We start from the raw sequence: 144,179 nt of genomic DNA, 5'->3' as shown, positions 1-144,179 counted from the left end.
TATTGCTACAAATATACCCGTGCTACTTATGTTTTGTGGTCCAGGGTCACATATGTCAACCATTCAACCATCCATGTTCACACGCAGTATTAAAGCAGTATACTCAGCTGTACGCAAGTGCTTATCGTTCGCATTAAAACTGAAGTATACTTTAGACTAAAGGGGTAATTCGCCCAAAATGAAAATTCTGTCATTATTTACTCACCCTTAGGTTATTCTAAACCTGTATGGCTTACTTTCATCAGTGGAACACACACAAAAAAATATATTTTGAAGACTAACCACTCTGACTTTCACTGCATGTTTAAAAAAAAACTGAGACATACTTTTATGTTCCACAGAAGAAATAAAGTGGCTCGGAAAGACATGAGGGTGAGTAAATGACAAAACTTTCATTTCTGGATGAACTATCCATTTAAGTTTTATTATACAGGAGTGTCTGTTAAATAAGTATACATGGAAGAGCATGTCTGTAAAAATAAAGACAAATATGAGCAATTTCATCGCAGCTTTCCTCTTAGATACAGACCAAACTATTGGAGTTTTAAGGATTCTAGACCACCAGTGATGATTCCCAAAATGGTTCTGTTATTACAATGTTCCATTCCACTAAACTGCACAGCACTGCTATTGGTTTTTCTGCTTTAATGTGTGCAGGTGGTGCTCCATAACCGTTTTTTATGATGGCAGGGATCTGCAGTCAAGTGGACACAAATCGATGTCTGCCTTTTCTCCTTTCACACTCTGTTATGTACACACACATGCACAGACACACAAACAGAAACTGGGGTGCCTTATAAACGAAACCTGCCAGACATCATCAAAACGCTACACTACAGATTCCTGACTTGATGCCATATCAGTCCCTCTTTTATGACGGCACCAGTTCCCCGTCTCCTGAGACATCCAAGAATGCTGATCGATACATTTTGCAATTTTTCCACCTCAGCTAATTGACAAATAGACAGAGGCAGTTGTAAACGTTACAAAGTATGCTGCTATTTGATTGGTTGATTTTTTCTGTTTGTCAGTGAAACCCTCTGGTCATGTGACGACAGTTTGCCGATCTGACTTGCAGCGTTTTCCAATTAGTGATTCTAGAGAGACAGTGAAGTCTTCACAAGGCACATGGTGAAGTCGGTAGCTTTGGCTTCAGGAGGACAGATCTGTAAGGCTAGTGGGGAGGCTTGTGCTTTAAACATGTGGAGGAATTCATTTGAATGCAATGAAAGTACTAAAGGGTTGGCGATAAAGCTAATCAGGGAGATGACTTGTGTTGGCAATGTACAGCCTGTGTTAGACTGATACATTTCTAATGCATTCAATGGTTTGCATATACACAAGACAATAATTAATTTTATAACAATCCAAATATATAAAAATCAAAATATATTGACTAATTATAAACCTGATTGTGTAAACGTAATTCTTGAATATGCAGTTATATAAATGTAGTTCTGAATGTATTTGTATAACTTTATGATCAAGCAAACTGACTGACAGATACTTGTTTTTCATATTTCATTTAAATTAGATATTAAGAAGGGGATAATCCATGGCTAGCTGTGCATTAAAAGATTTTAAAGCACAACTTGGAGGCAAAGAACTGCCCGACGTGGAGTGCATTCAAATCGTTTAATACACAGCTAGCCGTGTATTATCCCACTTATAACATGGCCATTTGCCAGCATTGATAACTTAAAGCAGTTATTGATGTTTGCAGCTCAATATTTGACCGGAAAAGTAAAAATGTGTTATTTTCGTCAGTTATGACTCGTTTGATCTGGCATTCTGCCTGCTTTGAATCAGACACAGAGATAAACTAGTGCGTACGGTTACAACTATTTGAATTAATTAATTATAGCATTTATTTGAATTTATTATTGTGTGTGAGAGAGAGAGAGAGAGAGAGAGAGAGAGAGAGAGAGAGAGATGCATGTCTCTCTTTATTAACAATGAAGAGTTTAATTACTTCAAAACCAGCGATATAACCCCCTCGTTGCTGAAAAATATAATGTATCGATTCAGTAGCGAAGCCATTTAATTAATAAAAGTCGCGGGACAGCTTTCTGTGCTCCTGAATGTTTCTTTGTGCGCATCACAATCTCCAAATGACATATGCGTGTGTGTGCTTCAATGAAAACAGAGCAAGTGACGCGCGTGTGTGTGTGTGTGTGTGTGTGTGTGTGTGTACTTCAATGAAAACAGCACATTAATGTAGAACGGTGATTAAACTTACTTGGAACTACCTGTGCATTAAACGGTTTTATTGCACACCTTCTATCAGAATAGAGTATTCAGACAGACCATGGTATAAGAAGCTTTAAGATTAATGACGCCAATCTATGAGTTCTGAAATGATTTACAGTCTATGGCCAGATTTACATTTAAAAAAATAAAAAATAAATAAATAAATAAATAAAAGTACTTGCATAATTTGCTCATTATAGCCATTATTGCGTCTTACATAAATCAAAAAAAAAAAAAAAAAATTGTTTTTAAAAAACTTGCAAACTGCTTAAATGAAATAAAAACCACATATTGCCATAAACCTCAATTTATTTATTTTTTTTTACACTTGTGCTAAGTGTGGTTGTGTTATATTTAAAATAAATGAAAACTTTCCACAAATTAACTTGAAATTAATTTAATTAACTGTTATTAGTAGAGGTTGCATACCAGAAGCCAGGTGATTGGAGGAAAGGAGTAAAGTAATGGTGCTTTTCCAATGCACGGTATGGTTCGGTACGGCTCGGTAACGCTTACTTTTTCGTGCTTTTCCACTGCATGGGATGGCTTGGTATGGAACGGCTTGCTTAAATAGTACCACCCTACCAATCAATGAAACACGAGACACCAAACCTGCTAGATTTAAATACTAATAGCCACCGCAGTATTTGTTCGCACAACTTTTTTTTTATTTTTTTAAACGACTTGCTTTAAACAACCATTGCACACAACTTGAAATAAGATATGGCTGTATCATGGTCAGTAGATGAGGTGCAGACTCGATGGTAGACGAGGAGCAGATTCACTGTAATAAGTGTAGTGAAACTGCCAGGATAAATATCATCTGCTAAATTTAGGATTTTACATATTCAAAATATGAATCATACCTTTTAATCATTTGAAGACTTTAGAGTTAATGTTATAGCTGCAGTGATCATATGTTACCAATGTAATGACCACAGAAAAAGAGACTGATATTTAGCAGCACTGCCATATCGTAGGAGGCTACTTTACTGAAAGTCATAAAAATGGGGAAAAAAAAAAAAAGGTACTTTCGCCAGTGACTGAACGGACACACTGCACACTGATTTTCAAAACTATCGTCAGGTCTTAACGGAGTGAGAAATGGTAACGAAGACGCATGCTCAACAACATATTTCTTAGAGCACATCAATGTTGTTCATAACCACACACACACACACACACACAGAACCTAGAGCCTCTTTTCCAGCGCAGCCAATCAATGAAACGTTGCCTAGGAAACAACCTCTACCCTTGGGAGGCTTTTCATAGATTTCTCTCTTTCTTGATGTTCCCTCTCATTCCCGGAATACAGCAGTCGGGTAGAGTGAAGGCAGAACCGAAAGCCGGTTTTTAACATTTGAAGCCCAATGTTCTTAAATGAGCTTGGTGAACGTTCCAGATGCCATGTTCCAGATGCCACTTAAAATGGAATGACATGCGAAATGCATGTAGTCATTGTGTCATGTGGTCGTGTAACACTCGCTGTTGGTCGCATCTGACAGAAGGAAACAATATTAAGGTGACCAAAGAGCAATGCAAATGAAACAACACATCTTGCTCCTTGCAGAAGTCTAGCTTGTAGACCAATTATGATATACCAATTGTGATTCTAGTTAATCTAGTTCTTGCCAGCAAAAAAACATGATTATAATAGTCACTGACCTCAATGAAAGCATTTGAAATGTCCTGTGAAAATAAACAATTATCAAAAGAATGCACACGTATTTTTTTTAAAGGGTCATGAAACACTAAAAAATGTTTTTGGTACTTAATGATGAAAGATAATGACAACCTGCTTCAAAATATGCATACGGTTCAAGCAGTACATATGCAAACAGTTTGCTATTTATTTGTAAATTAAATTACATGCATTATGTCTGATGTACGTTTGTGGATTGCATTATGAGCTTTCAAAACGGTGTATAATGTATTTGTGCATTTTGTTAAGTGCAACTGAACATTTGTGAGAGGTCCTGATACCATTAATGCAATAACTGCAAAATAAAACTGACTGGACTGCAGATTGTTGTGCTCTGCCCTCATCCTCTCTGCAGCTTTTCACACCTACTTCTGACAAATACTTGAGAGATTGATAAATTTGTTGGAAAAACACCTGATTGGGCCAACAGTAGTGTTACCTGACTAACAGACTCTGTGGGTAGTGTCAAAAGACAGAGCTTCAGTTAAATTCCTCTTAAGCCGAGTTCAGACTGCACGATTTTAGCCCCGATTTTGGCTCGCCGACAGGTTGAGAAATCGCAGACAAATGCCCGAAATCACAGGCAAATCGGTGCTCGTTCACGCGAGTGACAATCACGCAGTGTGAATGAGCAAAGACGTGTTCTGAGAGAATCGCCGACACCCGTGAGATATTTGGCATGCTAAATATCTGGACCTGTCGGCGATTCAAAATCCTGCAGTGTGAAAAGTGTTCTGACCGAAAACGACATCGGCGATGACCGACAGCCAATGAGAGACCAAGATCAGAGCAGCGGGGAGTTCGGGGAGGAGTTATAGACCACAACATCAACAAGCATGGCTTCATTTCAGATAAACATTACAATTATATCAAACAGAAACAAAGCACAAACATATGCTTGACCATCCGCAACAGCAGCACATTGAAAAGTTATTTATTTACCTCCAACTCTCGTTGCAGAAGACACAATCCACAGTCTCCCCAACCATTTCCTCCTCCATATTCTTCTTTTCTTTTTCTTGTTTTCACTGCAAATCAGCGCACAGGCAATTTGTATTGCAAGCTTCTTGCGGGCTACCGTTTTTAATAATAATAATAATAATAACTCCGGTCTTGCACGAATGATATCGCGTTGTTTCCTTGTCACATCTTGCGTGTGTTTGGTTGTGAAACGTAGTTTGCGTGCCAGACAGAGTTGTCGGCGATTCTTCCTATTGTAAAGTCATGCAGTGTGAAACCTTCTGTCGCCGATACATCGTGCAGTTTGAACACAGCAGCGACTGAATGCTGGCCAAGATAGTCATGCAGATCATTTAAAATGATTGATTGATGATCTGTTAGAGTGAAGGAACGAGTCTTGTCTGATGTTATGCTTGTCTGTTTTTGTTGATGTTTGATGTTGTTAGTCTGCACGTGTCTGTCTGATCAGGACATATCCTTTCATCCTCACACGTCACTGCCTTGTCATACAGTGAAATCCAATAAAGTAACTATTCACATTGACTGAGCATGGTTCTTGCGCACAGCCAACAGAAACCAACACAATTCCACCTAAAACTTTAAAAGGGACCTATAATGCCCTTTTTACAAGATGTAATTTAAGTCTTGGGTGTCCCCAGAATGTGTATGTGAAGTTTCAGCTCAAAATACTCCACAGATCATTTATTATAGCTTGTCAAATTTGCCCCTATTTGGGTGTGAGCAAAAACACGCCTTTTTGTGTGTTCCTTTAAATGCAAATGAGCTGCTGCTCCTGGCCTGTTTTCCAAAAGAGGGAGGAGCTTTATCAGCTCACGCTTTAGTTGCTCAATAACAACAAAGCTGCCTTAAAGCATTTTACACAGCCAAAATGACAGTTGTTGGTAATGGTGTTCAGCCTTAAATTGATCAAACCGGAGTTGGACACTAATCGAGAGACTCAGGAAGAAGTTGTAACTTTTAGAATGCAACTGGACGTTTCTGAATGGTTTGTGGATAAATTTATGTAGTTGCTGTGGAGTTGATTCAACTAGCACGCGTTAATTTGACTAGCATGTGCCATCATGTTAATATTTTTTGTGCAAATCCAGCATTGAATTGACCCTCATTTGTGAAGCAGTCCGGCGTAAAATGACAGCATGCCAACAACACTCTACTACAACAACTCTTCCTCATCGCTAAAGCAGCCCTATGTGCCCTCTCCCCCTTTGTTGCGTGTTCTCAAGCGCAGGGTTTATGTAAACTTTAGGGTTAGTGATGTCACTAACCCAGGAAGAAGCTCGTTGTAGTCCCTACTAGCCATTTGTTGTAGTCTTTAAACAGCAAGTTCTCCCTTCGCATTGAACTTTGAGCGTCGTAACTTTGCAGATGTTGTTTATGCTCTAACAGCAATATTACACAATAACTAGAGTTTAAAAAGTTAAAGCATAATCAGTCACCCCTTTAACACTACTCTTTTGATGGCGTGCCAGCATTGGTATTTAAAATAAAGAGAAATATCCCAAAGACTTGATCAATTATTTAATAAAAAACAAGCAGTCTACAAGTAGCTTAGAATAAAAAGGACTAATCTATTGGATATTTCTCTTGAATGTCCTTGTAGAAATGTATGAGCAGCTATGGTAAAGGAACTATAAATGTGTTTTTCTTCATGGTTGGGTGGGGCCTCCTGTATCTATATGCTTAAAATAATGAAGAAACAAAAACAAAAAAAAAAACAATCACAATGCAGGTATTACAGACTGACAATCAGGGCTGTCATTTAACACGTTAACTTAATGTGATTAAAAAAAAAAAAAAACAGAAAGAATAATGGCATAAAAATTTGAATTAATCATGAACCACTGACCAAAGGCAAGTCGCCTCACTAAAACACAAAGAGAGCAGGCAACACAAAAAAACTATAAAACTCAATACAACATATAAAAACCCAGCACCCATGGCTGCCTATGTACACAGACCAACAATTTAAAAATATTGCAATGCAGGATGACAAACTTAGGTTTATATCTCATGTTCAACAGAATAGAAATAACCATTACAAACACTAATGACTTCTAAAGCCACTTTTGTGATGTCTATTCAGTACTTTACTCATCTACCACACCCTTGTAATGTCTTTGTATTAATTTTATTCGAGGGCTTTTGACAGTAAATATTAATATAGACAAATAATTGTGGTTAATATGATTACCGTAATCAATATGATTGACTACACTTTTTAACCAAATGCCACCTACTGAAAATGTATACAAAAAGTTTGAACAGAGTCTGTACAATAAGCGGCATGGGGTGAATTAACGGCAGCAATTTTTGGAGAGCTAAAAGAATAAAAAGTAGGATTTTCAATACAGCGCTCAGCTGTAATAACTGTAAAACATACTCACACAAACCATCACCATCCGAAAACATGAAAACAGATCTGAAGACATATTCATTTACATCCAAATGCCTGATTGACACAAACACCCCCCACCTGTCAAACACTCTCCTTTGTTATCCATCTCCCATCATTTTAATAAGATACGTTGGGTTTGCCATACTTTTGTGAAGTTACATTGCACAACACTCCGACACATTAATTGACTGGAGCTCCGATTCGTCTCTTTACCCTACATTTCCATTCTCTTGCCATTTCTACATACTGACACCATACTATTCAACAGTGTCAATTATTGAATGCAAGATACTGAATATCCAATTGGCCAGAACAAATAGACACAGTGAAATGGCAACTATGCTTTTTAAAAAAAGTCAAATAACAATTTCTGTGGAAAGTGTGCACAGAGATGTTTTGAATTATACTTTAGAGCCCACTTTGGAGACTCTGGTGCTATATCAGCACAAAAATTTTAAACAAGTGATAAAACAGAAAATTTGTTTAGGAAAATGCCAAAACACTATCATCTTCCAGAAACAACTTGTTATGAAGGGATGTTCAACATCACAAACATAATCAATAATAAATACATATCTGCCACACTATTATTATAGTTCAGCTTCTGTGGATAGATTTCCTTTAGTTGATTTTAGTGATTATCAAACCTGCATAAATCTATAAAAATGTCAAAACTTGTTACATTGATTATTTTCTTCAACCATTATGAAATGAAAACACAGTTACAGTTTCCTTTCACCACCTCCTCCTCTTCCAGGAAAAATAAATAGTTGCTGACAAATAAATGTATTGTAAATCTTGCTGTTGAAATCAGCACTGTATTATCAAGTAGGTGGCAAGTACCTAATATTGTAGAAAATTGCCTTTAACATCCTCTCAAGGTTATGTGTGTTTGAAGTGCTTGCATGTTGCAGTAGCTTATGTGAGATCTGCAGCTTTCAGTGAACCTGCAGGTTTCAATGGAGCGTAGAGCAGTAGTATGACCAACACAAGCAAAGTTGCCTAGCATGTCTATAAGCAGCTGAAAATAGCAATAGGCTATGGCAGTTTAGTGCCAAGATTGTGCCAATTTAGTACAGAATTTGCAGTTGCATATTAGGATAGAAGAACTAAAAGGGTAACTGTATTGTTTAATAGTACTTTCACTTCATGTCTCATTTTCTATCATATCCTATCACAGTTATCTAATTGAACCCCAACCGTTCTAGTACCAGGATTTGATCACAAATCTCTCATTTCTGAATACAACGCAATTTATTTCAAACAGGGCTCCGATATGGGCAGTTATATATGTTAGCTAAAGGGTAAACGTACTTTCAGAGCCATTTTCAGCTTTTACTGGGAATGCTTATCAAAGTGACAGAATGGCGTAACCCTGCCATTGCTTTCTGAGCTCAGGTGCAGGTTTGGTGATTCTGCCAGCAGAGGCTAGTGAGGAGAGCTGAGGCACTGTAAAACACAAACACACACACACACACACTCTGACTGCTGGAAGCCAGACAATTAAGGGGATGGAGGACGGGCACATTTGCATACATATTAAAGTGAGACCGTTATAGAAGAGAAAAGAGGGAGCAGGCGAAAGATTGAGGCGGGGTGGTGGTGGTGGTGGGGGGGTATGGGGGGTTGTAGCGATAGAGAGAAGGAGAGAGAAAGAGAGAGAGGGAGTGACTAGAAGCATATGAGCGAGCCTTTCTCATAGATCTCTTTCATCAAAACACACAGGGCCCCGCCTTTGCTTGCGCATAAATCTGCATCTCTTTAACAGGAGGCTTTCTGGTCCTCTCAGTCTGGGCAGCAGAGTAAGTAAAGAAGGTCTGGCACAATAATGGTAAGAGTAGAGATGGCACTGCGGAGCTGCACTGAAGATCAGCAAAAGCACCTGATATCCACAGAATATATTCAACAACATGGTATAACCTCTCTTGTCAAAAATCAAGTTGCTGCACCATTTTAGCCTGGTTCTGATGCCAGTGACGTAATGCAGAAAGTGCCCACTGAATCCTTGACTTAAAGTCACAGGTTGTAGAAATTAGATGATTTGATTTCAAGACTCAGGCTAGTACACTTGGATAGAAGAGGACAGAAGTGTGACCAAGACGCTGAATTCTAAATGAAAACAATAAGTTGCTTTTAATTTCATCATTTTTTCTTATAATAATGTTTTTCAGTGGGCGGACGCGCTATTAAGTTTTACGGCATAATGGAAGATTTACAGTTGTTTTCTGGTGAAAATGAAATCAAAGATTAAGCATTTAGAAATTAATTATGAGTAGAAGATTGTCATATCTAAAACAAAACTAAGGTAAAAGGTCAAAATTTAAGTCCACTCGGGCTGTGAATGTTCATAGTCCAGAGCACATGATACGTCGCTGTAAAGTATTTTTCAGCATCAATCTTTCATGAATATGCCCCAAAATATAAACACAACTACATTTATTACAAACTATTAGAAAAAAAAAAAAAGCTTGTCACTTGTGCAGTACCCTCAAAAGGGAACCCTGTGCCTTATCTCCCCCTAAGGGATGCAAGTTATTACTCTAAATATCCACCCTTAAAAGAAAAAAAGAAATAGTGTCATGTACTCACCCTCATGTCATTCCAAACCCATAAGACTTTTGTTCATCTTCAAAAACTTGAGATGTAACAAAACCTGAGAGGTTCCTGTCCCTACATTGAAAGTGCACACAACCAAATCCAAAAATATCATAAATGCATCATAAAACTAATCCATATCAATCAAGTGGTTTAATCCAAGCCTTGTGAAGGGCTACAATCACTTTGTATGAACATCATATCATTTCATTTGACTTTTTATTATCAAAGCACATAGAGTGCATGAAATAAGGTAAACACAGAATGTTAAACGTTCATACGTTACGCAATGCATTAGAACAAACCTAATTGGTTCTCACACTTCACACACGTTTTAGCTTCCATGCTTACTATGTGATGCGCTTCATGCATGTGAGTCGATTGTTGTTTATATGTGTGAGTAAAAACTTAAATTAAATTTGTTCATCATATAAAGCGAACTCTTCACAAGACTTGGATTAAACCACTTTATTCTGATTTGAAATATGAGACTGCTATATTGTGACAAAATCAAGTGTAATGGATTATTGAAAATGACAAAATATAGGGTGAAGACTTTGTTTTATACATGGGTTGTTGACTGGATTTTAAATGTTGCACACAAAAATAACAATATTAATAAAACAATATTACAAAAATATTAATTAGGTACAATAGGTTTATTTAACATGTAGTAAGAATTAGTCCAGAAAAGTAATAATCAAATGTATTATTAAAAATTGCATAGTCTTCACTGTATGAATTAAATGTAAATTTATTCTTATTAAAGCTAAAAAAAAAAAAAAGGTATTCAGTCAAGATCAGTAAGTTATTTTTTCTTGTTTGGTTCACATTATGACAGAGGTAGGTATATTATGCTGCTGTCACTTTAAGAACAAACGCATGGATCTATTATACTGAAAAACACCCGGTTTACACACAAATGTTTACTTTCACTTGAGACATAACCAGCTGTGTTTACATGAGTACTCCACACAATGGCCATTTTGACATAATTGTGTGTGTATTTGACCAGTATAAGACATGAAAGAGAACTGAATTCACGATTGCATGCTAAATGATGCGGCTTTCTGTGCACTCGCTTATGCTGTCAGTCAGCAAGAGCACCACACCAAGTTCCTTTTTTATAGGATATATTGTGCTTATAACTCTTTTTAACATCAAGATCGTCCCACTCTTTATATTCTCATTCATGCATTTCATCACTCTTCAGTCAATAGAGCTATATATTTGCATACCACGATATACACAATACAGCAAAATTTCTAACGATAGACATTTTATAACGTGGTAATAATATATATTGTCATACCACCCAGCCCTAGTTAGCAAAAAGATCTATAAAATGGATTTAAAAAAACAGATGGATGTTATTAAAATATTCAACCTACAGTAACAGCTAGGGGTAGATAAGTTACAAAGTTGCCCCTTTTGAGGGAACAAGCTTTTTGTATATCTAAAGGTACATATTTTGCACTTTTTTCTGACAGTGCAGTTGTGTGAAACTTTTGGCACAATATATATGAAGCAACAGAGAAGGCATAATCACTTTGTAATTGTCTTGAACCATGTAACTAAGGTAGGGTCTGCAGTATGAAGTGCTGTTGCCGTCTTCTCTCCTCCACAGTAACGGTTGCCGTGGAGGCTGCAGTTGATGGCTATAACAGCAGCTGTCGCTGCAATGCACTCTGCAGCCCATGAGGAGCAAAAGAGAGAGAGAGAGAGAATGTCGGAGCAGCAGATATAGAGTGAGAAAAGTGGCAGAACTGGTGAGAGAGAGAGGGGAGAATGAGTGATATTTAAAGAGAGCTGGGAGAGATATACCAAGGGAGGGAGGATAGGAGATAGAGAACGAAAGAAGTATAAAAAAATAGGGTTAGAAATAGCAAGCAAAAGAGAACTGCAGGCAGAAAGGGACTGCAAAGGAGAGAGAGGGACAGAAAAATGCAGTGGGAGCTGGTTTAGATTGTAATGAGAGAGGCCCTGCTTCGCTATGTCAAGCTGAACTTGCTCCACCACCTCCAACCTCCACAATCACACATCACACACATTCCAGCCTAACCTCAGAGGCCGTGAGAGTGTGCACACGTGTGAGCATTTGTGTAGCTGTGCATGGTTGTATACTTTTTGTGTGCATGTGTGTGTTTTGAAATCCATAGCAGATAAAGCAGCAACACTGAGGTTTCTCCTGTCCGAGCACAGAGGGATACAGAGAAATTGTAGACAAAACAGGACGCGGATGAAGCACGGTTTAAAATGTTCTACCTCAGATTTCAGAGCTTGTCTGTGTCGTGCATCTGTTAGCGTGCCTGTATATCCAGCACTAAACTGAGCCGGGCATTGAGGAAGACTGACGCAAACGAGCAGTGACTAACTATGTAAACACTGCAAAAATAGAGTCACAGCAATAGCCTGGGACACAAGTACGAGGAAGCTTATAAACCGAAAATATACAGACGTGACCATATACCCAACAACACAGAGAAATTCAAAAGGAGAGCAATCTTTTCAAATGCAGGCTCGTTCTTTCATATCCAACTTTGTGTAAAATGAAAACATTAACTAAACTGGTAACAGATAGGTGAAACAGGATGCTTTTATACTTTTATATACTCCAAAATACACACACACGCACACAGAGTGTGAGAGGGAGGGGTGAGTCTCCGGCAGAGTTTCCTGCCACAGGATTTGAAACTAGAGCTCCTTCAGCTGTGGTCTCCTGTTTCCTCTCCCCATTTCCAAACACATTCATACATTGGGATGTAGTTCCGTAGCTGTATCTGTTAGGATCCACGCTTATTAAATATGAGACTTCTCATGTTCATTCAAATTTTGGGAAAGCAAGAATTGTTGAGAAATAGTATTAGTTTGTAACATATTCAGAGTCATTCCAAATTACCATGGGTTTTCTTTACTTGGCCTCTACTCATGCTTATCTGACCCAGACAGTGGCAGGGTCCAGAGCACAAGGACAAATATAAAGACATCAAGCAGATGGGCATCCCACAGCAGCAGAGGTCAGACGAAGTACACTACCGAGAATCTTCTTCCATTTGTAGCACTATTCAGTTACAAACCAGTGCTTTTCTATGGCACATTGATGGTACTAAAACATGTTATTGTATCATTACCATATTCATGCATTACTTTTCAAATGTTTGAATACTTCAGAGCATCCTTGCTGCATAAAATTTATCAAAAGTGATAGTAAAGGCTTCTACATTGTTACAAAAAAAATAATCCTGACAAAAACAAAAAACAAAAAAAAAAACAATGCTACAGCAGTTTCTACATGAATATTAAGCAGTGCAACTGTTAACGACATTGATAATATTTCTTGAGCAGCAAGTCAGCATATTAGAATGATTTCTGAAGAATCATATGACTGAACACTGGAGTAATGTTGGTGAAAATTCAGTTTTGCTATCATAGGAATAAATTACATTTAAATTATATTAAAGTAGAAAAAAAGTTATTTTAAATTATAATAATATTTTACATATTTTTCTGTATATTTGATCAAATAAATGCAGCCTTGGTGAGCATGAAATACTTTTTTCAAAAATATTAATTAAAATTTCCATGTCATGTTAATTTAAAAAGTGCATTCATGCCATTTACATAGTAAACACAGTTCCGGGTTCTACGTCAGAACGCCGGCTCATTATTGGCCAGCTCCAGAGTCAGCATTGTATTTTTGTTTTGTTTTTGCACACAAAAAGTATTCTTGTCACTTCATAACATTAAGGTTGATCCACTGTAGTCACATGGACTATTTTAATGATTTTGCTACCTTTCTGGACCTTGAAAAGGGTAATGAAGTTGCTGCCTATGTGTGGTTCAGATATCTCTTGGGATTTCATCAAAAGTCACTCACACATGACCTGCTGTACACGTCCTGCATGCGGACGGGGTGTGCGAGCCTTTAACCAGCTGTAGTTTAGGCTACAGGTAGGCGCGGCCACCAAAACCTGGTAACGAGCCCAGCGGCTAAATTATTATACAAATCTGCGTTGCATAGATAAACTCTGACGTTATCAATTCTGTTTCTGTATGTTACTGGAGAATTTCTCTCCCTCTGAGTCTGCGTGTGAGATGGAGCAACTCACACTCTGCAGTAGGGTGACCACCTGGCTATTGATCTGTTGCAGGACAGTAGATGTGATTTTGCGGGAAGACTAAATTTACAACTATTACGCTATGTAAATACTGATTTACATTTGTTGGCAAACTTGGCATATGCACCGATTAATGTTTCTGCCAGTGGGTGTCCACACTATAATGTTGCGCTTATTAAATTAAACAACATTAAATCCTAGAGAGAAGACAATTCTAGATTCACGGCCGCACATGCAGGAGGACAAATTTTGAGCACGCAGATGTAATATCTGAGCGATAGCGCGTGCGCGTCCAGTTTTGCGCAAGGAAATCCATCTGTGAGTGGAGAGATCGCTCGCAAATTTGATGCTCTCTCGTTACAATAATGCGCTCTCTACATTTTTCATTATAATAACGCCATAGAACCCGCATTAAATGAACTATTAACGTGAGAAGAAAGTCGTGTCTGAATTTCGCAATTTTGTATTGGTTAAAACAAATGGACAATATCTCGTTTTTTTGTAGGTGCTCAACCATTTCCGTGTGGCGCATGATCGCCACCGTTCGTTGGAAATATTTAACACCAGGATGGATGATTACATGCTTTAAATCATCGATTTGGGCAGCTTTGAGCAGCTCTTGAGGTTCTTATCCAGTATGTGAGATGAAATCCTTGCTGGTGTAGCTGTAGCTCTTTTCACTGTCCACTTAGTTATCATCAGCGGGAAAACCCTCTCTCTATGATTGCGTTGGTTGGGTATTTTCACAGCTAGAATATGACGGCTGCACAAATAGATTTTTAAATGCTCACAGTTTTTATTATATTTCTTACTGTGGTATTGTAATTTCAGGGATGAAAAAAAAATACAGACATAAATGAAATGCGGGACACTACTTAAGTCTTGTGGGACATCCCTTTCGGGATGGGTGGTCACCCTACTCTACAGCCGATTGGAGAGGCTTGTGTTGTTCAATAAATGTTTAATTTAAGCAATTTTCTGTATAATGTATTACTTAACTGTTAATTTTTATGAGATAAAGGGGGAAAAAAAATCGTCCAAACATATTGGCCCAAAAAAATCGGCATCATATATCGGTCATTGGTTGCCCTGATTTCTAAATATCGGCATCAGCCAGAGAAAAACCCATATCGGTCGACCTCTATTTCATATCCATAGATTTTGTTCAAAAATCTCAAGGTTTACTGTTTTTTTTTTTACAATTCTTTTTTTACAATTTTTTACAATTCTTTGATTCTTTGTGTAGGTTTGGTGAAGTGTAATAAAACAAACATCGTCACATGTGTACCTTACTTCTCACTCAGTGGCGGCTGGTGCAAAACATTTTTTTGGGGGGGTGGCGCAAAAAAAAAAAAAAAAAAAATTCAGGAATGAATAGGCTAATTGTTAAATAACCATTTAACAAGTGATATAATAATGTATCATTAGCTTATCTAAAACATGGTAAATTCAGTATTTAAAGCATGCCATAGCCAGCCCTATGGCATGCTTTAAATACTGAATTTACCATGTTTTAGATAAGCTAATGATATAAAAAAAAAAAAAAAAAAAAATCTGTATTTAATTAAAAAAAAAAATCTGTATTTAATTAAAAAAAAAAAAAGTTAGTTCACATCCTGCCCAATATTTTCCTAGAAACAATGTTCATACTGAAGGCTATAAAAACAAACATGAATGTAACTGTGTAGTATATGCTATATTATGTGCAAAAAAGGGTCCAAATCACAGGTCCCTAGGCTCATTATCTGGGCTATATTCTAAAATTTGAAATGAAAATGTTTTTTTTTTTAAAGCAGAAGTTAAATACACTAAACTAAAAATGAAAATAAATAAACGCTAAAGAACAGACCAGTTATTAGGCTATTTTGATTAGGCTACCCTACAACAGTCACTTTACACAGTTACAGCTATCATACAAATACACTTAGTTGTAGGTTCGAAATTCTACATATGGCATAATTATGTTCGCCAACAAAAACAAACAAATTTTCAACAACAAATATTTTTAGCAAAATGTATTTTACTCAGAATTATTGCGCTCTATTGAACTCAGTCTGTCTGGCGCGCTCTTTCACGGAAGTTTGTGTTTGCTGAAGGCTCGTCCACTCGTCGACTGCAAAATGGAAATATTTCCTCGACTTTCTAATATTTATTTTAGATGGAAAATATATCTGTGAAAAGTAAATTATGCACTGAGGAAATTATTGGATGTCACTTCAGCTTAAAAAAAATATTAATAGAGGTATGTTTGTTTCCACCAATCACTGAACAACTTAAGGTTACGTATGATGACGAAAGAACGTTAGTGCGAGCCCTTCCGAAACCCATAGAGATTGCGTTGCAGTGCCTGCAGTTCGAAAAAAAGGTTCTTTGAATGGAGGTCTATGGAAGCACTCGGGGCAATTCTCAGCCAGAGTGAAATCGCCCAAAAAGAGGCGGTACTCCACAGAGCGTGACTCGACGCTGATTGGACTATATCCAGAGGCAGAACAAACAGTCTAGCAGTGACAGCTAGTGTAACTCTGTGGTTGAATGTTATTGAAAAATCCATCCCTTTTTGTCACTTTGGTGGTGCGTCGCCCTATTGCCCTAATGAAGAAACCGCCCCTGTTCTCACTGCTGCTTCCTGATGGTTTAGAGGACAATTATTCAGAGTCTCCCCCTGTCGTTTAAAAGAATAGTACAAACACCTCACATCCTTTGGGGAGGTGAGCGCAGTCAGTGGAGGCTCGCGGTGCTGAGATAGGCAAAAGTATAAATAAGGGTTTAGACTAGATTCTTTTCGCTAGATTCTGAACTCTACTGGAACTTTTGACTACATTTTGAAATTTCTGTATGCCTTGAAATCCATGGAATGAGACTGTTGCCTCCAGCTTGCACATTAGTGTCAAGGCACATGATTGAAGCATTGAATGGATTCTAACACCTCATTTCTCTCCACGGGTTTCACTGAACCATCCAATGCTTGAACATTTTAAACCTCCTCAAGAATAAAATGGTGGTTTGGAGCAACAGCATCAACCCAGGAGGAGTAATATTTAGTTACAGGACCTCTTCACTTAAAACAACTGTGCACTTCTCAACACAACTCAATCTATTTAATTACATCTATTCATTTAAGTAGCTTGACAGAGTAACAACTGGCTCAACCAATGACTTTGAAATGAGGCTATCTGTTTTTCTGACCCATGTAGGAAAGGGGGCATGTTTAAGAAACCTGTTTGAAAACCAGCAATTCCATTAATGGCACTTGTCCAGAAATTATACATTTCACCTTTATATTTACTATGCAACTACCATTGCAATAGCTATCATTTATACACTTAGCTAAGTTGTTGGTAAAGGAAGAACAGATAAAAGATACAGGATAGTGTTGGGCAGAAAGGGTTCGCATAGTCTCAAGCTGTTTGGTTATGCCAACCATCACTTCAGTTAATCAGAATTTAAACCAATTTAAAGAATTAGTTTTCCCAAAAATGAAAATTCTGTCATCATTTACATATGATGTGAGGGTGATGAATGACTTTCTTCTGTGAAACATAAAAAAGAAACATGTTGATAACCACACCTTTGAGACATTGCTCAAAAAATCTTTTGTGTTCCACAGCAGAAAGTCAGTCATACAGGTTTGTAACGGCATGAGAGCGAGTAAATAATTACAAAATTAGCATTTTTTATGTGAGCTATACTTTTAAAAATGTAAACTTCTCAACTAACTCTTTCTAGTATTTCTGGGAACAATAAAATAAATACATATATGTGATACATTTTTAATGCAGGATGTAAGAGAGGGAGAATTCCATCAGACCTCAAATCAGTCACTCTCTTTCAGCCTAGTCAGATACAGAGGAGCTTTGTGAGACCTGCATCACTCAGACAGAAGGGAACCTTGTTTGTGTCTTATGTAAAAGGTCGAGGGTCATCACAGGCCAAAAGGACAGGGAGCCCTAAGAAAAAAAAATGCTATTTTCCATAATTCTGGTTGATTTGTATATATTCTCTGTAAAATATTCTGCTAATTGGAACCAGATTGAATATGGGGGGAAAAACAGCACAAACTAGCATTTGGTGCCCTTTAATGATGCAATCAAGTTTCATATGTATAAAGAATAAATGCTAATAAGTATTTTTCTACTGTGCTAAATAGGTTACGAATTTGTAGAAACACACATCAGTCTCTTTTCTTATACAAATTAGTTTCACTAATGCTAAAGCAGAAGTTTATCCTGCTTGGGTTATTCCTAAAGTCTTGCCTGAACACATTTTTATTATAATGGACGTGTAAATGGCTGATCATGGCTATCACATTCAGCTTCAAAGGTCTATGTTTTTGGTGCTTCAGAATGAACCGCTTGTCTATCCTGTTCATCCCATAATAGGTTCCACAGGCTGTGCCACAGAAATAGGAGGCCCCTTCTTTCCCCTTACTTTAACTGGAGCTGGAGAACCAAGGGACCCTCAACATCCTTCTTTGTTTCTCTCAGAAAAAAAAAGAAGGAAATAGAAAAAAAAATGGAAATGGAAGCAGCATGTGGAAAAAACAACAGAATTTTCTGATGACTAGTGAGAGGTATACAGGAAGAAGAGGATTAAAATAAAGGAAGGGTAATTTAGAAATTAAACAAAGAGTCAAGATCCTATATAGATGGTTAAAAAAATCGGCATTGAAACTTAAAATTAAAAGCTTACTCGTACTTATTCATGGAACAAAAATAATATCATTACTACAACAATACTTACCATGTTAACATAACAAGAATGCTTAAAAACTCTGGAATACTTAATCATTTCTGATCTATTGTTCAAAATGACAGTTTAAAATAAATTGGACAAATTTATTTTTTAACTAAGTTTCTTAAAGCAGAGGATATAAAAAGGCCTTTCCAACAGAAATCAATAATTTCAGTTCATTTTCATCATCAACTTAAGTCATCCACGTTCTGCTCTCTCTCTCTCTCTCTCTCTCTCTCTCTCTCTCTCTCTCTCTCTCTATCCATATGTGTCAAGTTAAACATATGCACTTAGTGTGTTCCTTGTTCCATACATCTGCTAAGCATATGAACAGGCCTGGGCCCACAACAACCATGGATGTTTGCCATACAGTCAATCTTCAACTCAGATCACGGACAAGTGCTCTCAAAAATGTCTCAAAAAATGACTAAACTAACCATAAAAATCTACTGTTCAGAACACTGCAATCAGTGTTGGGGGTAATGCATTACAAGTAACTTTAGTTATGTAATCAGATTACTAAATTTACAACAAAATATCTGAGTTACTTTTTCAAATAAGTAACGCAAGTTACTTTGTTTTCCCATTTATTGACTGACACCTCTCCTCATGTTAAGAGAAATCGGGAGTAAGCGCAGAGGTGTTGTGTGCGCTGTGTAAACATGATGGTTATTGTAGTTCTAGGCTAAATGTAAGCAGGCATTTACTCATCTCACTTGCACAAAAACAGATTCAGTATTCACTAAAACGAATAATGGTAAAATGCAAACTCAAAATTTTATGTAAAACTGCAATAATTAAATATGTTAAATTGCACAAATATACATGTATTTAATTTCACTTCATTAACCAAAGTCTTTGCTGCTGATCTTCAATGATCCAATTCAACCATAATATTAAGCAAAAAATACTTTAGATTAAGATCACGTTTGCTTCGTTTTTTTTTTTTTTTTTTTTTTTTTTTTTTTTATTGCTGAGGAGTGTTAAACTTTTTCTCCTGTGTCCTATTGTTCTGCAGCATAGCTAAAAGGTTTGTTTGAGCTGTACCCTTTACTCTACAGATGTGAATTTGCATTTCCTACAGCCTGAGCATCATTCATTTCACTTTTGGTGTGAAAGGGCCTTTTTCATTTGCCAAAATACAACTTTTTTGTTGTTATTAAAAAACAAACAAGAAAGCCTAGTCCAGATGAGAAAAAGTAATGCACAAGTAACATAACAGATTACTTTCCATTAAAAGTAACTGACAGTTACTTTTTTACTTTTTTAGGGAGGAACAATATTGTAATGCTAAAAGTAACTCTCCCCAACATTGGCTGCAATGTGGAATATACTAATACTGGCCAGGACTAAACACTTTGCTTAGTGGCTGGCAACAAATCTTTTTGATATATTGGAGACATTTAAAGGCATTTTAACTAGATATCTATGAGAATAATTCTACCGTGGCTGGTTGATTTACATGTCAGTCAGACGGTCTCTTCCTCTGGGTGGTTCTTGACCTGAATAAGCTACAATGAGGACCAGACTTTACAGTCCAAGATCTGGTTATGTAAAAGCATTGTTATGGAGATTATTATGCAATAGATTTTTTTTTATTGTTTATATAAAAACCTTAACTTTAATTGTATGAAGCGACAAGAACACATTGTTGAATAAAGTTGTTATTTTTGTTTGTTTTTTGCGCACAAAAAGTATTCTCGTCGCTTCATAAAATTAAGGTTGAACCACTGTAGTCACGTCGACTCTTTCAACGATGTCTTTAGTACCTTTCTGGACCTTAAAATTGGTTGTGAAATTGCTGTCTATTGAGGAGTCAGACAGCTATTGGATTTCAGTAATATATTAATTTGTATTCTGAAGATGAAATGTCTTGCGGGTGTGGAATGACATGAGGGTGAGTCATTAATGACAGAATTTAAATTTTTGGGTGAACTAACCCTTTAATGCACTTATCCGCATTCATGGAAAACAGCAGCTTGGACATTCTTATAGATGATTCATTTTGTGTTCCAGAGAAGACAGAAAGCCATACGGGTTAGAAAAGATACGAGGATGGGTAAACAATGACATAAATGTATTTTTTGAGTGAACTATTCCTTTAACATCTATGAACTTTAAATCAAACATTGCTTTAACAATTCAGTTTTTATCCCCTCATTTCGAGTGTTTTTTTTTTATTCTGTCCTCCTGCTGTCGGCAATAAATCTGCATGTTGAGCGTTTAAAGATTAATGTTTCTCTCTCTCTGCATCTCTCCCTCTCCCTCCCACCCTCTCTCTATCCGTTCCTGCATTCTTTCTTCGTTTCAACACCCCGGCAGTACCCTCACGTATGCATATGTAAATGGCTCTGCCTCTGAGCCGGTGGAAGTAATTGTATGCATTTTTAACTGGCCAATCGACTGACAGATAGGCATAGATTGTCTCGTCTACCTCTCTTCCTCTCTCTCTTTCTATCACATTCTCCCTCACGCAAACACACACACACACACACACACGCACACAGTGATTTTTTTTTTATTATTTTTAGCTCTGTGCCTCCCCCTCCAGATGCACAGAAATCATTATGTAGTGGTGGTCTGCTATAGGGCGATTAGAAACTAGAAATCTCTAGCTTGTTTTCCCCACTAGTGCGATATTCTTAATCCATCTATTTGAGTTCTTTCATGACTTATTAGTTTGCCTGGTTTGATAAACTTCTACATTTTAAAATAAAAAAGACATCAAGTGATCAGAAAGAAACAACCTTTTTTTAACAAATAGTTCACTTGACTTCAACTCTCATTGTGTCTTTCCAAAAATGTGTCTTTCTGTTTTCTGCAGAACACACAGAGAGAAATTCGGAAGACTGTGCCAGTTACTCTTTTCCATACAATTAAGAGACTGGGCAAAAGAACCATAAAAGTCCATTCAACTCATGCACTTTATATTACAAGTCTTCTGAAGCCATGTAGCCTTCTGAGAGAAATAGATAAAATTTTACATTGTTAATGACTAAAAATCTTCCTCTAATTATTGAACAAATCGTTCAGTCCAGATTTGTGATCCAGATCAACAGTTTAATTGAAAACAATCGCAAAAATAATAATTGTAAAAGTTTGGGACAATATGAAAGTGAGTAAATAATGACAAAATTGGATGAACTATAAAATTTTAAAAGTTTTCTACCACACATAAAATAACTCTGTGGCAGCCATAATGCTGTGTCTGCATCCAATTCTGCATTCTAACATTCAACTGACCTGTCGGTCAGTCACTGAATAAACACTTAAAATATATATATATTTTTTTTTCATTTATTAAAAATGTATTAATTTATTAAAAAATTATTTACTGTTGTATATTCTAAGTTACAAGGTGGTACAGCATCTAAAACTTGTATTATTGCCTCATAACATTAGGATTCAGATAAGGATTCCGCATTTGGTTGCAGCTCTGCCTTACAATGTTAACTTACATTTATAAAGTACTATCCATGTTAATATAATATGCATGCATTTATTTATGGCTTTTATGGGGTTATTAAGTAGACCAACTTGCTAGTAGTCGTCTTTCGGAGTGATTCAATACATTCACACTGTGTGGTTTAGAAGGTAGTGTCATTACTTTGAGTAATTTGGACCCTGAATGAAAATGAATAGCATAGCAATGATTTAACTTTGCTTATGGCACACCAAATCTGGATACAAATCAAATGGCTTGGTGCTTCTCAGTCCATTACAAGCACTCTTGAAATTCTGAGCCATTTATTTCTCTACTGCCATAGAATCAGTCTCTAACTATCAGTAGATGAACAGCAATAATGACTATAACAGATTAACAATGCCTCAATTTTCTATTCCTTCGATGCTGTTGTAATTTTTAGTTTTGTGACACAAATAGTGTCAACTTCCATGACAACAGAAGACATGTTATAATGCTCATGTATGTAATTATTGTTTTCCAGTTTCTTTGTCAAATGAACAGCTTTTTGTGGAAGATGACTGCATTCAGAAGAATTCTTCTGATTATAGGGATGGATATGATTTAAAAGTCATATTAGAAAACTTTGGTAACTTACTAAACCTGATTTTGATACTATGAGGTATCTAATATGTTACTGAATGATATATCAGCACCAACACTGGAGTTAACTTTTTACTTTGGGCCTTTTAAGATTGGTTGTGTCATTTAAATACATTGTTTACTCAAGAGAACACTCTTAATAACACTTCCTGCTCGTTTTCAGGACCAGTTTCTGTTTGGGAGGATATGCAGAAGTCAAAGATGACTCCACTCAGACTATCAGAATCACTTCATGTCCCAGTGCACTGTCATGGCTGACGTTGCTTTAGGACATTTTTCTGATAATCTCTCCTGTTCTGCCCTCTTTCTCTTTTTATAACTCATTCTCTATCTTCTGAACATGAACAAACTTGAAAAGTTATCAGAGAGCCTGGGTTGTATATATAAAATGACTGTTTCAGAAAGACTATCACATAGCACTGGTTCCTCTTTGTTATTTTCTACAATTCATATAAAACAACCATGTTCATATTTGAAACGCTGTACATACAGCTTACATATCTAGCAAAACATTTGTCCACGGAATTCAAATTGAGGTTAAAAACAATGCTTTATGGAGATTTAAAAAAGGTGAAAAAAATACAATTATTTTATTGCACAAAAATAATTTGTAAACAGCATATAGAATGCCATCTCTTTGACACTGCTTCACAGACACTGATAGAAAATTTAGGAATAAAATCGAAAATGGTGTTGGCTGTAGGCCAAATGTGATTATAATGCAATCTGTACATATCCCAGAGGAAGTGCACATTGTAAGTCTAATTTGCCGAAAATGATTTGGACAAGTTACACATGTTGTGTGGGCAATTGTGGTGCTCAGTGACTAAAGTTCATCACATTAACTTGCAAGTTTGGTTATCAGGGTATCAGACATTCTTAATAAAATACCACTTAGTACTTGATATATGACTGCTAATCCATTCAGATGCCTTAAACAGACGTTCCCAGATATGCCTACAGCTTTTGGTGTAAATTAATAATCTCACTCATGACTCCACAATACATGTATATATATATTATATATATAATTACAGGATTTGGAATTTGCTAAATTCACAGTCTATAGCATTCCACATAAAATGAAAATAAATTTATGAAATATAAAGAAGTACATATAAATCAAGTACAAATTTCTATATGACATTTCAAACATATCTATCTGCCTGTACGTAAGGACTATAAAGTCTACAAACTTAAAAAACATTTTTATCCTACTTCCATAAATTCAAATTGCAATGCTGCATCCTGTTTGGTACAACAATTCAAATGTCATTCAAATTCAGGAGCTGAATTGTAATTTAAGAAGCATTCTAAATTAATCTTGAATGATCCAGACCTCAGATAACATTAAAAAATATCTTGATAGACAAATTGGTTATTCATTACAGAGACCTGGGGTCTCATTTATAAAACTGTGTGTAGGATCCCTTCTAAAAACGTACGTACGCGCAAAAGCTACATTCTGCGTATGCACGAAAAAAAATCAGATTTATAAAACCATGCGTACGCCAGAACCTGCGCACAAATCCCTTTATAAATCCCAGTCAGCGGAAGATTGTGCGTACGTGCATCTCCACTCTGTCTCCTCCCCGAAATCACCATATATGGAGATTACGACTCCTAGTTTTACTATGCATAACCTCATCTGCATATCATTTCTATACATATTCCCATCCACGTGACACCACGGTTAACACCGTCTGAGGTACAAGATATTGGAAAATATTAGATATGGACTATAAATGCTATTTGTGCTACTCATTATATTGATAAAGATCATCCAATATCCTCTTTATGTTTTAGAATAAATATATCAAAATATCCATAAAAACAAAATTGTATAAAATACTTCAGATAAAGGTTTTAGGATAGTGTTGATTCATTCATTTCCACTGGCCAGATAGTATTTAAATAGTTTTAAACAATTCAAATCAAATTTATGCAATTTTGCTGATGAACATATCTTTTAGGAAGTTTATAGGCTATTTTTAGTGGAAACAGATAGGCCTACTTATTTATTGCAGTGTAAATACAATTGTCTGACTCGGCGCGTCACTGACAAAGTATTTTAAAAAGAAAACATGCAAATTTTACCGTTTTTCTCAAATTATGTCCTTCAAATGGTAATTGTTTGAAGATCCTACACACGACATCAACACCTCCTGCAGCTGTGGCTGTACAGTAAGATATGACCTATTCAAACTGGACAACGGACCGTTCGACCACCGAATCCAGCAGTGTCTTCCATAATATCTAAGTTAAGTGTGCATCACTGATCGTCATTCTCGAAAAAATATTTTGTCAAAACATCTGCAGTTTAGTTTAAAGAGGAATTATTGTGCTCCTAGTGCTCCTTGCTGTCATTAAAACAGCTTGTCACTGGAAAAGTGATCGAAAGTAGCACATCTATCTCAATTCATATAACTTTTGTCTCCAGAATGTGCTTACGCACAGCTCAAAGTTTGCTTAAAGGTGCGCACATTCTCCCGTCAAGTTTGTTTTTATAGATCACAACCTTTGCGTGGGAACTGGCATGCTTTATAAATGAGACCCCTGATGTCATGTTTTAGTGACAACCCTTTTTTCATGGATACTTTCCACAATAAGGTTTGAAACCATCAGGTTCTTGGGAGTCTTGAAAATGCATCTGTCCTCCCTTAACTGATTTAAGTAGGATTAGACTTTAATTTTCATTAATTAATATGAATATAAATGCAACGTCACTACCTAAACATATTTCTAAAGCTTCACAACAAATGTATTTTAGCCCATTGTAAGGTGTCAGAAATTTTGTGCACTATGCATGATAAATTTAATGAGACAGTTCTGACATTAATTACTCACCCTTTAATTACTCACACATCGTCCCAAACCCGTAAGACTTCCGTTAATCCTCAGAACACAAATAAAGATCTTTTTGATGAAATCTTTTCTGTCTCTCCATTGACAGCTACGCAACTGCTGCTTTTTTACTTCAAAAAGTTTATAAAACAAATCCATATGAATTTAATGTTTTAGTCCAAATTTTCTGAAGAGACTTGATCGCTTTATATGATAAACAGATTTAATGTTGGCTTTTATTCCCATATATTCATCAACGCACATCAGTTGTGGTAAACGGAAGCTCAAGCATGTTCGCTTGACATGTGAGAACCAATGAGGTTTGTTCTCGTGTTTTACACAGGTTCGACTGAGCTTCTGTTTATGTTCGCTGATTAATGTTAATGTGAATAAAAGCCTAAATTAAATCTGATCATGATATAAAGCAATCAAGTCTCTTCAAAAAATTTGGACTAAACCACTCGATTCATATGAATTAGTTTTATGATGAACTTTTGAAGCATCTAAGTGGCAGTTGCGTAGCTGTCAACGGAGGGACAGAAATCTCTCAGATTTCATCTAAAAGATCTTCATTTGTGTCCTAAAGATGAACGAAAGACTTACGGTTTGGAATGACGTGAGGGTGAGTAATTAATGACAATTTTCATTTTTGGGTGAACTATCCCTTTAACATATATTTTATTGCAGCAAAGGTGGGAAAATTACCTTAAATGTACATGTTTCCAAATATACACAAAAGTATTTCAATTCAGAAAGGATTCACACAAACACTGCCACTAGGTCTGTGTAAATCAAGCAGATATTCCTCTTTCTAATCATGTTGACACAACCATGCAGCACTGCTGTAGAGCATTTTCAGTGCCGCAGCAATGTACAGGCACCAGCGACACACAAGGTGTCATCACGACCACAAATCACTTCCTTGTGAGTGTTTCTTCCACCAGCACCCCCCCCCCCCCCCCCCCCAACTCTTTTTCTCTTCCTCTCTCTTTCTTTTTCCTCTCTCCAGCGCGCCATATAGGTTGGAGTTAGTATATATCTCAATTAGAGAGCTGGGGTTGGAGTTGGAGAGGGGGAGGGCTTGTGTCCAGGCTGACTCCTCCCCCCCGGTGCCCCACACCAGCCCACTTAAAGTGGAAGCAGCAGCGCAGTGCCGTCTGGAGCCCTGTCAGTCAAAAGCCCTGCGGCCCTTTATGCAAATCAGTCTGTCTGTGGTGGACCAGGAGGGGAGGGGGAAACATGTCTAGATTTGTTTGTCATCCGTTATGCCCTCCCCTTCAATTCTTCCACTTCATCTTCTCTCTCTCTCTCTCTCTCTCTCTCTCACATACACACACTCTCCTATATTCCGTCTTTTCTTCTTCTTCACCTTCCCTCATGGTATGCCTTGACACTTTTATTCCTCCTTTTTCTGTACTTCTCTCTCAGGCCCCATAACCTGTCCACTTCAACAGCCTTGAGATGAGAAATTGTGACATAGCTGTGAAACTGGGAACCAGTGAGGTGAAGCATGCAATGCTACTGGGCTCTAGAAACTGGGTCGCATAAAAAGGAGCCTAGACGTGTGTGTGTGTGTGTGTGTGAGTGTGTGTGTGTGCGCGAATGTCTGTGCACATGCAGAAACATTGTAATTGAGAGATTTAAAATAGGTTGCAGATTGAACTTGACTGTATAGAAGATATTAATACATACTTCATTTAAAGGGGTTGGAATTCATTCACAAAAACAGGAACGTAAATATGGTATGTCTTTCAGCAAATGTGCTCTTATATGGGTCGACTTCACAATTGATAATGCACCTAGTTTTGAAAAAGCAGACAGACTATTTAAAAATTCCTCTAGGAGGATCACCATAATTCTTCCTCCCCCTTACCAAAAATATCCCCACTTTCAAAACTATCAGAAAAGCGTCAGGTTTGAGAAAACAAGATGTCTCAGTGCATCCCTTTGGAATACCCCCTGTCGTGAAATTCCTTGAGATATCAAACTAAGACAGACAACTGAAACAAGAGCTGCGATGATCTTTAAAACTGGTGACCAAACATCACCCGTCACCAAAAAACAGCATCTTCATCTGAATAAATAGAAAAACCAGGCAAGATTTCAACTAAATAAACACACAAATAGTTCTGTCAAATCATCTGCTTGTCTAATGCAAATAAGCATCTTCAAAAGTAATGTTAAGACTACTGTCCTTCAAGCAATGACAGGATTATTATTGAATGTTGCCGCAGTAAAGTACAGTACAAAAATTAACTGAAGTAGATAGAAAGGGAACTTTATTAAACATGCTAGATGTTGTTATTCATTGATGACATTTTATATATTTTGCTATATTTTAAAAAGATGTTTAACAGCAAAATCTTTTCTCAATTTACTCAAGAGTCAATATGGAAAATAAAAATACACTTCAAAGTTATTTTGAGGTGTACCCGATTGCAGATTTATTCAGAGTTATATTTCATAGTTGCTGCTTTATCCTTTTTTGTTTACACATTGTAAAGTCCAATACACACGGGTTAATATGTTTGAGGAAGCTAGAGCGAAAAACTTGCTTCAATGACATGCCGAAACTAGATCTGAAAAAGGGTGTGTGTGTTTGATAGTAACAGTACTCACCTGTGGAGACCTGTCGTCTTTCTCTTTTCTTGTCTGAAGACATGCATGTGAGAACAGCACTTTTACAGCACATGGCTTGTTTCCATGCTTCTGAAAGACCACATAATCATAACTGTTAATCATAACTCCAGTCAAACTCTCCAAGAGTAACAAAGCAATATTTTATGAATACGTCCTAAAAATCCTCTCCTATTCTGCTGTGTCCACCACGTGCAGACACAGCAGAATACAATTGATAATATGTTTTAGGAGCCGTTCATACAGAACATGTACTTGTGTTTTAAAAGCATGATGAAAAAGAATGCAAGAACAGTCTTGAGAAAACGTTTAGAAGTTCTTTTAACGTAAAAGCTAGGTTAGGAAATTTCTTAGAGGATAGCAATAGCAAGCTAGCTCTGAAAGCATAATTTCCCACCCTCCCTTCAGAACGCTGTCCAAAACACATGAACGCGCATAGTAGAGTCTGCAAAGCGTCATGAGAGACGGTGTTAAATTACCCCATGCCTCAAAGAACATAACAGTACAATAATAATCAACGTAAACAACTTGCAAAGCTCTTACTTGTACCACCTGACTGCTGCCGATTCATTTTGGCGTTGATATTGACATAGAAACGCAAAAACCCGAGGGCGAGAACAGCTCTGTATAGAATGTCACAGTTTGCGATCTCATATGGCTACAACATGGCATGAACGCAGCATAAGCTCGTTGTTTTGGTTTAGGAGGAACTGTACAATGTGGCTGCTGTTTGTTTATGGCGCCTGGTGACTGTGTGTACTCTGCGAGCTGTGTCCCAATTGACCCTTCGTCGGGAGTTTGATTGACAAGCGATCTAACCAATCATAATGCCGAATCCATCATTTTGTCTGACAAAGTTTAACATGAACTTGAAAAATGGTGTGTACTGACGTCTTTCCGCATTTGAAACAACATTCCTTCTCATGTTCATTCATGTTTATTTGATGCTATAAATTAACTAGTAAGAAGAGACGATCGGTTCATTAACCGCTTGATCTGAGGCGCTACAGCAATCTCTCACGACACATTAAAGAGCCACAAAACATTTTTTATAGTTCGAATTTCTTAAAAAATTACAATTTGAAAGCTGGAAGTTTGTTTAATATCATAAGTAACCTGCACTGTCTTGTCTGTCGGTGTGTTGACAGTGTCCTCTTTGTTCCGCTATGTATTTTTCACTCTGCGTGGCGTGACAGCGCCATGGCTTGTCGGACAAAGCAACAGTAACAAAGGGGGGCGGGTCTTTACAAAGGGTCAATTCAGGGGCTGCGTCCTCCTGAGGTCACATTTGAAGGTTGCATACGTCATCAAGGATGTCTTATTTAAAAGCTGCAGTCCGGCATTTTTCCTCTTTGTTGCCATCTCTGTTTGAAACCTGCGATTGCAGTCATATGCGGAATTATTATCTGTACGTGCGTTGTGCATCGGCACAGCTCATCAACGCGGATGAATCTAATGTTTGCTGTCAGTCAGCACACGGTGTGGATACTGTACTTCGGAATCACAGATTGTAGTCTTGAAGTATGACCAAAGTAGGAATTTTCACCAGAAAATGTCATCTGAGCAAGTAAGTAACATGTATGCCACTTTTGTTCTGACCAAATGAGGGGGAAAGCATTAGCCTAACAGTCGCTTATCTAATATCGCATCAAACCATGCAAATTATTATTGTTGTTATACTTTGTTCTCAAATTGTTAATGTTAACAACATAAGCATTGCGTGACTGTGTATTTAGTGTATATTAGCGTTACCTGTAGATTTCAATTTCTGTATCCACTCCACGGTCCAAAGTCTTTTGCTTTTTGACTACGGGTAAATCTCCAGTTGTCACAGATGACGGTCATTTGGACCTTTCTGGATTATAATCTGCCATCAAAATGATAAGTTTAATTATTTCAGATGCTGTGAGAACGGACTATAAATGATCCGCTAAAAGCAGCATCCTCACATGACAAAGCCGACTAGCCTGGACTCCTTCTTTTTGTTTACAGGCGTGACGTAATGATGCACAGACGACCTGCTGCATGCTCAAATTTCCTGCGGAAATCCACCAGATCGCTCTTATTATAAAATATTATTACAAGCTTACCATTGTGAATCGGGCTAAGATAAGGAGATAGTTTTGAACACTGGCTGGTTTGTACTTGCTCAAAAATGGATTTTGGATCATTTTTAACCAAAAAAAGTTACGGACTGCATCTTTAAGAAAAGTAACCGTAATAAAATTGACTGTTATTCCCCGTGAGGTGTAAAATAGTGTCATTTCTTTATTACTTTGCAATCTAACAGTTACTTTTGCAGCCTCAAATGCGAAATGCTTCAAATGCCCCTGGTGATTGATTGACAGGTGTTCAACCAATCATCAAGCCGAATCCGCCGTTTTGTCCGACAAAGCAGCCAAGGGAGTTAGTAGATTAACATAGTAGGTGGACTTGAACTTGAAAAATGGTGTGTACTGACGTCTTTTCGTGGTTGAAACAACATTCATTCTGATATTAATTCATGTTTATGTTATAACTAGTAGGAAGAAGAGATGATCGGTTTACGAGCCCGCTTGAAATTAGGCACTACAGTGATCTGTCACGAGTCACGACCATAAGACTGTGAAAAAATTAAAGAGCCACTAAACGATATTTTTTAAATTTCTTTAAAAATTACAACATTTGAGACTTTGTTTCATATAAAAAGTAACCTGCTCTGTTGTGGCTGTCGACGCGTTGTCAGTGTCCTCATTGCTCCGCGATGTATTTTTCATTGCGTGAGAACATGATGTGTGGCTTGAGTCCGTGAGAGTGAGACACTGGCTGCATCCGGAAACATAGGCTGCGTCCGAAAACTGAAAAATGCTGCCTTCCGAGGACACATTTCAAGGTAAGAAGGCATCAAGGCACGTCCGAATCCAATGTTAGCTTCACTTCCTCTCTCATGAGATACTTTCCTCAGATGAAGGAAGCATAGCTGTATCCTTAGCTGCCTTTGATATCCCACAATCCTGTGCTGTGACAGTTGGGCTAGAAAAATAAAGATGGCGTCCGAAGGTTGCGTTTGCTGCTCAGTTTGTGTATAAATGTACGATTTTGATCAATTTTGATATCATTTCTATCGAGAAATTACTACTGTAGTAATTAAATATTTGTTTAGTTCTCACCAAAGCTCGCGCTATATTGCTGTAGATCATTAAACTGTTACGCTGTCTCAAAAGTCTGTCCGAAATCAGTTTCGTGAAGTACCTTCATGCACAAATGCTGCATTACAAGTCATTCTCTTATAAGACAGCGAGGCAGCAAGACAGATACCTAGGTTTTCGGATGCAGCCATAGGCCTCGCTGCCCTATCAGGTAATGACTTGGCAGCAGCTCACCAAACTGATTTGCGACAGACTTCTGAAGCAGCGTAAAGCCGCGGTCACACTAGACTTTAAACATGCGAAATTTCCTCGGATGCTGTTACGGTCGTGATGTGACGTCACGGACTACGTCGTCTTTTTTAACACATAACTTAAAGTAAAACAACGACTTTTCAACAATATCTATATGGGCTGATTTCAAAACAATACTGCTTCATGAAGCTTCTGATCTTTATGAATCTTTTGTTTCAAATTAGTGATTCGGATCTCCTATCAAACGGCTAAACTGCTGAAATCACGTGACTTTGGCGCTCCAATTCACTGATTCGATTTGTAAAGCTCTGAAGCAGTGTTCTGAAATCGGCCCATATTGTTGAAAAGTCGTTAATTTGTTTTTGTTTTTTTGCCACACAAAAAGTATAGAGTGCCCCAGGGATGACGCGTTTTTGTAGGCCAACCCGGAAGTTAGCGGCGCACAGGTTCCCTCGACTGAAAGCCTATTCATTTTTCCCATAGACTTTTGTAAAATCGCAGAAAATAAGCTCTGTGTTTAAAAAAGGGTTATGACACTTACACGTTTTGTCTATCAAGATAATCTTTACAAGTTAACACAACATTTATAGATTTTGAAGCCTAAATAAAGTCGTCAGATATAAAAGGCTGACAGTAGGCTAAACGGACTACAGCACACCATGGTCGCGGATCAACGTCGTCACCACCAAACTTCCTCAAACTTTATTTAGAAAACAACTATATTTAAAAACATGCTCACTGATTATGATCTGCGCTGTGTATGAATACTTATCCACTTTTTCATGAGAAATGCTGTCCAAATGTCCTGTTTGTCATGATGATGTCTAAAGTCCCCGCCAAAGGAGGTAGTCCCTTTTAGCAATTTGTTAGCAACCGCCAATTTTAAGACACAGTAAAAGTTTAAAAAAAAATCACAAGTGGCTTATAACTGTTGTGTTTTATGTCATAGATCAAAACGTGAAAGTATTTAGAGGCTTTGTTAACCACAGACCTTATTTCAGGCGATTTAGCAAAAACCCATTCAAAAAACCCATAGACTTTATGGCGTTGCAACCGGAAGTCCTAAAATGCTAACTCGCTTCCGGGTTTTGCCTACAAAAACGCGTCATCCATGGGGCACTCTATTCTTTTCGCTTTATAATATTAGAACTACTGTGGTCACGTGAACGGTTTTAAATGTGTTTTTAGTATGGACCTTGAGATTTTGAATGGCTTAGCTCTCAATAGGGGCCTCACGGAGCCATGGGATTTCATCACCAATATCTTAATTTGTGTTCGGAAGATGAACGAAGGTCTTACGGCTGTAGAACCACATGAGGGTGAGTAATAAATGACATTACTTTCATTTTTGGGTGAACTAACTCTTTAAGGACACAAAATTTTACCATGTCAAAGGATTATTTCACCAACCTATGTGAATCTGAGAGGAGGAGGGTTTTTTTTAGCTTGTTTGCTGTACACCTGTCACACAACAGCTTTTAGACATAGTTCTGTCTTTTGTTAGAAGCAAGAAATGACAAGGTGGCAGGTTCACACAATACAAAGTCAATGGAGAGGGTTTGATTGTCTCCCCCCTCCCGGTGTGTGCGTGGGCCTAAATGCGCTCTATCTCTATGGCTTGTCGGACGTGGCAACAGTAACTAAAGGGGGGCAGGTCTTTGCAAACAGTCATAGCCTTGTGGAACACGCTAATGACGCGTAATGTCAGCGTGAGCAAGGTGCGCAGAGGTATGGAAGTACATGTTGACAGGCAAGTAGGACATCCCATTGGATTAATTTTTTTTGGTCCTGAGACATTCCACAGAAGACATATGTACATTTTATAACAAAAAGTGTTTATAAAAAAATCGCATACCCTACTTTTATCATGGCGTCTTAAAATGCAACGCTCATGTGTGAAACGCTGAAAAAGCAGCAAGATGCGGCACAACTTTCAAAGGCGTCTATCTAGACTAGTACATTTACACAGAAATCAGTTAAGTTGTAAAACTTAACAGTTAAAGGTACACTACAAAACTAAAGCCACATGCATTTTGTGGAAGAACATTGTTTTGGTTGTGCTTCCACTCTGCATTACTGTACGAATGAATATGGTTCTTTATCATAACTGAAAAAAGAGAGAGGTTATCCTACTGCTCATAAAACATTCAATACTAAGGTGTAAGAGATATAAGCAATTTGTATCTCAAGCTGACTAGCTGAGGACGTTACTGTAGCTCCACTCATTAAAGGATTAGTTCACTTTTAAATAAACTTTTCCTGATAATTTACTCACCCCCATGTCATCCAAGATGTCAATGTCTTTCTTTCTTCAGTCAAAAAGAAATTAAAGTTTTTGATGAAAACATTCCAGGATTATTCTCCTTATAGTAGACTTGAATGGGCACCAGACAGTTGAAGGTCAAAATTAGTTTCACTGCAGCTTCAAATTGTTCAGAACAATCCCAGATGAGAAATAAGGGTCTTATCTAGTGAAACCATTGCTCATTTTCTGAAAAAAAAAATGAAAATTATGTAAGTTTTAACCAGAAATGCTCATCTTGTACTAGCTTTCTTCTTCTTCTCTATTTGAATTCCAGCAGTGTACACACTGCTAAGCGTAATACTGCCCTCCACAGGTCAATTTTTGAACTAATTTTTATATGCAATATGCTAGTTCAATAGTATATAACAACTAGTTCAAACTTTGGCCTGTGGAGGGCAGTAATACACTTAGCAGTTTCTACACTGCTGGAATTCTAATAGAGGAGAAGAAGAAGAAAGCTAGTTCAAGATGAGCATTTAATTTTTTTCAGAAAATGAGCGATGGTTTCACTAGATAAGACCCTTATTTCTCATCTGGGACCGTGTTGATTAGTGGACTAATCCTTTAATTCAAATTCCTCAGTTCTCTGAAAAGCCAAGCCAATGTTGATTCTTGTTTTATTACAAACTCCATTTCATTCTCTTTTTGCCAGCAGACTGAGGTATGTACGCAATTTCCTGCACAAACAATCCCACCCAATCTACAATATAAATGCTTATAATAGGCTTACCATAGTAAAAAACACGTTTTAGAAGAAGGACTGATGATATATCGACTCGTTATTTAAATGTTGTTAATTTTGAACAAAAAACATAGTGTAGTGTACATTTTAAGTAGTATAAAATAAGTCATACAGTGGGAGAGTCACTCTGGTGCTTGTTGGGTCTTTTAGTTTCAGTAACTTACAGAGACATGCAGTAAAAAGTTTGTGTGTCATCCCATGGTTTCAGATCCAGTCTTTCACTGGAGCTTTTCCCATCAGTTTTGTTGTTCAAATGCCACATTTCACACTCAGTAAAATGCATTCAAAACCACTTTCCTTTAATCAATATTTGACAGATGAACTCACGCCATTATGGAGGTCGCCATCTTTGATAGTCACGGTCACTGTGGTTACCGCTAATTTTAGCACTGACATCGGTTATTAATTTATTTAGAAATATCAGCATTTTATCAGCATTTTATCAGCATTTTATGAAATGGTGTAGAAATGGAATGAAAATGTAAACAAAGACAGCAAATTTTAATAGCATGGTTAGAATAATATTGTGGTAACCTGTTGCGTGCTTTTTTGTATTAGCTAAATTTATTTAACATAGATTAGTTAATATTTTAACCAATATCACCCAAGCAAGAGTGTTGTTTTACTGAATATTAGCACAGCTGTAATTTGGCCATGGACATAAGGAGCTTAAGCTATGGTGCTTATTATTTTATATTTATTATTATGAAAAACATGAATTGACAATAAGCACATGCATTTGGCTGGAGTATTAAAAACAAGTCGCCTACAGTGACTTTTTACAAATTTATCTGATTTTTCAAGCAGTCATAATGTTTTAAATCTCACATGGTTCTTTATTTGCTTTCCTTTTAAATATTATTAGTAAGAGCGTAGATTGGAGCATAAGACCAGCAGAACAGTCACACACTTTCTCACAAACAGCACAGCACTACCCCCACCTCCACCCACTGTAGCCATGGAAATGCTACCCAATCCAGAGCCTCGGAAATGTATGGAGGGCGGAAATGGCTCTGAGCCCTCCTTCCAACTCTCTCACACACACAAATACACGCACAGGCAGCATGTTTCAAATGAGTGAGGTAGATTTTTACATGCATACATATAAACCTTGTCACTGTTCTCACCTTTTCTGTCTCATTCACAGACACATTTACAAAAAACATTGTGTGGAAACTTTTTTTTTTTTTTTTCTCAATAATAATGACAGTTCAGTTCTTGGAAGCTGCACTCTAGTTGATGCACATGTGGTAAAGACTATTAATCTTGAATTATTTCCATCTAGGATCTAGGGCACTTCTTGCAGCCTCTGTAATATACAGAACTATATTTTCTTTCTCTCACCAGACTACACTCTGCAGTAACCATAGCTTTTAACAACCGCCAAGGATTCTAGTATGAACAGGTGGTCATAGGGGAAGTGTGTAATATCTTAAGTGTTAAGATAATATCTCTTATACCAATATAATATGTATAGACAGCTATAAGTTAGCCTTTTGTGTGTTGATTCCTCAAAGATGTTAGTTTGAGGACTTGGCTATCTTTTGAAGGAAACCGACATTTTATTATACAGTTCTGCTCATAAGTAAAGTATGTAAAATGTTAATAATTTGAACAAAATAAGATGGATCATAAAAATTGAATGTTATTTTTTTATTTAGTACTGTCCTGAATAAGCTATTTCACAAAATAGATGTTTGCATACACAAAACAAAATAATGAATTTATAAAAATGACACCACTCAAAAGTTTAATCTTAATACTATGTATTGTTACCTGGATGATCCACAACATTTATATTTCTTAATTTATTTGATTTTATTTTTGTGATAGGTGTTCATGAGTCCCTTGGTTGTCCTGAGCAGTTAAACTTCCCACTGTTCTTCAGGAAAAAAATCCAGGTTCTGCACATTCTTTGGTTTTCCAGCATCTTCTGCATATTTGAACCCTTTCCAACAATGACTGATTTTGAGATCCATCTTTTCACACTGAGAACTATTGAGGGAAGAAGGAAACACGATACATTAAGAGATGGGAGGTGAAAACTTTTGAATTGGATAATCGGGGTAAACTGTACTATTTTGTCTTCTAATTTATTTAATTTAAAGCTGCAGTACGCGATTTTTCCTCTTTGTTGCCATCTCTGTTTGAAACCTGCAATTGCAGTCATATGCGGAACAGTTATTTGTACGTGCGTTGTGCAACAGCACAGCTCGTCAGCACGGATTAATCTAATGCTTGCTGTCAATCACCGCACCGGTGTGGATACTGCACTTCAGAATCACAGATTCTACATCTTGAAAGTATGACCAATATAAAAATTTTCACTGGAAAATATCATCTGTACAAGTAAGTAACATGTCTGCCACTTTTGTTCCGACCAACTGAGAAAAAAAGCATTAGGCCTACAATAAATCACGCTGCCAATGATGATTAAATCTAACGATCGCTTAGCTCAGATCATGCCAAACTGTGCAAATTATTACTGTTATATTGTTCTCAAATTGTTCATGTTAACAACATGTATTTAGTGTATATTAGCGTTACCTGTAGATTTAAATTTCTGTATCTACTCCACAGTCCAAAGTCTTTTGCTTTTTGACTACGGTGAATCTCCAGTTGTCACTGATGATTGTCATTTGGACCTTTCTGGATTACAATCCGCCATCAAAATGATACGTTTAATTATTTCAACTGCTGTGAGAAAAGACTAAAAATGTGACGCTACCAGTTGTGTCCTCACGTGATAAAACCGACTAGCCTGGACTCCTTCCTTTCTGTTTACGGACGTGACGTAATGACACACAGACGAACTCCCATGGAAATCCACCATGTCGCTCTTATTATAAAACATTATTACAAGCTTAACGTTGTGAATCAAGCTAAGATAATGAGATAGTTTTGAACACTGGCTGGTTATGTACTTGCTCAAAAATTGATTTTGGACCTGTATTGCCTTTTTTAACCAAAAAAAGTTACGGACTGCAGCTTTAATTTAGTTTTTTATGTAGCTTCTGAAGGGCAGTAGTAAATGTAAAAAAAGATTATCTTTAAACAAAATAAGAAAATGCACACATCATCGCTGTTCAAAAAGTTTACACCCTCAGCTCTTAAAGGGATAGTTCACCCAAAATTGAATTGAGCGGTTTAGTTAAAAGTTTTGAACATGATTGAGCTTCCGTTTACCACAATTTATGTGCGTTGATGAATGTTTATATGTGACTAAAAGCTTAAATTAAATCTGTTCAGTGATATAAAGCTATTGTATCTCTTCAGAAAATTTGGACTAAATTCATATAGATTTGTTTTATGAGCTCTTTATGAACTTTTTGAAGCATCAAAGTGTCAGTTGCGTAGCTGTCAATGTAGGGACAAAAAGCTCTCAGATTTCACAAAAAGATCTTCATTTGTGTTCCAAAGATGAACAAAAATCTTATGTGTTTAAAACGACATGAGGGTGAGTAATTAATGACAGAATTTTTGGGAGAATGCATTGTTTACTTCATGATGAATTATTTGATGAATAAAAAGTTATGTGGTGACGACATACACTTAAAGATGTGAAAGAATTCACATACAGTGCTTCTAGATTTCCCCTTTAAGAATGTTAGTGTCCTGTGGTGTGTTTTTCCCCTTTAAGGGATTGACGTTTGGTTTTGTTTATTTAAAAGCATTAGCCAGTTCACAGCTTTTCATCCAGTTTTGATGTTGTCTCTGTTCATTTAATCACACAATCTTTGTTTGAATTTTAGATATGAAACAATGTGAACACAGAAAGAATATTATCTTCTTCTACTTGTATTTCAAATGGTTTTCAGCATCTGCAGAGCATAAATATATTAAAAAGTTTACCATTTTTACAGCAGAAACATTTCTGAAAAAGCTGCAACCTAAAGTAGCACAAAGGTTATAATGCTTATTTAGAACTACCATATGTTAGTCTTCATAAACGATCCGTCCAGTCAGTCTGAAATAACATTATTATTTTGGACACAATGCAGGTGTCCACACAGTTTTTTACAGCTAACAACATTAATGTAACAAAACGCTTATGGAGTATGTGGAGAATTATCTCCTCAGTGAAAACATTAGAAACCAGCAAATGATTCTACTAATCTCAAAAGCACTATCCTAATCACAGATCAACATTAAAATGTTAAATAAGATTCTCATGATTTTTCAGGCTATAGTGGCAGGCTAAGCATCTGAGTTTCTATTACAATGGTCGTGGTTTCAGCCCTAATGGCTGCATTGCTGTGGTCATAATCTTGGGTTACACTTTATTTTAAGGTGACATAGTTACATTGTACTTACTCAAATAAGTACTGAGTAATGTTATTTAACTACATATACTTACTAGTTATGGTTATGGTTTGGTTTAGGGTTAATGACTTGTAATTATGAATAATTAACTGATATTATTATAGTAAGTACTAACCCGATTCCAAAAAAGTTGGGACACTGTACAAATTGTGAATAAAAAAGGAATGCAATAATTTACAAATCTCATAAACGTATATTTTATTCACAATAGAATATAGATAACATTTCAAAATGTCTCACTTTCAACATTTGATATGTCATGCCAAATATTGGCTCATTTTGGATTTCATGAGAGCTACACATTCCAAAAAAGTTGAGACAGGTAGCAATAAGAGGCTGGAAAAGTTAAATGTACATATAAGGAACAGCTGGAGGACCAATTTGCAACTTATTAGGTCAATTGGCAACATGATTGGATATAAAAAGAGCCTCTCAGAGTGACAGTGTCTCTCAGAAGTCAAGATGGGCAGAGGATCACCAATTCCCCTAATGCTGCGGCGAAAAATAGTGGAGCAATATCAGAATGGAGTTTCTCAGAGAAAAATTGCAAAGAGTTTGAAGTTATCATCATCTACAGTGCATAATATCACCCAAAGATTCAGAGAATCTGGAACAATCTCTGTGCATAAGGGTCAAGGCCTGAAAACCATACTGGATGCCCGTGATCTTCGGGCCCTTAGACGGCACTGCATCACATACAGGAATGCTACTGTAATGGAAATCACAACATGGGCTCAGGAATACTTCCAGAAAACATTGTCGGTGAACACAATCCACCTTGCCATTCGCCGTTGCTGGCTAAAACTCTATAGGTCAAAAAAGAAGCCATATCTAAACATGATCCAGAAGCGCAGGCATTTTCTCTGGGCCAAGGCTCCTTTAAAATGGATTGTGGCAAAGTGGAAAACTGTTCTGTGGTCAGACTAATCAAAATTTGAAGTTCTTTTTGGAAAACTGGGACGCCATGTCATCCGGACTAAAGAGGACAAGGACAACCCAAGTTGTTATCAGCGCTCCGTTCAGAAGCCTGCATCTCTGATGGTATGGGGTTGCATGAGTTCGTGTGGCATGGGCAGCTTACACATCTGGAAAGGCACCATCAATGCTGAAAGGTATATCCAAGTTCTAGAACAGGGGTAGGCAAGTTCAGTCCTGGAGAGCCGCTGTCCTGCAGAGTTTAGCTCCAACCCTGAAAAAAAAACCTTCAGCTGCCTTTAGCCTTAGTAATCCTGAAGAGCTTGATTAGCTTGTTCAGGTGTGTTTGATTAAGGATGGAGCTAAACTCAGCAAGACAGCAGCTCTCTAGGTCCGAACTTTTCCTACCCCTGAACTAGAACAACATATGCCCCCATCCAGACGTCGTCTCTTTTAGGGAAGACCTTGCATTTTGACAATGCCAGACCACATACTGTATCAGTTACAACATCATGGCTGTGTAGAAGAAGGATCCGGGTACTGAAATGGCCAGCCTGCAGTCCAGATCTTTCACCCATAGAAAACATTTGGCGCATCATAAAGAGGAAGATGCGACAAAGAAGACCTAAGACAGTTGAGGAACTAGAAGCCTGTATTAGACAAGAATGGGACAACATTCCTATTCCTAAACTTGAGCAACTTGTCTCCTCAGTCACCAGACGTTTGCAGACTGTTATAAAAAGAAGAGGGGATGCCACACAGTGGTAAACATGGCCTTGTCCCAACTTTTTTGAGATGTGTTGATGCCATGAAATTTAAAATCAACGTATTTTTCCCTTAAAATGGTACATTTTCTCAGTTTAAACATTTGATATGTCATCTATGTTGTATTCTGAATAAAATATTGAAATTTGAAACTTCCACATCATTGCATTCTGTTTGTACAATTTGTACAGTGTCCCAACTTTTTTGGAATCAGGTTTGTACATGTAGTAATGTGTAACTACGTCACCTTAAAATAATACTAATACTGCTCCATCAACACTGTCCCTCAAATAAGTGTGCAACTATATTGTACATTAAGTCAGTTAGATAAACAGCATCTAAAGTACTGAAGTATAATACTTGTCAATTAAACACACATCTTGCAGGTTACCCAGCAGTTTCTGGTTCTGTTTTCATTGTTGAAGGCAGTGTTGCAAGTAGCCATAGGCCTACAGCAGCCAGAGAGAGAGACTGCCAGAGGGGCCCCCAGGACCTAAAGCTTCTTAGACCCCACATTGGTACCCAGCCTTCATGCCTTGTAAACAGAATTGCAATTTCTTTCCATCTCCTGCCTAACACATTCTGCTACACCAAATATAGCCGCCTATTTCCAGCTCCCCAGCTCTAACGCGTATCCTCCCCCTCAGCTGTCTTGCAAAGGGGGCATCTAATCTGCTTTCTTCTTCACCACTCGTTTGCATTGTAAACCGATCCAAGAAAATATGAAGGCAGAGGGTGGAAGGTGCAAGGATGAGAGAAATAAGAGTGATAGATGGTATAAAAAAGAGAGTGAAAAGATAGAGAGTGAGGCCGAAAGAGAACAGGGGAGAGAAGAAGATGACCTAATTACAATTGCCCACAGTGTGAACCATCTCCCTTTGAAGAATATGAAAATTGCAAAGAGACAAGGAAAGCCAGACCAGCCATGATGTGCGAAACACACAGCAGAAGAGGAGAGCAGATTGAGCGTGCTTTGCTTTTGAAATCCTTATCACATTTACATCTACGTTTCAGACAAGTGCACCAGAGAAAATATTCTTGGTTGTTCCAATGATGTTTCATTCAATAGGTATAGCGGTCTCCTGAAAGCTTAAAAAGTCAGGATAACTCTGATGTAAATGCTCTATATTGCTTTGTTTTGTTCTTTTGAAGAAATTACTGCCTTTTTGCATAGACAGATCAAATGTATACTTGTCAAAATTCATGTTTTGTTTGGATGAGAGGTTTGAAAGTGAACAGTGATTCATGTGATTGTCATACTACACAGCTCCCCTCAGGTCACCAAGCAGTTGTTGTTGTTTTGAGAACTGAGAATTTGTCCTTTCAATTTATAAAATGCACACATCACAGATATGTAAACCAATTTTAACAATTAGTACCAAGATTTTATATTATATTAAATGGTTACTGAAATATTCTGAGATTGAACTTGTGAGTGCTGATTACTGATAGTACAGATTAGAATCATGCACACACTCAACTGTTCTCAAACAAATAGTCCTTGGTGACCAGATGGAGGTCTTTGTAATGACTGTATGTGATCAAATGCTGTGATATTGCCTCCACCAGACCAAATATGTAGACAGTATCTCCAACACAGTATCTCTAGAAATGCTTTCTTACGATACAAGCCCATAAAGTACATGCATGCTTTGATATATTATTTAGACAGATTTTCTAAAGCAGGCGAGAATAGAGAATTTGAGGTGAGAGAATGTGAATGAAAAAATATTAATTTTATATATAAAAAATTCATCTGTTTTTCTAACTCTTTGACCTAATTAGCAGCAAATTCTCCACAACATGTTAACGTTAATTATCACTTTACAATGACTCATAAAACTAATTAGCTACACCTTTGAGTAAGAGATGTGAATTTAGTCCAAACGCTCACGTCTTCTCAGAATAAGAATGAGTCATTTGAAACAGTGTTTTGTTTTTTGCTATTGTTGGTGAATCAGGATTCAAATTGAATGCAACATTAACGAAGCCACATGGTAAGGAAAATAAAGCAGCACAGAAAGGAAAAGTACATGCATACATTCACATTTGAATTGGATTTAAGGGGTCCACAAAATTAGGGACACATGAACAAATGTTCAACAAATGTATACTTCTCAAAAGCAAGAGAGGGTAATATTGCATATATACCGATCTTGCATACACACTATTACAAATCTAAAGTTTGGGGTCTGTACTATTTTTTAATGTTTTTGAAAGAAGCCTCTTATGCTCACTAAGGCTGCATTGATCAAAAAAACAGTAAAAATATTAATATTGTGAAATATTGTTAGATTTTAAAACAACCGTTTTATATTTTAACATATTTTAAATTGTAATTTATTACTGTGATGGCAAAGCGGAGACAATTTCTCATTATTATCAATGTTAAAAACTTCATGCTGCGTAAAGGGTTAGTTCACCCAAAAATGAAAATTCTGTCTTTAATTACTCACCCCCATGTCGTTCCACATCCGTAAGACCTTTGTTTATCTTCGGAACACAAATTAAGATGTTTTGATGAAATCCGATGGCTCAGTGAGGCCTGCATTCCCAGCAAGTTAATGTACACTTTCAAACTCCAAGAAAGGTATTAAAAACATGGTTCTACCCTTAATATTATAAAGCGATGAGAATACTTTTTATGCGCCAAAAAAACTAAATAACGACTTTTCAACAATATCCAGTGATGGCCAATTTCAAAACACTGCTTTGAATCTTTTGTTTCAATACAGTGTTTCGGATCGCGTGTCAAACTGCCAAACTACTGAAATCACGTGACTTTGGCGCTCCGAACAACAGATTCGAAACAAAAGATTTGAAGCATGTGACGAGCAGGGCGGGCGAGAGCCGTGAGGGAACGGCGCGAGGCCGGTGACGCGAGTGATAATGAGCGTCACCTGCGAGGCGTGCCGGCCTCGAGTCTCTCACGGAGGAGCTCCGGAGGCATAAAAGGAGGAGCGACTACAATGAAAGACGAGAGAGGACCAGGCCTGGACTTTATTTTATGTTTTGTTATGTTTGTGTGGCCGGCAGACGTACGCGAGGGTCTGCCGGCATTACTTTCGTTTTGTTTGTTTATTTTATATTAAAGTTTGGTTGAATGTTCGCCGGTTCCCGCCTCCTTCTTCCCATATCTACTAACCTCGTTACAAAGCAGTGTTTTGAAATCGCCCATCACTAGATATTGTTGAAAAGTCGTTATTTTGTTTTTTTTTACACACAAAAAGTATTCTCGTCACTTTATAATATTAAGGTAGTACCACTGTACTCACATTAACTGTTTTAAATATGTTTTTAGTACCTTTTGAAGTGTAAATTAATTTGCTGGCATAGAGGCCTCAGTGAGCCGTCGGATTTCATCGTTTTTTACATACGGGTGTAGAACGACATGAGGGTGAATAATAAATGACATAATTTTAATTTTTGGGTGAACCTTTATTATTTTTGTGGGAATCATGATACTTTTTCCAGATTTGTTTATGAATATAAGTTCAAAAGAACAGCATTTATTTAAAAAAAAATCTTTTGCAACTGTCACTTTTGATCAGTTTAATCCTTGCTTAATATAAGAAATAATTTATAAAAAAAAAAAAATGTACTAACCCCAAACTTTTGAACAGTATGTATTTTAGATCAAAGTCAAATTACAATCCTTCCTCATAGTCAGTATGAGCTGTATTGCTACTCAACTGAACCAGGGAGACAAATGATTTGTGTGCTTTGCCAGACAGTGCTATTTAATTATTAGGTTGCGCAATGCCAGTCGCTTTGTTGCTTTTTGTTCTAAGAAATTAGAACAAAAAAATAATTTAAACTTTAAGTAAAAGACGCCACCATACCCTGTATTTTAAAATCATTTAAAATATGATTTAAAACAATTATGAATCAAGATGTTCAACCTGGCATACATCACACAACGATGGTGAAACATTATCACCACGACACATAACAGAAAGGGAACATTGACAACACTGCAAAGTGTAGTAAACAAATAGTAAAAATAGTGGTGATTTGCATGATTTAGTCATGCCATGGTGCATGCTGGTCCAGCAATGAGGTATATTTACATATATGAGGTACAAAGGTAATAATGAATTTAGAAAACATCCTCCAAACACTTGAAAACCTTGACACACATATTTTCTTCATCCTCACCTCTGGACCTTACCCACCCTTTGCACTGCATAACTCCATGTGCCATCTGTGACTTTCAGCACTATACACAGACACAGCAAGTAATATTCACCCACTACTGAATTCCCAATTGAAGCAGTTTAGTATGGCTTCAATAATGTATACATGAAATGTTGCTCTTGACCCAGCCATCTTCAGTCCTTATATACAGAGATCTCTTTGCTAGACTTCATAAGATTCCTGAGAGGTTAAGCTTTTAACACAACATTTAAAGTGGCTTTATGATATTTAAATGTAGGTCAGTGTACTAAATAGATGGTATAGAGGAAATCTCTAAGGGCGTTTCCCACCAATTGCTGGCCATTGGCTGTTCATTTTCTTTTTCTGCATAGACTGGCCCACATTTTAATGGAAAAAGCATCAGATTGATTGTCGTTCTCTGTGCCATTCAAGGCACTGAGATGCAGATAAAAACAACGTAGTATTATAATGTTGATTCATCCCAACTAGACAGGTCTGGGAGGAGGCAAATGAAATATTTAATGTGTTCTCTTCAACTTGACTGCATCTGTGCTGAGAGGCTGAAAATATCCAACTGGCTTATGTAAGAGCCTGTAGCAACTGTAAAAAGGGAGAAGAATGGAGAGATAGAGGGTGACAGAGAGAGAACGAGGGAGGGAGGGAGGGAGAGAGTGTCCCCGCTCTGCAACAGCAGTCTTATCAGGTTAACGCCTCCCGTTCTATTTCCTGCTCTCTCGCTACCGCTGGAGATTCACGGGTGATTCGTGCCCAGCTGGACGAGTTGTCTCTTCAGCCAAAGGCAGAGAAAAAGAACAAATAAGAGAAAGAAATCATTATATGGCAGAACTAGTAAACAAGATATGTTTTAGGTCTGAATAGCATATAGCCCAAGAGTTATTACTAAGTATTTTTTCAATGATAAAAGAGACAAATATGAAAAATGTGCATCATGATGATAATGAATAGATTTAAATTGAAACATACTGATGAAAATATGATGAGAAAAAAGTACCACAGGATATTAATAATTCAATGTTTGATTTTTGGACGAAGAAAAACTAAAGCCTCAAGAATTCACAACATGGTGTACTCAATGGTATTTTTCACAAGTTTTTCACAAGTTGACACGTTTAAAAGTTTGGGGTCAGCAAGATTTCTTTTAAATAAATTAAACAATTATTTTTATTCAGTAAGGATGCATTTAATTGGTCAAAAGAGACAGTAAAGACTCTTACATCAAAAAAAAAAAATCTTGAAATAATGCATCACGTTTTCCACAAAAATATTAAGCAGCACAACCGTTTTTGACATTGATAATAATACGAAATGTTACTTGAGCACCAAATCAGCATATTAGAATGATTTCTGAAGGATCCCGTGACACCGAAGACTGGAGGAATGGCTGCTGAAAATTAAGCATTGCCATCACAGAAATAAATACATTTAAAAAAAAAAAAAAAAAAAAAATACTATAATAGAAAACAGTTATTTACATGTGTAATATACTGTTTTTACTATTTTTGTTTAAATAAATGCAGTGACAATAAGAAACTTCTTCTAAAAACATTAAAAAATCTTACTGACCTCAAACTTTTGAAAAGTAGTGCAAATATTGACTAAATGTAAAGTACATTTTCATCAAAACACAAAAACTTTAAAAAAGGAACAGTGCCTATGGGCTGGTCTGGTACCGCCCTACCAAGTCCCATACTAATATAGAACAGGAGAAAGACCAGGGGCCGTGTTCACATTTTATCTTGCTACTACGAGTTCTCCTAAATGGTAGTAAAAGTTCTTAGTTAAGAGTTTTCTCTTAAAACCTATTCACAAATCTGCTGAGATAAACTTTTACTAAGGAATAGACAGAAGTCTTAAGCTAAGAGTAAGGGTGGGGTTGACCTCATTGCAATGGATGATGTCAACACGCTTACTAACTATGCCCACAGTGATTGGCTGATGGGAGAGGAGTCTCTGTCAGCGATTCAATCATAGAAAAATTGTAGAATGATATCATATTGCCTTATTCAAATAAAGGTTTTAAAATACAAATGTTGCCATATTCAAATAAAGGTTTTAAAATGTAGGCTGTCACTAAAAAAAAAATATATGTTCAGCATTGTCAGCCTCTTATATGTCTGTTTCTCGAGAGATTGCAGAAAATGATGACAAATGATGTTTTATAAACAAAGTTTGGGAGGAGCCCCTTCAAACGGTCTATCTAATCAGCTGGAGAGGAGGTATATACAGTACACAGAGGAGAGACGACTCACCTATAGTTACCGCAACAGTTTTCCGTTCTCTGCCACCCCGTTCCTCTCACTCTCGGCTGGGGATACTGGGTGAACTCTGGGATTGGGCTCAATTCCAGCTCAGAGCCCTCGATCTACTAATCTATCAATCAAATTATGTATTGCATTAATGAAGAAAAGGCTCTATCGCTTATTGCCTCAATGCTGTAGTGTCTTTGGGTGGATTGCTGAGGCGGATTGGCAGCAATGGCCATAAGGACTGTTTGTGATTTGGTCTTAGTGATTTAGGAGACCTCTTGACTATTCCTAACGTTTCACAGATTTGGGAGCTAGTTTTAGTGCTAAAATGCTCTTAGAGCAAAACTTTAGGAGGCCTAAAATTAGGACTGACACGCCCATTATTAAGAGTTTCTCCTAAATCGGCAAGTTAGGAGCTACTTTTAGCCTTAAGATGTTTTGTGAATACGGCCCCAGAAGTGTATTTAGATCAGAAGCTCATCTATGTCTCATTTCACAAGCTACTAAGAAGTTTTTAATCAAGACATCACCTGAAGTTCTCAACAGGTTCTGCTGCATGACTGTTCAATTTCTCTTATAATTATCCATTCAAAATGAGAAAAAGGTAGTCCAGGTCAGAATGGATGTTTCTTAGTGGAAATTATACTACAGATCAGTGTTCTCCAATGAATTGTGATTAGGCCTGAGATTAAAAACAGAGAATGAGCGTGGGCCGAATGAATTAAATGGAAATTAAAGTAGGAGACTATGTACACTAGGGTTAAGGGTTAGCTGAAATTTTATTAATTCGAATTTTGAACATATATATTCTGATTTAGATGAATAACTATTTGATAATGGGTCTTTCAGAAAATGCCAGCATTTGTCAGTGTAACTGGTGTTTTGTCTGGGCACAGTTGGAGGGGTGGAGTGCTGGGGTTTACATGTAGGAGGATAGTAAACATATTTTATCACTCACTGAAGCTCACAGGCTGTAAATCAGGATCTGTGCTGTATCGCTCCTCATCTCTGGCTTGTAAAATGGATTAATGAGACCCTGCCCCTTCTTATGAGTGCAACACAAACACACACTGACATGTACCTTGTGTGAAACAGACAAGCCATTTCCTCAGTAAATTGTACCTCTCAGTAAATCATTATTTTATAATTGCTTTGGCTTTGTCAACTGCGGTTAGTAGGTGGTCACCATGATTTCACCAAGTAAGACATGTTCCTGGATCAACATATTTTGTTCATCCTGGAAAACATTCCTGACTGAAAATTTTGTCCTGATCCTATACCTAACCCTTCCCATAACCTATCCCTAAAATAGGTGAACAACACTGATGTAGAAGCACCTAACCCTGGTTGTAAGCCTAAACTTGACATAAACTGTAAACTTCAAATCTGATTAGTTGATGGGAATGTTGTTCCAGGATCAACAAAGATGTTAATCCAGGAACATGTTTTACTTAGTGAAATCACGTTTACCGTTAGCAGGTAAACATTAAGATGCAAATAGGCACTCTGCTAAAGCTTTGCTAAATGTAAAAAATGTTAGAAAAACATTTCTCCATCCATCCAAGTAACCTCAACAGACAACTGTGCATTACAAAGTTCAAATGAGGACAATATTTTGTAGCCCATGGTTAAGATAAATAAATTATTTATAAAAAAAAAAAAAAAAGTATTTATATTGCACAAATAATAATTTAAAAAAAAAAAATAGACAGACAGACACGTTTTTCACTTTATGGTTGAATTCTCAGAAACCAACACAGAGACTCATGTGTGTTACTTCTGTACTCACACAGTGTTTATGTCAGTCATATCATAAAGGAGCAGAAGCCCAGTCATTCTGTGTACTGTGCCTGCACTGCATTCAATCAGACTAGATACACATTTCAACATATTTGCCTGCTGGAGTGTTCAAAAGACTATGACCCTACAAACATGCAGATTATTAACACTATAGTTTCAACATACATAGATGAGTTATATATTTGTAAAGCGAAAATAAATAAAAAAAGATGATATTTGTTTGCTATTTGTTCAGTTTAGAAGAAAATTTCAAGACTGTTTAAATGTCATTTTTACAGTAGGAGGCAAAACTAATCAAACCTCATACAAAGCAGTTTGTCAACATGCGTTTGTGTGTGCAGTCACTGTTTAAAACACACCATCATCAATCTGCCACTGGAGGCACCAAAGTCACTGCATCTAGAGTGTGTAAACACCTGACACGTCCCTGAACACATTCACACACACAGAAACATGTACATACAGATGACTGTCAGAAAAGCAAAAAACAGAACAAAAAAGAAGAACAAAAAAAGCAGTAGAGGATGTCAATATAAAAAAGAACACGGACAGCTGATTGATTTACTTCATTAACTAAGATCAGATAGGAATCTCTCAGTAATAAGTGGCACTCACGGGCCACTGTATTGCTAGTACTGGGTTGGACCCCCTTTTGCCTTCAGAACTACCTTAATTCTTTGTGGCATTCAACAAAGTGCTGGAATAATTCCTCAGAGATTTTGGTCCATTTTGAAATGATAGCATCATGCAGTTGCTGCAGATTTGTCGGATGCACATCCATGATGTGAATCTCCCGTTCCACCACATTCCAAAGGTGCTGTATTGGTTTGAGATTTTGTGACTGTGGAGGCAATTTGAGTATAGTGAACACATTTTGATGTTCAAGAAACCAGTTTGAGATGATTTGAGCTTTGTGACATGGCATGTTGTCCTGTTGAAAGTAGCCACCAGAAGATGAGTAAGAGTACAAGTCAGGATGGATTCAAGCTTTCATGTTGTTTACACCAAATTCTGACCCTATACCATCTGAATGTTGCAGCAGAAATTGAGACTCAAACCAGGCAATGATTTCCAGTTTTCTACAGCCAAATTGTGATGGCTAGATGACTGGGTCAGAGCATCTCCAAAACTGCAGCTCTTGTGGGGTGTTCCCGGTCTGCAGTGGTCAGTATCTATTAAAAGTGGTCCAAGGAAGAAGTAATGGTGAACCGGCGACAGGGTCATGGGCAGCCAAGGCTCATTGATGCACATAGGAAGCGAAGGCTGGCCCGTGTGGTCCGATCCAACAGACAAGCTACTGTAGCTCAAATTGCACAAGAAGTTAATGCTGGTTCCGATAGAAAGGTGTCAGAATACACAGTGTATCACAGTTTGTTACATATAAGGGCTGCATAGCTGCAGACCAGTCAGGGTGCCCATGCTGATTCCTGTCCACCGCCGAAAGCAGTGGAAGAAGGTGGCCTGGTCTGACGAATCACGTTTTCTTTTACATCACGTGGATGGCTGGGTGCATGTCTTACTTACCTGGGGAACACATGGCACCAGGATGTACTTTGGGAAGAAGGCAAGCCAGCAGAGGCAGTGTGATTTTTTTTTTTTTGGGCAATGTTCTGCTGGGAAACCTTGGGTCCTGCATCCATGTGGATATTACTTAGACATGTACCACCTACCTAAGCATTGTTACAGACCATGTACACCCTTTCATGGAAACGGTATTACCTGCTCTTTCAGCAGGATAATGCGCCCTGCCACAAAGCAAAAATTGGTTCAGGAATGGTTTGAGGAGCACAACAGTGAGTTTGATGTGTTGATTTGGCCTCCAAATTCCCCAGATCTCAATCCAATCGAGCATCTGTGGGATGTGCTGAACAAACATGTCTGATCCATGGAGGCTCCACCTCGCAACTTACAGGACTTGGTGCCAGATACCACAGCACACCTTCAGGGGTCTAGTTGAGTCCATGCCTTGACGGGTCAGGGTTGTTTTGGCAGCAAAAATGGGACCAACACAATATTAGGAAAGTGGTCATAATGTTATGCCTAATCGGTGTATATAACAATGGCTGTCCGCTATTGTATTTAGATGCTCTGATGCTGTCAGTTGGCAAAAAACATCCTCTAAGGCCACACCTACCGAATCTAACAAGAAAACTGAGACCTATACCATGTGTCATACAATGAGGTATCCTGGGGAAGTCTTTGTCTTCTAAGAGAATAGTGGGATAGAGTGACCAGTAGGGCCCCGGGCTACGTGAGGGTGTGGCAGAGCTCAGGAAACAATGCTGGTAGTTGTTGGTCAGGTACTGCAACCAAAAACAAAACACTGGATCTTTCTGAGTACAGGTCAAATGTGCTATAATGTAAATGCCTTTAAACCAACAAAGCAACAATTTACAATGTTACAAAAGATTTTCACAATATTTTAAAGAAATGCTGTTCTTCTGAACAATGTATTCATCAAAGCCTTTTTCAACATTGATAATAATAACAAATGTTTCTTGAGCTGCAAATCAGCATATTAGAATGATTTCTGAAGGATTCTGTGACACTGAAGACTGATCAGCTATCAAGACTAAATCTTTAAATGTATTAAAATAGAAAAGTTATTTTAAATTGTAATGATATTTCACAACAGTACTGTTTTTACTGTATTTTTGATCAAATAAATGCAGCCTTATGTGCATAAAATACTTTTTTTTTTTCAAAAACATTTAAAAAAAGTAACAATTTTTTGAAAGGTAGTGTAAAAATAAATGTAGCATCATATGTATGACACAAGTTTTGAATCTGGCTTGAAATATTTCCTGTCCTCTCCCCACTGTTCTCTGAAAAACATGACAATTGAGACTATGGCTGCATCCAAAATCGCACAACTTTCCTACTATATAGTAGGCAAAAAACAGTAGGTCACAAATGAAGTCAGAATTCACAGTACTCATAAAAGTGTAGTCCCTGGATGACCTCCTACTATGGCGAGATTCTGAAGTGTGCATACGATGAACACTTTACAACCCATGAGGCCACAGTAGAGGATTTATGAATGACAGTGAAGCAACGCAACTGACGCTGGTCACATGTTAATGACAATGAGGTGAATGTAGTATGCCCATTATATTACAAACATTCATAATATATAAAACATACATTTTTAGCGGTTGTGGAGTATTCAAAAGAAGTACCTACTCAAGAGAGTATCTATAGAGTAAAAATATATAAATTATGTGGTGGAAAAAAATTTCAAATTCTGTTAATTATTTTGCCAAATTCACTTTTGTGAAACTGTATATTATACTTTTGGAGATATCTTGGAAATTGAAAAAATGTAAAAGATATCAAAGCCACATGTTTAAAAACACTGTAAAGAAGGAGACAGATGAGGGATAACAAGCTAGAGCAGAGTCCTTGAGTCCGTTGCTGGATCCGTCAAGGGCTTGCTCATACCTGTATCATCTTCAGTCCCTGCTGCACACCTGGCCAGGCCTCCCTTTTAGGTGTCTCCCAGACATGACACAGCATGCTTATGTGTGTGTGTGTGTGTGTGTGTGTATATATTAGACAGAGAGAGTGGGAGGTCTTCAAGTAATGTGCTAATTTCTTTTAAAGGGACTTTCCCACTACATTATTCCAGTGTCTTATTAATAGACATAAAGCACCAGAAAAACTACAATGACTTTAAACACTTAAAAAAAGTTTGTAATACAATATTAAAAACTGAGCTTTTCAACAGCTGGCTTTGAAAGGTTTTCTGATACTGAGATACTAAAAACTAAGCGTTGCTTAGTAGTGTAGCTATTCTCTGAGAAAGTAATTAAAACAAGCAGAAGCCTTCTGACAATTTGAGAGTCAAGCTGGACCTCTAGTGTTTCTCACAAAAAACAAGAGTAAAGTTTTTCTCTCTCCCCCTTTCTCATTCTCTCTCTGTCTCCACTGAAGCCCCTCCTGGTGGGAGGGATAACCCCCCCGTGTCAAACTTCAAAGAAGAGACTGAGCTCCTCTTGCATTCATCTCAGTCTACCAGCTTAACCACCGAGTTCAAACAGCTCACCCACACCCTGTGAGCTGAGGACTGGAGGAGCTGCACACACAGCACAGAGACAGACACAAGCAGATACATGCATACAAAAGGCACAAACACACAAACTTACATGCACAAACTTGCACAGAGCTTCATAATAATGTTCTTCTGAGACTTTTCTGAATGCAGTCTTTCAAAACTTTCTCCTGAAATTGCTCTGGAAAACTTCATGGTAGCAATTTTCATTCTTCGGCATATCCAAGACGGACTCTGCTGTTTGACCTAATTTTCAAATGGACTATTGCAGTTTAAAATAACCTCCTTTCTATTTTACCATATTTTAAAATGTAATTTATTGCTGTGATGGCAAAGCAGATTTTTCAGCATCGTTACTCCAGTCTTCAGTGTCACATGATCCTTCAGAAATCATTCTAATATGCTGATTCGCTGCTCAAGAAACTTTTCTTATTATTATCAATGCTGCTTAATATTTTTGTGGAAACCGTGATTTGTGGAAAAAGTGCCAGTTATGGTAGTAAAATACTGGAACAATATAAAACAATATGGCTTCTGATTTATCAATTCAACATTTCAGTCATGCTCAAATCAACAATATAGTCACAGTTATGGTGCGTATGCAGCACTCATAGTGTATCATTGTTTTTTTATTATTATTATTATTATTATTATGCAAACAAAGAATGTGAAACTATATACATGTCATAAATAATAAATGACCAAGGTAAACAAACATACATAACAACAACAACAAACATGATCATTCCGCCCCTGTGTATATATGTGTGTGTGTGTGTGTGTGTGTGTCATTGTTTTTATTGCATAGCAACGTTATGTCAGGGACTATATCTTCTAGCAGAAGGATGTTACTTAAAGGAATAGTTTTGTTTACTCACCCTGATGACTTTCTTTCTTCTGCAAACTAAAACACAAGACGTCTTGAACAATGTTTCAACTGTTTTTGTCCAAAAAACAAACAAACAAAAACACACTGGACCCCCTAAGCTTTCAAAAATCCTTTGTTCCACAAAACTAAAAATATGATTAGGATGAGTAAATGAGGACAGAATTTAATATTTTGGGTGAACTATGCTTTTAAGAATTCACTTAATGAACTAATATTTAACAAATATTGTATTCTTAACAATTTTAATATGTAGGAAGAATGCTTTGTGTCATATATTTTATACAAGTAACATACAGAGTATATTATTTGTGGTGAAACATTTCATGCTTCAAATATTCAAACAGGCTTTTATTCAAAAAAAGAGACAGACAGCAGCTCTAATATAGCACAATTTTGATTGTCTGCCCTCATATGAGAATAAGAGCGCTTACTAGTGCTACATTAAGTGCTGACTTCAGTGGAGTACTTACTCTCTGCCCTAGATTCAGGCAACCCACACTAGAGCTCTATATACAGTCACCAGCTCTGAGCAAATTGCTTTAGATATTGACACTGAAAAAAAAGGTGAATGACATTTAATTTCGGCAGTCATTTATGATAAAAACTGTGCTTCACCTGAATGAGCATTAGTGACTTTGTATCAATGCACGCAAAATTTCCCATGAGGTCTGGGGTCTTCAGTTCAGTTTGTCAAATATGTTTACAACAGCAATTTTTTTTTCTCTCAAATGAGGCTTTATTTAGATGTGGATCAGTCAGAAGGCCTAAAGGGGTGGTTGTTAAAAGTATAAAGCAAAAAATGAAATGTGTTTCATGTATCGCATAGGCTTGCACTCTTCACAGAACCGAACGAGGCACACATTATTAACAAGAACTTTGCAAACTCAGGGAGATTTTCTCTAGGAGACTTGGAAAGTACCCGCACCCTCCCTTTTCTCCCCCTCTTCTTCGTGAGAGAGAGCATGTGTGTTCGATTAACATTTGCCGGAGTATTTGTTTATGGAGTGCTCTCTCTCTCGCTATGGCCCCACCCCTGGAATTCCGGGTGTTCCATATTTCCCGAACATGGTTCAGGAATTCTTTGACCTGATTCCACCAACTCCAAGACCACATCTCTCTTTTTTCTCCATTTTAAAGTGCAGAAATTTAACTCTATAAATGAGATGTTAAATTTACAACATGTAGCATTTCTGCTAACAAAGAGAAGAATCCAAATTTACAAAACTATCTGCAGAGGGAAAAAAAGTCTGAAACACAACTATGTGTCTGCTTTTGACCCCCCCTCCCCTCTCTTTCTTTCCGTCTTCCTCTCTCTACTTCTCTCAGCAGACAAACATGTCTCGTTAATCCTCTTGGCTTTCAAAACTATGAACAGGAAATGCTTCTTTTGCACTGGACACATCGCCGACTTTTAACATTTCGGTCATCTCTCAAATACTGGCCTAAAACCATTCATTTATTTCTATATAAATCGATTTTAAACCACTCTTCATGTTTAAAAAAGAACCTGCTGACATGTGGATAAAGCTACTGTTATAAAACAAAATGAAAAATGGGAAAAGGCTGTTTATATCTCTTAGATGTCATTGTTTCTTCCTGCTTTTTAAAGGAGTCACGGCTAGACAAATCAAATATTTCTTGAGCTTCTGACATATCATTGTGCTATAAAAATATTGTGTACGTTTCAGAACTCAAAACTTCCTCATTAGTCCAAAAACAGCTTTTATTGAAACCAAGCTCTGAAAACGACTTGTTTCGGATTTTGTCACATGATGTATGATGTAATAGTGTGATGAAAGACCACCTCTGCAGAATCAAATTAACGCCTACTTCTACATTAGTGAGATGAGATGGAGAGAAGAGATATACAATCACTAGACTAAAAATAACATTACCTTCCAAAGGATCCTAATGTTAGGAAAGTGGTTATTTATGTCTCGCAGTCTCAGCATCATTTGTTTGTTCGGTACACTTCACTGTGGATTCTTTTGGAAATCACGAATTTTGGCACAGGCTTTGCAAACAGATTTTTACTGTAAGATATGGACACGACAGTAATGCCACAACACGTAAGGCTCAATTCTAATGCCTAAACTGTAATCAGTGATTTCTGATATGTAATGATTCATGTACAGTCAGATGTTCTTTGTCTCAAAATTGTTTATTGCGGATTATGTGTCAGTAAATCAAGCCAGCAACTAAACGATCAACTTCACATTGTTTCTCTTAGTAGCATGAAAATAAATTATTTAAATTGTGATTAAATTATATACAGAAAGCGGTCAAAAAACGCTCGCTTTATAACCGCTGGAGCTGTTAATCACACTCTCGCCAAAACTCCCGTTACAATCAATGACACTCTCTACACTCATATTTACATCTTTTGAACTCTTAGTTATAATGAAAGTGTCATATTCATGAGAGAGCAGAAATTGAGCTGCATTGACAAGATCGCTGCATTCATGCGCTCAACAGACATGACTGTCATCTGCTATAATGCTCATCACTGCAACCTTTCATGTGATGGGAGTAGATCGAAATATAATGCTATAATCAACACTTTTCATGATTAGTTAATCTCGACAGCTGTAATAGTAAAACTGCAGTAAAACATTTCTAGGGAGTCACATTTAATACTTGTTTTACATGCAAAGATGTTAGCCAATCAACATTTCGGTCCTCTCTCAAATGCTGGCCTAAAACTGATGAGGGACATTAATTGGAGTCAAGGCTATTTTTTAAAAATTAATTACATTTAAAAAGAGTCAAAAAAATAAATCATTTCAATGTAAGGAAGGTCAAATAAACAGTTCAAGATGTCTAAAATTAGATCATTTCACATTCAACCAATTGTTGCCTATACAAACATTCTCTCATTCCCCCTCCCTCGCGTTCTGTAAGGTAACAGCCGTATAATACTGACCAGGAGAGTGACAGAGTGGACACCAGTAGAGGGAGTGTATGAAGAGTGGACTGCACATGTAACTAACCCATACGCCACTTCCTGAGAAGAGTTTCCGCGGTACAGAGACACTCCCTACAGCGGCACATAATGCATCCAGCAGCAACCAACACTGCAGGTTTCTGAAGGAGAGCAGGCCACTTGTTTTGCGTTCCAAACACACTGCTGTACGTCTGAGCTTGTTTGTGTAGCCTATATGTGTAAGAAGACACAAAAAACATATGAGAAACAAAGGAAAATCCACCCACACACTGCAAAAATGTTTACTAATATATAAAACACATGCAAATTTTTAATTATCATGCAAGATGAATATTGCTCATAACATTATCAGACTGTGAAATTATGTATTCTCATATCACACTGTATATGATACAAATACAAGTATTTAAAAAACAGCATAAATTGCTAAATGCAATTTCTAATACACATTATTCTATGTTAATTACCCATTTATTTCTATATAATCGATTTTAAAACACTTTTTATGTTTAATAAAGAACCTTCATAAATGAACTGCTTTATAAAAGAAAAATTCTGTTTATAACTGCTGTTCGTTTGAGCATGTCATTATTGGCAGAGCTGATTTGATGCTCGCATTTTCAGGGGAAGTTGTTAGTTCTAATATTTCACTCACACACATACATACACAGCGGTCTAAGCACTTCAAGGAGAAATGGGCCCTCTGCAGGAGAGCATTAGTAGGCGAACCTCGAAATCAACGCGAAGTGTCACCACCATGCATTGGATTCATGACGCACATAAGCTGAAGGATAAAAATAGGGCACAAGCTACACTCTTGAGAATGCCCATGTACCTGACACTTACACGGGCGCTCACATTTCTGTGGAAACGGACTGATACGAATTTCAGTTTGGAGAAAGAAAAACATTTGCTGTGAATTCGCTCATTCCTATGCTTCTAAAGTAGTGCGTGCTGCAGGCACAACCTCTGTCTTCCGCTGTCACCCTGCAGCGCGCACACGTGGGCGAGCCCGCGCAAGCTCTGTTGAGCTGGAGGGAGGAGTAGGCACGCAAGTAAAACATGCATCCTGACATGTGGAACATTTAACTTGTGTGTCGCTACCGCACTATAGAACGTAATTTATTAAGGACTATATATTTTATAAAATATTTAAGAGACATTTTCACGATATGTTTGCTCGTCGGTCGTTTAAGAAACATTTGCGTCCTGTTAACTGTTACATGTAAACATTAAACGTTAGTATGAAACATTTTAAATAGCCTACTTAAAGTATATATGCTTTTGTCTTGTTCGCTTGCTTATTTAAAAGTATAATTTTGGTTGAATTCCACGTGAATGCGCAAAGGTTTACCTATGGTGCGTGCGCGCGCACCTCGATGTCCATTTCCACCTAGAAGCCATCAAAAATGCACCCCCCTTCGACTGAAGAGGGTAGTGAGGAGAATAATTTCTGGCACTGTGAGCAGCGGCACAAAACTACAGCCGCGTTTAAAATAATCTCATTTTAAATGAAACCAGATGATAGCCTACCTAAAGTAAAAAATACTACAAAGTCTATGTGCATTTTTAAAATCCTTAGGGTCATTATTTGTACTTCGGTCTGAACCAAGGCTGTCATTCATGTTGAAATCAATGAAATTGATTAGCAGATCAAGGACAGAGCCGAAGAAAAACCCTATTCTAGCCTTTAAGATTGGTAAGGTTGTTGTTTTTCTCGGTGTACATGGTCTTCTGAGTTTCTAAATTCTGAAATAAAGGCTACAGATCTTGGACTTAATGAGATTTATCCAACTTTTGAGAATATATTATTAGAGGAAATGTACATTTTGCAGGTATTCCTGCTCCTGAAATGACAGCTCTGAAAATAATCATAGGCTATTGATGACTTCTGCTCATTTTTCTATTTTATTCAGTTAAGTTTTGATTAATTCGGTATGTGTTAGACAGATGTTTTAATCTGATACATAATCATGTATAATTCGATGCATATAATCTGATACATAATAATCAAGAGTAACTTCAAACAACTAAAGAAGAAAGTACACACACATCATGTTGTTAGAAGAAACCACTTTACAACACACTTCATATCTAGGTTATAGGCCTACTAGTAAAATACTACTAAACTGACTTAAAATTAAAATGTAATGAAATAAAAATATATTTTTAGGATAGCCAGGACAGCAATAACATGCGTTCTTTACAAAAAAAACAAAAAAATACGAGCAAAAACCTAAATACCCCGTGTATGTGTATGTATTTGTGCTGTGTTGGAGATAAAAAGAGCGAGAAAAAGAGTTTGTGTGTGTGTGTGTGTGTGTGTACCTGTGTGAGGGAGAGATACAGCTCCCTCTTTCTTTCATTCTCTGTATCTCTCCAGTTCCCCTTCCCCACCCCCTCACCCCCATCCCTTTGGTGAACACACCCTCAGTCCGTGGCATGCAGATGAGTCTCAACAGGTTACAGGAAGCTGAAATTCCAGAAGAGCTAGAAAGGCTCAGACAGGAGAGGCTGTTCAAGTGAGTTCATTTGTCACATATGACATCAACGCACAAACATTTCTTAAGAAAGTCGTTGATTCTACCAAAAAAAAAAGAGAGAAAGAGAGAGAGAGAGAGAGAACTTGCTACACCTCAAGCAGGGCTCTTTATTTTTAATTAAGTAGATCATTAAAGGTGTTCTGTGTATTTATTGCCACATATGAGAATAGTATTAGCCAGCCTCAGTAGAGGAGCATTTCAAACCAGCTTATTTCACAATTATTCAATGCTTTCAACTCTGTATTTAGGTTATGTATAGTCTATATAAATGGCGTTAGTTTATCTAGGTTAGTGAAAATAAAACCACATATGGGTTTATCCTGCCTTATATATCACATATGTTCATATTACCACATTTTCTTGCAGAACTAATGCAAATAGAAATTGTCCGACAGACTTTGGAGGAAAGCAGGCTACTTTCCGACCGTTCACTCAGCTTGCTTTACGGGAATAGAAACATGCGGGGAGATACAATCATTACCATGGAAACCAATCTTGCCTGAGGAGGATGGGGATGGGGAGGTCAGGACAAGTGGTTGCCTTGGAAACCGCACACATCGCTCACGCTCAGAGCCCTCCCTTAGCGGGCTGACGTATTGCAAAGGGGGTCGACGACTTTAATTGGCCGAAATTCAGCCTCTGGGCTTGACACCTCCCTCCCAACACAGTTCGTGCTCTTAAAGGGGAAATAAAATACAATTTGTGAACCCGGGCTAAAAATACTTCAGCAAAGGATAAGTCAAAATGTTACATGGATATAGGGTATGCTATGCAGTGTTATATGGTAAAATGTCGCTGACTTCTGCTAGACGTTACAAGAAAAAAAAATGGAAACTGAATTGCGCAACAGCCAAACGCAGAAGGGACAGCTTGTGTTTAGTAGCAGGCTATAATTCTGCAGCTAGCGCAATAAAAACTTAAAGACTAAGTGTTTGTCTTAAAAAAAAACTCTATCCCACAAGAATGTAAGCTGCAGAATACTTTCTTATTAAAAACAATCATCAATAGGCTAATAATCCAACTTGCAAATAGATTAACGTTTTGTTTATTTGTCAAAGACTTGAACCGTCACTAGCCTAAAAGCGCACGTGAAAACCTGGCCAAATGTAACAAAGCAACAACACACTTAACTCTTTTTCGTATGATAAAACATAATGTTCAAAAGTATCCACAGACAGAAACATCTTACCGTGCAAAGCACCATCGCGTCATACCGCGTCAAGTTTAATCTACCACACTTCGATTAAGAAAAATATGTCACAGATCAATGGACTTGCCTCGTGGGTTATTCATTTATGCCTTTTGAGATGTGTCTGAATATACTTTTACCTCAGCAGTTTTGTCTGTTACGCTATAGTAGCCTACTGTTGACAAAAGGATGTCTACTACAAACTAGAACGTATGGTGGCGTCCGACCCTGGGAAATTGCAACTTGCGATTTATGTTAAGTTGATTACTTTGCCTTTAAGTTCACAAGGCATCCATCTGCCAAGCGGGGAAAGCTCCGCCCTGATATTTCACCCACTGGTCCTCCTGCCACCGGAATGCCCGCGAGTGTCCTGAGCAACGCAAATCACACTTCAAATCCCACAATGCTCCTCCTTTGATAAAAGTACTTCAGTGACGCCTCAAGACCGGGGAATGTAGTTTTTACTCACTTTAATTTAGATTGACGGTAATTAAAAATATATATTTTTAAATTCTGATTTTTGTTATTTGACTAAGCAGAAAAGAACAACAACAACAAAAATGCCATAGGTGAGCAATGATTTGAAGAATTAGAGTAAGTGGCTTATGTCAATAGCCTATTAAAGTGTCTCATGGCAAAGTAATTGGCAATTTAAATAGCAAAAACCTTTTTAAAACATAAAATTGGCATTCAAATGCAAACCTTCATAGTAAAAGACAAAAAATTTGATTTTATTAAAATTGAAGCTATTATCCATGCATGACATTCTAGAAAGTTATTAAAAATCAGTATTATTTTCAAATACAATGTTGTTGCACGAGCGTGTTTTTGTAATCTTTTTTTTAACCCTACTGAAGGATGTTATTGAGCAATCATCTTCTTCTTACCTCAACTAACAAGAAAATAGTAAATCCCATTTTTTTCTATGAGGCGTTTAGAAGAGAATTAATTTTCTTTCTGATGATGGAAGTTTATAGCCACTGACCTCTATCACAACTGGACAGATAGCATTGACTGATGATTCAATGTCGCTGGAGTAGGCCAGTGTTTATGCTTTTTCTGTTTACCATGAGGACATAAGAGAACATGTGTTGTAAATAAATGTTTTTATGTCACTGTAAAAGAGAGTTACAAGACTCGCACAGCAGAGCTCTTCAGCGCTATATTCTTCTCATGTTCACCCATATTTTCTGGTGTTCTGACGATAGATGAAAGAATGTAAATCTTGATCTGAAGTCTTTCAAGCAACTGTTTATGTTTGGCCAAGATAGTTTGGTGCTTCCAAATGTTGTTTATCTTTGGTCATTTTTAATCATTTTAAGCATTTTTATATAAATCCAAAAATGTTCTCATGACCTTTCATATATGTTAGTATTTGTAATATATGTATTATACTATCTCTCAGTTTGCCCAATAGCCAGTTGCAGTATTTTATTTACTATTCAATTATTAATTTAATATTTAATGGTTATGAAATATTAAGTTAAAGATTTTAATCAAAATAATCTGTGAATACATCACAATCTTTAGTTCTTGTAATGGCTATTTCATGAGAAGGATAAGAATTTATTCTATTCGAGCAGGAATATAGAGCAACTTTGTATTTGAAAAATAAAAACTAAAGACAACATATAACATGTCTAACTTTTGCTTATCTCACATATGATATGATCTATGCACAAACATGTTTTACTAAAAACATATATATAAAAAAAACACAAATACATTTAAATTTCAAATTATAATGAAACCTAAATGGATTGATCTTGAAATCTCCATTCATTATCCAACGAGAGTTTTATAGGGCCATTTACACCACAATCACTGAAAGTGACACCCTTACCCCACCCGATTGAAACAAAATGTTTGCTTTGAAAAAAAAAATGTGAGAATGCCTAGAAACTTGTAGTTGAAAAAAATCTGTAAATGTTGGTGTGCTAATTCCCCATGATGAAGTGCTATTTTCAGATCAAATTTATTGAAACTGCCTCCAACATAATGTCAGCATATCATTCTACCTGGATGGATGGATGGAGGGATGGAGGGATGAATGGATGGATGAAAGGATGGATAGATAGATAAATAGATAGAATGGCACATACAAGGTTGTAAACATTTGCTTAGACTCGCCACTTCTGAAGATTCTGTTATGATAGGGAAAATATAAAATAATGACATTAAAAGAGAGGTGAAGCATCTTATTCCAGCTCTATGTTAAGAGGCCCATTAGACAAAATTAGCCTGCATTAAGACTAATAGTCTGCACACACTAAATATCTGTGTAGAGTTTTGATGTTTTAAACATCCTTTGGCATAATTGGAAAGAGTCAGGATAAAATGCTGTTCTTTCAAAGGTAGAAAGTCTGCTTATTTGTAAAGTATTAAAATCACATTGGGTTAATGTGAGGTACTACTCTGCTTGGACACCATAAGACACTGAGGAAAACTGGCTTCATATATACTGTAAAAAATGGTGGGTTAAATATGGACAAACCCAGTGTTTGGGTTGTTTTGACCAACCTGCTGGACAGTTTTATTTTATTTAGTTGACTTAAATACAACTACCCAACAGGTTGGGTCAAAACAACCCGATTGCTAGGTTTGTCTATTTTAACCCAACTTGGATTCTTTTTAACCCAGCATTTTTAGATTGTATCCACCAAAAATTACCTTGATATAAGATGATTAAAAGTAATTACAAAAATGAAATGTTAGTTGGAGAAACAGACTATCATTTCTTTAAAGATGCCACTTGGTTTGATATTTTGTTTTCTAATGCAGTGACATTCATACATTTCAAATGTGTCTTAAGTGTCCAAATAGTAATATGGAGTGGATGGATGCATTGCTGCACAAAGTGTTGCGTGAAAGGACAAAATTGATGCAGCACTGGCAGATTTATTAGGCAGTCAGAATAAAGTTTCTTCTGAATATGTCTGCAGTCTTGGTCTAAAGCAACTATCTGCATTAGTGCAATATATCTTATTCTTTAGGGCTGCATTACTGCATTAAATTAGTTAGAGCTCATTTTCTAAATCTTTTCAGTAAACTATTACATTCCTTTACCTTTTCTGAAAATAATGTCGCATTACAAAACCCACAACTAAACTGTGCTCTAAACCTGCAGATTAGCACTTCTTATCCTTATGAAGATTCCATCAGATAGACTTTTATATTTCTCTTATTATACGATTAGAAGTTATAAGCTTCATCTTAAATTGTAAAACAGCTTAATTGTCAGTGTCTTTATGTTTTTCATATTTCATTCGGTCTTTAATACATGATTGTAGTACTCTTATAATCATTTATGTTTGTAGTGAGTGTTGGTGACTCTACTTGTTTATTGATTTTTTGAAGATTTGGGTGTTTCTGATTTTAGGCATTGTTAAGATGCAGAGCTGTAAAATCTGAGGTTGTGTTTGAGTGTGCGTGTGCGTGTGCGTGTGTGTGTGTGTGCGTGTGCGTGTGTGTGTGTGTGCGTGAGAGAGAGAGAGAGAGAGAGAGAGAGAGAGAGACACTACTGTAATCTATCACACCAGTAGGAAGAATGTACAGCAATTTGGGAATGCAGCAAATGTTTGACATGCACAGAAGCAAATCTGATTTTTGGAAAATTTAACAACTTGTTTTTGTTTTGTTTTTTTCCACATTGTGCAGGTGCAGAGTGAATTACTAGAGAGGGGTCATTCAGATGTATTCTTCTAGAATATTATTGAGTTAAAGGTGAAAAGTTTGTGTTGAAATAATCTATAAAGATGGTGAAATGATATGACACAGTCCTTTGAGGAAGTTTTTAGAATATGTTCTGTCCTGAAGCCCAGTATGCAGTTTAACGTCATTGGCGAACCTTGGGGTGAATGAACATCTATCTTACAGACCAAAGGGCAAATTAATATCTGTTAATACATCTATGCTGAAATAAATACTCCAGAGCAAACTTTATTCATCATCTGTTTTGACTCTGACATCTCGGACATCCAAATTATATCAGTATTGTCCACAGTGTTCTTGCATTTCTGAACTGTATGTATAAATGAACCGTAACATATTCTAAAGTAAATAGTTTGCCTTGAATTATTTGTCTTTCTCAATTAATACTTTAAAAACAATAACTGTTTTCTAAAAACATAATATTGAATTCACACTGTTTGTAGCTATTACCTTATCTGCATTATTTGAGATTCTTGATATTCTACATCATTGGCATTTCAGACAACTGCAGCATTGTCTTGCCTATATTCTTGTTGTGCATATTAGGAAAAAAAAAAACATAATAGCCTATAATGTAGTTTAAGAGTAATGTATATGTAATGTATACTTAATAGCTTAAATTACATAGATTATTACTGCTGTGTTTGAGTCTGAATCCTCCATTACATTAATATTTTCCCATTTACCTATAATCCATATGAAATAAAAATAAATTATATAGATAGATTTAATTTTATTTATTATGATATTTACGATCAATAGTTTAACGTTTCATATGCTTGTATGAGTTGGAAATGGGTATAATGTTCTTAAAATATAGATTGCAACAACAAAACAAAACAAAAATCAGTAAAACAGTCAGTTATAATGACTATTAAAACGGCGAGGGGTGTTAACTAATACAGAGTGCTTTGGTACTTATTAAAAAATATTTTGTGTCACATCCTTCAAGTAGAGTCTCTCCGGCACACATGACAAGAGCACACACTCAGATGTACAATGCGCCTCATGAGAACATTCCAGTTTGGTAAAGTCAGTTTGGAATTTGAATAGCACAGAAGAACCGCCTCTCTGTGATTGGACGAGATCGAAACCTCTGGGTGGAATTCGCTTGTCACTCAACGATATTCTCGGCCCCTGATTGGCCGAAGGTAAAGTGGGCGTAAAGTTCTTCGCCATATATATACTATGGCAGCAAGCGCAGGCTAATGATTGCCTACGCTCACACGTTGAGGCAGAAACGACCACGTTCAATGTTTCTCCACAGAGCTGACTTAAGCCTTCGTCCCCGTGCGAAATATCGTGATTCTGACTAAAAGAAAGTTTGTTTCCTTCGTCGGAGCGGTGGGAAAACATCACGACCCCGACCATGATCAACACCATGGAGTGTGCGGTGGATGCACAAAGTCTCATTTCGATATCTTTACGGAAAATCCACAACTCCCGTACGCAGAGAGGGGGAATCAAGCTGCACAAAAACCTGCTGGTCTCCTACGTACTGAGGAACGCCAGGCAAGTCTACATGAACGAGAAGTACGCCGAGATCTACAGGATGCAGCAGTACGAGGAGGTGATGACCGTCTGCAACGAGATCCAGGAGCTGAACCCGCTCGATTTGATGGAGGACTGCGAGGAGCAGACGGGGGACTGCTGCGGCAGCGCGAACGAGTCGGCGAGCCTCTGCGGCGCGCTCTTACCCGTCAGTCACCAGGCTCCTTCGGTGCAGCACATCCAGCCCAGCAGCGCCTGCTCGGTGCCCCTGGCTCTCCAAAACGAAGAGGTCTGCAAAGCTCCGGATCCCTCGTTCTACCGCAGCTGCTGCGCGGAAGCCTACCCCGTGTCCAACTGTGACTTTTCGCCGGTAAACAACATGCACTGCAACAAAACTACAGTGCTCGATTTGGACACGCATGTCGTTACCACAGTGGAGAACGGGTATTTGCACCAGGACTGCTGCGCTTCGCTCCAACAGTGCTGCCAGGGCGCACAGAGCCCAGCCAAGAAACGCAAGCTTGACTTTGGTTACTACGTGTCCGAGATCGAGGAGGTACCGGATTTTACGCCGTGCAAAAGAGCGAAATTCGAGGACTCTTCATACGTGAGCACGGAGCATTTGGACACGTCGAACATTTCCAACCTCATCTCGATCTTCGGCTCGGGGTTTACGGGACTGGTGAGCAGACAAGCGGACTTGGAGCAAGCCTTAAACGGACAGTTCTGTAGCAAACAAGCCCTGGCGAGTTTAGGGGCTTGGACGAGAGCTATTGTAGCCTTTTGACTCTGTGGTTAATGCGAATACAGATACTTTATGAAATTGTACAAAGTCTAAGACAAATTGACTTTTATTTTTGCAGCAAAGTTATTTAAGCGTTTTTTATTTGGTTTGTTTTTAGTTTCGTTTCAGTGGGGGAGGCGGACAGTGGTTGTAGCCTACCACTTGTGATGTATCCTTTAAAACAAATGTCGATATTACAACAAACGTTTTAATACGAAGTTGAATTTCGTTGCCTTAAACCCAACGCAGACTGCTAGCTATGGCCACAAACATGGAAAGTCTCTGAATGTTTCGCTCGTGGATTGTTTCTCTTTTCTCTCCCCTTCCCAGGAACTTTCACAAAGATGTATTGTAAAATAACATTACTAGTCATGTAATGTTGGCTGCAAACGGAGAAGCCTACCCACTGCACGCTTATTTCTCACAGACACAATACACTTTAAGCAGTCGTGTCATATTTTGTAACATTTTAACGTCTTAACGACTACCAGTAGAACAGGCTACTACAACAAGACTACATCTGAGCTAGTGTTGTTGTTGTTAACGTAGAGCTACAGGAAGAGGACTGGCTTAAACAGACTACATTCTGTAATATCATACAAGGCAATCAAGTAGGCTAATGAAGGTGCAATATTTGAACCCCCTCCCTGTCTGAGTTTGTTGTTTTCTGTATTATGAATTGTGCTGTTGAAAGTGGCGAGGACTGGTGCGTTTTGTTGACTGCACTGACCTACAGCTCCAGTTCCTCTGAGTGTGTTTGTAGTTCGCCTATGCCAGTCACCTCATCAACACTGAAAGTTGGGGCCATTAATTAACACTACAACTCCCATAATGCACGCCGTGATTTAATCTGCCACCAGGTATTTTTGTTGACTGTCCAGTCTCCAGCATTAACCATTTCCCGCCCCCTTGCTCTCAGAAAAAGTTAAAGCCTTCACAGTAATTCATGATGCCAGCATTTGCTTGGTTTTGTGGGTTTGATTTTATTTTCTACAAACTTAGACCTTTTGTTCTAAAAAGGCAATCTCATAAATTAGCCATACGTCCTCACATTATATAAGCACTATGTGTACTGAATTAAAGACGTTTTCAGACGTATTCTCCATATTTTGTTGGTATTCTTGTATTTTTGTGCATATTAAATTGTATATCACCGGGTAAAACTGTTTTAGAAAGTATTTGTTTAAAATTTATAACCTTAATAAAAAATGAAACTTACTTTGCATTGCCTCTCTTTTTTTTTTTGATGAACCAAGAGTGTCAATTACAGCTACACTCAAATTTAGGCCTCAACTGGTGATAGTGAGCAATAGAGAAATCTTATAAACAAAGTGCAACATCCTTAGCACATCTCATCTGCCATTTCCACAGCAATTAAGGTCAAAGTCATTATACATTTGCCACATTTTCCATATCTCACTAATGTTATTTAGATTTCTAATCAAGAACTAAAGGGCAAACATTTCATTCAATGGCTCTCCAAACTGTGCATGTACAATTTTAGATACTAAAATGGATATTCCCAGCATTGTTTACATGTTTCGTATCACCTGAAATTTAATTTTAGATAGCCTATTTGCCATTACCTGTGGGATATTAAACTGTCACCTGTAGGCCAAGAATAAAACATCTAATGACAAGGGAAAGTATAGCCTACGCACCATAAACAGAATAAAACAAAGCATACAATATAGAAAACCCTACATTCAGAATGCAAGTTTCGCAGCAAAGATCATTGCCCCAAAAAGCAAACTTTTGCCTGACGCGCGCGTCACGTCTTATTGGCGGGCACTGTGTTCAAGGCGCGCGCACTTTTTTTAGCCAGAAACTCTCGCTAAACTTGCAGACTGTGTTATCTCTGCTGTATGCCACATGGTGGTGTTCTTCAAAATCAATGAATGAAGGTATTAGAGCGCCTATGTAGCGGCACCTCGGGCTGACCTCGAATCCGCTGCTCCCTGCAACCCCCTCCACCCCTCCCCTCCCTGTCCTCTCTCCGGTCTCTCTCTCTCTCTCATCTGTAGCCGAAACCTCTCGACTCCTCTCAATCTGAGATACTGCACCGCAGTACGCCCGACACATCACCGTCCAACATACATAGGCTATTATCAGGTCGTTGTCTTGGCTGTTTTCGACGAATATAGCCGTTTCGCGCATTTTTAAATGTCAGCAGGTAATGCGGTCGCGCGGTATGTTTGTATGTTACATTACGACAAGGCATTTAAAACCGTTAAAATACGTTCTAGCTTGGTTTGTAGTGCGAAGGACACGTCTTTGAAATAACTGAATGATTCAACAAGGTTAAATTGATGTCGGCTTAATGAGCGTAAAGTTACATTTAAGCCCTTTGTTTGTTTTGTTCTGAATAGGCTCATATTAGGGAAAATGTGTCTGTGCTAACGGTACCAAATCTATTTTATCAAAAGACCGTTTGTATATTTGTTTAATTTTTGACAGGCTGTGTACTACATAGTCTGTGGTGTGTGGCGAGCTCCTCCGCGTGGCAAATGCGGGAAACGCTACCATGGAGAACGCGCGCGCGCGCACGAAACAAATGCAGATTTTCTCCTGCTTTTACGACGTGAAGGAAGGATCCATGCGCCGTCAATTATACACGTACACAGAACATTCAACATAGACAGCACGTGTTTCATTAGCCAGTGGACGTGATATATATACTAAATACGCTTCTGTTTACACTCTCCAAAATGAGCAGCTTTGTGAAACGGTAACATCAAATGTTAATGAAGACAAAAGGCACGACTTTAATCTTATCTTATCTCAACTGCGCCTGTTGAACTCAGCAGTGGAGCCTGCGTCTGAATACAGCTGAATAGAAACGGGGGAGGCGGATGGGTGTTGGGGGTAAATTCGACATGCGTTCGTGTCAATTACTCAGCAAGCTGTGCGGAGTTTCACAGTGGGGCGGCTGGACTACAGTGACTGGGCAGATGCTGAATTTGCCAACCACTGAAAATGACTCAACTGAAAAGACAGAATGCGAAGCGGCCTGTCCTGGGTGTAACGTTAGGTCTTGTGGAGCACTTTGTAGATTAAAAAAAACCCACTAAAGATTTTTGCTTCAAAAACACCTTATTTTATATAATAAAATGAAAATCACCTTATCGAAAGCAATATAAATGCACCGGGCTGGTTGAAATAAAACCATGTCCATTTTCATCTTTTTTATTCAACATCAGTATTTATGTTAAATGTACATATTATATATATATATATTAACAATTTACCCCAAAATCATATAGCCTACCCCAAAATCATAATCCTCTACATATCCTTTCTTGGTAACACTGTATTTTAGGGTCTTTTAACTAGTTGCTTATTAGCATGCATATCACTAGAATATTGGCTATTTATTAGTACTTATTAAGCACATATTAATGCCTTATTCTACTCGACCTTATTCTATATTCTTAATCCTTCCCAATACCTAAACTTAACTTCCTAACTATTAATAAGCAGTAAATTGGGAATTTATTGAGGGAAAAATCATAGTTAATAGTTTATATGTGTTCCCTATACTAAAGTGTTACCCCTTTCTTTTATACATGAGGTAATTAAACCTTTTATTTGCATTATATATCAGTTTTAAATTAATTATAGCATGTCACATACAGGACACTGCTGAAACTACTTAGAATTTCAGTAAACTGTATATTTTAATGAGGAAAAGAAACCTAATTCAAAAATCGTTAACCCTCTACTATTAGAAGTCACAATGTTAATGATTCAATTAAAGCTTAATTGTGGTGGTTAGGAAGCGGATAAACATCAAGTGTTATGTCCCATTATTAACCCAGTAGTTCCACTGCATCTCAAAAATTTAAACACATTTTTATTAAATACTAGTAACTCAAAAAGCCCATTTTAAGACACTATTTTGACAATGGTTAGTCTTGTGAAATTAAGCCACTTAATTTGAGGTTGGTCACAACAAACCCCTTAAACTAAGCAAACCATTAATCACAAAGTTTCTTTGCAACCAGCTGCTAGCATCCAAACTAAAGGAATTGTTTTGTAACATAGAACACCTAGTAGGGCTGCATTTCCTAAAAGCACTGTAATCCTAAGTAGATCTTGAGACCATTGATGCCAATGGTTTGCATGATCTACTTAGGCCTACAGAGCTTTTAGGAAAAGGCAATCCAGGTCTGTTCGTTCCATATTAACCCATGATAAACAAAAACGCTGGTTTGCTTAAACCAGAAAAGTTGCCCAGGACTAAAAACGGTTTGTAATGTGCCTCTCATTTCAAAATGATTTCACTGTCAATCCAGGACACCGTTTATCAATGTAAAGTGTGCTCGCGACAATGTGCAGAACAATGAAAACTTACTCTGTGAAGGACAAATGATATTTGTGCCCATGTAAAAAGTGTTCATAGATGTTTCGCTGGGATCAAGTTACCGCATTTGAGTAACAAAACCTTTGCACTAATATTTCAGTAATTTTAACATTCATGTAACCTGTTCTTTAAATGATACCATCTCCTGAAGCAAACTGAAACCATTTATTTACACACAATAAAGTTTAGAAATCAAAAATGCTTGACTGATTTAGCATAATGCCGAACTGGTGGATCCAAATTCATTGCTTTCATTTAGCAACGGAAGACTATGGTATTAGCTACATGTGGCTGCTTACAAACTATAAGGGTTAAGCCTTTTTGACATTTTTATAAACCAATTACTCGTCCTATTTTCAGTTAAATGAATATGAAAGACATAAGCAGAGCCAAAATTGTAAAACTGAAGTGGTTGACAACTTATAAATGTCTTACATAAAAATGACACTCATCAAAACCATTCACAGCAAAAACACGCCTCGGCAAACTGAACAGCAAGTTACTCAAGAAGTGCTTTTTGCTCCATAAACTCACCAACACCCGCACACACACAAACACACATTATTGTTCATTGGCCTCAAATCTTTGCACACAGGAAATGGAATCCATTAAACCAAAACCAAGCCTTCAACCATTCATTGTGATAAGCTCTGATCTTTATATACACATAAATAAATATAAATGCCAATCCAGATGAAAATGTATATGTGCATATCTGAGTTGAGAGTGCTCACTACAGGTGTCTTAGTAGCAGTTCAACTTCCTGCTTGCAGGGAATAGATAAATAAAACCATAAAGACAAACTGCATCACTAGGAGGAATATCAGAAGTGTGATTTCATATGCACAACTAGTAGATTGTGAAGAGCAGTGGTGTTCAGATCTACCGTCCTGCAGAGTTTAGCTCAACTCAATTCTAATACTCCAGAACCAGATGATCAAAGTCTTCAGGTTCACTTAAACATTTTAGGATAGGATGTATTAGAATAGGTTTGGGACTAAACTCTCCAGGACAGTAGATCTACAGGAGTAAGACCAAGCACCTCTGGTGAAGAGAATGCATAACTGAGCTTTGTTAACATGACTGAAGCGCTCTTGTCCAAAGTCAGAGTTTCGATTGTACTCTCTGACAAGGTGCTAATTCTTTTTGTTGTCTCTCATGGGTTGACTGGCTGGATGGAGAGCAGGCTGCCAAACTTGAAATGCTGGATGACGGGGAATTTTTCTAGACACTGTGAGAGGGCGACAGAGAAAGAGTTTACTAGTATCAATTAACTCTGCAGCAAGAGAATAGATTTGCTAGCTTTCAAAATGTCTAATAATGCCATGGTGTCCAAACAGGATAAAACTATAAATATACAGAGGTATATTTCTACACACACACACTACTGTTCAAAAGGTTGGGGTCAGTAAGATTTTTTGATGTTTTTGAAAAAAAGTCTGTTATGTTCACCAAGGCTGCATTCATTTAAAAAAATAAAACAAAAACAAAAAAAACAGTAATATTGTGAAATATTATTGTAATTTAAAAGAACTTTTCTATCTTCTATCACACGATCCTTCAGAAATCATTCTAATATGCGGATTTGGTGCTCATAAAACGAAGTTGTGCTGCTTAATATTTTTGTGAAAACAGTGATACATTTTCTCAGGATTCTTTGATGAATAGAAAGTTCAAAAGAACAGCATAGGAATCTTTTGTAACATTACAAGTCTTTAGGCCTGGCCCATATAGTCGAATAAACATTAGTTGACCAGAAGAGGGTTGGTTGACTAAATTTTAATCAGTCGGTTAGTCGCAGAAAGAAAACTCCACAGGAATTGGCGAAGTCACGCAGCGACAGATCATTAACACGGCTGGTTCGTGCGGTAATATGTCGGGCAGAAAATCCAAAGTGCTGTGGGAACATTTGGAGAAGGTAAAGAATGACCACAAAAAGGTGACGTGCAACCTCAAACATGACTTATCATTTAAAACATGCTAGTAGTAGCCTATAACCACTTCGCATGGCTGCTCGCTCTATCATTAACGTTAACCTAGATAAATGTGTGCTAATAGCCGCATGTCCAAGTGTTCATGTGGAGTGAGGAAGCTAAATGTCGCACTTACTGCACGGCATGTTTAACTTAAATTCCACATCCACACCATCAGAGCACATCTTCTCAAACGCTGGTGTTACGGCTTCATTGTGAGCAAGACATGGAGCTCATTATATGAGAAGACTGAGATCGGAGTGACGGTGATTCGGGTATAGCCTAATTGTCCAAATTGTTGTAGTGTTTCAGTTTGATGCTATTTATTTATTATATATATATATATATATATATATATATATATATATAAATTATTTTAAGATAAGGTTTTTTGCATTCTGATCTCAGATAAGTTTATGTGATGTTTGCTGGTGTCACTGCAGCAAGCTTTATGTGCGCGCCTGAGCGCTTTATTTTTTAAATGCATTATTATGGTTTCGTATTTCTCCTCCAACTAATCGACTGATAGTTTAAATGAACGACTAACAGTCAATTAGGAAAATCTTTAGTTGGGGGCAGCCCTACAAGTCTTCACTGTCACTTTTAATCAGTTTACCGTATGCTTGCTGAATAAAAGACAATTGACTATGAAGTGTATAGGATCTTCAAACTACACATAAGGCCAAAGGAGACGAGAAGGAAAAGCCTGTATTTCATGTATTTCAATGTAGAAAAAGAGAAACTGAGACAAAAGCACACTGAAATGTCGCACAGATACAGAAATAAAACCTTTCATATATAAAACTTCCATATGAATCGCTTTCATACTCTCTTAGCATTTAACTTAAAAGACATCAGTAACAGTCATGAGTCCCCGGCTGATGGAGTCAAAGAGAGAACGAGAGTGTGATATATACGGGGGTGGGGAAAGACAGACAGGGTGAGAGAGAGAGAGAGAGAGGGAAGGAGGAGGGGAATTTGCAGACAGACTGGCCCCTCAGCTTCGCTCTGTGCTGAAGGGAGAGGAGGAGGAGGGAGCACCGGCGTCTTCTCAACAACACAGGATGTGGGCTTTGGAGGAGGGGGTGGGGCACGCGGTTCTTCCCCTCAAACGCATGCTTGCCCCATTAACTCTTTCAGCTCCGGTCTTAAAACTTAACATCTGAGAATCTATGGCTTGGCATTTATAATGACGCATATACAAATGTCTCATGCAGACTGTATGAGTGGGTAGCTTGCAAAATACTGCTTACTGAACAGACTGTTTTATATATTATATATAAAATATATATATTTTATATATATATATATATATATATATATATATATATATATCTCTATATATACCATTTACATACTCTATATAAGGAGTCAGTATGACACTAATTTTAATACATTACAACATCAAAAACTGCTGACATGTGTTAATGTTTACAATAGCATTATACTTACTTCCGCTTTATACATTCGTATGAGACCTTGATTTACTTTGGACCAAGAAGGAACAGCGCTGATGTTCCAAAGCTGATTTGAGTGCTCAGCAAAAGGGCCTGTTTTCATCTGAAGAGAGGAAATATACATAGTGATTAAGGAGATGATAGTAAACTTAAGATACAATGGGCAATTAACAACATTAAAGCTGGATTTAATGGAGCATAATGAAATGCACAGTCATCTACATTAGTTATAATAATAACTGCATTTTAAAGTACAGTTATTTAGTGTTATTTATTCATATTATTATTTACAATACTGTAAATGTGTTCATTATCTGTAAAAGTATATTCTGACTAAACCTGTGTCTTTATACTTATACTCTATATTTTTATTCCTAAATGTTATGTCTCTTTTTATATTTATGTGTGTATTGGAAGGTTCAATATCAAGGTAAATTGGCAATAAAGCTCTTTCTGATTCAGATCTCAGAGATGTTTAAACATGATTGATTTGAGGTGTATGGAAACCCTACAAGACTACTTAGAATAAGACAGCCACACGTTTAACTGTGGTAAGATCTTGTGTGTGGTGATCACAGACCAAAGAAAAGGGCAAAGATAGAGAGAGAGAGAGAGAGAGAGAGAGAGAAAAGAAGGGTTATATATCGCATATTTCATATGCAAAACAAAAATTTAAAAGGATGAAAAAAGCAAGATTTTTAAATGTTTTGGAAAGAAGTCTCTTATGCTTACCAAGGCTGCAATTATTTGATCAAAAATACAGTAAAAAAAACTAATATTGTGAAATATTATTACACTTGTATATAACTTTTCTACTTCAGTAAATTAATGTATGAAAATGTACTTTATTTCAAAGTTGAGCAGTTGTCACATTATCCTTCTGATGAATAGAAAGTACAATGGAACAGCATTTACTTAAAATCTTTTGTAACATAAATGTCTTTACTGACACTTTTGATCAATTTAAAGCATCCTTGCCAAATGAAAGTATTTTTTATTTATTTAAAAAAAAAAAAATTTACTGACCCTAAACTTTTGAATGGTAGTTTATGTATGTAACGTAAACAAACATAACAGTATTATGAGAATATTATCATAAGATTATGAACTCTTCAGTTGTAGTGGTAATTGACTTATCATCATCAAGTCACTGTACTATGAGGCCTATTCATAAGAGTTTATGAGAGAGAGGGGTAGTGGACTGCCCTTGGGAAAGAGCACTTTATGAATGGCAGTGCTGTGTGGCTTTACTCCACACACACACTGCTCTCGTCAAGCCGGACTTTCCAGAGACTTACTAGCCCCTCACAGAGGAATGGAGAGAAGAAGAGAGAGAGGAAAAGAAAGAGAAAGGAGGGGGTGGGCCCTAGGGGCCTTAGGAGTGATTCACAACAACGTGCAGGGAAGGAAGGAAATGACTCATGTGAGTGGAGGCCAAACACAACCTCCCTGAGAGAGAGAGAGAGAGAGAGAGAGACTTTTAAACTATAATATTGTAAGTATTTACATGAATGGAACGTACGAATGTTTCTGTTTGTGTGTGAACAAAAAAATTTGATCCTCTCAACAAAATGAAAATGACATTAAAAATGGTCTTGCCATCTTACGCTCAAAACATGACCAGACGCCAGACAACACACACCTCATTGATGAATTTAATGCACTCCAGAAACATGTAATCTTGGTGGTTCTCGTTTACGGCCTTCTCCTCCAAAAAGTGTCGGGGCTCCAGGGTTGGGTGGTCTACACAATAGACAAACAGACACACAGAACAAACACACAGTGCAATTACTTGGTGTGACCACTAGGTGTCTCCATGTTTGTCATTGCATGCAACAATTAAATCAGGATTTGACCAATTAAAAAACAAGTTACAATTTAAAATAGTTTTTGTTAATTGAAATAAAGCTGAAATAAAATAAAATACAAATATTAGACTTAAACTAAAATGAAAATGTTGCCTTTCGACAAACTAAAATTAAATAAGTTGTACTGCAATTACTAAAACAAAACTGAAAAACAAACCAGAATTAAAATGAAAGCTTTTATTTTTATATTTTCAGTTAACTCAAAAATATGAATAAATACTATAATAGTATATAAATAATACTAAATATTGTATAGGGGTCTAACAAATAGTTGAGATTGGTCTTGTTAAAGACTAAGCATGGCAGTATCTCCCTGCCAGGATGCAATTAATACTAAACATTACAGAATAAGAGCCAAACCTGGCAACGAAGAAGGCGCCGTTACCTATAAGCTGTGAGCTCCCCCATATAAAGGGAAGAAACTGGAAGTCGTCAAGGCCCCATACACCCTGACTCCCCGCCGGCTCCATCCTATATGTCTTCTGCAGTTTGCGCATTACTCGCAGATACCTAAACCAGATCACAATGTTTGATGCAAATGAGTTCTCCACAGCTCATCTTTACACCATCAACCACAGCTGTAAAATACACTGCCAAAATTGTTTCGGCATTTAGTGTGCAGTAAATTGCAAACTGGTTTAGTGAAGTTGCTGGTGGTTGCAGATCTCACCTGAGAACAATGAAAGTTATATTCAAAATAAGTGAAGCAATAAGAAAATTCACTAACTTTTCAAAAACCTTAAATACGATGGCCAGCTGGTCCTCAATGCGCAGAGCTCCCACCTTACAGAGACAGCAGAGGAATGCAGCAAATGCTGCCTCATGACCTGCACACAGAAACATGTTATTTCTTATGCTACATAATGCAATCAGAATTTTCTGCTGCTCATCTGACAGCACCATTGAAAAAGACATTGTATTTTGCCTAATTTGTGAGCTTACAGTCTGAACTGAATGTGATGAGATATAAAATGGCATTGTACCACATAATAATGGCAAGACAATTCTATTTCTATTGCAGCGTCCTTGCTGGCTACATTTAAATGAACAAATGAATGACTCTTATGAGCTGGATCTTTTAATTATTCTCACAAAAGTGTGAATCATGCCAGACTGTCAATGAAACAAGGACTGTTTTTAAGGTCTGAAATCATTTAAATCAGTCTCTGAATCATGTTAAGCTCTCAACATCATCTAATTGTTTTGTGTTTCAACAGCACCCTCTAGTGGCTATTGTGAAAAACTACATTAAATCTATACTTGGGACACTTTCATGGGTACATTATGGACCTTTTTTACATTTCCAAGGTTCTCAGAAGCAGAGGTCATCATAGTTTGGTAAACTTCTACAAAGGAAACTATAACAAATATAATTTTTGCGTTCTCATTTGCTCTAATAGCATAATTCACGATAGCATTTCTATTTAAAAAAAAAAAGAGAAAATATATCGAGACGAGAGATTGATTACGTAGGTCAGAAAATAGAAAGATGTCAAATTTCGTCACTCCATCAGCTATTGTATTAGAAAGACTCATGCGGCAGCATCAACTAGTATTCTGTCATTTAATGCTAATGTAATATAACACAAAGTGTAGTGTTATAAAAATACAATCAATTTTCAAGAATGAAAATATGCTGCATATCTCAACTGCCAGGAAAATGAGTAGGCACTGAGCTTGTCTGAGTTCACTATGAAATGTAAGGCAAATAATGTTTTCAGAGATGAAGGCAGACATTTTATCTTTTGTTTTGGTGTAAATTAATCATTTAACACTAAACTGTCAATAATGTAAACAACTGGGAGACCACAGATGGTTGTCATTCACTGTACTGTATTAATGGAAAGTCAGTTCATATACAGATGTTTAATACAAAGCATTTTTCCAAAATTAAGTTTTAATAGCATTTTCGTGCCATGACCGCTTAGGCGGGAACGTAATGTAGCCATGCGCACTTAAGATTGTCTCCTTCTAGCATTTAATGCTGAGGAAAAATCTAGTCTACTAGCCTCCAAAGGACTGGACTAGTAAGGAAACAGCCTCACTAGGAGGATACAGCCTTCCCTTTGAGAAGCAACAATGTTAATAACCGTGGAAACAGTCTAAAAATTATCCATAAAACAGGCGACTTTTTCAAAGTAAAAATTTGAAAGTATAGTTGACGCTTTCTCTGTTATTCTCTCTGATGTGACAGTTGAATATACTAATGATTAATACATAAAAGTGACATTTCTCTTCAAAAACAACTATGGAGAAACAACCACACACAAACATATAAGAAATGCAATTACAATAAACACATATTTTCAAACACAGACCTGTGCCATAGTCGATCCTGGTGGAGTTGCCCACAGACTCCTTCAGGTACACGGCTATCTCTGGAGCAGCATCATGGCGGTCTGATGGCAGAACGGTCGTGACCAGTGTCTCTGCCCCCTGCAAACACAAAACTCTCCTATATCATTTCACCTCAAACCAACTGCCCTAAAATACAAAACAGCACTGAACAAATTATACAATGCCATGAAAAAGCAACCAATTCTTTTACTTTTATTCAAATACTGCCCTGAAAAGTCCAATAGAAACACAACAGAACAATAAATAATCAAATGTGTGTTAATACATTCTGAAGGCACTGTGATTTCAAAGCAAGTTAAAACAGTTTAAAGGTAAACATTTTTGATTTCATATGAGTGTTTACCTGCTCCAGTTTGGCATACCATGTGCGGTAAGCTTTATTGCCGAAGCGAGAAGGCTGGTCTACTGGTGGCGTCTCATCAATCCAGCAATCCAATGTTCCCAACATAGCAAGCAACTTCTCCACTGTCTAATATGAAAGAAAAGTATGCAAGCATATTTCTATGAGCATATATACCAGTTACTTCATCCGTTACACAAAATACACATACAGCAGTTTAGAGAAGCAAAACAGTGACCCACCTCAGACACCTGGTATTCACATGTAAGTTTCTTTCCCTTCACGCCCTCATTCATGGTCAGAATGAATCCCATGTAGTCTTCGTATGCCTACTTACACAAAACAGAAACTTGCTCAAACAATGTAAATATGTTTAGATGTGCTTTTGTGTTTTCAAAAACACCCTGAGTATTAAAGGGATAGTTCACCCAAAAATGAAACTTCTGTCATCAATTACCCATCTCACCCTCATGTCGTTACAAACTTGTAATACTTTCGTTCATATTTGGAACACAAATGAAGATATTTTTAATGAGATCTGAGAGCTCTCTATTCCTCCATAGACCGCTACACAACTACCACTTTGATGCTTCAAAAAGTTCATAAAGTGATTGTAAAACTAATCCATATGAACTGAGCGGTTTAGTCCCAAATTTTCTGAAGAGGCTCAATCGCATTATACACCGAACAGATTTCATTTAGGCTTTTATTCACATATAAATATTTATCAACGCACAAATTTGTTGTGGTAAACGGAAGCTCAAGCATGTTCACTTGACATGAGAACCAACGAGGTTCATTCTCGTGTGTTACGCAGCATGTTTGAGGTTTGTTCTCGCGTGTCAAGCTTGTTTATGTTCACTGATCAATGTTTATGTGAATAAAAGCCTTAATTTAATCTGTTCATCATATAAAATGATAGTGTCGTTTCAGAAAATTTGGACTAAACCACGGTTTACACGTTTTTTTTTTGTTCGGTTTTACAATCTCTTTATAAACTTTTTGAAGCGTCAAAGTGGTAGTTGTGTAGCTGTCTACAGAGGAACAGAAAGCTCTCAGATCTCATTAAACATATCTTCATTTATGTTCTGAAGAATGAAAGTCTTACGGGTTTAGAACAACATGAGGGTGAGTAATTAATGACAGAATTTGCATTTTTGGGTGAACTATCTCTTTAAAGAAACGCTATATATTTGTAAACATCAAAGGTTAATATCTCGAACTTGAAGTCATTCATTTGTTTGTGTGATTTCAACAAGACTGTCACTATGAGTCAGTGACCTACTGACTATAGAATTAGCTCTTTCTAGGCCATTGATTTTCATTTCTGTATTTTAAACATTTCTAACAAAGAAAAATACTGGGTGAACCAGTACAGGAGTAGAATATGCAGAGGAACTATTAGAACTATCTCTTTAAAGGTGCCGAAGAACATGTTTTCAAAAGATGTAATATAAGTCTTATGTGTCCCCTGAATGTGTCTGTGAAGTTTCAGCTCAAAATACCTCATATTTTTTTTAATAATTTTTTTTAACTGCCTATCATTATAAATGCGCCGATTCAGGGTACGCGGCCCCTTTAAATCTCGTGCTCCACGCCCAAGAGCTCGCGCTTGCCTTAAACACCATAAACAAAGTTCACACAGCTAATATAACCCTCAAAATGGATCTTTACAAAGTGTTCATCATGCAGCATGTCTAATCACGTAAGTATGGTATTTATTTTGATGTTTACATTGATTCTGAATGAATTTGAGGCTGTGCTCCGTTGCTAAAGCTAACATTACACACTGTTGGACATTTATAAAGAATGAAGTTGTGTTTATGAATTATATAGACTGCAAGTGTTTAAAAATGAAAATAGCGACGGCTCTTGTCTCAGTGAATACAGTAATAAACGATGGTAACTTTAACCACATTTAACAGTACATTAGCAACATGCTAACGAAACATTTAGAAAGACAATTTACAACTATCACAAAAAATATCATGATATCAATGATCATGTCAGTTATTATCGCTCCATCTGCCATTTTCCACTATTGTTCTTGCTTGCTTACCTAGTCTGATGATTCAGCTGTGCACATCCAGACGTTAATACTGGCTGCCCTTGTGTAATGCCTTTCATAATGTTGGGAACATGGGCTGGCATATGCAAATATTGGGGTCGTACATATTAATGATCCCGACTGTTACGTAACAGTTGGTGTTATGTTGAGATTCGCCTGTTCTTCGGAGGTCTTTTAAACAAATGAGATTTATATAAGAAGGAGGAAACAATGGAGTTTGAAACTCACTGTATGTCATTTCCATGTACTGAACTCTTGTTATTTGACTATGCTGAGGTAAATTAAATTTTTGAATCCAGGGCACCTTTAAAATGTAATGGTGCTGCTGCAACTAATTGCACAAGATAAATTGTGTAAAGAACAGAGCTTCCTATTATTATCTTTAAACTCTAAGGATACGGGGGAATAAGACTGAAAGTGAGCTACATTTCCCTATATCTCTCGATGTAGCAGACAAACTACTTTCATAGTGGGTTGTACAACATACCTGTGATCTTTTCCATTTTCCCATATCAGGCACCATGCTAATCTCCTTCTTTGGCACTATGTAGCTGAAATTGACAGGACTGGGAAGCTTGTCATCCTCATGGGAGGAGCCTGTGCAAGAGACAAAACATGTCCAATTTTAGTGTCAAATTAATGCTATATTGATACTAATAAAAAACTAATAAGAACTAAAAATATCAGATAAAAATTTGGTTTCTAAACTATTTTAGAATATATCTATTTAAAATATATATTATATCTAAAAGATTTATATTTATTTTTCCATTGGGTTTCATCAACAATATCTTAATTTGTGTTCAGAAGATGAACGAAGGTCTTACGGCTGTAAAACAACATGAGGGTGAGTAATAAATGACATTATTTTCATTTTTGGGTGAACTAACCCTTTGACTATAATCGTTAATTACACACAGGCAGTTGAAAACTTGTATTCTTGTGGTTTGATAAGAGACCTTCATGACTTTGTGTGGCAATGAACACCACACTTCAATGTGTGTAAATGCTGGGGTAAAAATAAAGTAAAGATATTGAAATAAATGTCTAATAACAATGTACAAACACAAAGTTCTGTGGTTTGACCCTTTTGGCATACTGACTTTAAGTACTTAATTTACTATTAATTTCCACACATATATTTCTTTCTACTTCATTTTAAAGAATAGTGGGAAGACTGAGCAGCCACACTTCGGTAAAGTTGGTTTTATATTCGCACATTCGGACTTCTGATAAATTCAGACTTTCCAATAAATGTGCAATAAATTAATGTTTGTGAATTTTAAGCAGCGACATGATATTTACAACGAACGATTGTCAACTTACAACATTTATTCACAGTTGATCAAAATAGGCAAGTATTGTTTTAATGGCATATTTACTTGTGAATGTCCACTGAACGTCCAATGTAGTGTGATTAACAAGGCTATTGAATACTGATGTCCGAATGTGCGAATATAAAACCAACTTTACCCAAGTAGCATCCACTTGCAATAAACCCCCTTACAATAATTCCCTTACACAAAGAGGTTTCTTTCGTATCCTGAAGCAAAATATACAAGATAGTCTATGGGTGTACCTAAACCTTAAAGACCTCTGCTGGTTCTGCTCAGGAAACATAAGCTTATATCACTGTACAAAAGAGCATAATGCTCATAATTCTCTAACCAAGTGTGATAAATCCTATTTGCATACAATGTTTATTCCAACTATTTCCCAGAATGTACTGTCAGAGATAAACTACCTATTTTATTTATTTTATTTATTTTTTTGAGCAAAAAAACTTTACATTGCATTATACACAAACATATCTGAAAATAACAACATGCTGCACTCTCTTTTTTAAAGACAAGTCCTGATGCTCTATTTACAGATGGGTTAGCCAACTTTTAAACTAAGTGTGTTCAACCGCTAGGCCAATTATTTTCGCTAAATATATCTCAAAGAGCACTTTAAGTAATTTAATATTGCAAATAAATAATAATCTCGGTTTATATGATCACATAAAATGCGTAATGACATATATATCATATATTATATGTGCACGTCGCAGAGCTGTCAGTCTATCATTGATTCATAACATGAGGCGCGGCGAGACCGCAACTAAAGCGCACACGCACGTCTCTTTCTCCGCTTCAGATGCTGAACGACAACATGTATAATAATAAAATTGATATTATTGGTATCGTCGCTACTGAATTATCCGCGACTGAATGAAGATATGATTGATGTGAATTACCTGACGACTGCTCAGTCTCCGCCATGTTTACCGTTGAACATGAAAACACAACCCTTGAACTCTCACCCGCAGTTTCGCGAAAATAATACTCGTTATTGCATAATATGTACATTTAGCAAGTGGTTTTATTTCACGATTTAAAATGTAAGAATCAAATTACGTGTTGTTAACTATGTAATTATCATCAATGTATTTTTATTTAGATTTTTTTTGTTATCTGTGATGTTTAATTATGTATTATTTAGTACAAAATACAATAAACATTAAAAAATAATTGAATGTTGCATTGTCGCATACATTTATAGTAAAGTAAAATGCAATTAGGAAAACTATTAAGAATAAACAATTCTGTAACGTTACCTTGAAGTGTGCAAATTTATCTTATGACTGTGAAATTTAGTTCTAAAAGTTTTTAACAATAAATTAAAGACTTCGTCTCTTTATTTTCATAAATAAAACGTCTTTCATTCACTAGGAAGATGACGCAAAGGGGGCTGGGCTTGGAGTGTGTTTTCGTCACTCGCGCGCCGTCTAGCGGTGGAGTTCAGCAGCGCAGCAGTGATGGCGCTCTGGGGATTTCTGCAGCTCACGTTCAGTGGACTCTGACCGCTTCTGTCCCTCCTCTCGGGCCTTGGTTTGGGGGCGTTTTAGTGAACTTCAGTTATGTTAGGCATTCTTGTCAGAACGATGGTGAGTAAACAATTCATATGTCCCTGTTTTTAAACATAGTCTGATCTTTTAAGTGACATAAACAAGGGTAGCTGACTGTCTGAGCAGCGTGTAATGAGGTGTGTTTTACTGACATGCAGGTTGTTTATGGTTAGATAGCGGTAGTGCTAAGGCAGTAGGAAGTACACCGTTCATGGCAGTGATAAGAAAACAAGTGTTCACTGACAGTTTTTAAATACTAAATGGAGGTAACTAACAACACATTGTGTGGATGTATAAATGGTCTCTAATAAAGCTTTTAAGTTTGTAAACGACATGCGCAACAGTCTTATTGCATGTTGCATTACTGGCAGTCATGTGCAATGCTGACTCGTGTCTTTTATTTGATTATTACAGTTAACATGTCCAGTTATTTATAAATGTAGAACTAGATTAGCTTGTTAACGTGCATTTGTGTGAAATAATAGGACACTTTTAGGTACTAATATGATCTTCAGAGGCCAATGCCAAAGTATCATATTATTAAAATACATTCTATATATATATATATATATATATATATATATTATAAGGCGAAATAGATTTTTTTTTTTTTAATGTGATTTCGCTTTTAACATGTCAGTCATCAATAACCCAAAAAATCTAATTATTCTATGTATCTTGTTTTAAGATAAAATGCAGTTGCTGTTATATTATCTGGAATATTTTTAGGTCAAGGCCGGCATGGTGAAACCCTCCGGCCTGGTAAAACCAGTGTCAGTGACACGGATCACAGGTCGCTACTTGGCCCATCAGGAGGGTCTGCCTAAACTTCCAGTGCCACCCCTGAAACAAACATGCGACCGCTATCTGGCTGCCCTGGATCCCATCGTGGACCCAGAGGAGCTGAATCACACCCGGCATCTGCTGGAGGAGTTCCAGAAGCCGGGCGGTGCAGGAGAGAGACTTCAGAAGGGCCTGGAACAACGAGCAAAGAAGATGGAGAACTGGGTAAAAATTTGCTAGGGGCAGACTAGCTCTTTTCAAGGGCTTCTTCTTATCTCTCATTGTCTCTCTATCATTTCCAATTCTAGCTCTCTGACTGGTGGTTACAAACGGCCTACCTAGACTACCGGATGCCTGTTGTTATTCATTCGAGTCCTGGGGTTGTCCTTCCCCGTATGGTGTTCAATGATCGTCAAGGCCAAATGAGGTCAGACCAGTGTGGATTCAGATATCATAGGAAGTGTCAACTGCTTTTAACATGGTCCTTTAAAACTAAATGTGTGCTGTTATCTGCCTACACATAGTAAAAAAAATATAATAATAATAATTAAAGTCATACAATGATTTTTTTTAAAAATTTATTAATATATTTTACTTAAAATATAAAATACTTTTATATGTTTAACTTATATATTTATAGATATATTTAACATATATATATATATATATATATATGATCCTGATTAAAGTTATGCCATGACAAAAATCTTTATATTTTTATTTTATTTATTTATGTTTTATATTTCATCATAAATATATATTTACATACACTGAAAATTATTTAATATATTTTACTTGAAATATAAAATGATTCTATTTGAACATAAATATAAAATATATTTATATGTTTATGTTTTCCAATTAAATATCTTACCATTCCTAAAATAAGATGAGCAAACCTGTGATAAAGAATATATTATCTTTTTATATATATTTCATATATCATGAATTAGGTTTATTGTTCTTACTCCATCAGATTTTCTTGTTTTAAGTATAAACCTCATAATAGTTTTTTTTTTTATGCTTTAAAAAACTTTACCAATGGGGTACAAAACAGAAATAGTAATGAAGACTATTTTTGTGTATAACGGTTTAACCCAGAGTGACTACAGCAGGGTGAGGCAGTTATTTCCAGTTACTTCTATGGTCACCTTTGTACAGACTAACCCTCTCTTGCCAAGTTGAACTTTGCAAATTCAGAGAGTATAAACTGTTGCTCTCAGTAAAGTGCTGGCTTGAAGCCATTCTTCACACATATGACAGCTAAAACTGGTAACAGATCAGAAGCAAAGTGTGTTCTGTCCATATCATAAGTCATATAAGTCAAAGGCACATGGTACAGCATGTGCTACAGTATTAATAGTAGAATCATTTATTGGCCATATGGTGATGTGAAACTTGTTTAAAATGACTGTTAAAAATATATATGTTTTTTTTGTTCTTCACAGATATGCTGCTAAATTGATTGCTGGGGTTTTAGATTTTAAGAGCATGATTGACAAGTAAGTGAAACATTTTTCCTCTGCATATGCTTTAGATGACCATGACACTTACTATTGATTAAATTCAGTGTATAAAGTTCAGTAAAATAGTCCAGTCAGACATCATGTCTTTGCTCTTTGATTAGTGAAACATTGCCAGTGGAGTATCTGGGTGGAAAGCCACTCTGTATGAACCAGTACTATCAGGTGCTCTCGTCCTGCCGGATCCCTGGGACAAAGAGGGACACAGTGGTCAACTATGCCTTGGATAAAAGACCCCCCACGCATATCACTGTAGTTCACAACTTTCAGGTCAGCCCCTGTTACAAATTTCCAGGCAGGGTCCAAATGTAACTTCCAGTAGCATACAGCCTATAATATTTCTAACCTACCATGAAAAAATGCCATGTAATTTTTTTTTTTTTATTACATACACATTTTAAAATATTCTATATATTTTTCTGCATCCAGGACTGTAGTGAATGTGATCTGTTAATACTGTTTGACTTGATACTTGATGATAATAAGTGTCTTTTTAACTCATTCTTTAAACTTGTAGTTCTTTGTGCTGGATGTATACAACAGTGACGGCACACCATTGACCGTAGACCAGATCTACCTTCAGCTGGAGAAGATCTGGAACTCCTCCTTACAATCCAACAAAGAGCCTATTGGCATCCTCACCTCCAACCACCGCAACAGCTGGGGCAAAGCTTACAACAACCTCATTAAGGGTGGGCAATGCTGATATGCCTAACTAAAAATAAAACATTTAAATCACTACAGTTCAAAAGTTTGGGATCACTATGATTTTAATTAATGCTTTTATTCAGCAAGGACACGTTACATTGATCAAAAATGATAGTAAAGACGTTTCTAATGTTACAAAAGATATTAATTTCAAACTTTACTCTATAGGCCTGTTTTGCATATGTTTTTTCTATGCTGTTCCTTATTTTATTTTTTATTTTTTTAATGTCCCTTTCAGATAAAACAAATAAAGAGTCGGTGAGAGCCATTCAGAAGAGTATCTTCACAGTCTGTCTGGATGCTGCCCTGCCGCGCGCGTCTGATGACATGTACCGCACCCGAGCTGGAGTTCAGATGCTGCATGGAGGGGGCAGCAGGTGGAACAGTGGAAATCGCTGGTTCGACAAAACATTGCAGGTTAGACCCATCTGAAAGTGTGTGGGCCTTTAAACTTAAAGGGCACCTATTATGCTTTTTTTGATTTTACCTTTTCCTGTAGTGTGTAAAGTAGCTGTTTGTGCATGTAAACAATCTGCAAAGTTATAAGGCACAAAGTCCACAGCAAATGGAGTTAATCACTCCAACAGAAAACATATGTCTGAAATGCCTCGTTTGTAGTCCTGCCAATATGTCTGTGACATAAATATGTCAACATGTTACACATTTGCATAATGGCCACCTGCTAGCTACTATGGCTTGCCCTCAAACAATAGTAGTTATAAGGCCAGGAAGCGGTAGGCCAGTCACAACAGAGTGGGGCCGACTGACCAATCGGAGAAGACTGGGCTTTAAAGAAACTGAAACAGTGTTTAGATAGAGGGTGAAAACTGGTGCCGCAACAATGTAAATTATAAGACAAATAATGAATTATTTGAACATTAAATCATGTAAACCTATTCTAGTAGACCACATAAACAAAACTATAAACCTCTAAATGAACATATCATTTTGACAAATCAAATGTTAGAAATATATCAAGTACAAGATCCTGTTGTTGTGTTTTCTAGTTTATCATTGGAGAGGATGGGACATGTGGGCTGATCTATGAACACGCCCCCGCTGAGGGCCCTCCTATCGTGTCACTGATCGACCATGTGGTGGAATATACGTAAGATTAACAATGATTAAATGAGGAAAAACTGTTTTATCATGGTTAGATTGTAACCATGCATAACACAGCTAAGATTTACCACTTTTTTGTTATATTTGTACAGGAAGAAGTCAGAGATGGTCCGTACCCCAATGGTCCCGCTGCGAATGCCTCAGAAGCTTCGTTTCAACATCACACCAGAGATCAAAAAAGACATTGAGGAGGCCAAACAAAACATGAACATGTGAGAAGCTGAGATATTCCACTTACTCGCAGTAATATTTACAGTATGTTAAATATTGAATCTCTTCTCTTCCTCTACAGCATGGTTCATGACTTGGACATAAAAGTCAATGTGTTCTCCCATTTTGGCAAAGATTTCCCAAAGTCACAGAAGATGAGCCCTGATGCATTTATTCAGATCGCTCTCCAGTTGGCGTACTACAGGTAAACCTCACCGCCATGCCATTAATATTATTTCCCATAATTATATCTTAACTGTAAGGTTATTGCTATTATGAAATTGATGATCAGTTTAGATTATTCAGTTGATGCGCAAACTCGCTGTTTCAGGATTTACAAGCGCTGTTGTCCTACCTATGAGAGCGCTTCTCTGCGCATGTTCAGACTGGGCCGAACTGACACTATACGCTCAACCTCAGTTGACTCTGCCAGATTTGTCAAGGCCATGGATGACCCAGCCAAACATGTGCGGTCACCTCTAGTACACATTTGAGTTTAATCCACATTCTCATAAACTAGCATTAAAAAGTTTGTGGGTCAGTAATTTTTTAAAAAAAAATTTCTCCATTGAATAATTTTGTTGAAAATTCAGTTTTTCCATCACAGGAATAAATCACAGACCCTTTTACAGCCCACGTGATCAAATAGTTGCGCGCGCATTTTGGCAACGGAAGTGGTGTTGTTGCCTATTGGTTTTAACGTATTAGCAACTCTGAACGTTATTCAGGGCTCTCAAGTGTCACTCATTTCGGTCTTTTGTCACGTACTCCCGCCACACATTGTATTTCTCACGCAGAAAAACTATTTTTCATATATTTAATATGCCGCTGCGCCGGGCAGGAATCAAGCGCGTCTCCCCTGGAGTCGCCTGCCACTTATCAGCCAATCAAAAAAAGAAAGAGGGTACACAGTTGCCAATCAGAAAATAGCACTATTGTATCTGGGTAAGATTTAACGCAACAGCCAATGAAAAAAAAGCATATCCTGGAATTGTTCGCCATCATCCTCGTTCACCCAAAGAGGAAAACAGCTCTGAGCATCACTTTGAGCACAGAATAAGTCATGATCTCTTATTTTAATGTTACAACAAATTCACAGCTTGTTTGACACAAACATTGACAACTTGACTGCTGTTAGAGAATGTTTCCCAGATAATCAGCATCAGTTTTTCATGAGTGTCTGAACTTAGTCAACAGTTTTACAGCCTGTTCACTGAAAACACCTGATCAGTAGTCTAGACCTAGTTATATTTTCGTTATCACACGATGACTGACATTTTGTCACATTAAACATCTCTCTCTCCAAATAGGCTTAATAATTTTATTAGCACTAAATAAATTATAGTGTATTACATCGATGTTATTGGTCACTTTAAAAATCATGTCATGTTGTTGGATATTTGTCATTCTTGCCTGTCTTTAAAACTTGAGAGCCCTGGTTTATGTATATATATCTGGCCACTGTATTTGGCCATCTGCTAACGTCTTCTATCCACTCAACTACACGGATCTGATAGCCGGATACCATTTGATAAAGTTATTTTAAAAAGTTGACTTTATCTGTCTGTGTTGCTTAATCCGCTCGCGAAGCTGTAGATATATATCACTTTCGGAGTTGCTAACACGTTAGAACCTATGGGGAACAACACCATTTCCGTTGCCAAAATGCGCGTGCATACGTTGCAACGTCATCATTGTGTACAAACAGTAAAAGGGTCTATACTATTTTAAATAGAAAATAGTTATTTTAAATTGTAATAAGTATTACTGTTTTTACTATATTTTTCATCAAATAAATGCAGCCGTGGTGAGACTTCTTCCAGAAGTAATAAAAAAATCTTACTGACCCCAAACTTTTACCAGCTTTTTCAAGTGCATGTGAAATTTGATCTGGCATGAAAGAAAATGTAAATGTATCAATCTCAATTTGATTGACAGAACACAGAGAAAGTGGCTCTGCTAGACAAAGCTATTAAAGCACACAGAGCTTACACAGACATGGTGAGTAAATGCAAGCTGGGGATGTTCAGTTCACCGTCATTGTGTTTCTGCACTAAATATATACATCAATCATTATTAGTCTGCACTAAATATATTGCACTTTCTTTATCCTGTGTGTGGACGTGCAGGCCATCCGAGGTCAAGCCATCGACAGACATTTGCTCGGACTGAAATTGCAGGCTATTGAGGACCTGGCCGCCCTGCCAGAGATATTCATGGATACCTCATATGCTGTGGCACTGCACTTCAACCTCTCCACCAGCCAGGTAATGCCAAACAGAGCTCTCAGGTCCAGGGTCAGAGGTAACTGTAGTGAAGTGAAATAGATGCTTATTTGCAAAACAAACTCCTTCTGTTCAGTATGATGTGCAGTTTAACGTGCAGAGTGGTACCGTTCACCATTAAAGGTGCTAAAGAGGATGTTTTGTTTTATACATTTTTGCAATATTACTTGAAACTGTCTTTATTAACTGATAAAAGACTTTATTAGGTGCACTGAAAGGAATAATATCAATATACATCATCTGTGCACGAGGTATATGGGAGGCCGTTTCAGCATAAAAACGTTCCAGCATTACTCGTCGTAATTATATTTTTACTAGTAACAATTAAATTAAAGAGCTCTATAATTTAATTTGTACTAGTAACAATTACAATTATAGAGCTCTATAATTCAATTTTTACTAGTAACAATTATGATTGTAGAGCTCTCTAATTGAATTATAGAGCTCTGCAATTGTATTCTTACTAGTAACAACTGAATTGTAGAGCTCTATAATTCAGTTTTTACTAGTAACAATTCCCATTAGAGAGCTCTACAATTCATTTATTACTAGTAAGAATTCAATTGCAGAGCTCTGTAATTCAATTGTTACTAGTAATAATCCAATTGCAGAGCTCTACAATTCCACTAGAGAGCTCTCTAATTCAATTGTTACTAGTAAAAACTGAATTATAGAGCTCTCTAATTGTAATTGTTACTAGTAAAAACTGAATTAGAGAGCTCTTTAATTCAATTCTTACTAGTAACAATTCTAATTACAGAGCTCTATAATTGTATTATTACTAGTAAAAACTCCTATTCATGAGATGCAAAACAGATTGCAGATTTCCCGCCTACAAAGGTGCGTTTCAAAATAAAAGCCCTGTAGCGTGGTTCTGAAATATCCTGAAATATTTTACAGACTTAGGTAACATATTAATCATGTTCACATTAAAGCAAAATTAAGATGATGCCTGAGATGAAAGCCTATATTTAGTCGTTATATTCATTCACCTTTGTATATTGGTAAAGCTAAGAGCCAAGAACACTCCATATCACTGGACATAATATAGGGTGAAATGCCCTATATTTAGTATTGTTATGCAATAATAGAATGATTATCGCGGATATCTAATACAAAATAAACACCTCTAGTTGATTATCAATTTGTGTTAATAATAGGCGATTTGGCGCTGGGATGTGTTGTTTTTGAAATTATGTTGTTGAGTGCTCGTTGTCACTGTTATCAGAGGCGCGTGCAACAGGGTTCACAGCGCTCGTGCACACGGATTAGCAGTTCAATCTATCGCTGTTGCGGAGACTCTCTATTCGATACGTTGAAATCACAAAAAACAAAATACATATAAACGTATCCCTGCTCTTGATATACAATCACTGATGAAAATCTTTGGTTTTAATGAGAACATTTTTTTTACACATGGTTGGATTAGAACCGGGAACCTCTTGCACCCTAAACGGAGAAACTGCCACTAGCCCATCAGGACATTCAATTATTAAATGCGGATCGTCGTATTTATTAACTAATGTACATACTCTCGAGACTAACGATATTGTATTATAGCAGATGTAGGAAAACTATAATATTTGAACACATTTATAATTTTAATATCATATTATTATTGTAATAATAATACAACATACACCCACCCATACACATTCTTGTCCCACCCACTTTGTAAAACAAAGTTACGCCACTGACCCCAGTTGAATATGCATAAGGCACGATTAGCATAATGATATGTCGCCGAATACAGAGCTCTGTAATGCAATTGTTACTAGTAAGAATTGCTATTGTAGAGCTCTGTAATTAAATTTGTACTAGTAAGATTGCAATTACAGAGCTCTCTAATTCTAATTGTTACTAGTAAGAACTGAATTATAGAGCTCTGTAACTTAATTCTTACTAGTAACAATTCGATTAGAGAGCTCTGTAATTCAATTAGAGAGCTCTATAATCAAATTGTTACTAGTAACAATTGAATTAGAGAGCTCTATAATTTAATTATTACTAGTAAGAATTGCAATTAGAGAGCTCTACAATTGAATTCTTACTAGTAACAATTTGATTATAGAGCTCTATAATTCAATTACAGAGCTCTCTAATTCAATTGTTACTAGTAACAATTATGATTAGAGAGCTCTGTAATTCAATTGTTACTAGTAACAATTACGATTAGAGAGCTCTCTAATTCAATTGTTACTAGTAACAATTGAATTAGAGAGCTCTGTAATTCAATTATAGAGCTCTGCAATTACACATATCTTTAATGTGTATTTTTACTAGTAATAAATCAATTAGAGAGCTCTGTAATTCAATTGTTACTAGTAAGAATTCAATTAGAGAGCTCTATAATTGTAATTGTTACTAGTAACAATTCAATTAGAGAGCTCTATAATCCCAATTGTTACTAGTAACAATTGAATTACAGAGCTCTATAATTAAAAATGAATGGAAGTCAATGGAGACATATGACTAGTAATAAATTAATTGTAGAGCTCTCTAATTGTAATTGTTACTAGTAACAATTCAATTACAGAGCTCTATAATCATAATTGTTACTAGTAAAAATTGAATTATAGAGCTCTATAATCATAATTGTTACTAGTAAAAATTTTATTATAGAGCTCTATAATTGTAATTGTTACTAGTAAGAATTCAATTAGAGAGCTCTACAATTATAATTGTTACTAGTAAAAATTGAATTATAGAGCTCTGTAATTGTAATTGTTACTAGTACAAATTAAATTATAGAGCTCTTTAATTTAATTGTTACTAGTAAAAATATAATTACGACGAGTAACGCTGGAACGTTTTTATGCTGAAATGGCCTTCCATATTAATGTGTATTTTTACTAGTAATAAATCAATTAGAGAGCTCTGTAATTAAATTGTTACTAGTAAGAATTCAATTAGAGAGCTCTATAATTGTAATTGATACTAGTAAGAATTCAATTAGAGAGCTCTATAATTGTAATTGTTACTAGTAAAAATTGAATTAGAGAGCTCTATAATTGTAATTGTTACTAGTAACAATTGAATTACAGAGCTCTATAATTAAAAATGAATGGAAGTCAATGGAGACATATGACTAGTAATAAATTAATTGTAGAGCTCTCTAATTGTAATTGTTACTAGTAACAATTCAATTAGAGAGCTCTATAATCATAATTGTTACTAGTAAAAATTGAATTATAGAGCTCTATAATCATAATTGTTACTAGTAAGAATTCAATTAGAGAGCTCTACAATCATAATTGTTACTAGTAAAAATTGAATTATAGAGCTCTGTAATTGTAATTGTTACTAGTACAAATTAAATTATAGAGCTCTTTAATTTAATTGTTACTAGTAAAAATATAATTACGACGAGTAACGCTGGAACGTTTTTATGCTGAAATGGCCTTCCATATTAATGTGTATTTTTACTAGTAATAAATCAATTAGAGAGCTCTGTAATTAAATTGTTACTAGTAAGAATTCAATTAGAGAGCTCTATAATTGTAATTGATACTAGTAAGAATTCAATTAGAGAGCTCTATAATTGTAATTGTTACTAGTAAAAATTGAATTAGAGAGCTCTATAATTGTAATTGTTACTAGTAACAATTGAATTACAGAGCTCTATAATTAAAAATGAATGGAAGTCAATGGAGACATATGACTAGTAATAAATTAATTGTAGAGCTCTCTAATTGTAATTGTTACTAGTAACAATTCAATTAGAGAGCTCTATAATCATAATTGTTACTAGTAAAAATTGAATTATAGAGCTCTATAATCATAATTGTTACTAGTAAGAATTCAATTAGAGAGCTCTACAATCATAATTGTTACTAGTAAAAATTGAATTATAGAGCTCTGTAATTGTAATTGTTACTAGTACAAATTAAATTATAGAGCTCTTTAATTTAATTGTTACTAGTAAAAATATAATTACGACGAGTAACGCTGGAACGTTTTAATGCTGAAACGGCCTTCCATACGAGGTAGGGCCTTAAAAACATCAGCCAATCGTTTACACGATCAGCGCGTAAACGATTGGCCCTCTGGCTTGTCAATCACTGCCATGATGTTCCTTGTGAGAGACGAGCGCGGCTGCATGCTCCAGTAACTTTCCACACTCCACAGGCGCCGCATGCAATGTTTTTGTCAGGAGACAGGAGTAACAACTGCAGATTATGAGTTACCTGCGGTGAGTCCGACATAATGAATCCACTAACACGATACAGCGAATGCCGGTGGTAAACACTCGTGTTCCAATACTCGTGCACGAGTTTTGGGAGGCGTTCCCTCAAAAGGAGGGGGGTTGTGCTTACGCATGCGCTCATTTCAAAAACTCTGTAACAGTCTTTTGTTTCTCAGTCGACGAAAAGATCCTCTTTATCACCTTTAACTACACATTTTTGGTGATGATCAACTGATCACTAAAATAGATGGCTCTTCAAATCTGCTAAAATGATATTGCTGTGAAACTAAAACTATCAGATCATGTAAAACTTATAATCTTACACAAGATTGAATTGTACTTTTGTTTTTCCAGGTGCCAGCTAAAACAGACTGTGTGATGTGCTTCGGTCCGGTGGTACCTGACGGTTACGGCGTGTGCTACAACCCCATGGATACTCACATTAACTTTGCAGTCTCTGCTTTCAACAGCTGCCAGGACACTAATGCGGCACGTCTGGCTCAAGGTCTGGTGGACTCTCTGGTAGACATGAAGAACCTCCTGGAGCATACGCCCAAAGCCAAGCTTTAAGGCCGAGTATGTCAGTTAAACTTGATCTTTGACCAGTTCGGTCAAGACATTTGAGTTTACCACAGTAATCAAGGACTGGAATTTTAAGAAGAGATTTTTATTTTATATTTGACCAGTTCGGACCACGGTTGCCTGGACTCCATTGGGCCGTGGTTTTTGACACGCCTTGACACTAAATAATAGTCCTTAACTTTTTATATGTTATGTGCTATGGCTTCTGTTTGTCTAAACGGACAAAAAAAAATCTATTAGGATTGTCAATCAAGTTTTGCTGATTTGTGTTTTCTTTGTATTGAGTTTTCTCAGTACAGAAAATGTACCCAATATGTGCATTGTGAACCTGTGGTTAAAAGAGCTCATGTGATTGTACATTGTAAATTATATATTAAATGTAATCAAATACTGAAAAAAAAACTAGTTTTAAATGCTATGATGTGTATAGTGACATTTGCAGAGCATTGTTTTCTTAGTTCTTTGTATATAGTTGTAAATTTGCACAATTGCATTAACATGCCTTTAATAAATATTAAGTCTTTAATAACATGATTTATATCCTGTTTAAAATTGGCTGAGGTGATTATTCATCGAAATTTGTTCTTGTAATTAAAAATGTTTGTCAGTTTCCTGCTTTATTCTTTGGGACGATCTAATGTTATGCTGTACGTCTATTTGCAATGTTTTTTTCTCAAGCACACAGAAGAAGAGCGTTTATTGGAGAAAGATAAATTTCACAGCTTAACATATTGTTATATGCTTAGTTGATAAGATGAATAAGAGTTTTAATTTTATACGATTTTATAACGATCTGTCAAAGCTGCAGTTCCATCATTGACCCCTAGAGGTCCTCCAATTAATAGTCAAGTCACATTTATTTATTCTTTATGCTTGTTATTCATTTAATCAGTAAGCAGTTCTGCAGAAAACAGTAATGTCATCGTCCAGCTCTGTTCAGATTATCTCTACTCGTCACATCACGTGTGTGTGTGTGTGTGTGTGTGTGTGTGTGTGTGTGTGTGTTATCAGGGACCACTGTTTTTTCGTGCTTACCTGTGCTCATTAAGTCTCGGAGAAGTGCGAAATATTTGTGCATTTCATCCTACTCTCAGGCTCAAGCGCTGTGCGATCATCAGAAATTAGACTATGGAAAAAATTAAAGACATTATTCCCGATTATCACGATGGGGACTTTCTGTGCCCTAAAAGTGGGTAAGTGTTATGACAGAATATAGCTACAATGTTTTTGTCCAACTCATTGTAGATTAGCCTAATCTTTGGGACATGAAGTGTTAAATATTTAAAAAAATATATTATTTTTTTTTAAATGATAGATTTGTAACGAGTTATGTAGTTTTTACTCCATATCCTGTTTTTACTGATTACACACCAATAATTTCTTATTCACTTTTCATTAATGGAAATGCTGGGTTAAAAACAACCCAAGTTGGGTTGAAAATGGACAAACCCAGCAATTGGGTTGTTTTAACCCAGTGGTTGGGTTAAATGTTTGCCCAACGTGCTGGGTAGTTTTATTTAACTGTTGTATAAAAAATACTGTATTGCTTGCTTAAAATGAACCCAAAATATGCTGGAAATGAAAATGTATTAATATGTTTAATAATTTAGCATTTATTAATAAGATAATGATTAATAAACATTTATTAAATTGCTTGTTAATAAATGTACACCTTTTGATTATTATTGTTGCCTCTAGTAATTATGTGTCTGATTTTTAACCACTGGGTTAAAACAACCCAATTGCTGGGTTTGTCCATTTTCAACCCAACTTGGGTTGTTTTTAACCAAACATTTTTTAGAGTGTAGTGATAAAAGCAATATAGGCATTGGTAATGAAAATAAATAAGACCTCTCACTTCAAGACAAGGTATTTCTGACAAATAATGTGATTGATTTTTCTTTTTTAACCTTAAATTTTGGGTTAACTTGACTTTGTGTCAATGACCTATTTACATAAGGGGAATTGAGAAAAGAAGGAGGTAGACATTTTAAAAAGGAAAAATGTTTTCATTTAACAGACATATAACAGACATATTTTGTCCTTTTCATTTTCTGCTTGTTGAAACCACTTTTGAAAGCATATGCGGCGTTGATGAGGTGAGACTCCTCCTTCAGTAATTTCATTCACATGTCAGTGATTACAGTGCATTTACATTTGGGCTGCTCAAAATCTGGACTGGTTACCCACTGTAGCTTGAACACCAAGATAGGAAGAAGAAAAACAGGAAAAGGAGGAAGATTTTTTTATATCTCTTTTTTTTTTTTTTTTAAGGCTTCTTAGCCTTTTCCTCAGTGACAGAAAGCTGGCGGCCATGTCGGCTGTATGGGACACTGACTATCTGTGGAGGGAGGTCCAAGGGTCAGTGAAAGCAGGTCGTCTTCTTTCATGTGGATTTAATTATAGATGTTAGACTGGACCTTGCTGTCCTGTAACTGCAGTTCTGGTTTGAAAAGTCTAAAGGTGTCTGATTGGTGCTGGTCCAGTGATTCTTGTGTGCATGTCATCAATGTAGCAGCTTGTTGACATTTGTTTTCCTGAAGATAAGCAATATTTTTAAATCTTAACATGCTCTAAAGTTTTCACTTGCAACATTGTTGGCAGCATATTGTCAACAGCTGGTTGTAGCAACGGCATCTGTGGATGCTCAAAGTCTGAGATGTGTAATTTCAACACCACATTAATAATTCTTCTGCTGTTTTTGTTGATTGAAAGTCTACATGGATCATTTTCAACAGGATAGTTAACTCAAAGCTTTGAAATATTGTGCTTTCCAAGAACATTGGGATCTAAAATGGCTACATATTGGATATGTATGGAAATCTGATTCTACGTTAAAGTAAAAAAATAGGCAATTGTGAAACAATTGTGGCAAAATAAAGAAATAAATGTGAGATGTAAATTTAGCTCTACATCTATTAGTGAAGATATAACACGTGTTTGCGTTCCTTTAGGGCAAAGCTGGCCTCTCTCTTTGGTCTGGACCGAGCAGAGAGTCAGGGAAACGAGTCCTTTCAATTCACTGCCCCTAAACAGCCCAAAAAGACCTGCGCCATATTAGGTATGTGGCAGATGCAGCAGATTGTCATGTAGCCTTTTTGGCACAATTCCATGTGTTCGGTTTATTTTGAACATTAATTTGTCATGTTTTAATGTTTGTTTGTTTTTTTTAAGGTCCGCCTCCTCAGAAGCCGGCCCCTCCTCCATGTGCTCCAGCTGTGATGTTTGCTACAGCCGTTCACGCATTCTGCTTGTTAGTATAAATATGGCAATTAAAGGATGTTTACGAGACTTTTTAATTGCCATTAGTTCACACATTTCTTAATTTTCCACCAGTGTAAATGGACAGTATGTAAAGCAAGGCAAGATAGGAGCTGCTGTTTTAGGAAACCATGTAACCAAGGAGGTAAGAGAAGCTTATATATATATATATATATATATATATATATATATATTACACTGTATGTGTGTAAACGTGTGTGTGTGTGTATTTCATTTGGTCATTTTTTTCTATCTGCGATTATAGTACAAGATTCTGTTGTATGGCAGTAAACAAAAACCGATCACTACGGCTAGAATCCATCGTGGATTTGTCCTCACAGTAAGTGTTAATTTTTGTATTCTATTTTCTATTCTATTCTATTGTGTTGTCTTGTGTTTTGTTCTGTTAAATGCTGCATTCATCAGATTTATACTACGTATACCTGTCCACAGGTTCAGCCCTGTAACTATGTCACTTTCTATGATGACCAGCAACAGAGCTGGTCTTTAATGTTTGACTCAGAAAAGTCCAGGCCTGAGTTCTGTAAGGAGGTAATACTTGTAAAACTGTATTCTTTGCTGAACATTTAAGATTGATGGAATCAAAGAAAATTCTGGTTTTAAAATAAAATTATTCTGTTTCTCTAAAGCTCCAGTAGTCTGAAAATTGTTAGAATGCAAACAATTTTAAATGTTACAGATTGACAGTATTATTTAATTAAATGACCTCTGAGCCTGTCTGTCTCAGGTGTGTGTGGCCAGGTGGAACAGTGAGGCTTCATCAGACTCTCTGGTCACTCAGGACCTGGTTCAAGGCGAAGGTCAAGCTGTTGATGTTGGGGACACAGTGGAGGTGGCCTATTCTGGATGGTTTTTACAGAACCATTCTCTTGGGCAGGTCTGACCATTTAAAAACTTTTAATTGTCGTTATATTCAAATCACACTTTAAATGCATTATGGTACATACTGTATGTACAGACAAATGTCTGATTTGGTCCTAATGTCAGTGTTTAAAAAATACAAAGATGAAATAAATAATTATAGTGTCTTGCACTTTAATTTTGCTGAAGTTCCTACTTTAAGTGGAATCACTGCTTTTTCTTATTTTGCACATCATGGTCTTGAATTTCTAGTTAAACTTCTTTAATCATAGTTGATCACATTTAGCACAGAGCAGCTCAGTGTGCACATTCTTGTTGATTAGTCACGGCTCAATAAAAGTCATGCCCCCATTGAACTAATCAACTCACTGCTAATTTAAATGGCATGTTTGCTGTGCAGCTGGAGATCTATAAATGTGAAAGTTCAGTGTCTGTCTGTTTTTTCAGATATTTGATTCCAGTCTGGGAAAAGAAAAGCTGCAGCGAGTAAAACTTGGAGCAGGCAAAGCTCTGAGGGTGAGAGGGTGTGAAGTTTTTAATGATGTTTATATGGTATGTTTATGTGGTGTTGTTAATATGCTTTAAAGGAACACTCCACTTTTTTTGAAAATAGGCTCATTTTACAACTCAGTTAATCAGTTGAGTTTTACCATTTTTAAATCCATTCAGCCGATCTCCGGGTCTGGCGGTAGCACTTTTAGCATAGCTTAGCATAGTTCATTGAATCTGATTAGACCGTTAGCATCGCGCTTAAAAATGACCAAAGAGTTTTGATATTTTTCCTATTTAAAACTTGACTCTTCTGTAGTTAAATTGTGTACTAAGACCGACAGAAAATGAAAAGTTGCGATTTTCTAGGCTGATATGGCTAGGAACTATACTCTCATTCAGGCGTAATAATCAAGGAACTTTGCTGCCGTATCATGGCTGCAGCAGTGCAATGATATTACGCAGCATCTCTCACAAACGTCTCCATGGTTGCAAGGCACACTACTCGGGGGTCACAGCCGCTGCGTCTGCTGCACCCATGGGGTGCTTCTCAATTCTTATTTGTGCATCTGGTACGGCAGCAAAGTTTCCTTGATTATTACGCCGGAATGAGAGTATAGTTCCTAGCCATATAGGCCAAGAAAATCACAAATCAGTCTTAGTACATGATGTGACTACAGAAGAGTCAAGTTTTAAATAGGAAAAATATCGAAACTCTTTGGTTATTTTTTAGCAAGATGCTAACGGTGTAATCGGATTCAATGAACTATGCTAAGCTATGCTAAAAGTGGTACCGCCAGACCCGGAGGTTGGTTGAATGGATTCGAAAACGGTAAAACTCAACTGTTTACCTCTAGGGGAGTTGGAAAATGAGCCTATTTTCAAAAAAAGTGGAGTGTTCCTTTAAGACAAACCATGTGCAAATTCATCAGTCAACACCATTGCTAAGAATTTTCTTCTTAACACTGCGGTGTACCAAAGACAGTGTCAAAATCATTGTTTAAAACCGCTCCTGTTTCCTACCGTCACAAATATGTAACCAATCCCTGTCAATATGCGGGGCGGGGCTTTTCTCCACTGGCTTTCTATGATGTTCAAAGCCTTTCTAAGGATGTTGATTTTTTAGAAGGCAGCTGTCTGATTCTGAGATAGTGAACAGTAACATGGTTTGTGTAACATTAGCAACACATTATTATCTGTTTGATAATGTAGTCAAGGCAAAGGCTAATCATATCAGCTATTTTAAGGCATGATGAAATTAATTAAATGTTAGTTTTGATTATCAAAGATGAGTTTAGAGGATAAAATTATTGACTGCAGGGGGACTTTAAAAATGATGATAAAAGAAAATGTATAGCAGCCAGATGCATACTGGTGGTTCTGTCAACTGTTGTGTCATCAAGCTCTTACGTTGCCTTTACTCACAGGGATGGGAGGACGGGATGCTTGGTATGCAGAAAGGAGGTCGACGGCTTCTTATCGTCCCTCCTAGTATGGTTTCAAAGGGCGTCCCTAACCATGTGCCAGAAAACAGCACTCTGGTCTTTGATGTAGAGATTCATAGAGTAAGGCACTGATGGTGTGAATACAATTTAAGATACCAGAGCAAACATTTCTAGTCTCTCTCACCGCTTTTTTTTTTTAAAAATCTGTCTATTTATCTGCATGTAGGTTAAATTCTCCAAAGAGCGACATAGTGGGGGATCAGTTGACACCTTCAGTACATCTCCAGGAACCTGTTCAGACATTCTGAGAAATGAAGAAAACACCAGCCAATTGGTCACAACCGATACAGAGGAGTCAAAGTGTGTACAGACAGCATAACCTATGTACTAAATTTAGAATTTTTAAAGTGTCAGTTCACCCAAAAATGAAATTTATGTTATTAAGTACTCAACCTCATGTAGTTCCAAACCCTCATTCATCTTCAGAACACAAATTAAGATATTTTTGAGAAAATCCAAGAGTTTTTTGCCATTTTTTTTATATGTCATTTTATCGTTATTTTAACAAACTTTTATGTTAGAGGTGATTAATCACGATTGATCGATTTGGTCATGATTAATCGAAGGTTTATGCTGAGAAGAAAAAATTAAAGAGAATTAAACTTTAAACTTTAAAAAAAAGTTAAAATACTCATAAATACATTTTTTTTTGCTGTGTACATAGAGGTTAAAGGTTAAACCAAGAATGAAGATTATGTGATAAGGCTGTTTTAATTAAGTGTCTCTAGACACGCATCCATGAGCTGATTCCTATGAATTTATACAATTTATTGAAATTTATTTTTAGAGACCAAGCTCGTAAGGGGAAGGTGGAATCTGTAAGTGAAAACCTGACAGTGAGTAGTATTTCCTTTAACAACAGTAAACAGACAGATGCCATATGCCTAAAGTAAAGGCCAAAATGCTGAAGCTCCAACTATATTTTTTCTTTTTTGTAGACTTCAGGTGCATCCAAAGCCAGGCTGATGTCACGTATAGCCAAGATGGGTCAAGCCATGCTTCCATTTCTCACTGGGGCCATTCCAGCTCAGCCCGACCCCAGTGATTCAGAAACAGAGGTAAGGAGAATTGGGGAGTTATTTAAATCTCAGGTTTGTTTCCTGAATGTATTATGAAGTAGAACTACAACTCCCAGATATGTCTCTGTGTAGGATGTCAGTGAATCTGGACGTACCTGTGATCTCTCTCCTTCACATTCACCTTCCCCAAAACCTGCACAAATGCCATGCAGTCCTCCATCTTGTATGTGTGAAAACAATCACAAATAATCTCCTAATCAGTATTAGTTAACTCTTCCTTATATTAGACCTAACTGTTTCTTTGCTGTCATGTACTGGTCTTTGTTTTAGTGTTGTGTCAGCCTGATGATGCTCAGAAACAGGAAGCAGTGCCACCTCACGCAGACCCGGATATTACTCAAGGCTTTCAGGTGAGATCCATTGTTATATTTTAGAAGTACAATTCGTTTTATTTATTATATTATATTATATATTATGTTATGTTATACACCACCATTCAGAAGTTTGGGGTCAGTAGGATTTGTTTAGGAAGAAAGTAATGCTTTTATGCAGTAAGGATGCATTAAATTAATCAAAATATTGATAATAAGAAATGTTTCTTAAGCTTGTGACATTGAAGATTGGAATACTGAAAATTTGGCTTTGCAATCACAAGAATAAATTACATTTAAAAATATATTAATATATAAAATAGCCTTTGTGATAATATTATTAAACAGTATTACTGTTTTTATCATATTTTTGATCAAATAAATGCAGCATTGGTGATCATAAGATACTTCTTTCAAGAACCCCAAACTTTTGAATTATAGTGTATGTTCATAAGATTTTATTTATTCATTCATTTTTTGGGGTCAACAGCCATATTCCTTCAGACAAAATCCATATTTTTCATCACAGCTAAATTCATTTCCCTCAATCTGCCCATCCCATATTCCATACCAAAGTAAGACTTGAGCCATGAACTCTCTCAAACTTCCATAAAGAAAATATTTGCTAATTTATTTTGCTGATCAGTTGATTATCATGCATGTTGTCACTGCCTGAGTTTTGTATTAAACTATAGCACCTGATATTACAACATTCTTGATGTCTGAGGCTCGCCAGCATAACACAGAAATTCTGCTGGCTATAGAAAAGGTGGCGCACAGGATGGACCTACTCACCTGCAAGGTACATTTGTGCAATATAGATTTTTTAATATTGTTTCTTATGATTATTAAAGTAAAAAACTAAATTTTTAAAATCGTTTTTAGGTGGACGAGTTGCAAAAAGAGGGTCGCTTCTCTTTTGGACTCTCATCTGTCTCCTTAGAAACAAATAAGATCCTGCACAACATTCAGAGAATCATTCAGGTTTGGATTTAAGGATACTTTCTGTACTTTAATTGTATTTAGATGTGTATAAATTTCCTTCTAAATGACATCTGTGTTTTATTGTGTAAGGAGAGCATGGCTCTGAAGAATGAGGTTCTGGAGAAGAGTTCACAAGTGGAGGAAGAGAACCACAAAACAGGGGAGCTGAGTGGACAGAATAAGAGGTGTTCATCCCCCTTTTTCACACTGCAATTTCCTGCTTTCCAATCAGATTAAAGGCAAAAAAGCCTGCAAAAACAGTATACCCAAACATTGACACACAACCAAATGGTTTACTCTGTGTGTGCAGGAATATGGAGCAGCAACACACTCAGACTCGCCGCCTTCAGGATGAACAGGGAAAGGTATATACAGATTTGCTAAATTATGCTGTGCTGGCTTATTGGCTCACTATATTATAATGTTATTTATGTTAAACTTATTTGATTTATGTTTAATTGGTTGCTGTGTTTCATTTTGGTCTTCTTGCAGGTGTGTGCTGGTGAACCTTGATTTGTTTATTTCCTTTCTCTTCAGATTCATTTATCCAAGGAATTGAGTTCCTCCACCACACAAGCATATCAGCTGCAGCAGGAAATGGTGAATCTCCAGCTGATGGTGACAGAGATTCAGACTGATCTCAGTGCGGCCCTGGAGGACAAACACAAGCACTGTGCTCAGATCAGCCTTCTGCAGGAACAAGTGAAAGGTGATCCCAAAGTTTCATTCAGGTTTTAAAGGGGACTCCTTTCACAAGATGTAATTTAAGTCTCTGGTGTCCTCAGAATGTGTCTGTGAAGTTTCAGCTCAAAATACTCCACAGATCATTTATTATAGCTTGTCAAATTTGCCCCTATTTGGGTGTGAGCAAAAACACGCCGTTTTTGTGTGTCCCTTTAAATGCAAATGAGTTGCTTTCCAAAAGAGGGCGGAGCTTTAACTCTTTCACGCTTCAGTTGATCAAAAACAACAAAACTGGAGAATCTTACGCAGCCAAAATGACGATTGTCAGTAGCAGTGTTCAGCCTTACATTGTTCAAACTGGAGAAAATATCTCCCTTTGCATTGAACTTTGAAAATTGTAACTTTGCAGATGTTGTTTATGCTCTAACAGCAACATTAAAGGTGCCCTAGAATTAAAAATTGAATTTATCTTGGCATAGTTAAATAACAAGAGTTCAGTACATGGAAATGACATACAGTGAGTCTCAAACTCCATTGTTTCCTCCTTCTTATATAAATCTCATTTGTTTAAAAGACCTCCGAAGAACAGGCGAATCTCAACATAACACCGACAGTTACGTTACAGTTGGGGTCATTAATATGTACGCCCCCAATATTTAAATATGCCAGCTCATGTTCAAGGCATTAGACAAGGGCAGCCAGTATTAACGTCTGGATCTGTGCACAGCTGAATCAACAGACTAGGTAAGCAAGCAAGAACAACAGCGAAAAATGGCAGATGGAGCAATAATAACTGACATGATCCATGATATCATGTTATTTTTAGTGATATTTGTAAATTGTCTTTCTAAATGTTTCATTAGCATGTTGCTAATGTACTGTTAAATGTGGTTAAAGTTACCATCGTTTATTACTGTATTCATGGAGACGAGCCGTCGCTATTTTCATTTTTAAACACTTGCAGTCTGTATAATTCATAAACCCAACTTCATTCTTTATAAATCTCTCCAACAGTGTGTAATGTTAGCTTTAGCCACGGAGCACAATCAAACTCATTCAGAATCAAATGTAAGCATCCAAATAAATACTATACTTACGTGATTAGACATGCTGCATGACGAACACTTTGTAAAGATCCATTTTGAGGGTTATATTAGCTGTGTGAACTTTATGCTGTTTAAGGCAGTCGCGAGCTCTTGGGCGTGGAGCGCAAGATTTAAAGGGGCCGCAGCATGAATCAGGGCATAGTTAATGATGCCCCAAAATAGGCAGTTAAAAAAATTAATAAAAAAAAAATCTATGGGGTTTTTGTGCTGAAATCACAGACACATTCAGGGGACACCTTAGACTTATATTACATCTTGTAAAAAAACGTTCGATGGCACCTTTAACTAAAGTTAAAAAAGTGAAATCATAATCAACCACCCCTTTAACTCGTATTCAAATGTGGGGTACTTTTAACCATAAAAGTGGTGTTAGTTGTATTGTAGGACAAGTTTTCTAAGTGGTTCTTAACCTTTTTGGCTCCAAGGTCCTCTATTGTCTTCAAAAATATTCAAAGGCCCCATGACTTTTCCAGTTCTTTGTGATTTATTTACAATTTCTAACTGTTAAAATAGACAAAAAATTGTAGAACCACTGATATGAAGTGTTTGGTGCATTTTGGTGTGTGTTTTTAGAGCTTGTGAAGCAAGTAGAACAGTCTGAGCAGCGGTGGAGGGCAGAGAAGCAGAAGTGCAAAGAAATGGAAACGATTATACAAAACATGGATGAGGAGATGCAAGATCTGAGGACTGAAAAGGTGTGTATAGTTTGTTGTAGTAGTTTGAGTTGAGCTGGAAAAGGATGTGTGTTGCTGCACTGACAGAAGAGAAGATGATGCTGGAAGGAACATTTACCGTGCTGCAACAACAAGAATCTATAAAAACGTCACATTAAAAGGTGCCCTAGAATTAAAAATTGAATTTATCTTGGCATAGTTAAATAACAAGAGTTCAGTACATGGAAATGACATACAGTGAGTCTCAAACTCCATTGTTTCCTCCTTCTTATATAAATCTCATTTGTTTAAAAGACCTCAGAAGAACAGGCAATCTCAACATAACACCGACTGTTACATAAAAGTCGGGGTGTACACCCCCAATATTTGCATATGCTAGCCCACGATTGAGGCATTACACAAGGGCAGAACGTCTGGATGTGCACTGCTGAATAATCAGACTAGGTAAGCAAGCAAGGAAAACAGCGAAAAATGGCAGATGGAGCAATAATAACTGACATGATTCATGATATCATGATATTTTTAGTGATATTTGTAAATTGTCTTTCTAAATGTTTTGTTAGCATGTTGCTAATGTACTGTTCAATGTGGTTAAAGTTACCATCGTTTATTACTGTATTCACGGAGACAAGAGTTGTCGTTATTTTCATTATTAAACACTTGCAGTCTGTATAATTCATAAACACAACTTCATTCTTTATAAATCTCTCCAACAGTGTAGTGTTAGCCAGTTAGCCACAGAGCATAGCCTCAAACTCATTCAATATCAAATATAAACACCCAGATAAATACAATACACACACAATCCGACGCATGCATTCAGTATGCATGACGAACAATTTGTAAAGATCCATTTTGAGGTTTATATTAGCTGTGTGAACTTTGTTTATGCTGTGATAGAGTCGAGAGCTCGGGAGGGGGCGGAGACCGCACGATTTAAAGGGGCCGCAACCTGAAATCGGCTCGTTTCTAATGATGCCCCAAAATAGGCAGTTATAAATATTAATATAAAAAAATCTATGGGGTATTTTGAGCTGAAACTTCACAGACACATTCAGGGGACACCTTAGACTTATATTACATCTTTTTTTAAAAAGTTCTAGGGCACCTTTAATAAGATGACTAAGGCCCGGTTTCACAGACAGGGTTTAGGCTAAGCCAGGATTAGGCTTTATTTTAATGAAGGTATTTAAGTAGCTTTTATAAACATACCCTAGAAAATGACATTACTGGTGTGCATCTTGAGACAAAACAACGGCTCTTGACATTTTTTAAGATATGTCAGTGCAAATTACCTTTAGTTAAAGCAGCTCAAACATGCATTTTAGTCTAGGACTAGCTTAATCCTTGACTGTGAAGCTGGGGGTAAATGTCCAGACTGATAGACAGGGTATAAAAATATATCGTACTTAATAAGAAATAGTTTGTGAATTTAACTTGTGTGCAAAATTCCTACGTTCTCCTTTGTTTGCCTTGTAGATTATAATACTGCTATAGTTCTCTCCTTTGTCTTAGTCATGCATCCCTTTAATTTCCCATTTACCTTCATTTTATATATTTTAGTATGAGGATTTAAAGAAGACATCAGAAAATAAGAAAAAGCAGTTTGAGACCCAGTTGGCGATTCAGGTAAGGGGTAAAGAATAAGCTGTTCGGAAAGTCTAAACCTAAAACTGAGCTGGTGTATCATGTGCAGGTGAAGCGAGTGATGAATGGAGTGTTTCAGTCTCTCAAGACAGAGTTTGATCCGCAGGAGTATTACAGTGGACACATAGTGTGCGAGATTCTCCAAAACACCATCAAGGTACTGTCCAACCAATTAGGAGAAGCCTATGGACTGCAAAGGAAACTGTACATAACTACTGTGATGAAATGGTTTCCATCTTGTTGACATCTATTTTTCCTTTGCAGAGTATCACCATGAAACTCCTCTCAGAAATTTGGGAGATTGAATCAGACATAGATAAAGTTGAGGAAGAGTACCAACTGAGATCTACTGATCTACTTTCAGATGGAAAACATGCAGAAGGAAAACCATGAAATGAAGGAAAAAATGGCCAACAATAAAAGGAAGGTGTTTTTGTGACCAGAATTGGACCACAGGCATTGCTTCACATATTGAGACCCTGAAAGGAGAATTAATACTGATACTTGATACTGAAGAATCCTAATTAGTTCTGGTTCACAACAACAGCGTACTTGCAAAACAGTGATATAACTGACAAGGTTGTAAGCAGGTCCTAAAAGTAACTTTTTGCGACACCTGCCAAAGACCGGTGACTTAAGAAAATTTACCGGCCATAAATATTTTTTACCGGCCATGAAACTTTTTTTGCAATAGCAGGCAGTAAAAATTCACAATTCCCTATTCCAATTCCACAGCTAAAACTACTAGCCTAACTAATATAAATGTAAAACATTACTAAAGATAAGTAACAATAGTTTTCAGATACAGACATTGAATAAAGTAATCAAATGTAAAATAACACTGTATAAATTAAACTAGATTAATCCTTGTTAAAGTTACATAAGCTATTTTGTTGTTTGATTAACATTAAAAACACAGACACCAGCAGAAATATTAGGCTGCTGTCACTTTAAGACTGATGTGCGTACACGTGCTTTGTCTTTCTCTACTGTTTACATTCACTTAAGCCAAAACCAACAATGTTTACTAGGATACTCGCTGAGACAGGCATTTGTTGATAATATTTTGTGTGAATTTGTCCTTTCAAGCACAAAATGGTGAGAAAGAGAGCTCAGTTCAGTATTCGCACACTGTCTGAGATGCAGTTTTAAGGAATTGAGTTATTTTTTGCATCTTCTTGCTCTTTAATATTCAAACTGGCAAGACTTAAACTTTCGTGAGGATGCAGTACTTGCCTGTAAACTGTCCTGAGCGTTGTTCGAGTTTGTTCACATTCATATTCTCACAACATTGCATTGTTAGTATTCATAAAAAGATTACCGTCCAACTGGCGTTTGACACCGTTTCATATACTCGCCAATGCTGATTTTTTTTCGCATTTGACGCTTGACGAGCGTTAATTTCAGGGCCTGGTTGTAAGTTAACTAGATGCAATATTTACTTGTACATGTTTGAACAATTGTCTTAAAAGAACATCCTCTAATTTAATATTTGGGCTGTATTTATAATAGAGCTGTCAATCAGTTAAAAAAAAAAAACAATGAACTAATGAATTGCACTTTTTTTTTTTTTTTGTAATTGATCATGTTTAATTGCACCTAACATTAAAACTTTAAATATGTATATATTGTAATAATTTCACATTGAGTCTCCAAGTTAATGTTGAAACAACATAAACAGTATAACTGAAAGCCATCATTTTAACATTTAATTCTCACTTATTAATATTGGGTTTAAAAATAGCCCAAGTATGATGATTTCAGACAATAATAACACAACTACAGATTTCCTTTGTCTGAGAGTAGCTGAGAAAAATTTCAACGTATGTTTTATTTGTGTAATGTATAAACATGTTTTGTTGTGTGTCTGTGTTGAAAACATTTAGTAGTTTCTCAAAGAGAGAGTTCACCCAAAAATGTTTTTTTTTTTTTCATTTAGTCAAGTCACCCTTATTTATATAGCGCTTTTTACAATGCAGATTGTGTCAAAGCAGCTTTACATTGATAACTGGTATATAATTTTTCCTTTTAAAGAACAGTGTCAGTGCAGGCAGATCAAAAGCACTGTTGAATAAATGTCAAGGATACTGTTGAATATCAAATGTCAAGTCAAAATAAATTAAATTAGGGCTGCACGATTAATTGTATTTTATCACGATAACGATATCTGCTTCTCTCGATTGATTTTAAATAATCGTCACGATATCGGCCCGCTCTATGAAAATGAACATAATTTGGAAATATTGGAAGTAATATTAGGAATTTCGCTGTTTTATCTTTTTACTCAGAGACACCCCTTTAACTCCACCCAAACATTGCAAAACGCTGAGAAATAACCTTAGTCCCTTCAGTCAGGAATGCAATGAGGACAATGTTTCATGTTCAGAAGTTTGTTCAGATATGTTTATAATATTCAACGCCAAGGATACATAAGTTTTTTTTTTTGTTTGTTTTTTATTGCTTTGGCACAATTTTTACAAGCAAGTGGTAAATTTTGAAAACTAATGCTGTGACTAATATCACAACAGATCAAAACTGCACCTTTTTAAAAAAAACATTTCAGCATATTTTCAGTTGCGTTAGTACAACACAAAATCACAAAGTACTCCTAAAGACAAACATCCCTTGAAACCACACAATCATAAGATCAACATCAATAGAAAGGAAATAAGTAATATAAAATATAAAAACATAAAATGACAAAATTAATAAATGATTATGATAAATCAAATGACAACTGATTATAAATTATTATAAACTTAATTCATATTAAAACAAACAAAGAATACAACACAGATGTATGGTTTCTCTCTCAAAGTAGCACACACACAGGTTGCTATTGAGAATCCTTAGATCCTTCAACTGTAGATAAATCATGAGCTAGAATGTAAATAATGTTCAAGGAAAGGTTCAAGCGGGCCAGGCAGTGATGTCTCCAACATAAAGAGTACCAGGCAAGGATTTCTCCAGACATAGATAAGGATCAAGGACAAATCACACAGCTAGGTTATTTTTCCACATAACTGAGAGCAGGTTTCTACTCCCTTTCTTCCTCTCTCTCTCTCTCTCTCTCTCACACTCACACACACACACCAAGTTGGAGCTCTCTATAAAAGAAAACTGAACACCTACAGACATCACTGAGAGCAACTTCTTGGTCTTGAATTGACATGGCGATACAGAAGTACCCAGCGCCTGCGAGGATTCCAGTGCAGGACAATAGAGTCTACACTGCCCAGCCAATGATAGTGTCCATGCCTGAGCAAAAATTCAATGATGATATCATTTTTTCCACATTCAATCTTCACTTCTGTAACCCTTGCTGCCTTGGGTTTGGAGCATTTTACAACTCAATAAAGGTAAGCAATAAATATATTTCATTATATAATTATCCTGCTGCTTAATAAATACCTTAAGCTTATTGTATATTTTATGTGTGTCAGGCCAGGGACAGCAGATTGCTCGGAGACCTCACATCGGCACGGTCTTATGGCAGTAGAGCTCGATGCCTAAATATTGCTGCTGTCATTATTTGTGCCTTTGCTGTAATTATCCTCATCATCGTCTTTGTCACATCGAGTTACTTCTCAAGTTATCTTTATTATCATTAACTCATCCAAAGAATTAATGTCTAAAAGTTTGTATTCGCATGTATGTAATTCTTTATTGCTTTTTATTAAATAGGTTTATTACATGTGTTGAAACTTTGCATTATTCTTTTATTGAACATTGTCACTGACCTACTGGTGTTGCAAAACTGACTGTTCGTGTGTGTGTGTGTATGTGTGTATATAAAATGTATATATTGTGTGTGTGTGTGTGTGTGTGTGTGTATTATAAAAGACATGCAGTTGCAGTATGTAAAAAATAGCCCTCTTAATTCTAAAAGGACACTAGAACACATTATTTTAGCAGGTTTATTTTGCAGATGTGTGACAGGTGAGATAACTCACACTCTTAAAAATGAACAGGCACCATTTCAATGGATGTGGTTGGTTGGGTACAATTATAAAAGCTAAAAAAAAATACATTATATTATGAATATGCAGACAACAAAGGAAAACATGTATTGGCAGTATGTATGTGAGAAATGAGTGTAACATTGAGATTCAATCTTACTCGGTCAACACAGGTAAGGTGCCTTTTGTATAGTATCAAATGACCACAAACCTTATCCATTTTTATAACAAAATAAATGTAGGAGGACTACAGTGCGTACATAAGTTAATAATAACCTGCCATCAGAGGGTAGTTTATACAGTAACTCCTACTATTACTATGGTCTAGAAGAGTTCTTTTTTTACTTGTTTTTGGTACACTATCATGTACTGATTGCACATTCTGCTAAAAAGTCTTTCAGCTTTAAGAATTTTTTTCTTTAATGACAAATGCAATTTGAGCTGCACAGCCAATAAAAGACATATTTGTCCAGTCCAGTCCATACAGCATAACTGAATCACACAAAACACACAGATTAAAAGGTTCTGATGTGAATTATCATGCTAATAAACACTTCAGGATAATTTCTTGAAATATAAATGAATACGAAATTAAATGAACATTGTTTTAACTACAGACATACTAAGTTCTTTTTTCATTCTGTACATATGACGAGAGAAGCAGACTTGCATATAAGAGCACTTGGATGAAGACAGAAGTAATTTAGGAAACACTATTGCATGTGTGCAATACTTGAAGTCACTGAAACTGGACGGCTGACAGAATAAAAGGACTGGCAGAACATTTGTGAGGTTGATTGTTTTGGAGTGTTATATAGCAAGTACAGTGCCTTCAGAAAGATTTCACTTTCAACCTGTAGTGTTGCAGTGTTGCCAAGTCAGTTTAAACCATTTAAATGCAGAAGGCTCGATTCTGTAAATCTAAAAAAAATATAAATATATTAAAGGTGGTAAAGAGGATGTTTTGTTTTATACATTTTTGCAATATTACTTGAAACTGTCTTTACTAACTGATAAAAGACAATTTATTAGGTGCACTGAAAGGAATAAAATTAATATACATCATCTGTGCACGAGGTAGGGCCTTAAAAACATCAGCCAAACGTTTACGTGATCATCGCGTAAACGATTGGCCCTCTGGCTTGTCAATCACTGCCATGACGTTCCTTCCTTGTGAGAGACGAGCACGGCCGCGCGCTCCAGTAACTTTCCACACTTTTGTGCGCCGCATGCAATGTTTTTGTCAGGAGACCGGAGTAACAACTGCAGATTATGAGTTACCTGCGGTGAGTCCGACATAATGAATCCACTAACATGACACAGCGAATGCCGGTGGTAAACACTCGTGTTCCAATACTTGTGCACAAGTTTTGGGATGCGTTCCTTCGAAATTCTTACGCATGCGCTCATTTCAAAAACTCAGTAACAGTCTTTGGTTTCTCAGTCGACGAAAATCCTCTTTAGCACCTTTAAGATTAAAATTTGTACTAAAATTTTAAATCGTAAAAATGACTTTAAAGGGATACTCCACCGTTTTTTCATATTAAACTATATTGTATGGCGGAATACCATAGCAAGTGCTCGGGAGCACTTTGACTTGGCGCAGTGATATCTTCACTCGTGAAAAGTCCTCTCACCGGCCCCCGCTCCCTCTCCTGTAAAAGTCTCGTTGGTTCTATTGATGGAAATGAGAGAGAGGAGGAGAGGGAGCGGCAGGATGGGAGGAGGATTACTGCGCCAAGTCAAAGTGCTCCCGAGCACTTGCTGTGGTATTCCGCCATACAATATAGTTATCCATTTTACACGCTTAGAAAAGCGCAACGTTTTGTTTTGTGTCACCGTCCTAGGTCGAGTTACAGTACTCGAGTAACCGTATTTAAATAGGGAAAACGTGGAGATGTTTGGTAGCTTCTCTGCTTGGCCCCTATTGAATGAACTGGGCTAAGCTAAGTGCTAACAAAGTTTCGCCGCAAGACAGAGCGATTTAGTGCACGCACTGAGACGAGAGAGGTATGTATCAACTCGTCTTAGTTAAGGGAATAACATAGTTTCATATGAAAAAACACCCTGAATTGATTCTCTCAGATGGCACTGCAGAGTAAAGGTCAGTTCACACCGGGTGTGTCTCATACGTTGTGAAAAGTGAAGCCGCGGGCTCTTTGATCGCCCCCTGGAGGCTGGATGCAGTACAGGTCATAAACCCCACCCTCTCAATGCAGTCGAATGAGACTTCAGTGAAAACTTAAAAATAAATTCTGCTTCAAATAAAACTTTCTGAAAGATGGTTTTGGTCATTTAAGGTAGTTGTTATCACACTGATATATATTCAATTGTTCGTTTTTGTGATGATTTAGATTTTAGCTAGCAATTTGATGCTATAAAAACGGGGCGTGTCGTCATGATTCGAAGTTGATTGACAGCTTGTCTGAGGACTGTCGGAGCTTCGAGGGGAGATTGAAGATGTATTAACTAACTGTTAATTTTCAATTTCTTTGTTATTTAACACCAACAAAATGAGTTGTTCAGCAGTAAACTGTCCTAACCGACCTACAGGATCTGACGGATCACTGAACTTTTTTTCTGTAACATCAAATGTGGGCATTATAAGCTAATTAATAAATGTTATTAATTAAGATAACACACCTAATGTTAACCATGTCGGGAAAAAGCAGGTGATCGTTATCTGGCAGTTACTTATTATTTTTATGGGTATAAAATACTAATTAGCAGGACAAAACTAATGATAGCCTACTCTAATTACAGCAATCGATCTCCTGTAACGTTAGTTGAACTTAGCAGTCATCTGGGCGGAAGTTTGATATCGCGACTCCGCCTCCGGCTCAACTGACGATTCCTTCTGCGCATGCCCAGGCTCCAAACTTCTTTTTTTTTTTGACGTATTGCGTAACGTGTCAGCGCCCATTCATCAGCCCATTTTGGCTTCAGTTCAATACAATGGAATGAAGCGGCGTCGCGGCGTCCATCTTTTTTTACAGTCTATGGTTCACACCAAGAACAATAACTATATTAGCATCCACACCAACGGACGATGGAGTCCTGTTTATTATAAGCACAGCACACGCTGCAGTTATGTCAGCTGCCACTTTAAATGTTTGAGCTCTTTAATTTGGGGTAGATTCTGATTGGCTGTCAATGTTTTTTATCCTCCTGGAAAAATAAAAAATTGTTCAGAAAGTGATTCAAGTGATGTGATTCCTTTGTGTTGTTATCGTTATAGCTGTGGTGAGGACTTCCTATTCTCAGAGAATTAGAATTATTAAAATGTATCTTTAGAGTTATTGTCCTTGGTGTGAACAGCTCTTAATGGTGATGCAATTTGGTCCTACTATATGATGGTGATGCTAGAATAACATTATGGGCATGGGGGGACTGTCTCATGTGGATGAAGATGTAGCTTTACAATGGAGAACATGCAAATATTTAAAAATATTTAGTGGGGGGGGGTTGACATTAAATACAGAAAAGGCACAAGTGCTTTAAGCATGTACATCAAGGGCAATACTAAGACTCAACAAGTTGTATATTAGTATATATATTCTACTCATTTTTTTAGTTAGATGAACCGTTACCAAATAGTTTCTTACTGTTAATTTATTGGAATATGACTAGCTTAAGATGAACTTTTTTGCCATTGGACAACTGTCTTGCTGTTTATGTTCCTCTCTGATTGGCTTAGTTGTTGCAGGAGTAGAAGAGAAAATCCAGTAACTTCTAAAGTGCTTGAAGGTTCACAGACTATGATTTCATGCAGCAAATGGGACCAATAATGACACGTGAGGTATGATCCTGACCACAGAAGTACTAGGTGGATGCTCGCCGGCTTCAGCCATGGTAAAGACGGACACGCTGAGATACAGAAGCACGGCACAGAGGGCAGGACTGCAGGGCATCGCTGCAGGTCTGGCAACAGCATACGTGTCCACACGGCAAGAAGATCACATGTGACTACACAAAGCAGAACAGGAGAGGAAATTATGTGTTTTATTTAATAAGGATGCATTAAATTGATCAAAAGTGACACTAAACACTACATTGTTACAAAAAAAAAATCAATTTCAAATAAATACTTTCTAATAAAAAAAAAAATCAATATATAAATATTTAAATAGAAAACAGCATTTTAAATTGTAATATTTAATAATATTACTGTTTTTACTGTATTTTTGATCAAATAAATGCAGACTTTGTGATTATAAGAGACTTTTAAACAGTAGTAAAAATTTTTATTGTTTTCATTTTTAAATATTTATTTGAATACTTTTTCCACTGTTTTAATTAAACTTGTTAATATTTGCATTTATAATTAAGCTTTTAAATGAAGGGGTATATAACTTAGCAAATTAGTGAAGGCTTTACCTCACGTTCCATGCACACCACACACTCGGAATTGCTGAATCTATCAGGGGCAGTGGGGGTCAGAGGGGTGTTGGGGGTCAGTGGAGGAGTGAGCTGCGGTTGAAGTGGGGCACTTGGAGTAGATGGACCAGCTTCCTGTATCTCTTTCGCTGTTTTAGGCAATGCTGAAGAGACAAACATGTTACGATACCCTCAATCACAAATGAAAAACAAAAACACCTGAGTAGAATTCACAAATGTTGCTAAATTAAAAATAGAATGTCGTCAAGAGAAAATGTGCGCTCTTACGGTCAGACAGAGTGCGTTCTCTGGCCCAGTGGAGAAGAGCTTTCTGCACGCCAACCTCATTGATGCCCAACTGTATTAAAACAAAAGAAGTTCATGAAAGAACATTTCAAAATGCCTAGACAAACACACACTTTCACACATGTGGTGAAACACAAAGGGAAAGATGGCAGACCTTCCTAAGGTCTTTGGCGGTCATGTGTCGCAAGGCCTCAGCAGTGATTCGGTGGTGAGCTATGATTGGCAGGTAGTGTTGAGCAGAGAGTTTACACAGCATATTCCCCAGATCCCTATCCACAGCTGCTTCCTGTGGAGGAAGGAGAGGACAGTAAGTGTCTGTGATTTAGTGATTTAAACACAGGATCTCGAGGCCTGTAGAAGAGCTGCTCTGACCTGCATACGCAAAGACAGCGGTTTAGCATCCAGGAGCCTCTGATATTGAATCATCCAGTAGTTCTGCTGATTGGATTCACTCTTCTGTTCCAGCTCCATCTAAAAGAGCAAAAGAATAAACATCCTTAGTATCATTTCTTATACATTTTATAAAGGTCTTAAGCAAATTAAACAATATGAATTATCATGCCATTATCTGAAAAACATTTTTCCATGTTTTTTTTTCCCTACACAGAATAACAAATATACAGAGAACAGAAAAATTTGCCTCAAGTGAAAATTGTAGAATATTATTTCCCAAATTAACAATGCCTCAACAAATGACATTAATTGACATGACATTAACAGTAAAATGACCAGTAAAAAATACACAGCAATAAAATAAAATTAGAACAGAACAATACATATAAACTACAGATAGATAATTAGAACAGAATAATACATAAACATGATAGATAGAAAAATACATAAAATGACAGATAGAACAATAGATAGAACGATACATAGAACAATAGATAGATAGACAGATAGATAGACAGATAGATAGACAGATAGATAGACAGATAGATAGACAGATAGATAGATAGATAGATAGATAGATAGATAGATAGATAGATAGATAGATAGATAGATAGATAGATAGATAGATAGATAGATAGATCAGAATAATACATAAACGATAGAATACATAGAACGACAGATAGAACAATAGATAGAACGATAGACAGAACGATGGACAGAACGATAGACAGAACGACAGACAGATAGATAGATAGATAGATAGATAGATAGATAGATAGATAGATAGATAGATAGATAGATAGATAGATAGATAGATAGATAGATAGATAGAGCAGAATAATACAAACATGATAGATAGAACGACAGATAGAACCATAGACAAAACGACATATAGATAAATAGATAGATAGATCAGAATAATACATAAACACGATAGATAGAACAATACATAAAACGACAGATAGAAGATAGAATGATAGAACGACAGATAGAACGATACATAGAACGGTAGATAGATAGATCAGAATAATACAAACACATAGATAGAACAATACATAAAAGACAGATAGAACAATAGAGAGAACGATACATAGAACGATAGATAGAACGATAGATAGAACGATAGAACGATAGATAGAACGATAGATAGATAGATAGATAGATAGATAGATAGATAGATAGATAGATAGATAGATAGATAGATAGATAGATAGATAGATAGATAGATAGATAGATAGATAGATAGATAGAATAATACAAACACGATAGAATACATAGAATGACAGATAGAACAATAGATAGAACGATATACATAGAACGATACATAGAACAATCGATAGATAGATAGATAGATAGATAGATAGATAGATAGATAGATAGAACAATAGATCAGAATAATACATAAACACAATAGATAGAACAATACATAAAACGACAGATAGAAGATAGAATGATAGAACAATAGATATAACGATACATAAAATGATAGATAGATAGATCAGAATAATACAAACACGACAGATAGAACAATAGATAGAACGATACATAGAACGATAGACAGAACGATAGACAGATAGATAGATAGATAGATAGATAGATATAGATAGAGCAGAATAATACAAACACGATAGATAGAACAATACATAGAACGACAGATAGAATGATAGATAGAACGATAGATAGACAGAACAATAGATAAATCGATTGATTCTGATCAATTCTCGATCGATCGATCGATCCACATTAATTCTTAATAGATCGATTGATCTGGTTTCCAGTGTCTCCACTTGAGAAATTAAGGAAGCTGGTCCAGAATCACTCACCAAGACCAGCCTGAGCTCTTCCTCCCTCTGATCTTTCTGTTTGAGTAACTGCTGCAGTAGGTCAGTCAAAGCGGTCCTCTGGTCAGCCAGCACCTCCTTCCACACACACAGTGAATACAGTAAATACACACACTCAAACAATACAAAAGAATCATACTCCCAGAACGCTGTGATAACTCATAGAGGTGGTGTGAGCATGATACTTAAACAGAAATTGGATGAAATGGCTAAGTAATGAGAGAGAGAAAGAGAGATGCAAAAACAAACAAGAAATGTGATGTGCGACAACAAACAGAGTGATGGTTACTCCTCTCTACACTCCACAGCATGATGAAGCACTGAAAGGAAAGCACCACATCATCTACTGCTGCTACGTACCTGCAGGTTCTCAGTGTCCAAATTCCTCCTCTTAACCTCCAGCTTTGTCAACTGCAATAACTCTGCCTCTATGAGTTTAATCTATGGATACAAGCATACAGTGGGGGTGTGAATGGCCCCATGGAGACATGATAAAACAGCCATTCCTGGGGCTCTGCATCCAATGAGAGGTGGAATGTGAGAAGAATGGGCTGGCTGAAACCAAAAAAGCTTTTAATGACTAGAATGACTACACAAGACCATCTTAAACATTTTTATATTATAGACCTTATGTAGCCCCGCCCCTTTTCAGCACTGCGCTCATTGGGTCTCATTCATGAAACACAAGCAGAACGAATTTTTGTGTAAATCGTGTGTAAAGTGGTTCTGGCGTAAATTTCCGGATTCATTAAAATGTTCGTATTTTCCAAATGTTAGTTGGTACGAAAGAAATCTACACCTGCTCCCAGCCACGCGTAACTAGTGCGTTTAACATCCGAACGTTTTGCTCATTAATAAGGCTGCATTTTAATTCACCTTAATAAGGTACATATTTACACAGCATTTTGAAAAAATATTATATATAGTAATTACGTACGTTTTTTCTTTTTACTTTTATTGTGAGAGCCAGTAATAGCATCTGCAAACGGAGTACTTTAATCAAATAATTAATTGATTTCAATAGGGCTGGGCAAACTAATGGCCCCAAATGGCCAAAATCCTTCGTTTGGTGTCATAATATGATGCCCATATATAGTTGTCAGTCGGATTTAATGGGCGGGATTTATGGTAATTGAGAATGAGTGTGCACGCGCGTCCCATTTACGACTGATTGGAATTCATTAACACACACAAATTTAACTATCACTTCTGACGTTTACGAAGTATTTGTGAATCAGGAGAAGAGTTTTCGGGAAGGTCTCTTTACGCGCAAATCACTCACATATTTACTCGTATATTTACGAATGTTTCATGAATGAGACCCATTGTGTTCTGTCTTGCGGTTTGTATTTCCACAGCATGAAAGTTAGATCTTATGGATTTATGAAAGAACCGCTCATTTTAAAAACTTCCCTATCTACTGACATTTATGACATCCACTTCAAACATTACAATGCTCATGATAACTTTCATTAACTCTACAATAAGTAAATCCACTTCAGCAGAAAATTACAGTGATGCCATATACATATACAGGGCTACAAAAATGGAAGTTCAAACACAGAATTCTAAAGATGGCTGCACACTTGTTTCTCTGGCGCATAAGGTCTATAAGATTACCACAAAATACCCACTGAATTGCTTTGTTAATGAATATACTACTGTACAAAAGTTTGGGGTCAGGATTTTTTTAAAGAAATTTAACCCCATATTTTTGATATTATAAATAATAGTGTTGATAAAGTAAAAAAAAAAAAAAAAACCTTCATGCATGCATTTGTTATGGTTTATCCTCAGAAATAAACTGGAGCCCAGCCAACCAGTAATATGATATAAATCCCTGTATCTGTGAAGTCTTATTGGCACTTAAATCCTAAGGGAAACTTTAATCATCATACCTGATTACGGATATAAGCGTGCACACTGTCCTTCTGAAGCTGGAGGGCTTCAAAGGCGGCCTTCTGCATTTCCTCCTGTTGAAAAAGAGCCAATAAGGGTTAGTTAATCCTTTTAGACCTATTAGACCAGCAATGCACCACATGTAATATTTATAATAGTTTATTAATGTATTTTGCCTGTGGAGTGAATGGGTGGATGGAGTGCAGACTAATTTTTAATACAGAATACAGATTATGTACATTGAAAAATAGTGAATTGAATAGTTACCTCTTGAAGGATCTGACTAATGGCTTTGCTTTTGTCTAGCTGCTGCAGGGACAACACTTGGTCAAACTTCTTATCCAAACTGTCCAAACTAAATGAAGAAAAAGAGAGATTAAGACAGAAGGAAAAAAAATAGGACTGTCTACTTACCTGACTATCAAGCATTGCAGTTTCAAATGAGTTTTTTGTTTATGAACAAGCAGCACATTGTCATAGTAAGTGATGTATGTAATCTCAAAATCAGAGAATGTGTCTTGAAATCTGCTCACAAGTGACACTTTTGAAACAAATGTTAATACAGAGAGAAAACCGTCTTGTCTGACCATCATGTGTGATCAGATCAACAAGACGGATGTTGATACCAGGTGTAAACAGAGTCAAAATGTGCTGGACAGAGTTCAAAACAATATGTATTGATAAAACGTAAAGCACCTCCTGCAGGTCTCAGACACCAGAATCTGTGTCTTGGCTTCCCTGGCCTCCTGCAGTAACCTTAAATAGCAGCTCTCTGACAGCATCCTCTGCATGGCACCTGCAAACATGCATATATATAGACTTACATAGACAGTTGAAGAGTTTAAAAAATACTGGGGAAAGAGAGGGGGAGTGGGACTGATGCAGGTATGATTCAAACTACAAGTACTAAACATGTCTGAAGCACGTCACCTCAGATTTATAATGACTTGCCTACTAAATACAAAGTCAATTTTCTTAGATTATAAAACAATAAGGTAATTTTTAAGATAAATGTAGTTTCTAAAACATCACCTGCAACTTCCTTCTTCCTAAGAGAGTTGGCTTCTTCCTGCGTGATGGCAGTAAGGTGCTCCATTCGTATGCTAAAAACAACAACACATTCATAATTTTATCTCTATTCAAATAAAACAAAAATAAAAACAGTATAAATTTAAGATGTCACCATTTGCTGTGTGTGTAACTTCTATATACACTACTGTTCAAAAGTTTGTGGTCAGTAAGATTCTCTTCTAAGAAATTATTACTTTTATTCAGGAAAGAATACATTACATAGCTTAAAAGTGACAGCAAAGAAATTTATCATGCTACAAAAAAATTTAAAAAAAAAATCTGCTTCTAAATTGTAATAATATTTCACAAAAATACAGTTTTTACTGTATTTTCTGATTGAATTACTGCAGCTTTTTAAAAGAGACTTCTTTAAAAAAAATCTTACCAACCCCAAACTTTTAGTCTGTATATCTAAACAACAGATTCTGATACAGAACTAACGCCCCACTGCAGTGTTTGTGAAACCAAGTTAAAATAACACATCTTCCTGACCTGATCTCCAAAAATACAAACCCATAAACACTGACCTAATATGGGTTTGGTCAAAAGTGCTCTGTGTTTTAGCGCTGTTCAAACAGCTCAGTACTTGCAGCAACTCTGGACTGTGGATTTCTTAAGTGGTGCCATTAGAGAAAATTCACTTAGCAAGAGCTGCATTGATGGCAGGAGCCCATACTCCACTAGAGTTCGACCCATGTGTAATATCTACTCACCGATCCTCCTCCAGAGCTTGCAGAAATTCAGCACTCTTTGCCTGGCTATAATCAAATGAGCACAAACACACAACAAATAACCACCATTAAACTACACAATACTAATGGATTTAGCATGATTAAAATGACAGTAATAGCTACAGAAAAGTAAGACACTTAAAAAATGGTTCACATTGTGGCCTCACCGTTTGTTATCAAGCAGGAGGTCAGAGATGCGGCCCATGACAGCGCTCTCTGCCTGACGTACTTTATCCAGCATTTTCAGCCTCTCTGCTTCCTGGGCCTTCTGTTGCTGAGAAACACCTAACTCCAACCGTTCCTGCTCCTGAGAGACAGAAAAGCACAGAGAGGTGTCTTTCTGATAATGAGGACATGGTAAATAAAAACGTGTTTTTGTAAGCTAGGTACAGCAGCATAGTGTCGGCCCAGATTTGGCCCACATCCGGTCTGCGTGTAATCCACATGTACCAGATGTGGGCCAGATCTGGGCCATACTATGTTGCTGTCTGGTGTAGTGACTGAAAGAAATTATGAAAGAAATTAACACTTTTATTCAGCAAGGATGCATTAAATTGATCAAATGTGACAGTAAAGACATTTATGATGTTCCAAAAAAAATTATATTTCAAATAAATGCTGAAATAAATTTGAACTTTTTTCTTATTCATCAAAGAATACTGAAAAAAAATGTCTCATGGTTTTCACAAAAATATTAAGCAGCACAACTGTTTTCAAAATTGATAATAATAAGAAATGCACCAAATCAACAAATTAGAATGATTTTGGATAGCTCATGTGACAATGAAGACTTTCTATGAAAATAGAAAATAGTTCTTTTAAATTGAAATAATATTTTACTACATTACTGTTTTACAGTATTTTTAAATCAAATAAATGCAGACTTGGTGAGTGTAACTCACTCAAGTGATTAAAAAAATCAAAATGGTTACCAATTTGACAGACAGCAGGATGTCTTCTTTGCGGGAGTTGTTGAGGAGAAGAAGCTGAGTCTGTTCTCTCTGTTTCTCTTCAAGAACTTTCTCAAAGTTCAACTTTTCCAGCTGTTTCTGCTCCTAGTGTAGAAACAGAGAGCGAGATGTAAATACTACTTCACTGGAAGATCCAACAATAACAAAAAGAAACTAAATCAAACATACCTTTCTTTTCTCATAGTCCATGAATTTGCTCTGCAGTGTCACAGAGAGAGAACAGTGAGTCATTTTTACATTAACAGAGAAAATGCCACACCAACACGTTTAGGCACTGTATGAAATGACTAATAAATAGTGAAGACTGACCTGCCAGGCCATCTCCTCACCATCAACACAATCCACCTCCTGCTTCCCTTCATCGTGCTCCAGCACAGGCAGAAGATACTGGGATGGAGGGCAATAATCCAGACCCATCTCTAAACAACATCAAAATATGAACAAAACAGATGCACAGAAATACCTTGTTCCATCAAGGCTTGTGCATAATCTGTACTGTATACAATCTGTATTCATTGGTCTGCATCTAACCAGACTATAATAAAAGATCTGTACCTGAGCAGAGGTAGCGCTGCACTTCCTCTGTGCCGCCCATGCACACAGACGCAGGTGGATAGCTCATATCCTGTGCATCCAGGATCAGGCTCTGCGACACCACATATACACATACAGATATAAGAATGTCTTTGCAGTGTTCTCATTGCATATGAGCTTGATATGATACGACACAAATATGCCTCAAAATCTTTATCTTATGTGGGCCAAACATTTAAGATACTCACTTCTAGAGTGCGAACACTGGCCAGTTCTTTGGGTAATTCTCTGATGCTGTTCTCACTTATGTCCAGTGTACGCAGGCTGCTCATGTGACCCACAGACACAGGAATCACAGTAAGGCAGTTCCCTGTCATCATCGAAACATTTTGTTAATTTAAGTGGTTTAGGCTTTTATTACCATTTCATTTGATGTACAATGTGCCAAAAAAAGCCTAAACTCCACTCTTTAACAAAAAAAGTCAAATGACTGACAAATTTTTACTAGCTCTCTGACATGGTTTAACAACTTTCTGGAATCTACTGCAGTGCTCTAAGGAAAATATTTAAAAATGGATATTAAAACATGCGCATAAATATTTTTTAAAAAGCACAGAACAAACCTTTCACATTAAGTGTCTGTAGATGTCGTAGATCCCCTATAGAGTCTGGTAGCTGTTTTATGTGGTTCTTCTCTACATTCAGAACCTTAGAGAAGAAATAAAAATTTTATGTAAGCAATAAACATAAAGAATGCTAATTATCACTGAAACAATATTTAAAGAAAATAAAGCTCATGATCTTTCAAAACTTTAAGCTTGGTACAATTTTTTGTAATGTTTATGACAGAAGTCTCTTATGTTCACCAAGGTTGCATTTAATTGTTTAAAAATACAGTAAAACAGTAATATTGTGAAATATTATTACTTCAATCTTTATCCTTCAGAAATCATTCTAATATGCTGACTTGCTGCTCAAGAAACATTTCAGATTATTATCAATATGTCCTTGCTGAATAAAACATTATTTCAGAACAAAATAAATGTTGTAATCCCAATCTTTTGCAAATTAGTGTAGTCCACCATGACACATAAACGTACCTAGTGCTTCAAAGCGATAGATGTCAGTATGTTATGCATTTCATATGTGTATTGACAAATCAGCATCCAGAACAGTGTTCTGTTTTCAAGTGTCATATATAAGAAACAATTCACATTAGCTTAGTTCATATACAATAAACATACCTGCAAGGACAAAAGCTGCCCGATATCATCAGGAAGTGATGTGAGCTTATTTTCATGCAGATCCAACACCTTAAGAATGGACAAACATGAGATGTTGGCACTGGAGAGCAGTGTAAGACAGTTATGTGCTTGGCAACTGGTGTCATCGATCAGTTTCTCTCACCTTTAAAGTTGCTAAGGCACCAGTGCAGCAACCTTTAGGAACAAGTGACCTCAGGTCATTTCCATGAAGAATTAACACCTGCAATGAAAGTGGAAACTGCTGTCAAAAGTCTGTTCGCTTCGACCAACAATAGTTCAAAGAAAACAACACTGCAGTCAACTGACTCACTTTCTTCTGGAGCACTTTACATATTGAGAAGGCACTGGAGGGAACCTGCAGATATGCATTTCAAATATGTAAAAACTGTTGTGATATGGATGGAAGCAATCAGGTTATCTAGCAATAATTCACCCTCTTTCTGTTTCTTGAATGAAAATGTCTCCAAAATGTAAATAATGATTGCCATTCATTAGGGTTTCAGTAACTCACCTCAGTAAGCTCACAGGCAGAAATGTCCAGAATATCATCAGCACCTGCTTCTTTGGCCTGCACAAAACATAGGCATGTGGGTTTGGATCAGAAACAGTGCACTGTGACAGTAGGATGTTGCTATAAAAAGGTTCACTGCTGATACTTATAATCTGTAACATAAACAAATGTGTGGGCGTTACAATGCTAGAAACAGTAGAAACTCACCAAGCAAAGCTGGTACTCAAGTCGTTTCTTGGAATCTTCACTGGGTTTCTTCTTTTTGGAGAACAGAAACATCCTGAGGCCAGTGAGATTCTGTTTGTCTAGTTAAAACCCCACAACATCCACAAAAGTCACTGGATGTTAGCGTGACACTTGACTGACTGTGACAACACCAAAGAAACAGTGGGACAGAATGGACAAATTCAAGTAGGGCAAGAAACACAGAAGTAAAAATACAAGTGATAATCACTCGATATTCATAAGACTTTACAAGTGCCCCATTTTCATTAAAATTTGATGGATAACGAAACCAGATAGAGCAACATTAACGATATAAATAAAAGGACATACCTTACGCGAAACGAAGAATATATGCGAATAACCGTCAGCGCGATAGCTAAATTATTTCATCAAAACATGGGCTCCTTAAAATATTTCAATATGAATTTACTGCCCCTTGTTACCTTGTATACTCCCTCCCTCTCTGGCAGGACACAGACCAACATACACAACAGGAACAACTTCTCGGATGTTGTGAATGACGTAATGCGTCGCCGCAGTGTGAAAGGTTGCTCAGCTCTCGCGATACTTCGTGGCCTTTATATTCCTGGCGAAACACGCCATCGGTCTTTTCCTTTTTCACTTTGGTGGTGAAGGTGCAACAGTTCTCGGTCGTCCCGAATTCGGGTTCATCCGACACCCTCACCAATTCAAATTGAACTGAGCTCAACTTCGTCTGGTACACCATGCCTCCTAAATTCGACCCCAACGAGATTAAAGTTGGTATGTTTGTGGAATACGGTAACCCTTTGACGGATTTCTGATTGTGTGTGAGCGGCCATGCCTGCGCGCTGGCCTCTCGCGTCCTGGTATTAATAAATTAGTTACCGAATCATATAATTTGGTGAAAGCATTTAAACTAAATATTTTGGATGTACAACGTGTGACTTAATTGCGAGGCGTGAATTTCAAATGCTATCCATAGCGTTTTTAGAAATGCTAACTAGCTACTAGTCCGTGCACGCGGAGTTTTGAACGATTAACGTTAGATATGGCGTTTTGAAATGGGTGAAATTCACGGACAAGTGTTCACGTGTTGAACTGCTTTTTAACAGGATAATGGGAATATATATATATATATATATGCCAGTTTAAGGCTAAACATTAATTTAACACTAGATTTGGCGTTTTTTATTGAAAAAGTGAACTCAAATTCTGCAAATTTGTTTCTACCCATCAACACTGTAGATTTGCACTACGTAGGGAAGGATTCAACGTTTGAAAGATTACAATTACATAAATCATGGATTACAATGCATACCTCAGGGTTAGGCTGGGAACTGAGTATTGACCATTTTGTCATCTGATGTCTGATGGAACTGATCGACATCTTTCCTGTGTTAGTATCTGATGGTGCCTCTTCATGCCATCCTCAGATCACCACAGCATGTGTGCCATAGTAGGCAGGGTTTTACTGTTGACCCCAACTAGAACGAATGCTATAAAGACTATCGTTTTAGAGGGGATATTCAAATGGCTTTTCTCTCCTTTGGTCAATAGGGACTTTAAGCAGCAGCTGCTGATACAACGGCATTCTGGCGTTCCATTGCGCATGCGCAAATTTAACTGCTACTTCTTGACGTTCTACTGTAACCGTCTACTACGGCAGGGTAGTCGATTTGCCGTAATCGATAATGCGTGACCGACTAGATAAGTAAATGTTATGTTCTATGGTTATGTGGTATTTTAGTTGTATCTGTATGTCATTTAATGCCAACAGCAACCATTCTCTTGCTTTTATTTACATGTAATGTATTGTTTACTATGTCAAATGATTAAATGATCCACGCCATCCTCTTTGTTGTTGCTTTTTAGTGATTTTTGCGTTCTTTAGCTACGGCAGTTCCATCAACAGCTGTTGCTTAAAGTCCCTACTTTTCTCTGTGAAGCACGTTTTAATATGTGCTGGGTTTAACCTTGTGTGAAACTTTATTCCGTTCAGAGATTTTAACAAAGTTGAACCAAACGTGGTTTTGCAGTTTTTAGCAAAGATTAATAACCTGATGTGGTTCTACAAGAAGTTTTTCTTGTCATGAAAAATGGCTTCAGAAGCTAGCATGGTGTTAAAAAAAACCTGCCACCATGATGCACAATTCTAAATAAACTTTCATTTAAATTATCTTTGCACAATTTTTAGAAATACAGGGTCACACCGTTATGCATGTTCTGTAGTGAAGGTGTATTTCAGTTGTCTGTGTATTTGCATGATTTATTAAAAGCACACTAAGGCTTTTTCCCCCCCCTCCAGTGTACATGAGATGCACAGGTGGAGAGGTCGGTGCCACTTCCTCGCTGGCTCCCAAAATCGGACCTTTGGGTCTTGTAAGTATCTATAAGTTTGGTCTGTAGCATTTATTGTCCTGCTCTATATCATAAAGCAGCCTCCCGCCACTGTGCAAGTCTATTAAGTGTCTTTGTACAATCCAGTGGAGGCTCATAGTGACCCAGCTCTAGGAAGCAGGGCGGCCCCGATCTAATGGGCAACTCTGTGCCGAAAGGCCTGGAACAAACCGCTCGTGTCACAGAACATTGCCTCTCTCAAATGCTGTATGCTCATCTTTCATTCTTTCTTTCCCTCAGTCCCCTAAAAAGGTGGGTGATGACATTGCAAAGGCCACCGGTGACTGGAAGGGCCTGCGAATCACTGTGAAGCTGACCATCCAGAACAGGCAAGCAGCGGTAAGCCCTTGATGTCTTTCAGTCGGTATACTGGCTCTTGAGGTCATCTAGCCTTTAGACGCTTACAGGTTTTGTTGTTGCTCCAGATTGAGGTGGTGCCATCAGCCTCTGCCCTCATCATCAAGGCTCTGAAAGAACCTCCCCGTGACAGGAAGAAGGTCAAGAACAGTAAGTAGCTTTTACTCCACCTCAGTACACATTGGAGGAATTGTCTTTGTGTGTTCTGACCTTTCGTGGTTATTGCAAGCCTCCCGCCACTGTGCAAGTCTGTGAAAGTGACTGTGTTCTGTCCAGAGGAGGCTTATAGTGACCCAGCTCTAGGAAGCAGGGCTGCCCAACTTAATGGGTAACTCTGTGCCGAAAGGCCTGGAACAAGTTCTGTTGCATTTGTTGATAAAAGGTCACAGTAAAAATGTTAGTTTTGCCTTTCAAATAAGTGCTGTTCTTTTGAACTTTTATATATTCAAAGAATCCTGATTGCAAGGATTGCAGTTTCCACAAATACCAAGCGGCACAATCGTTTTATTCCAAGTTTCTTGAGCACCAAATCAGCATTTTCTGAAAATTCAGCTTTGCAATTATTAAATTAACAATTATTTAAAATAGTTTTTAAATTGTATTTCATACAGTATGATGAAATAAATTCATTTGTGAGCTTAAGACTTGTGCTTAAACCATTATTATTGACCCCAAACTTTTTAATGGTTGTAGATTGATATTAGTTTATGAATGGCATATTCGATATCTCTGTTTGTGTCTGTCTTCTTTTAGTTAAGCACTCTGGAAGTGTCACTTTTGATGAGATCATCAACGTTGCCCGTGTCATGAGGCCACGATCTATTGCCAGGGAACTTTCTGGTATGCATTTAAGCAAATTGTTACCTAATGCTTAATGTGTCTGTCTTTGAGCAATATTTATCGATCAGCCTTCCGCCACTGTGCTTGTCTGTTAAAGTGACAGTGTACTGTCCAGAGGAGGCTGATAATAACCCAGCTCTAGGAAGCAGGGCTGCTCAACTCCGTGGCTAACCCTGTGCCAAAAGGCCTGGAACATGTTATAACTAGGCATGAAATGAGTTATTTTTATTTTTAGATGATGGTACAAAGTGATCTTGTCCTTTGCTTCTCAGGTACCATCAAGGAGATTCTTGGCACAGCTCAGTCTGTGGGCTGCACCATTGATGGTCGCCCTCCCCATGATGTCATTGATGACATCAACAGTGGCAGAATTGAGTGCCCAACTGTAAGTACTGAATGCCATTTATGATTTAGATTTTTAAGCATTTTTAAATGTCTCTTTGCCTGTTTTAACTGGACTTTTTCTTTCTTGCAGGAGTAAAATGAGGATTGAAGACAAATAAAACTGATAAAATCCAAGTGTTGTGATTTGTGTTGTCATGATCTCTGGCATTTGATTATCTCATCTATGGCCTTAGCAAACTTCCAAAGGAAGATTTAATTTATTAAAATTAAAACTTAATGAAAAACACAACTGAATTGATTCAGAAAAACGCAATCACACAATGAAATTCAGTTAAAAGTTCAAATTCATAATTTAAGTATAGACTATATTTAGTCAGTGACCTATTTTGAAGATGCAAATGCAGACTTAAAGGGGATAGTTCACCCAAAAATGAAAATTGTCATTTACGCACCTTCAAGTCGTTCCAAACCTGTGTAAATTTCTTTGTTCTGCTGTTGACTACTGGGGGGGGATAGTAGGGTAGTCAGTGGGGGTGAGATCTGCTTGGTTACAAAAATTCTCCCCAAGTATCTTCCTTTGTGTACAGCAGTTCAATGAAATTTACATCAATTTGGAACAACTTGAGGGTGAGTAAATGACAATTTTCATTTTTAGGTGAATTATCCCTTTAAGACAGCATATTATGAATATTAAGCTGCATGACATGCATATAAATTGAGGACAAAAACTATGAAAATGACAATTTATTTGAAAAATAGCAACATGTTCTCAAATATCCCCGTGTTGTAAACCTAAAGTACAAAAGTATCTAAGCTTAGGTATGCGTTGCTGTCCTGGAACAAAAGCTGGTTTTAAAATGAGGGGGGAAACCTACCATGGTAGAAGTGTCGTATCAAAGTGTTTTATAGGTACTTCAAGCTGCTCCCTTTTTATTTATCCCAAATTGACAGCCAACACTTTTTTTCCCCATTTCTTTACCCCATTAACAGTGTTTATGTGCTCTCAAACTATGGACACTACTGTGTTATATGTAACTAATTAAACTGAATTTGAATAATGTGCAGTTTATATAAAAGATAGCTCCTTTGAATACAGTGAGGTATCTGCAGGAATGTTGCCACAGTTGTTCAATATCATGAAGCATATTCTGTACCAGAGGTTTGTCCAGACCACATATTCCCACTATTAAAGTGGAAACTACCATCATTTGCCATGGTTGATAGAAACCAGGGCTGACAGACCAAATAAAACAATCCTGCTTCTCAGTTCTCCACATCCTCTTCCTCTACTTCATTCTCTCCCTCCTGCTCATCATCCATGTGCTCGTCTTCCTCTTCATCTCTACTCTTGTCATTCTCATCTATGCTGTTCTTCTTCTCCTTGTCCTTTCGTTTTTGCTCAGATGCTTCCTTCTTGCCTTTCTGACCTTTCTTGTATGCTGTTAAAAACAAAAGCACAACGTCATCCACTCAAAACTGGATATACATCTGATGCTTTTATGAAAAGATGTAGCTCAATAGACCACAACCCTTCTGGTCCATACAGAATTCACCTTCAAGTGCTTCCCGCAAGGGCTGCAAGAAACGCTCGAACTCCATCTCCTCCATGGCTGACATCACATCTCCAGCGTTGAGGGTCTTCCTTTTTGCTTTCATAGCAAAATTGTTTGCACTGGTGTCAACAAAGCAGTGCAGATTACATATGGGTAGGTTGTCAGAGTGGAATTTCTCAAACAAAATTAAACTTATGACTTACCAAGATGTTGCGTAGAGAACGAAAACGCTGGCTGCTTGAGATATCGCTCTTCTTGCCTCCTTGGATACGTTTACTCCGTCTGGCAACTGAACAAGACGGAAGATAAGTTGACTAAATACATACAATATAATTGACTGCAGTGGCGTTTCGGTAAGACACAATTCACTGGACACATTTATATGGTTTTCACTTAAAATGCTTTTCGACTATATAAAGACAGCACTGAAATATGTTTACTAGATGACTTACTGCCTCCTTTATAATCCGCGTGATGACAGCATTGGGAAGATTGAGGTCCTCTGGTCTCTCGGCCATTACACTTAATATACACTTAAACGAGATGCAACACGACGATGTAATCTGTTTGTTTTATATTTGTGTCGATTAAAATGCGTGATCAGATGTCAAACCGAACAACTGCACAACCGCGAAAACTTTGTGTTAGCTTAGCCGTCTAACTTATCTGAGGGTGAACTGACACCAGATATAGTCGATTTAAGTGCGCTGAATAACGAACTTAGTTACCTTTCTTGCATATGCGTCAGAAGTGTAACGTAATTAGATTATTTATCTGCAAGTCAATTCTCTATAGAACAGGTGAATCTGGACAAAGCTAGTGTGCTTCACTGTTTTTCAGCCCGCTTGATAATCCAAACCCATGCGGTAACCTTTCACCTCTCACCGCTCTGGCCCGCCAATCAAAACAGACGTTCAGTCATGACGTCAATTTGTAGGCTAACCCGAAATAAACGCCTTTATACATGAGATTTATACGTGCGGTTGCATATTAAGTGACGACGCTTTCACGTTTTTTAGAACATAAATTAGACAGATAGCCTTCAAATGTGCTTTATTATTATATTTTAAATTTCTGTTGTTAAAAGGTCACATTCTGGTAGTAGTTGTAGTCCTGTCAGGGTGTAGGCTAATCTATTATTTTAGTTAGCAACATTCGTTCCCGAAAAAAAGCCCAGCAGCTTATAGGCAGACCTTCTTATAGTCATAAATTAAAAATGTATTTTCTAAAAAAAATATCAAAGTGAAACGAGGGGGGAGAAATACAGTTTTGCTGTTTTAGTATTTGATTTAGTGTTGTTTTTGGGCCACTGTCCAGCACCATTTAGATGGCAATTTAATAAACAGCTGTTTATCTGCATCTCAGATCGTGTGAAGTATAGCCTAAACTCTACGTCAGAATGGACCTCTGAACAAACAGAACTAGAAAAGTTCTGCCTTTTGCTCATCTTATCGCAAAACAAGTCTACAGGAATAATGTGTTTATTTTCATATTAGCGGGACTTTCTGAAGCATGCAGTGATCACGTATAGTAATACAGTGCAACTGCTCATTTACACGGAATGTATATTGTAGTAATTTCATGGTCTTGCAAGCGCGTTTAGAGCAGTGTTAATGTTCTCAAATCATCTCCATTTATAGCATATGTTTCAAGTGTTTGAAAGTACTGCTTGCGTGAGAATGAATGTGAAACATGATGCACGCTGGACCAGAAGCAAATACTGGAATAGGCTAATGTTACTACTTCAAACAATTTTTCCTCTTTTCTTTCTTTCTTTCTTTCTTTCTTTCTTTCTTTCTTTCTTTCTTTCTTTCTTTCTTTCTTTCCTTCTCTTTCTTTTTCTTTCTTTCTTTCTTTCTTTCTTTCTTTCTTTCTTTCTTTCTTTCTTTCCTTCTCTTTCTTTTTCTTTCTTTCTTTCTTTCTTTCTTTCTTTCTTTCTTTCTTTCTTTCTTTCTTTCTTTCTTTCTTTCTTTCTTTCCATAGCATCATATTTTCCTGATTTACCTAAACTGAGCAAAGGTAGGGGAGAGCAGGGCACAAAGTAATACTTTTTGACTTTCTCAGTTTGTGTAAATTAACTTGGGGTTCAGAGTATTTATTTTTTTCCCACGTTCATTTCACACATGTCCAGAACAATTATGTGGTTTTGTTTCATTAATACAGTGTATACTTTTTTCTTGATTTACCCTGAAAGAATGGAAGTGAAACGTGACAACATGCCCCATAGGTGGGGTACATTGTAACATGACCATACAGAAGCTTAAAATGTTATTTGATTTAATCAAAGAAACTAAAATATTTTGTCAATAAAATACAATTATTAAATTTTCATATAAAATAATGGCATTTTTTAATAATTAAAAAAACTAATTTTTGCGTTTGACAACACACCACAAAACACAGCTAAACAGCTTAGTTCAAAACATAATAATAATTAATAATTTCTTAATATTGACTCTCAGTCTTTATTCACCTTTTTCTCATGGTTTCTCAATAGAATTCATAAAAGTATAGCATAGTTCTAATAGGGGCACATTGTAACAAAGTGTTAAAACATGTCCAACCTGCTCAACTGGGATTTAAACCTGGCTCCTGTCTTCTGCAGGTTAGATCAGCATTAAAGAACTACCTCAACTGTTATATAACAGATATAAGATTAAAATAATATCAGAATTATGTAATTTTAAATAAACAAAAAATAGAGATTAAAAAAATAACTCGAGTAAGAAATATAATTTTGCTATGGCTAAATAAATGTTCAGTTATAAAGATTTTTTTAATTTTGCCGCAATTTTTTCTCGATATAATGTTGATATGGCAACTAGTAAATACACTAAGTTTCATCATGCTGGCATGTGTGGAAAGTTTTAAACCATGTGTGTTACAACTAACCCTGTATTACTTTGTGCCCCGTGCTCCCCTAATCTGTATATCTATTTTCTTAAAAGTGGAAAACTGTTACACATTATTATTAGTGAGGCTTTATAATGGAATGAAGGGTATCTTATAAGGGTTTATTTTGTGTGTATAAAGTGAATAAAGGCAGAAAATTCTCGTCTCCGTGTGTGGTCCCCCCAAATAGTAGTTTAGGATTTATAACAAATTGCATGTGGGTTTTTCCATTACGAATTCAATCTACACAGACCCATAAAAATGAACTGCTGGTGGGCGTGGCTTTTTTTTTTTTTTTTTTTACATCTTCTTTATTGTTTGCCATGCAGTTGTGTCAAGTTCAACCTCATTTGTGGTAAATGGCAAAGACTTTCCATGACCGTTTTTCCCCTCTTTCTTTGATGCTCATCAAATGTCTTGAGGTTAGCTTCATTAGCTCATAAAGCAATTAACATTTAACACCATGTTGTCTTTTTATAGAGATTGGTAAAGTTTTATTCTTTCTCTTCACCCTCTGATGTCATTCAGATGTTCACTTTAAGTGTATATTTTGAGTGAGTATGTCTGAATATGACTTCAGTTTGCCATAATAGCCTGTGAACTATAATGTTTTGATTGATTAGGATAAACCTGGCTTAATAATAGGGAGGTAATTCAATCTATTGTATGGAAATTTATTTGATACAACCTCAAATGGGGTTAAAGTCTTATTTTTCAATAACTCAAATAACACAACACATACATTTAAATTTGCCACAGTATGGAAAGAGAGTCTGACTCAGTATTATTATATTTCTTGGCTGTCTCTCTTTGTCAATGGAAAATCATTAGATATACCTGAAAGGCATTTATTAGGACTGATAATTTGTGGATGGAACGCCATGGTGCCATGGTATCATGGCGGTAATGTATGATAGCAACACCAGGTGTCACTACTAATACTGATAATTCTTGAGGATTTTAACGGCACCTGTGTTACTGTACATCGCTTTCCCTCTCTCTTAAAATTAAGACCATATATATATATATATAATATATATATATATATATATATATATATATATATATGCTAGGGCAGTGCAGGAGGACTCCCATGCATGCACTCAATGGGAAAATGCTGATTGTTAAATTACTTTATTTTCACAATAATTAAAGATGGCAAGAAACAGAAGTTGCAATAAACCTTTCTTCCCTATTGTGATGTATATCCAAATCAAATTCATTCCTGAACAAGAAAAAATATAGGGCAGGACTTAATTTTGTCAATCAAGAATTGATTGTGTAACTGTCGTAGGCCAGTAAGAGCTGTGCGTGTAAACCTCACTCCCCTGATCTCAAGAGGCAGTATAGCGAATGCTGCTAAAGACTGCAGCCTTTAGCCTTCTTGTTAGAGTGCCAGACTCTTACACTTAGAGTGGGCAGTTCGAATAGGAGGGGTTACAATTGGATTGATGGGTCATTATGGTTTGCTATTGCTGTGATCTCATGGCTGTTCCACCCTTGCACCAGTAAACACATTATCAGAGAAAAAAAAAATGTTATTTTGTTTAAAGATTATGAGGGCACATTTATAATAAATACTCCATAAGAATAGTATTTCATAAAAGAAATGATGAAATGTCAAATTTGATTTCATGGTAATTTTAAAGTGAAGTCAATGTGTTACCTCCATAGCAACAGTCCTTCAATTTCAAGCTATAAACAAAACGGCAGTATTGCAACTTTTGAAAATCTATTTTATGTGACATGGAGACTATAGAAGTCAATGTTATTTCTATTTTTATATATATATATATATATATATATATATATATATATATATATATATATATATATATATATATATATATATATATATATAAAACCCGATTCCAAAAAAGTTGGGACACTGTACAAATTGTGAATAACAGAATGCAATGATGTGGAAGTTTCATATTTCAATATTTTATTCAGAATAGAACATAGATGACATATTAAATGTTTAAACTGATAAAATGTATTATTTTAAGGGAAAAATAAGTTGATTTTAAATTTCATGGCATCAACACATCTCAAAAGTTGGGACAAGGCCATGTTTACCACTGTGTGGCATCCCCTCTTCTTTTTATAACAGTCTGCAAACATCTGGGAACTGAGGAGACAAGTTGCTCAAGTTTAGGAATAGAAATGTTGTCCCATTCTTGTCTATTACAGGCTTCTAATTACTCAACTGTCTTAGGTCTTCTTTGTCGCATCTTCCTCTTTATGATGCACCAAATGTTTTCTATGGGTGAAAGATGTGGACTGCAGGCTGGCCATTTCAGTACCCGGATCCTTCTTCTATGCAGCCATGATGTTGTAATTGATACAGTATGTGCTCTGACATTGTCATGTTGGAAAATGCAAGGTCTTCCCTGAAAGAGACGACGTCTGGATGGGAGCATATGTTCTAGAACTTGAATATAACTTTCAGCATTGATGGTGCCTTTCTAGATGTGTAAGCTGTCCATGCCACACGCACTCATGCAACCCCATACCATCAGAGATGCAGGCTTCTGAACTGAGCGCTGATAACAACTTGGGTTGTCCTCTTTAGTCCGGATGACATGGCGTCCCAGTTTTCCAAAAAGAACTTCAAATTTTGATTAGTCTGACAACAGAACAGTTTTCAACTTTGCCACAGTCCATTTTAAAGGAGCCTTGGCCCAGAGAAAACGCCTGCGCTTCTGGATCATGTGTAGATATGGCTTCTTTTTTGACCTATAGAGTTTTAGCCAGCAACGGCGAATGGCAAGGTGGATTGTGTTCACCGACAATGTTTTCTGGAAGTATTCCTGAGCCCATGTTGTGATTTCCACTACAGTAGCATTCCTGTATGTGATGCAGTGCCGTCTAAGGGCCCAAAGATCACGGGCATCCAGTATGGTTTTCCGGCCTTGACACTTACGCACAGAGATTGTTCCAGATTCTCTGAATCTTTGGATGATATATATGATATTATTTGCATATTATGCAAAACTCCTTTCTGATATTGCTCCACTATTTTTCGCCGCAGCATTGGGGGAATTGGTGATCCTCTGCCCATCTTGACTTCTGAGAGACACTGCCACTCTGAGAGGCTCTTTTTATACCCAATCATGTTGCCAATTGACCTAATAAGTTGTAAATTGGTCCTCCAGCTTTTCCTCATATGTACATTTAACTTTTCCGGCCTCTTATTGCTACCTGTCCCAACTTTTTTGGAATGTGTAGCTCTCATGAAATCCAAAATGAGCCAATATTTGGCATGACATTTCAAAATGTCTCACTTTCAACATTTGATATGTTATCTATATTCTATTGTGAATAAAATATAAGTTTATGAGATTTGTAAATTATTGCATTCCTTTTTTATTCACAATTTGTACAGCGTCCCAACTTTTTTGGAATCGGGTTTGTGTATATATATATTGTATATATACATTTTATTTCAATATGCGCTTTAAGACAGCAGTATAATATCTCATGGGACTTCAAAAAAATTGAAGATATTAAAAGATACAAGATATAAAAGATAAAAGATATTTCTCAACTATTTCACAACTACTCCAAGTAGAGTGTTTTTTGTGTAGTGGGAGTAATGTAAGGAACAGAGATGAAAGTGTTTTTTTGTTGTTTTGTTTTTTTTAAGGGTGGTGTGTAATTTCTGCCGTTGTTTTTAACAAGTTGATCATGACTTCATTTAAGAGTCTTTATGAGTTTCATAAAATTTGTAAATATAAATGACTAAATAAAATCCATTTTAGAATCTGGATTCCACAATGGAACCCATTATCCCATAGTTCAGATGACAAAAATAGAGAAGCGTATAAGCTTGGTCTGATGTAGACATAATTAGGGATTTGAGACCACAAAATTGTTGTTTTAATTCAATGGAAATTTCCAACAAGAAAATAAAAGATGATGACAAGTATAATTGAGCTATACAAAAACAATAATTTCAATTCACCCACTACTAAGCTTCTCAAATGTTTTCTTAAAAAGTGTGTTACCATTAGAGCATGTGTCAAACCCCTTTACAACCCATTTTTGTTAAAAAAGAAAAAGAAAAATGACTTTCCACTAAGTCCAAAGGCCATCACTTATTATGACAATAACGCCTAGTCACATGCTTCAGGTCAGAGTTCCTAAGGAAGGATAGGAAGTCTGAGTTGCCCAGTCTCATTTGTTTCCTCTCAAGGTTCAACCAAGAATTTTTGAATAGAAACAGGAAGATCCATCCACCAACCCACTTCAATAGATGTTCTCAGGAAAGGCCACAACCAACAGAACACATAAATACTGCCGTCACCGTCTGGACATTTGTCTGTTTCTGCTTGAATATGGACAGACATGTCTCAAAAGGTCACCCAAAGGCTCATGGTTTCTTGCATCAATGCGCTGTACTTTGAATCTTCATATATGATTGAAATATATGGCACATCACCACATACTTTCATCTTAAATGAATGTGACCTTATAGCACCATTTTGATTGGCTTTAGTTAATCAAGTCATTAAAATGACAAACATGTCACTATTATGGACAGCCAACCAAATCTGTTTACTTTCAATACACTTTCAGGGATTAAATGGACGTGTGAACTCCTTGAAAACGATTTGTGCATTCTGTGCTTGTGTAACTGGATGCTCGTCTTACTCACTGTTTGTCTGGACCTGCGTTTCATTATGCATTTTTCCTCAGCCATCTGTTACAGTTTTGTTTTATCTGTTCTTTATTTGACAAAGAACACAGTACAAAACATTTCTCTTGACCACCTCAATTATTTTCATTGAGTCTGTAATCATTCAAAATACATGAAAACTCAATCCATGGAGACTTCATAAACATTTGTGTTTTTTATTATATTACAAAAATCTGCATTCTTTTTTCATGTGGGAAAAAGTGTTTTCATGAGTGGAAACAATCTTTTCATGATTACAACTGAACTTTTTGCATACCTTTATGTAAACTGTAAATAGCATAAAAACATAAAAGAGACAATTGCATGCTTGACAGAAGTTGTAATCCATAACTGTGATAACTTTCATTTGTATTGCTTTGTGATATGTTTGTGGATATGCAAGGTACAAGGTACACTCTTAAAGTCAGTCAGTTTTCCTCTTTAAACCTTTACACATAAAGAAATGAATAGCACTTATCAGTGGCCTAGTAAAAAAAATAAACTGCTATAAAAGCACAAGTATGTAATGGAATTTTTAAATCTACTGCTTTTGCATATTTCTTGATGCATGCTGTTTGGTATCAGTTCAAAATGATCACCATAAGGACTGTTTACATTTTTCTAACAATACATTTTTCCATTGATTGACTTAGTTTTCTGCACAGATAAAAACTTTTATTGCGGTCGGAGTTTCGTGCTGTCATAACAACATATTTTAGCTTCCAAGAGCAGAACCAAAACATTCCCTGCAAGTTGCCATCAACAGTTACCTCAGCCTCGCCTCTAATCCTCCCTTAAGCAGGGACCTCATCTTCACCCATGCATCTGTTACACCTTATATCTACTGCACACCTGGAGATCTTGTCTTTCACAGAGGACAGTTGTGTTGTTGAAGGTTTGGCCAGTGTAGGAGTGGAGGAGGGTGGTGCTGCTCTCCCTACGGCTATCAACACCTCGATTTTGAAAGAGTGAAGGAACTCAAACTGAATGAATAACAGACTCACGTGAGTGATGAGAAGTGAATGTCTGAATGAACCTCATTGAAACACACCTGTGGAGAACACCACCTTCACCTGTTTGAACTTCTGACCTATTTAGGAGGTTAAGGGGCCACATGCTGCAATGCAAGGGACAAGAAGCTCCATGCTGTAAGCTAAAACATATTCAATCCAGCTGACACACATTAGTGGTTATGCAAGAAAAATCTTTTGAAACAAATATCTCTCCACATGAAAGCTTTCAAACATACACACTATTTTTCCTGGTATTACACAGCTTTCTGGAATGCTTGATTCTGATTGCTAAGTCATGCCAATCAGCAGTCTGATTTTCAACATTATCCATGGCATCACTGTATGTGGTGCATGGCGTCAGGTGCATTCATGCAGTCTTGATTCTTGTCACTTTGGTCAGAGCAAGATGATTATGTACCTTCTATTTATTAACTACAAAAACATACAAGAACAAACAATGCACTGTAAGGCGGTGTGGTAGCCAAAGTGCACAAAGAGGGCTCAGGAATAGAAAAACAAAAACTGTATTTATTTAAATAAACAAAACATGCAGGAGATCGCTGGAGAATAAATAGCAGGAACTTAAAGAGATCACATACCACACATGAACAAACGAGAACTGACAGGGAGTAACTGAAACACAGGGCTTTAAATACACAGGGCAAACAAAGGAAACTAGACAAGACACAGGTGAAACTAATCAGTAACCACGTCAAATAACTAGGAAGTAATCAGGAGCTAAACTGAAAAGCAATACAAGAAACAAAAGCACAAGCACAAAATGACAACTCTTACTTAACTCCCCCCTCCTGGAAGGCGCATACTTGCACAATAACAGAGAGTCCAACAGTGGAGGGAGGGAAGAGGTTTAAGTGGTGGGCAAGGAGTTAGAGACAGATGAGACCTTAGAGGAGCTGACTGAGGGAAACACCACAGAGGAGAGGATGGAGCCATGGAGGAGATGATGGAGGGAGGAGACAGAGTGACCCAGAGCTGAATCATTAGGACCAAGGGCGATGGTGGAACCAATGGAGGGAGGAGCCAGGCTGGAGCCAGGAATCTGACCAACAGAGGTGGAGCCAAGAAAGGTGGAGACCCAGGCTGAGCTGAGGAGATGAACACCCCGGAGACTGACTCTGCTGGACTGGAGGGCCAAGTCTGCACCGCAGGCTCACGGGACCGAGGTGAAGACATGGGCTCGGAAGACTGAGACTAGGAGTGAGGACAACAGTGGAGAGGAGGAGCCTGGTGGAGCCAAAGGGGTGGAGGGACAAGGCATAGCTGAAAGCCCGGAAGTCCGTGGTGCAACCAGGGTGATGCCTGACCAAGACAGAGTTGGAGGGATGAGGGAAACCGGTGGAGCCTGGAGACTTGGAGCTGGGTGGGACAAATGGCGACAAAGGAGACTTGGAGCTAGGTGGGACCAATGGAGATGAAGGAAACTTGGAGCTGGGCGAGACCAGCAGCGCTGAAGGAGACTTAGAGCTAGGCGGCACCAACGGCGACAAAGGAGACTTGGACCTATGTGGGACAAATAGCGACGAAGGAGACTTGGAGCTAGGCGGGACCAACGGCGATGAAGGAGACTTGGAGCTGGGCGGAAACAACGGCGACAAAAGACACTTGGAGGTAGGTGGGACCAAAGGCAACGAAGGAGAATTGGAGCTGGGCAGGACCAGCAACGATGAAGGAGACTTGGACCTATGTGGGACAAATAGCGACGAAGGAGACTTGGAGCTAGGCGGGACCAAGGGCGACGAAGGAGACTTGGAGCTTGGCAGGACCAACGGCGATGAAGGAGACTTGGAGCTGGGCGGAAACAACGGCGACAAAAGACACTTGGAGCTAGGTGGGACCAAAGGCGACGAAGGAGAATTGGAGCTAGGCGGGACCAACAGCGACAAAGGAGACTTGGAACTGTGTGGGACAAATGGCGACGAAGGAGACTTGGAGCTAGGCGGGACCAACGGCGATGAAGGAGTCTTGGAGGTAGGCGGGACAAATGGCGATGAAGGAGACTTGGAGCCAGCCTTGTGTTCTTTCTTTTCAAACAAATGCAACTGCCTTTCTCTTAGATTTCAGTGAATATGACGTCAGAGGACTTTGGTAGTGATTTTACTGAAATATTTTGCAATAATGAACAACTGACTGCATATTATCCAACTTATTTAGTCATCAGTGCTTATTTAACTAATCCTTTATGCTTTCATAGGCTACTCAAGGAAGCCTGACTCCATAAATGTACCTTGGCTCAAAAATTTTGTGATCAATGTGGCAGTTTTGAAATGAAATGAAGCATTCTGTACAGACGTCATTTGAGAGATGTCTTTTTGCACAGCACTGGCAGTGGAAAAAGTGGGGATGCTCTGTACACACTGGGCACAGGGCTCATCAGAGGCAAACAAACAGAGGCGGCTCTGTGATGATGCATGAGCCTGTCAGAGAGTGCCCGGCACTGAATACAGACCAGCCAGTGTAGGGTCAGACGGAACCTGAACTTCTCTATCCATCACAAGCAGGTTACCATACATACACACTGAATCTTGTGTATGTGCATATGCTCAGACATACAAACACTCCATAAACTGACCTTCACTCTCTGAGTGCTGCAAGTGGAAATTGAAGGAATCTCCAAATATTCAGACAAGAATGTGCACACACAAACACAAGCACGTATGCAAACACAAAGGTTTGTTTGAGTTCCTGTTGAGTCTACTTGTTCTAGACCTAACATAGCTACTGTAACCCTTGCAAAATCTCAACTGCAAAAATAATTTATATCCACTGCTCTACGATTTCCCCCCGTGTGATTTATGAGCTCTGTGCATTCTTAAGCGAATCGTCAAATCCTGCAAACCGTCCCATGAATAACCCTGAGGTATCCTTGGTATCTGCTAGCAGAGTTTCTCACCATGTCTGGTATTGCGTGCCAGTATTTTGAACCATTTTTTTTTTTTTTTTTTTTTTTTGACTCATCAAGGGGTGAAACGTCTGTTTGATTATGTTGGCCTGAAAGTGGCATATTTCAGCTGCCCTCTGAACAATATCATAAAAGAGGTGTTATTGATACAAGGCAAGTTTGTTTTGAAAAACGGATGTATAGAGGAGAAAGATACATATTTGGAGAGTTAATATTGGCACTTGTGGTTTAGTTTTTTCCATCTCGGTTGTGTGTGTAGGGAATTATTTCCAGGAACGTAGTTTTAAAAGATGATGCTGCATTAAAAAGCAAAGCTAAACACATTAGGGGCACAAATACACTCCGGTTCCCAGCAATTTCTCTCTCACACACTTACCAGCTGCAACTCTTAGTCACTTACTAATTGGAAATTTCATGTTTGATCTAGGCTTAAGAATGTACAGAACAATCTCACAAAGAGGTGTCAAGGTTACATTTTTATATTTATTTAAAAGAAAAAGAAAAGAAGTCTACTATTAGGACCCTTAAGATTGTTTGCATTGTAACATCATTATTTTACCTCAGCTCATTATACCCCCCCCAATTCTCATGAGTACAATGGCAAATAATTTTACTGTAACATAAAAAAAAATGATTTCACTGAATTTATTTTAATTGTTAAAACATTAAAACAGTTATTTACTGTATTTTTGCAGTCATTTTTATGACTGTATGATAAGAGTCCTCGATCAAAATACAATGTCAGATGCATTATAATGAGTATTGGGGGGTAAAATCTCTGCGCCAATGTCACAGTGCAAAAAAGTTATCAATGGTTCTTAAGAGAAGATTATGTTTTCTTCATGTAAAATATCACTACTTTATGTTTTCGTTTTGGTTTTGAGTGAAATTTTCTTTTTCCACATTAAAAACCATTTAAGGGATTAGTTCAGTGTCTTTGGGTATAAAAGCTTGTCTTTAGATGGATTTTTTTTTTTCAATGATTTGTGATTCATACTGTTTTGAGATTGTTTTGGTTTCAGCAGATGAAGTTTCCATTGCTTTGCAGACTATTTGTGGCAACTCAAAAGTGTTACCATGGTATTAGTTTATTAGTTATTTCAATCTCTATTGCTTTTTACTTCTATTTTTAGGCAAGACTTTTATAATCCTGTCCTCAGCCAGACAGACAAATATATACACACTGATTTCCCACTGTGCAG

At 36.9% G+C, this 144,179-nt stretch overlaps 7 protein-coding genes, 1 long non-coding RNA gene and 3 other non-coding genes across 15 annotated transcripts; 7 read left to right on the top strand and 4 right to left on the bottom strand.

Annotated features, from left to right (window-relative positions):
- Positions 1–53,515: 53,515 nt before the first annotated feature.
- LOC137034898 (uncharacterized) lies at positions 53,516–60,938 on the bottom strand. Its single transcript, XR_010897006.1, has 3 exons — positions 60,591–60,938; positions 57,514–60,077; positions 53,516–57,068 (listed from the first exon to the last, which is right to left on the bottom strand). It is a non-coding gene; the product is annotated as an uncharacterized lncRNA (long non-coding RNA).
- A 4,590-nt stretch (positions 60,939–65,528) lies between these two features.
- Positions 65,529–67,768, top strand: ier5l (immediate early response 5-like). Its single transcript, XM_067407078.1, has one exon. The coding sequence runs from the start codon at positions 65,671–65,673 to the stop codon at positions 66,577–66,579; it is 909 nt and encodes a 302-aa protein (XP_067263179.1). The 5' UTR covers positions 65,529–65,670; the 3' UTR covers positions 66,580–67,768.
- Positions 67,769–69,779: 2,011 nt separating this feature from the next.
- On the bottom strand, positions 69,780–83,736 carry ptpa (protein phosphatase 2 phosphatase activator). 3 transcript variants are annotated; one of them, XM_067407891.1, is made up of 10 exons: positions 83,603–83,736; positions 81,491–81,600; positions 79,178–79,264; positions 78,939–79,064; positions 78,556–78,673; positions 76,965–77,064; positions 76,623–76,747; positions 76,012–76,112; positions 74,365–74,472; positions 69,782–72,170 (listed from the first exon to the last, which is right to left on the bottom strand). In XM_067407891.1, exons 2-10 carry the CDS (start codon positions 81,524–81,526, stop codon positions 72,096–72,098), a joined length of 876 nt encoding a protein of 291 aa, XP_067263992.1. In that variant the 5' UTR covers positions 81,527–81,600; positions 83,603–83,736; the 3' UTR covers positions 69,782–72,095. The 3 variants fall into 3 exon arrangements, with proteins under 3 accessions (XP_067263993.1, XP_067263992.1, XP_067263991.1); XM_067407890.1 differs by lacking the exon at positions 83,603–83,736 and adding an exon at positions 83,243–83,319 and having other exon boundaries at positions 69,783–72,170; XM_067407892.1 differs by lacking the exon at positions 83,603–83,736 and having other exon boundaries at positions 69,780–72,170; positions 79,178–79,267.
- A 60-nt stretch (positions 83,737–83,796) lies between these two features.
- crata (carnitine O-acetyltransferase a) lies at positions 83,797–95,896 on the top strand. Its single transcript, XM_067407741.1, has 14 exons — positions 83,797–83,932; positions 84,623–84,901; positions 84,985–85,103; positions 86,125–86,178; positions 86,304–86,469; positions 86,717–86,891; positions 87,146–87,324; positions 87,915–88,015; positions 88,122–88,241; positions 88,322–88,444; positions 88,571–88,706; positions 90,178–90,240; positions 90,369–90,506; positions 95,065–95,896. The coding sequence occupies exons 1-14, from the start codon at positions 83,906–83,908 to the stop codon at positions 95,278–95,280; spliced, it is 1,896 nt and encodes a 631-aa protein (XP_067263842.1). The 5' UTR covers positions 83,797–83,905; the 3' UTR covers positions 95,281–95,896.
- A 524-nt stretch (positions 95,897–96,420) lies between these two features.
- On the top strand, positions 96,421–108,397 carry fkbp15a (FKBP prolyl isomerase family member 15a). The gene is made up of 24 exons (XM_067408209.1): positions 96,421–96,485; positions 98,247–98,353; positions 98,467–98,545; positions 98,629–98,698; positions 98,819–98,893; positions 99,007–99,105; positions 99,302–99,451; positions 99,883–99,951; positions 101,352–101,489; positions 101,596–101,729; positions 102,217–102,265; positions 102,368–102,487; positions 102,581–102,671; positions 102,779–102,858; positions 103,310–103,394; positions 103,515–103,621; positions 103,705–103,803; positions 103,894–103,988; positions 104,114–104,168; positions 104,341–104,512; positions 106,167–106,288; positions 107,831–107,896; positions 107,964–108,071; positions 108,179–108,397. Exons 1-24 carry the CDS (start codon positions 96,421–96,423, stop codon positions 108,305–108,307), a joined length of 2,364 nt encoding a protein of 787 aa, XP_067264310.1. The 3' UTR covers positions 108,308–108,397.
- Positions 108,398–111,521: 3,124 nt separating this feature from the next.
- On the bottom strand, positions 111,522–126,495 carry lrsam1 (leucine rich repeat and sterile alpha motif containing 1). Of its 3 annotated transcripts, none has more exons than XM_067406374.1 (25): positions 126,441–126,495; positions 125,980–126,137; positions 125,773–125,829; positions 125,572–125,616; positions 125,404–125,481; positions 125,241–125,309; positions 124,620–124,704; positions 124,245–124,366; positions 124,018–124,108; positions 123,772–123,881; positions 123,631–123,660; positions 123,424–123,546; positions 122,659–122,798; positions 122,474–122,518; positions 121,722–121,792; positions 121,386–121,485; positions 120,957–121,044; positions 120,689–120,763; positions 119,151–119,231; positions 118,773–118,868; positions 116,929–117,027; positions 116,711–116,842; positions 116,539–116,608; positions 116,251–116,414; positions 111,522–115,839 (listed from the first exon to the last, which is right to left on the bottom strand). In XM_067406374.1, the coding sequence occupies exons 2-25, from the start codon at positions 126,049–126,051 to the stop codon at positions 115,717–115,719; spliced, it is 2,166 nt and encodes a 721-aa protein (XP_067262475.1). In that variant the 5' UTR covers positions 126,052–126,137; positions 126,441–126,495; the 3' UTR covers positions 111,522–115,716. The 3 variants fall into 3 exon arrangements, with proteins under 3 accessions (XP_067262475.1, XP_067262473.1, XP_067262476.1); XM_067406372.1 differs by having other exon boundaries at positions 126,328–126,488; XM_067406375.1 differs by having other exon boundaries at positions 125,980–126,077; positions 126,328–126,488.
- Positions 126,496–126,614: 119 nt separating this feature from the next.
- rpl12 (ribosomal protein L12) lies at positions 126,615–130,092 on the top strand. The gene is made up of 7 exons (XM_067405995.1): positions 126,615–126,759; positions 128,285–128,358; positions 128,617–128,715; positions 128,802–128,883; positions 129,487–129,573; positions 129,846–129,958; positions 130,049–130,092. The coding sequence occupies exons 1-7, from the start codon at positions 126,723–126,725 to the stop codon at positions 130,052–130,054; spliced, it is 498 nt and encodes a 165-aa protein (XP_067262096.1). The 5' UTR covers positions 126,615–126,722; the 3' UTR covers positions 130,055–130,092.
- On the top strand, positions 128,421–128,547 carry LOC137035156 (small nucleolar RNA SNORA65). The gene has a single exon (XR_010897049.1). It is a non-coding gene; the product is annotated as a small nucleolar RNA SNORA65 (small nucleolar RNA).
- On the top strand, positions 128,966–129,092 carry LOC137035154 (small nucleolar RNA SNORA65). Its single transcript, XR_010897048.1, has one exon. It is a non-coding gene; the product is annotated as a small nucleolar RNA SNORA65 (small nucleolar RNA).
- Positions 129,645–129,771, top strand: LOC137035157 (small nucleolar RNA SNORA65). Its single transcript, XR_010897050.1, has one exon. It is a non-coding gene; the product is annotated as a small nucleolar RNA SNORA65 (small nucleolar RNA).
- Positions 130,093–130,590: 498 nt separating the features above from the next.
- pole3 (polymerase (DNA directed), epsilon 3 (p17 subunit)) lies at positions 130,591–132,343 on the bottom strand. Its single transcript, XM_067405998.1, has 4 exons — positions 131,924–132,343; positions 131,675–131,760; positions 131,472–131,590; positions 130,591–131,357 (listed from the first exon to the last, which is right to left on the bottom strand). Exons 1-4 carry the CDS (start codon positions 131,987–131,989, stop codon positions 131,182–131,184), a joined length of 447 nt encoding a protein of 148 aa, XP_067262099.1. The 5' UTR covers positions 131,990–132,343; the 3' UTR covers positions 130,591–131,181.
- Between the last annotated feature and the right edge of the window lie 11,836 nt (positions 132,344–144,179).

The sequence above is a fragment of the Chanodichthys erythropterus genome, chromosome 13 (assembly GCF_024489055.1).
Source record: "Chanodichthys erythropterus isolate Z2021 chromosome 13, ASM2448905v1, whole genome shotgun sequence".
Classification (NCBI taxonomy): Eukaryota; Metazoa; Chordata; class Actinopteri; order Cypriniformes; family Xenocyprididae; genus Chanodichthys; species Chanodichthys erythropterus.
The sequence above is the reverse complement of the archived record's forward strand: the minus strand, read 5'-3'. Positions and strand labels throughout refer to the sequence as shown.

Coding starts and splice junctions, on each gene's coding strand:
- ier5l (XM_067407078.1), top strand. CDS start 65,671: ATGATCAACACCATGGAGTGTGCGGTGGATGCACAAAGTCTCATTTCG.
- ptpa (XM_067407890.1), bottom strand. CDS start 83,267: ATGGCGGAGACTGAGCAGTCGTCAG. Junction 79,265..81,490: donor GAAAATGGAAAAGATCACAG/GTATGTTGTACA, acceptor TTGTGTAAGTAG/GCATACGAAGACTACATGGG. Junction 72,171..74,364: donor TACGAATGTATAAAGCGGAA/GTAAGTATAATG, acceptor GCCCTCTCACAG/TGTCTAGAAAAATTCCCCGT.
- crata (XM_067407741.1), top strand. CDS start 83,906: ATGTTAGGCATTCTTGTCAGAACGATG. Junction 85,104..86,124: donor GATCGTCAAGGCCAAATGAG/GTCAGACCAGTG, acceptor TGTTCTTCACAG/ATATGCTGCTAAATTGATTG. Junction 88,445..88,570: donor CTCCAGTTGGCGTACTACAG/GTAAACCTCACC, acceptor TCGCTGTTTCAG/GATTTACAAGCGCTGTTGTC.
- fkbp15a (XM_067408209.1), top strand. CDS start 96,421: ATGGAAAAAATTAAAGACATTATTCCCGATTATCACGATGGGGACTTT. Junction 103,622..103,704: donor TGGACCTACTCACCTGCAAG/GTACATTTGTGC, acceptor AATCGTTTTTAG/GTGGACGAGTTGCAAAAAGA. Junction 104,513..106,166: donor TCTGCAGGAACAAGTGAAAG/GTGATCCCAAAG, acceptor GTGTGTTTTTAG/AGCTTGTGAAGCAAGTAGAA.
- lrsam1 (XM_067406374.1), bottom strand. CDS start 126,051: ATGTTTCTGTTCTCCAAAAAGAAGAAACCCAGTGAAGATTCCAAGAAA. Junction 117,028..118,772: donor AAGAGCTCAGGCTGGTCTTG/GTGAGTGATTCT, acceptor TTGCTCTTTTAG/ATGGAGCTGGAACAGAAGAG. Junction 116,609..116,710: donor CCGCCAAAGACCTTAGGAAG/GTCTGCCATCTT, acceptor GTTTTAATACAG/TTGGGCATCAATGAGGTTGG.
- rpl12 (XM_067405995.1), top strand. CDS start 126,723: ATGCCTCCTAAATTCGACCCCAACGAGATTAAAGTTG. Junction 126,760..128,284: donor CCCCAACGAGATTAAAGTTG/GTATGTTTGTGG, acceptor CCCCCCCTCCAG/TGTACATGAGATGCACAGGT. Junction 129,574..129,845: donor TATTGCCAGGGAACTTTCTG/GTATGCATTTAA, acceptor TTTGCTTCTCAG/GTACCATCAAGGAGATTCTT.
- pole3 (XM_067405998.1), bottom strand. CDS start 131,989: ATGGCCGAGAGACCAGAGGACCTCAATCTTCCCAATGCTGTCATCACG. Junction 131,761..131,923: donor CGCGGATTATAAAGGAGGCA/GTAAGTCATCTA, acceptor CGTCTTGTTCAG/TTGCCAGACGGAGTAAACGT. Junction 131,358..131,471: donor CTTGCGGGAAGCACTTGAAG/GTGAATTCTGTA, acceptor TGTTTTTAACAG/CATACAAGAAAGGTCAGAAA.